A 140,017-nucleotide genomic window follows, 5' to 3' on the forward strand; every position below is an offset into this window, starting at 1 on the left:
AGCAGCTAGACATGCGATAATCACGTTTCTCCTCCGTAAGGAATGACTATGTTGATGCACGATGTATACATCCTATGCTGGGCGGGTGAGAGGCGGCTGTGATATACGGGTTCTCCTTACTCATATATCCTTCCAGGGAGAAACCTTTAAATATCCGCTGCCACGGGAGCCTCTGGAGGCTGTATTTTCCATTATAGACGATGGACCCCTAGATTTCATCACACACGTCCAGCAGGTGACAGCGGACAATAATCACAGCGCAATAACCCATTCCTCTGCTTGGATTTATGTTAAAGTCACCCTGCATCTGATCAGGGCGGCAACTGCAAACCAACCAAAGCTCTGTAGGTGCTGGTTTCTCTCCTTCCTCCTCGCTGACCGATATTATTGGTTCTGATGGCAGGATTGTGTAAATTGGTGTGGGTTTCTGTTATAACTAATATGCATATGATCTGCATATTGTGTTTTACATATGGTGTGATGCATGCTGGTCGTAACTCACCGCAGCCTATTGAAAGGCTCCTGGAGGCTGGTGGTGTTTGTTGGGAGTCAGCATGAGTTTGGGTTGTTGTTGGTTAAGCTTTGGGCTCTGTGTCCGCTGTGGTGTTTTGGGCAAGGGTGAGGGTGAGGGTGAGGGTGATATTCCAGCAGCAGAATAACCTGGTCCTCAGTCTTTGGGTTGAGGTGTCTTATTCCCAATCTTGCACTGTTGTTGTGGAGCGTGCGTGAAAAGCATTAATGGCTACCACTCCTCGACCCTCGTGGGCTTTCGTGTACGAAAAGAAATCTTTGGAACCGGCCGCAGGGATACGGCAGGAAGCTTATTTATTACTCCTGATTTGCGCTATTTTTGGTACAGGTGACAGTTAATTATTTCTGATTTCACGGTTTTACCTGAACACGGCGAGAGCGCTGGCACAGATTTATTTGGATGTGGATTTGTTATTACGTTTGGGCTCCGCACCGCGGTGATGCTGGATTCCAGTTCTCTGTTGGGAGACGTAGTGGATGCCTTTTGACTCCCTACCTTTTCGTTACGGGGGTCCTCCTCTTCAGACCAAGAAGATCCTCGCCACGAGAACCACGACACCTCAAGCTTCCAAACGAAATAAATAAATTGGGGTGATCCTCTGACCCGGGGGCCGCTGCGGTTTTACGGCACTTGGCACTTTCCTTCACAGCGAAGCCCTGACCTCGGGGCTTTAATAAAAATAAAAATTGGGGTAGGACTCGGTGCGGCCCTTGTCAGGGGGGTAAAGCTCTGTATTGCTCTGCTTCGAGGTTCCCAAAGAGCCGCGTGTCCTGCTGTCTCTGCCAGCCAGCTTCACAGCGCCTTTCCGCACGCGCATGGTGATGGGCGGGTTCTGCATAAAGGGTTAAATGCCGGTCTAACTCAACATTCAATAAATGACATGCATGCGCGATGACATACACGGAGCCAACATGTATGTGCAGAGTAACACACTGTCACGAGCCGCACCAAACAAGTCCCGTCACATCCATATGTTACCCACCCCAGGGGTTAATTATCCTTATTATTACTTATAATTGATATGGCGCCTCCCTACTCTGTGGCGCTGTACAACGGGCGGTGGATCAGGGGATCCGATATCCCTGTTTTTGAATTCTCATCCGTTTCTATTCATCCCCAGAATCGTTTCTTTGAAACCCTCAAGATTCTATTTTAAATTTCTTTTTAACCCATTAAAGGTTTAATCACAGTTCATTTTAGTGAATCTGATCCTGGAAGCATCCAAGTGACTTCAATTCTCTTTTTAATGATTTATCTCTGCCGTCTCTGCCCTTATTAAATGTATTTTATTTATTTATTTGTTTGTTTTGTTACTTTTTTTTGCCCTTAACCTTATTTACCGTTTGCCCCTCCGCCAGCGAGGGGTTAAATACATGATTATCTAATTCCCTTTATAATCCGTTAACCTTTTTTTCTTCTAATTCTTTTGTTTTAGGGCAATCCAGAAAAAATTAAAATAAAGCCCCCCCCTCCGGGCTCGTTTCAATGCCCTTTGTTAATAATGAACTAATTATCCGCCCCGTGACATCATATTAATGTTCAGCGAATCGGCGTCTGCGTTGGGAAGACCCTCTGCCGGCTTCCACAGAAAACATGGAGATAAAAGAGTCAGAAAAGGGAAAATTACAAAGTCACTAATACTATAAAGTCCTTGCCACTAGTAATCCCGGTTTTGTTACAGGAGCTCTGATTGGCTGTAGGTTTATTTGCATATCATTACAGTCAGGAAAGCTGCGAATTAAAAACAAAAATGGAAAATTCAGAAAAGGGCAGAAAGGTGTATTTGCCACCATTGCCTCATAAGGAGGGGGGGTGCGGGCTGCACAGGGTGGGACAGGGGGAGGGGTAAATTACGGGTTAATTTTTTACAAAAATTTATTACAAAAAATGTAAAAACTAGAAAACTAAGCCTCCAGCAGCCCTGCTTTACAAATGGGATATTGATAATAAATGAAGGATCTCCTTGAACACAGGTGGCTTCATGTTCTAGAACTTTGGGCCTCCAGTCTCCAGTCAGGCCCCCAGCCCATGGGTTTTCTGTTACACAACATAGCTCATCTAATGGTGTCCGGCCCCCAGCATCTGCTTTATAATGGCGTGTGGCCCTCCGCGGCACCAGTGCCTTACCGCAAAGAGCGAGTCAGCGTTTAAGATGCATGTGGTGCTGTCAAAGAATTATTATGTGAATGTTTTCCTTGACATGGTGGTGGATACATGGGATGAGCTTCCAGCAGAGGTGTTAGAAGCCAATAGTGGAGTTTAACCCTCTACAGAATAGGAAGAACACAACAAGGCCAAAGGCCAAGGTTTGGGCTTCTACAACTCCGGCGGGAGTGACGGCCGGCGACTCTTCTCTTCCGGCCACGAGGGCCGACTAGGTTGGCTTTAACCCATTGAGTGCCATGAAGTCCAATTATCTGGAAAATTCACTTGAAACAGACCCAAAATCTGTGCTGTCATTTTCCATATTTTACAGAGATGTCCCAAAAATTGGGATTTCTTAGGAAAGCAGGGTTCCGATGAAGTCATCGCCGTGCCGATGGAAGGCGTTAGCCCGGTAACGGGGTCTCGGCTGAGCCGGAAATACCCCGCGCCGGTCTGTAGAGGGCAGGTTCTACTTAAATGTCTGCCGGATTTAGGAATCGAGACGCACGGAGACCAAGACATTGGAAAGATCCGGAGTGCGTTCTGCGCATGGAAACAAAACAGAATTATCGCTGGACCCCCGGGCACCCCCCCCAAGGGCATCCCCCCCCCAGAACTCTATTTTTTAACATTGGTTTTATAAAGTGACGAGAATCTTTTTTCTTCATTTTTAAAAAAAATATTTTTTTTTTAAATTTTTTAAATTTTTATATAAAAAAAAAACCCACCAACAGATAAGTAAATGAGTGATTTTCTAGCGAGCCGGTAACCGGGGGCGCGTGCGGATTATATTCAGTACATTAAAGGTTTAGTGATTTAACCCCTTACAGGTACTCCAAATAAACAGGACTATTGTAAAAAAATAATAAATAAATAAAAAAGCAAGCAGGGTGATGTCATTGACTGAATAGGGGGGGATTCATTGCTTGATCTCTTATTTAATTCCCTCTAACCGGGGAGACGGTTTTTTTTGGCGTCATTGTGGGAATGTCTGTACCGGTTCGTTAAGCTTCACCTCCCGTCCCCGGAGTAACGCGGATTATTTTTTCTTGTACCGGCGCGCGGTGCTGTGTAAGGCGTCCGGGGAGACGGTTATTTTTGGCGTCATTGTGGGAATGTCTGTACCGGTTCGTTAAGCTTCACCTTCCGTCCCCGGAGTAACGCGGATTATTTTTTCTTGTACCGGCGCGCGGCGCTGTGTAAGGAGGTCCGGGGAGACGGTTATTTTTGACGTCATTGTGGGACTGTCTGTACCGGTTCGTTAAGCTTCACCTTCCGTCCCCGGAGTAACGCGGATTATTTTTTCTTGTACCGGCGCGCGGCGCTGTGTAAGGCGTCCGGGGTGCGCGGTTATTTTTGGCGTCATTGTGGGAATGTCTGTACCGGTTCGTTAAGCTTCACCTCCCGTCCCCGGAGTAACGCGGATTATTTTTTCTTGTACCGGCGCGCGGCGCTGTGTAAGGAGGTCCGGGGAGGCGGTTATTTTTGGCGTCATTGTGGGACTGTCTGTACCGGTTCGTTAAACTTCACCTTCCGTCCCCGGAGTAACGCGGATTATTTTTTCTTGTCCCGGCGCGCGGTGCTGTGTGAGGCGTCCGGGGTGCGCGGTTGGTCTGTTTGGCGGTTGATTCGTATTTGTTATATATAATGGGTGGAGATCGGGGAGATTTCTATTAAAAAGGATTTGGACAAGGAAGCAGATCCTGAGTTCTCCAAAAAAAAAGTCCAGCCCCAAACTTCTGCAGAATCTCCAGTAATTCCCCAGAATTGCCCCCCTGGTGCCACGTAGAGAATATGTGAAATAAGGTCCTTAATGATCACTGTGGCCTCGTGCTGGGGCTATTCTCACCAGACTAGTTACCAAGAATCATCGTTATCCCGGCCCTCGTTCCATGGGACATGCGTGGAGGGTCAAAAGATTGGCTCTTCTCCACTTGGAAGCCACTTCTTCTGTCCATGGATCCAGCCCCACAGAAAGGGCATCTCCTGAGGTCCCCTCTCGTGGCGAATCCACGAATAAAGCTCATCCAAGACACCTCTTTCTCCAGCCACTTCTTGGAGTGGTGGGTCGAGCGCGGTCGCATGGCGGCTTTTGGGTCATGAACACCCATTAATGAAGTCATAGCCTCTTTATGGTTCTGTTTCTACCACTGCGCTCGGGGGAATGGAATCACATGACACAAAACAGTAGAAGACAATCCTTGTGTCTTTGGGGGATCACAACTGATTAGCACATGGGGCAACACTTTATTTTCTGGGTGGGGCTCCACCCACTTTTATACTTAGCCCCACCCACTCCTTTCCGCTTTCTGATATATACATTCCCCCCCCATCAATTCCGATTTTGGGAAGAGCTCCATCAGCCAGCCTGGGATTGGGCCCCTCCAGCTGCTGGTGAACTACAACTCCCATGATGCTCTGTAAGCTTTTAATATGTGGCAGCGAAGCCTTACCCCTAGGTTTGTCTCCGGCACTTGGACAGAATGTATCTGGGCACAATCGAGGGGTTATATTCCGAGACGAATGAAGGGGTAATCAATCAAAGAAAGATCTGTTTTGGGTTAAAATGCTTTATTTTTATAAATTACTCCTTGTCACTTTCTGTCGGTTTCCATACACTTCCCATAACTTATTTTCTGCACATTTAGCAGAGAAGTTTACATGTAGAATAAACACCCACAAGCACGCTGAAGCCACGTGTGCCAAGTATACTCAAATCCGGCAGATACGGCAGATGCTGGGAAGCGTAATATTGCAGTAAACGGACTTTCATTGAAATAGCCCAAATTATTGAATAATTAATAGCCAATTATGCTGGATTGCCTAAAAATGTACAGATCGAGCAGAAACAACTGTCAATAATGTAATAACATTGGCCATAGTTAACCGACCATCACATGGTGGAGGCAGCAGACACCATCAACTGCCCAAATGCCAATGGCACCTCTCCAACCACTGTGATGGAAGCAGCAAATGCCAGCTGCCCAATGGCAGCCATTCAACCATCATGATGGAGGAAGTACACCACGGACGGTCCTAATCCCAATGGAAGCTATCTGACCATCATGAAGGATGCAGCAGACACCACCAACTGTCCTAATCCCAATGGCAGCCATTCAACCATCATGATGGAGGTAGTACACCACGGACGGTCCTAATCCCAATGGTAGCTTTCTGACCATCATGATGGAGGTAGTACACCATCGGCGGTCCTAATCCCAATGGTAGCCATTCAAACAACTGTCCTAGACCCAATGGCAGCTATCCGACCATTATGGTGGATGGAGCAGACACCACCAACTGTCCTGGTCCCGATGCCAGCTATGCAACTGGAGCAGCAGATGCCACCAACTGTCCTAATCCCACTTACCATAAATGTAACATACACGACAAAAAGAACATGCCAACGTTTGAAAGTGCATACAATGCATGGATTTTCTTACTGAATGAAGGGACTTTGTGATGCTAGGGCCATGACTTGGAGAGTGAGGATGAAGCCTAACAAATAGGTAGGGTTTAAAAAATAATTTATGGTTTTGGGAGGATAAATATGGAAAAGAATAAAAAAAAAAACAACAAAAAGAGGAAGAGTGAATGGGAGAGAGATGAGCTGGAAAGAGATTGATGACCGTTGAGAGAAACATCTGGAATTGTTCTTACAGGGAGTAGCTGCAAACATCTCCTGGGAAGCGAGTCAAAAAGCCGAGGAATCTGAGAAAAGGAAGAAACGCCGTCCACCTAATTAATATCCTCGCTGTATAGGATGAGGGCTTTAAATACGAGCGGCCCCTCTGCCTTCTTCTCATCGTCTCAAAGAGCTGCGGGGAGATCTATGAGCGACCACTGGTGACCGAGGTCAACGTCAACCGCCAAAGCTCGATAAATGACATAAGGTGATAAAAACTTGGGGGAAAAGCATGATTGATGCAAGAAATGGCGGTGCCGGCACCGCACGATACAGATGCAACCAGAGAGGGGTCTTCTACAAAACAGTTATTCCCAGCTTGAAAAGAAGGCCACAATTCTTGGAAAGCCGAGCTTGGCCATGGGCACCACGATGAAAGATGACGCGTTTCTGGCGTTTTTTTGGCTCAAAGTTGGAAAAACCCTAATACAAAACTCTAAATGTTTATGGCAGGGAATCTTTTATGTATAAAAAAAAACATTGAAATGTGTCTTATCACCCGGGCAACCAATAGAATGTTCCAGATACTTTGCACTAGAATCACTTTTCATACAGTGCGTTTACAATGCTTTGTAAGTATAAAAAACGGCTAAAATACAAAAAAATTACAGTATATATATATATCAGTTTTCAGATAAGACGGACCTCTAATCCTTAGCACTATTTGAGTATTGAAATGACAGAAAGAAGCCCGGTGCTGCGAGGCTTTATCCCCTATGAGTAACACACGGAATGAATTCATTCATGTCCCGCTTTGTGAGATAATGGCCAGACATTCTCATGGTGAGAGGGTTAATGAGAATGAATGGGAAATGTTTGCCTTCTCCGCTAATTAGATCCATGCCTGGTCTGGTTAATGTTAGGGACAGCATTGAGTTAATTATGGGAAAAAATGTGACGAGCTGAGAAAGCTCCTGTATTCCACGGCTTCGCGATGCTCCTCAGTAATTTGTTACCTACACCAAGGAAGCTTCCGGTTCACTCACAGATGGGAATTTATAAAATGGGAATAAAGGAGGGGAGGAAAGGCCAACGGGTTGAAGACGTTGATAGTTTGTGGGTAATCGGTGCATAGCTTCAACAGAAATAATGTAGTATTTTAGTCCAGATTACAGTGTCCTTCACCAAGGTCCTTGAGACCTTTCGGAAAGAGGCTACCAGTGACTTTGGCATCCTTCACCAGGGTCCTTTCGGAAAGAGGCTACCAATGAAATTGAGGTCCTTTAGCAAGGTCTTAGAGACAATTTGGAAAGAGGCTACCAGTGGAAGTGACGTCCTTCACCAGGGTCCTTAAGACCTTCTGGAAAGAGGCTACCAGTGGAAGCGACGTCCTTCGCCAGGGTCCTTAAGACCTTCTGGAAAGAGGCTACCAGTGGAAGCGACGTCCTTCGCCAGGGTCCTTAAGACCTTCTGGAAAGAGGCTACCAGTGGAAGTGACGTCCTTCACCATGGTCCTTGAGATGTTTTGGAAAGAGAAATCGTATTACTGACTTTCTATAAACTCTTGCTACTGCCAAGTCGTTTAACCCCTGCTGTCATGAGGCAAACTAAGATAGGAGCAAGCCCTTCAGTACGTGTGTTGGGTCTGCGTTGGTTTCTTCTGCCATGTTGGTGGACTTGAGGTCAGCAATAATTTGGGATCAGCCCTGGATGATACTCTTGCTCAGTGATCCGACATCAACATTACAACCCAGGATTATTGCAAGCTGGCCTTCCTCCTTCACCTTGTCTGCAATTAGAATGGAAAGCCAAGCCGCATCCCAAACCGGGCAGCACCGTTTGATTTGGACGTCAGCCGGGGAAGGCTTTCTCTATCCACAGACCCATAAATCCTCATTTATTACTAATAGACACTTTTGTGCGGCTAACGATTATTAAAACCGAAACAGGTTTATAAAATGGTCTCCCGCGTCTCGATTGTTATTGGAGATTCCAACACAAGCGGGAAATAAAGAGACCAGAGGTAACGGAATAAACGAAGTAAGCTTAAAAAACCTAAACGTAGCAGAAAAAAACCCATTCTGTGTAAATAACGCCACGGGCCGAGAGCGTGAGATCCTCCAAAACAGACATCTCTACCTCCTATATTGCAAAGAGTTCATTGAAGAAAACTTAAAGCCCAAAGCAGGAAACCAAAATATTCTTCTTACTAGACGCCTTGTGACATAAGGAGAGCTTACTGATGGGTCTAAATGTTTTTGTTGCCATTGCAGCAGATATAGCATTTTCAGCACCCCTGTGCTGTTGTTTAGATGCTTATAACTATTAGGGAAAGAAAAACGGCAGGTTCCTCATGGGCGGTTCCAGGCACCACCCATGCGTAGAATTTTGGAGAATCCCCCCAGTGGGTGGGTGTGGCTACAGTGGTAGAGTGATTTCGTTTTATGCCGAAATGTACATGAAAAGAAAAAAAAAACTTGCAAGGCAGCCACTCGGGGGGCTACAGGGGGCTATAATGTGTCTGGGGGACCAGATGATATCCCCGGTATCTTCTCATTCTATCAGTGGTATTCCGATATTCTCGATTCTATGCTCCGGTTGGGCACAGAAACACCGATTGCTAAGCGTCTTCTGTGATGTCATGTCACGGACATCCTGTCGAGGGCCAAGGTTTTGTTCCTCGGTAGCGATGGACTTGCGTATGGGGTGTTTTCTTACTATTTACTTATCTTTAGGACCCTCAGATTTTTTTTGACAATGTTAGAGGATCATTTTCCGTGTTCCACGCGCATAATCTCAACTTCTTAAGATTCCCACCAGTCCCACCGTTCATGATGTCACCGTTCATGATGTCACTGTTCATGATGTCACCGTTCATGATGTCACCGTATTGCCTGCTTTGTTCATACAGAACACTCTTTTTAAAGGAATATTTTAATAACAAATCAGTATAATTCAACCAGGTCTGGACTGTCGAGAGGGCGACCCCGGCACTTTAACGCCAGCGGACGACAGCAGGATCTGCCCAACGGCCTTCACGAGCATGGGGCGCTGTCAGTCCAGGGTTCTAAGATAATTATTAGATCTAAGTGAATTTGGGGACTATGTATGTGCAGCTTGGCTATACTGGGTTATGTAAAGCATACATTTTGGACTTTTTGGAGAAGACGACGCACCAACGGCAGCCTGAACCAATCAACGGCAATTAACAATAGAGGAGATAGCTAAACGGGGAGGAATAATCCCGCAGATCCTGAGAACAGGAAGTCGCATGGTAACACACATCAAGCCAGTTTCTAATACAAACATTTTGATTGTTCTGATCTGCAAACATCATCACATGCGTGTATAGAACCGTGACACACACCTGCCGTCCATCAAACGGTTAACCCGCCGACGGCGCTCGGCGTATGCACTTTCCTCACAATCTTCAATCCAAATATCAAAATATGTTCCTGGCGGAACGGGGACCCGCGCTTACATTTTTGGGATTTAGTTTATTGGCATTACCGGGGGAGGGGGGCTAATGGCGGATTACCGGGGGAGGGGGGCTAATGACTGATTACCGGGGGAGGGGGGCTAATGACTGATTACCGGGGGAGGGGGGCTAATGACTGATTACAGGGGGGGGTTCGTGTAACGGCGTAATCGTGTAACATTACGACAATCAGCCCGCTTGGCCGGGATTCCCTCGTTAAGTTTAGGAGCTGCGCAGGCTGAATGTGGCGCGGTTACAATGGGGGGTTTATAGCCCCCCCCGGTCACATCCGCCTTTGGGCCGCTCCTTATCGCCGTTCCCCTTTCCCCGCTCAAGGTTAGCAGCTCCTCGGATTGCAGGGAAATCAATGTTTCGTGCTTCTCGAGGACTAATCTGCTCGCCCCACCCCACGGCTGGAATGTGAAGAATAAACATCGGGCCAGATGGCCTCGGGGATCATATTAGCAAAAAAACTTAACCCGTTCCCGCCTGGAACAACCCACCGAGGGTGTGCGATAACCTCGCCCGTATTATTATATATGCTGTATGTCGGGGCCGGACATTGCTACAGAACCCAATAAAGAATCATTTATTCTTACTGATAGCGGCATCATATTCCACAGCGCTGTACAACGGGCAAGCAGGGGGTAACAGGTAGCGCTAATAGGTTACCCCCGTGCAAGTTTTCTCAGCCCAGTCTTATGTTGTGGTGTATCTAGGCCAGCTGGGCCAGCATCGGCCCTCATTGGGCCAGACAATGTGCTTCGGGACTGACCCAGCTGTAGCCTGGAGGTCCTTGCCGTCTCCTTCTCACGTGAATTGGCACGGGCTCCATCATATGATGTCATACCCCAGCACTCCGCATGTTTGCTTACTTATAAGGTTGTGCCGGCGCTGCGCAGCCTCCATAGACTTCACTAAAAGGCGCTCCTCACCTTTATGACATCATATCCTGGTGCGAGGAGCCACTGGGGGGGGTCAGGGGTAATAGTGAAGCGTGAGGTTCATCAGGAGATGGAGTCTCAGTCAAGGGAGCGTATTACCCCGACATATTACCCCGGCATTATATATCATCCAGGGAAAGCAATTAGGGGTAGCAGGTATCGTGCCGCTGACAGTATACTCTGTGCCGTGGGTCACTGGCTGTATTACATTAACCCTTCAGAGACTAATGCCGCATTCCTTCCCCGGTCTCGTTTCCGACGGCTGTTAGTCCTGAATCCTCTCGCCTTTCGGGGTTCGCTGCGCCGCCCGGGATCTGTTACTTACGTTACGGGGGCAGACAGCGAGCTAAAAACTCATTAAATCAGGAAAAAAAACTCCAGAAAAATAGTCAGATGATAGTTCAGAGCGGACGCTTACAATGTATTCCAGTGATTAAGACTGAGCCATTCTAGGCAGTATGATAAGGAGTCGGGGATCAGATAACAGAGCGAGAATCATACAAACGGCTGATATGCAGCTGCCTGATAACATTATATTATGGGGCAAAAACTACAACTGGGGCAAAAAAAAAGAAAAGAGCGCCAGATTTTTAAAAAGTAGTAATAAAAAAATGGCGGAAGATCTCTTTTAAACAGTTTCTGGGTTCAGAACAAAGAGGCATTAGAGCGGAGGATTGCGAATGAATGATAATGTGTTTCTAGCTCTGGGGACCAAAGAGTTAACAGAATCTGGAAGGAAAAAAAAACCCGGTAAATACCCGACATATGGTCGGTAAAGATGACACCTTTATTAGCAAAGTGATGCTTTCAGATTTACGCTCTCAGAAACATCCCCCGGCGGCGCATGTCCTGGCGGCTTCGCTGAATAAATTGCATTTAGGGCTCGATGGCGTAGATCTCCCCGCCATTAGTGCTTCAAACATTTACTTCCTTACTGCAAACAAGCGCCTGATTTACAGTAAATAACGCGGCGGATACAGACTTAGCAGATAAAAGGCCCCTGAAGAAGGTCCCGTAACGCTCGGAGCGCAACGTCGATAAGGAGAGAGACGCTTATTAGATTTCATCTTCTCCGAACAGCGACGACTTACAGAAGCGACACGTCCTTATAACAAGTGTCTATATACTAGATCAATATATATATACATCATAATATAACAGTATATATATATATACATCATAATATAACAGTATATATATACATCATAATATAACAGTGTATATATATATATATATATATATACATCATAATATAACAGTATATATATATATACATCATAATATAACAGTATATATATACATCATAATATAACAGTATATATATATACATCATAATATAACAGTATATATATACATCATAATATAACAGTATATATATATACATCATAATATAACAGTATATATATACATCATAATATAACAGTATATATATATATATATATATCATAATATAACAGTATATATATATATATACATCATAATATAAGAGTATATATATATATATATATCATAATATAACGGTATATATACACATCATAATATAAGAGTATATATATATATATATATCATAATATAACAGTATATATATACATCATAATATAACAGTATATATATACATCATAATATAACAGTATATAAATATATATATATATCTATATATACATCATAATGTAACAGTATATATATATATACATCATAATATAACAGTATATATATACATCATAATATAAGAGTATATATATATACATCATAATATAACAGTATATATATACATCATAATATAACAGTATATATATACATCATAATATAACAGTATATATATATACATCACAATATATATATATACATCACAATATAACAGTATATAAATATATATATATATCTATATATACATCATAATATAACAGTATATATATATACATCATAATATAACAGTATATATATATATACACATCATAATATAACAGTATATATATACATCATAATATAACAGTATATATATACATCACAATATAACAGTATATAAATATATATATATATATATCTATATATACATCATAATATAACAGTATATATATATATACATCATAATATAACAGTATATATATACATCACAATATAACAGTATATAAATATATATATATATCTATATATACATCATAATATAACAGTATATATATATATACATCATAATATAACAGTATATATATATATACACATCATAATATAACAGTATATATATACATCATAATATAACAGTATATATATATACACATCATAATATAACAGTATATATATATACATCATAATATAACAGTATATATATATACACATCATAATATAACAGTATATATATATACATCATAATATAACAGTATATATATATACACATCATAATATAACAGTATATATATATACATCATAATATAACAGTATATATATACATCATAATATAAGAGTATATATATATATACATCATAATATAACAGTATATATATACATCATAATATAACAGTATATATATATATACATCATAATATAAGAGTATATATATACATCATAATATAACAGTATATATATATATACATCATAATATAAGAGTATATATATACATCATAATATAACAGTATATATATATATACATCATAATATAAGAGTATATATATACATCATAATATAACAGTATATATATATATATATCATAATATAACAGTATATATACACATCATAATATAACAGTATATATATACATCATAATATAACAGTATATATATATACATCATAATATAACAGTATATATATACATCATAATATAACAGTATATATATACATCATAATATAACGGTATATATATACATCATAATATAAGAGTATATATATACATCATAATATAACCGTATATATATATATATATCATAATATAACAGTATATATACACATCATAATATAACAGTATATATATATATATATCATAATATAACAGTATATATACACATCATAATATAACAGTGTATATATATATATATATACATCATAATATAACAGTATATATATATATAATTAATGGGGTAGTAGAAGTATTATTATTAAACACTCATCTACAGGCACCAGAAGGCCTGTTTTTCCCTCAGAAATCTCATGGTGCTGCCACAACCACAAGGGATTCTGGGTAGGCACATGCAAATAAGGTCAACAATGATCACCTGTTCCTCTATACCCACTTTATACACGGATCCGGTGAAAGTAATCGCCTGCTGTACAGGACAGCCTTTACATAAAACTCAGGAAGCAATTCAATAGCCAGATCACCGCGCATGGACGGCCATGTCCTCCTTCATGGGAGTCGTCAGCATGAGGTTGGGATAGCACGGGTAGCACGAGAAATAACAATCACAAGAGTTATGGTGGGTAAATGTGATGGAAAACGTACTCTGCTTAAAATTACTACCCCCTTAATTTTCCTTAGTTTTCCATCCCCTTTACCCACCATAAGTTACCGGACCCCAAAGCTTCCCACGGGGAATAAAATGAATGATTCTCCCTTTTATGAACGAGGGGTGAAATACAGAGGGGTTAAATCTAAATCTAAATCTTTCCGAAGACGAAACCACAAAATACCTTGATCGGCAGCACATTTTAGTCCACTTAAAACTCCTCGAAATAATATTACTTCTAACCCGATGGTCGTTGCCACAGCAGAAGCTCATTACTCCCAACAATGCCAGCAGAGTTATTACCTGCTGATTTATATCACATTCCCCAGCGCCGTACATTTACGGCACAATAAACCTCATGCACTTTTGCTCGTAGGTGCAAGTGAGACCCCAAAATCAGACAAAAATGTCCCAAATGCCCAATTACCCCACGTAGATTAAATGAGTTTACTGAACCTACCCCCTCTCCATATATTTATTCGTAACATCCGCGCATTTTATACGGATTGGACAATTAAACGGAATCTGTCAGCCATTCGGTGCTTTTAACCCTTTCCCGGATTGAAATGCTCTGAACCGTAGCCAATTCGTTTGCGTTAAGCTGCGGGCGAGGTGTTTCCTCCTCCTCCTCCTCCCCGCTCTCTGCTTTATTCCTAATATTCACACTTTTGTCATAAAGATGATTTACAGAGCTTCGCGCATGTTTTTACACACGGCTCGGTATTGGCTCGCATGACTTTTAAACATTTAAAACATAATACCAGCTAAAAAATGAACTGTTCGACCCCGAACTACTGCGGGGAGCGGGAATGCAGATGGTTTCCATATTCCAATAAATCCCATTTCTCCCGGAGTGGGCAGAATTCATTTATTAAAGGAAATGCTCGCCTTTCGTACTTTTTATTTTTTTCGGGTTTTTTTTCGGAATTTTTTATTGTGATTTTTTTTTTCTTTCTTTTCCAAGGGAAGGGTCAGCTCGCGCTGCATGCTGGGACATTTTTTTTCAGGCCCCCGCACCGGGTACATCTGGATCTCGTTTCTGTTCGCCGAGGAATGGGCTGATGTGACCTTACACAATACAACATGCATGCGCCCAGCCCCGAGACGTGTTCCGTGATTTGGGTGTGAGCTGATGATGTCAGACACACTTAAATGTTAAATACACAAACGCTCGGGTCCAATTTCGTAGATTTCTGCATTTTGCCATCGTTTCACCCTTTCGTAAAAAAAATAAAAGTCCTATAATGAAATCGCTTTACTTCGGGTCTCCGAGGAGCTGAAGCGTTTGCCCTTCTCAGCGCAGGTCAGCGGCGAACATTTTACCAAATATAATGTCAAAAAAAGGAGATTTTCATTTTTCCTTCAGAAAATACTGATTTTTTAAAAAATTTCGATTTCATTGGGTTCGGGGTTTTATTTTTGCGTCACGGTAACGTCACGGTAACGAGGGATTAGAACTTGGAATGTTTTAAAGCAGATTATAAGTAAGAAACTTCGATAATATAATTCTTTTATTATTTTTCTATTTTTTTGAACTTTAGATGTTTGGAGACCCCGAAATTGAGTGAGAGACGTCAAGGTTAGGTTGGAGAAGATGAGATTAACTCTTCTGGTGACAGAGGTGTCTGCCATTCAAAGGGTTAACCCAGTGAGTGATGGGCATTGGAGTTTCGAGACACTTATCTGGGAATGTGAAGATCTGTATGTCTCGTATTCCATAAACCTATTAGAACTGGGAACCCATCGGCACAGTCTGATATTTCTCAGCCCTCCTTCATCGAAATCCTCAGAAATAAGAACCTCCGAGCCCCCCTCTTCCTCTGTCGCCAACATCCACCGAAGTTACATTCTGCGGTGGGATTTTTACATCCCAAGTGCGTTCTTTGACATTTATCAACATTAAACTGCAGCTGCCGCGCTCTCCCCCATTCTCATTACCGTCGTAATAAATCGCATTGCGTCTGTCTACAGAGATTGTGTCAGTCGGGCAGACGAGACCGGGTCCAATGAAGCTGACCCCTCGTCAGATACATATTTGGGAGATCCATAATGTAACAAAAGCAATTTTAAAAACACAAAAATCTTATTTTTGAAGCAAGGATATCCAATAAGAAGGAAGAACCGACGGTTGTCCAAGTCGTTCGGATTTATCTCACAAGATCTCCTGTCCAGATGACGACTTTCTAAATATTTGGAATTCAAAATCTTCATCGGTCCCGAAATCCGCACCAGATACAAAAGGAGGATGGAATTCAACAAATTAACAACATCTTCACTTTCCGTGTCCAGAAAGTTCCGTCAGCCAAGTCCTTTGGATGGGGAATCGAGAGGCTTCATAACATCGCTACTGTGTTTAGGTTATAAATGAACTCGCAACCTGAGGTTGGCCAGAGATGTTCCAGAGAATGCCCCAGGTTACATAGACTTCTTCTGTCCAGCCACCGGCGCACCTCCATCGTCTTGGGTTGGGTTCATTCCCTCCTCCTTGACCTTCTTCCTCACACCGATCAGCCGCACGGTAACTCGGAAAACCTATCATTCTGTAAAATCTGGGACTTTAGCAACTTTATGCGCTTTCACATCATTGACATCGTAATCTCCATTCAGGCCGGGGGGTAAATCTAAAAGAAGCCCATTAATGTCCAAAAACATTTGGCTACCGTTGACAGGGGCAACAAAGCTCAATGTGCTGTGTCTGACCGGTGAAATCAATGCATATTTTCCAAAATGGACTACAAGAGGAGCACAGAAAGGATACAGTTAGGGGGTAACGGCTGCCTAAAGCCCTCGTTATGTTGGACGCCCTGGTGGCCGTATGTGGAATTGCAAATAACAATTCTGAAAGCATCAGAGCAGCCCACAAGCTAACTGTCCCCCCCCGCCCCACCTTGCCGAAACTCCCCTGCCGGTATGCCCCTCTCTCAAGAACACGATTTAATGTCTCGCTGACTGATGAGAAAATACAACGTAAACCCAAAATTGTATTTTCTTTAGAAATAAGGAAAAAAAATATACATTGCGTTGCCAAGTTTATATTTCATGGTTTATATAACATTTCGGGATAGCGCTCTTTATTTAATTTACGTTCCTCGTGCTGGACCAATAGAATTCCCCAAGTTAATTTATTCCGTATTCAGATATTCATTTTCTCGAAGTTCTCTAATCCAGCCATTAAAAAAAATAAACGTTTTTCACTGAAATGAAATACATTTGGAATTTCTTACCTTTAGACAATAATATAAATTCTAAAAAATTCGCTTTTAATTCCACTTTTTATTTTATTTTCCTGAAGAACTAGCAGACGTTTAGCACTGAAATCACACCGAGAAAAAGCTTAGTTTGCCGTATTTCATACGAAAGCTAAAATGTAAGTAGAAGAGAACAGAATTCCTTAAAAGGCTTCCAGATATTAATTACGTCGACTTTACAAAGAAGATCTTCACAATTTACAAAACATTCAATTTAAAAATATTTGTTTCTCGTGAAGAATTTATTTCTACGATGCCCTCAAACGTTTGAAAACGTCTCAGGAAGCAGCCTGTACTTTATAAGTTGCCGGCTGCTTTCTCTCGGCGAGCGCCACTGTTTCATTGACCCGATTTTCCCCGTGATTAATAGATACGATGAAGATGAGATCCGCCCTACTCGTGGGTAACCGAAATACTTTTTACACCACATCTCTTCGTTGGTTTCTGGTCTCACCTGATTGGCTGAGACACATGCTGACATCATCAACCGGATTCTCCAGGCCGTCAGCGGTTGGCTGGACAGCGACATAAAATGAGGCTGATCTCAGTAGATAGATTTTCTGAAAATGACAACGAGGATTAAAAAAATAACGTTTTTCACTTCCTAAATTCACCTTTGTTTTAAGCTTCAGCAGATACCGGAAACATGGCCGGCTCCATCACCGGGTCAGTGCATGGTTTATAATATTCAGCCATGTCGCGGGTCTCCTTTGAGAAACTCCTGCTCGGAGCTCGGCCATAGACAGTTCAAGACGGACTTCCTGAGGAACCTCACTGATTGAACCAAAATGCTGAGAGGATGTTCTTCTGGGATGGTCTTCTCCAGAGGATGTCTCCTCAAGGTGTCTCATCAGGAGTGCTGAAGAACTCAGACATGAGTGAGACGTGCCGAGACGCAGTGAACTCTTCTTACCCAGCGCTGGACGCCCCCACTATCTAGCCAAGTTGGCCAAGACATTGTGGGTGTCACATGACTATGGAAAAATGTGTGACATCATGCCTTGGATCCCCAGCCCATCCTTCTCACACTCAAGTACCACAGCCTTGCATTTGCCCTGTGTGCCAGAAAAGTCTAGGCCTGGCCATTGGGGTACAGAGGGCTGCGAACCCAAAAGACTCAAGAGTCTGTGAGAAAATGTACTTTATTTACTCATTTTACATTATTAACCCTTTTTATCTTGTTTTTTTTTTGCGTGCACATTATTGTGACATTCAGGGCTGTCTTTTAGTGGAGAGGAAAGTGGTACACGTCCCACATGCCCCCGCTCATTATATTACATCATAACGCCAACAATGCCTGGTGTGATGTCATAGTGTCCCTAAACCACCCGTACATACGGCATAACACAGATCCCGGGGCCCGGCACCTTATTTTTCCAGCCTCACGAATAATAAAATGTAATAAAAAAACGTGAATTATTTTCGGAGGTTTTCAGGGCCCGTGTGAAGAGAACAGGTGACCTCCGACCCTCCCCAATTACTGCGTCGCCCGCACCTATCTACACTGGCTGGGCCCGTCAGTCACTTCCCCCGTCCCGCCGGTTCCGCTCCCTCTCGTGTTCCGAAAGGTTAGGTGTTTACAGGACCCGGACCTCCTGCCAACTATGATGTAGGAAGTTCGCGTTTCTAACGTCCTCTCTGAGGGGATTTTATTACATCTGAAAGGATCGCAGCCAACCCAGCTGTGAAAACAGGGCTTGGAGAGGGGCCCGCGTCAACCCCGCGTCCGTCGCCCCCTTTTCCACTTTCTGCCAATAATGCACAAGGCCTTTGTCTATCCGGAACGTTCTATCGGCCTACGCGAGGAGACATTTGGTCAACGTTAGCTACACAATGGAGTGTAGGAGTCGGCGCTAAACGAGTCATTCGAGGTGCGGCTGTTAGAAAAAGTCATTCTCCGAACGAGTTCCTAAAGCAGAGCCAGCGCGTGGTTAACCCCTTAATGCTTAAAGTGTGATCCCGGCTATTAAAGGGACGGTTCTACCGGGTCCTTCCGATGTTCGGAGCTCAGTGCAGAGAGGACCCGAGAGGAACCGCCGGCTAATCGGAGGATTTCCGCAAATTCCCCCCCGAAAGCCTCCAGAAATGGTTTTGTGGACCGTGATGTGACTTTTATCCAATAGCAGTGCAGGGAAAAAGAGGAAAAATGATGTCATTTTCCTGCTTCATGGAATTTGGTCGGATCTCTCCTCCTCCATATTCTCCAAAGATGGCTGCTCTCCCTCCTGTTTATTTGCCCCATGTCAGTTGGTCAACTTATTGGAGCAGCCCCTCCCGGAACCCATTTCTTGCCGTATCATATCCATCAGTGAAAATGCTGCAACGTACAATAATACTGAGTGCTAAGGGTTAATAAACCTTTAATATATGTTATACCACTCTGGTTTAACCCCATGCAAACTGAATGTTAATCCAAATGCTTCTTTTCACTGCCTCCATGCTGCACTGCCACCTTAGAGGGAACACTTCTGTATCACTCTATACAGCCCCAGCGCTGTATACAATAATATAACCCTCCCCCAGCGCTGTATACAATAATATAACCCTCCCCCAGCGCTGTATACAATAATATAACCCTTCCCCAGCGCTGTATGCAGTAATATAACCCCAGCGCTGTATACAGTAATATAACCCCCAGCGCTGTATACAGTAATATAACCCCAGCGCTGTATACAGTAATATAACCCCCCAGCACTGTATACAGTAATATAACCCCCCAGCGCTGTATACAGTAATATAACCCCCAGCACTGTATACAGTAATATAACCCCCAGCGCTGTATACAGTAATATAACCCCCCAGCGCTGTATACAGTAATATAACCCCCAGCGCTGTATACAGTAATATAACCCCAGCACTGTATACAGTAATATAACCCCCAGCACTGTATACAGTAATATAACCCCCCAGCGCTGTATACAGTAATATAACCCCCAGCGCTGTATACAGTAATATAACCCCCAGTGCTGTATACAGTAATATAACCCCCAGCGCTGTATACAGTAATATAACCCCCCCAGCGCTGTATACAGTAATATAACCCCCAGCACTGTATACAGTAATATAACCCCCCCAGCGCTGTATACAGTAATATAACCCCCAGCGCTGTATACAGTAATATAACCCCCAGCACTGTATACAGTAATATAACCCCCAGTGCTGTATACAGTAATATAACCTCAGCGCTGTATACAATAATATAACCCTCCCCCAGCGCTGTATACAGTAATATAACCCCAGCGCTGTATACAGTAATATAACCCCCAGCGCTGTATACAGTAATATAACTCCCCCAGCGCTGTATACAGTAATATAACCCCAGTGCTTTATACAGTAATATAATCCCCAGCGCTGTATACAGTAATATACCCCCCAGCGCTGTATACAGTAATATAACCCCCAGCGCTGTATACAGTAATATAACCCCCCAGCACTGTATACAGTAATATAACCCCCAGCACTGTATACAGTAATATAACCCCAGCGCTGTATACAGTAATACAACCCCCCAGCGCTGTATACAGTAATATAACCCCCAGCGCTGTATACAGTAATATAACCCCCAGCGCTGCATACAATAATATAACCCTCCCCAGCGCTGTATACAATAATATAACCCCAGCGCTGTATACAGTAATATAACCCCCCAGCGCTGTATACAGTAATATAACCCCCAGCGCTGTATACAGTAATATAACCCCCCAGCGCTGTATACAGTAATATAACCCCCAGCGCTGTATACAGTAATATAACCCCCCCCTAACGCTGTACACAGTAATGGTTGGTGACAAAAACCTGGTTTTATCGCATTTTTTCCCAATAACCCCCCTTTATCTGCAGACCTGGAGCCCCCGTTGCTGTCAGTCATGTGATATTTTGGGTGACTTTCCCGTCTCAAACACCGCACTGAGCTGATGCTTTATGGCGATGCTAATGAAGTCCGTTCCTCCATAGACTTTCATTAGTCAGAGAGTCCGGCTGGGTGATTGTTATTTCCGCAGGCGGTGTGATAAGCAGGCGGGACGTTCACATTATTTTCCTTACTTTGGGTTTCATTGAGTAAAGTAAAAGTGAAGCCACCTTGAAAGGTGCAAATTTTAAAGCAGTTACCATGGAAACCAAGTCAATGAAACCAACCCCCCGTGTTACTCGGCAACTAAAAAATTCATCTTTCATCCATTAGAAAGGAAATTCTATTTTTTGCTTTTTTTATCATTATTTGGTAATATTATACATGCGCGATATCAGCGTCCTGATGAACTCATCTGCATGTTCGTCACGGCGATCGCTCAGAATAATTGCGGGATAATTGTGATAATTACTACGACAATTTCCAAAAATCAGTCCTGATCAGATGTCACGGGATCCCCACTGCGGAGCTGGTGACATCATCGCTACAACGCTTCACAAGGAGGCAGAAATTTCAGGCCGGGGGTATAGTCAAGGAGCAGTCTATAAAAAAATGCATCTATAGCACTGATTTACTGAGAGGGTGGTAGATAAGTGGAGCAGCCTCCCAGCAGAAGTGGTAGAGGGTAATACAGTGAGGGGATTAAACATGCATGGGATAGGCATACGGCTCCTGAATCTAAGACGAGACCAACGACTGATTAAGGTTTGAGTTTCTGTGCAATCATTTTTGTTGATTTCCTAAATTTATTGTCGAGGTAATCCAGAAATTCATAGAATTCATTGAACTTTTTTTATTTAATTATTTTATTAAATAACTTAATTAAATTATTAATAATAAAAATGTATTTAATGAATTTTACATTTAAAAAAAAAATTTATACTTGAAAGCATTTTCATCTGCAGATTTTAAAATATTTTTTAAGCAAATCCACAAAAAAGCCCCTTTTTACAAAGTACTAAGTCCGCACAGAGCCCGACCTCCACCCCATCGAACATAAAGAGTTCCTGGAAGAGCGGAAGCCGTTATATCTGTAGGGGGGTAGTGTCTGACTTCATAGTAATATCTATGTATTTAGGATGTGATGTCATCAAAGCCCCTGTTGATGTAATGATCAGGCGTCCCAATACTTTTGACCACATAGTGTACCTTTGTAAAAGGGCTTCCATCCCTTCTCTGCCCCCGAAGCGGCGTTAATAATAATAATAATAATAATGATGATGAGGAAATAAACAGCCGGCAGGATATTTTCTCTCAGATTAGGCTGCCGGTTGCCGCGGGTTACGGTGCAGCTGTGTTGCCGTCTTTGCTTTGAACTCGCCGCCGTATTTATTTAATGCTTTTCCTCAGAAGCCCCCTTTGAACGTCTTTATCGCCGGCCCGAGGCCCCCCGAGGCTGCTGTTATCCACAGGCCGAGATACGCCGGAGCTGTGCACACTGTCAGGGCTCACACTACAAAGCGCAGAGTCCCTCGGGGAGCCCCGGTGACAGCCGCCCCCAGCGATGCTCTCCACCACCACCGCGTGAAAGGGCCGGCTGGACTTCCTCCAGGAAGGAGGGCAGGAAGCGGAGTGAGGTCACCGGGAGCCGCTGGCCGTCTGTTCCGGTAGATAACGGCGCCGGCGCTGAGTGACAGAGATAAAGAGCGGTGTCTGCGGCGGAGCGAGGCGTGCGGGGGGGGGGATACTCTGACCCTCCCCCGACACAGAGAGTCCCGATATATGATGAAGATGTCATCCCGTGTGGCCCTCTCGGAGTCAGCGGGGGCCCTTTAATGCAAATCACCCACAACTCTCTGTTTAGTAAATAAACCCCGGATAATTATTCAAATACCCCGATTGTAGCTAAAATATTGGTCTGCGTCTCCCCACCAGCCCCCCGGTCATCTGACCAATCACCTCGCATCTCCTTTTGATTTTTCACCAGCTTTGGTACTCTGCGGGTGAAATGTGCGGTGACATCACAACGCAGGGCGGTTTGTGACATCACACAAGCTCCAGTGACGGCAGAAAAGGTTCGATTGACCTGTCCAGCTGGACGGACAAACAGGATTAACGGAAGCTCTGCTGGTTGGCGGCTCTGGTGACCTCCGGTTAGTTTATGGCCGCTTTTCACTTCCTTACCCCCCCCCTTGGGAAATAAGTTTTTACCAATCATTTTTGGATTCCTGGCAGGTTTCTAAGCATTTTATTACATTTTTTTTCCTCCCCGTGTGACATCACTTCCTGCCTGTGTGACATTGACCTCCGGGTGGTAATTAGGGGGTCCCGTGGGAACGAAGCTCTGATGAGGAATTTGTTTTTGGAATTAACTAAATGCTCAAGGAAAATCCATCTGCTGCTCCGGGGAGGAATTAGATCCTTACTGCAAAAAATAAATAAACAGAGTCTTGAAACCTTTCTTTGCAGAAGAAAGATGGCGGATTTTTGATCCGAACCCCACGGCTGCCACCAATAGGCAGCAAGCAACGACTTCTGCTTATAACGGGACGCTCCGGCCCTCGTGAGGCAGGCGAGTGTCCTCTATAAATGACCATTAATAGATGTAACTGAGTTTTCCTGGGAGAGTGGTAGATAAGTGGAGCAGCCTCCCAGCAGAAGTGGTACATTGTGAGTACCACTTTTTTGTAATATTCACAAAACACATTAATCTCTGGGGGGGGGTATTTGGCGGGGGGATAGTAGGACAGCTTCTCTGAACATGTTTCTCTCTTTCCCAAGTGCTATTAATGGCGGGCCGCCTCTCGAAGGGCCGAGACATGGAGCGCGGCGAGGGCCGAAGACTGGGACTGGCGGGGTATTATTTCTCCCCGATCGTAACTCATGCTTAATGGATGCGGAATCCGAGCTTCTCGCCTCCTTCGGAAGGCAGAAAGAGGAGAAGATAACGTCCCGTTTCCTGCGGCCCTCGCGGCCCCCGTACACATCTGTGTCGGATTTGGCGGCGTGGTCTAGCAGGTGCGCGGGGCTGACAATGGCTGGCGGGAACTCTGCGCACGTTCCGATGCAGAAGAGCAGCGCTATGGGCTTAAGCCCTTTCCTCGTGTTGCGATGCGTCCTCCAGGCTTCGTCCCCGCGGGATTCTTCTCTCTCACAGCACGAGCCAAGAGCCTCTGGCGTCGCAAGTGATGAGGAAGCTGCTTTCAATTTACTCGGCTGGAAGACGTCCATGCGCGCTCCTCCTGCCAGAAGCCCCAGTCCTCCCCGGCATCCCGGACTCAATCATGTTCAACATAACATAACCGGCAACGCCGGCTTCAGTAACCGCAGGGAGCTTACAAGGGTTCCGGTCAGGGGGAGAGCGACCGATTGGGCTCCTTCTACATAAAAGGGGGCCTTATCGTCTAAACATGCGCGGCTTTCACGTAAACTGATCCTCTCGTGCAAAAGCCCCGGACTCCTGCAACACTTTCGCCTTAGATTCCATTTTCATTTTTTGTAGCCAACCAAAAAACGACACAAATAAACCCGACAGCGCCTCCTGATAAATTAAATTAACTATTTGTCGGATGGGGCAATTATGGGATTTTATTCAAACTTTTTTATAATTTCAGATATTTTTATTTGCGATTTTTTTAGATTATTTTGGTGATTTTTGGGGGGGGGCGGGGTTTAAATACGAATATTATAATTTATTATGAGCTGGTAACGGGGCCGCTGTGCTAATAATCCTGAGTAGTTACACAAATGGTGCGGGGGAGGGGAACTTTGATTAGATAATGCCGGCTGTGTCACGGATCTCAGATCCCCCGCTGCAAAAAAATATTATCTCAAAAACAAATACATCAAAAAAATTAAAAAAGGCACAACCCAGGAGTTGGATTCCCAATTAACACCAAATTTAAAAGGCGTAAAGCAGTTCAGAAAATACAAAAAAAAAAATTAAATATATAGAGCAAAAATATATACATTTTATTTTCCTTTATTATTTTCAGTTATTTGATTTCCATTTTTCCCAACACACTTTTCATAAAAACCTGGTTATTTCCATTACTTTTCAGATTTTCAAAGTTAAACAAATAAAACCAACCGTTGAGTAAGTAATTGCAATGCGTTACTCTTTTAAGGGATAGTCTGATGGCAGGACTGTGTATGTTGGTGTGGTTTTCTGTTATAACTAATCTGCATATGATCTGCATATTGTGTTTTACATATGGTGTGATGCATGCTGGTCATAACTCACCGCAGCCGTATGAATGGCTCTTGGATGCTGGTGGTGATTGTTTACTTAATAAAGTCAGTACCTGTATTATTTTGAGGTGGTTATTGCTTTGTTAGTTTGGTGAGTGTTTGTTTTGTGTGAGTGTCTGTGTGAGAGGGAACGCTTGGTTCTCTGGCCTGCGGGCCCCTGAGGATGCTTTAGGTCCCCAGTCTCTGGTCCAGGTCTGTGCGCTGCGTGTAAGTATGAGGTTAAGTGCGCTTCGCTCTATACGTGTCACATGCCGGTGAGAACCTTTTTGCACCTGGAGTCCCTCCATGCACTTTTATTTTTGTGTCCTGAAGGTCTGGGGCTTCCTCGTGGAGCACTTTTTGTATATAGTTTCACGCGATTTGCACTGTTTTTTTTGCACAGAGCACGTTTGCTATTTTGCTTCACTTTATGTATTTTTGATTTATTAATACGGAACAGCAAGACAGCACCGGACACGACTTTGAAACACAGAAACGCCACGGTGGAGCCGGGTCCCCTAAAAAGGTCCGGCTTTTCTGGTGAGGAGGGGAGTCAGGTAGCTCTTCTGAGCGCCTCCTCCAAGAAGACCAAGGAGATCCGGCCCTCCTGCAGGCCTTATGGCCCGAGAGGGAAGGAAAGGGCCGCATATCCTTCGGGAGCGCGACCCCCGAAGAAAACGAAGAAGGGGACCTGGTGTCCACTGTGGCCCTATGACACTGGCACCGGCACACTAAGGGGTCTCGGCTGAGTTTTCCCGTCTCAGATGAAGGCCCGGCCCTGGGTGTAAGAAAAGCCAGAGGTTTGAGCAGAAGCCAAGAAACAGCCAATAACATCGCATGTAAACCTGTGCGAAAAACATGAAGCCTCGCATTACCCTGATGCTCCCAGCTGTTACCTGATAGAATTTGACAGGAATAATAACTTTTTCGACCACATCGGGAGTTGATGTAGATTTCGGGGGGGTTCAGCTTATATTAAGATGGAAGATTATAACCTGTTAGTGATGACAGGAAGTCAAATCGCCAAACATCAATCTCGAAATAAGCTGGAATCGTTTCATTTTGGGTTCACGTCATACTTTTTAGAAGCTGCGTTTCTCGTGGTATCTCCAGGGAAACCGCCGGGTATTCAGCGATGTAAGAGCTAAGGGTTTATAGGAATGGGGAATCATGGCCGCCAGAAGACGTTCTGGATTAGTAGCGCTTATAATGGATAAGGATGTAGGCTCTGGATCACTCTCAGTAAAAGATGTCTTCTGGCTGGAATTTTAATAAAATATGGGGTGGAATAAATATAAGGGGAAAGGAATTCGGTGATACTATTCTTGAAGGAAAAGAGTGAAGGGAAAACGATGAAGGGGCAGGAAGGCAGTTGAGGAGAAATACTAGAATTATACATTTTGGGTTCCGATAGGCCATCTTTGTATAAACTGAGAGGGCTTTCTAAACATTCCTAGAGGAAAACATAGAAATTGTACCTGAAATGAGGTTTTGTTGGGGAAATAATTAAACAAGAAGAATTTGAGATTTAATGTAGACAATACAATTATCAACAGTGCTCAATGTCAGGCAGCTGCGGCAAAAGCCATCGAGATATTGTCATCAGTGGCGTCGCCAGGGGGGGCAGAGGGGGCCATGGCCCCTCCTACATTATGCTGTGCCCCCCAGTGTGCCCCCCCAATTGAAACGCTATACCATTGACCCGGTGTGCCGGAACACTAAGCTCTAATTGCAGCCGATGCGGCTGACAGTTTCAAAGCGGCTGTAAAACCGCCTCCGCTGGCTGCTTAATGGATTGCCGGCATGCCAATCACTGACTGAGGCTCTTCGTCACTGCCTGACAGGGAGAAGAGCATGAGGGAGAAGAGCAGTCTGCTGTGTTACAGTGGAAGAATGAAGGCCAGCAAAAAAAGTATTTTATTTTAAATAAATAGTGGAGGTGACAGAAGGAGGGACATTAACAAGGGGGGGCTGCATTGGGAAAATTAAATAATACAAAAAGATGGTGGCTGGGGACATAATTACACATCAGGGTGGTTAGAAGGATGTCACATATATCAATACACAAACGGGGGGGGGGTTAATACACATGGGTATGGGGGCCATTATATTAACCAGTACAAGGGGTTGGTGCATCAATACACAAGGGAGGGGGGCTGGCTGGGGGCATCAAATAAATCAATACACAAGGGAGGGGGCTGGCTGGGGGCATCAAATAAATCAATACACAAGGGTGTATTGCAAAAATGCACAAAGGGGGGTGGCTGGGGGGGGCACAAATACACAAGGGTCAATACACACAAACAGCAAAGCAATGTGGAAGGCATTTTTTATACTATTAGTAGGTTCTCCCATCCTGATGTGGGGGTCCATGTGGCAGCAGAGCCTGCCCTGGGGTATGTGTTTGGGTGTCAGTGTGGCAGAGCCTGTCCTGATATGAGTTTGGTCATCTGTTTCCTGGCACTTTACTTGCTGTAGAGGGTTAAATAGAACTTTGTAATTTGTATTTATCCAGATTTTGTGGTCACTTCAGAGGACAAAACTTTCTAGGCCTAGAAATCAGTGAGAGGAAAAGTAAAGGTTTTGTGTTATTTACTCTTATTTCAATCTGAATATATTATTAAACGTTAGATGTTGGTTCAGAGTTTGAGAAACTCAGTTCTTGATTTCATTATACAGGACGCTATTCCCCTTTGGTTTCACGGCCTTCACAGACCAAGTGGTACTCAGCTTAGTTATATGCAGCTGTATGCATTGTGTTATCTGTGATGAGACGTTCATTTGGTGACGCAGCGCTAAGATGGTTGTGATGCATTAATGGCTAAAAGTTTTGTGACTTTTTTGATTTTTGGGATTTTAATAATGTGATAAAAAATAATGATTTATAGTTGTTTGGATGTCAAATAGTTTGTGAAATTCTGTTGATCTGTATCGGCTAAGTTTCCATACATTATTTATGTATACCTGCAAATAGTTTTTTTTTTTTATCTTATTCAGTTGCATGTGCTCTTTCCATGTGTTGTTTATTTGATCTATACCTGAACTACAGGGTGTAAGTAAAAGAGCGGTATGGTTTAGTGAATGAGGGGACAAAGGGACTCTGGGGATGATTACAGGGGAGAGGACCTCTCAATGTCCCGGTGCAGTCAGAAGGAGGGAACACTGCACTGACTCTCACTGTCTTCCCCTGATCTGCAGTCAGTGTGGCAAATATATTGGCAGCAGGGTTTAATATTAATATATATTGGCTGCAGGGGCTAATATTTATATATATCGGAAGCTGGGACTAATATTTATATATATCGGCAGCAGGGGCTAATATTAATATATATTGGCTGCAGGGCCTATTATCAATAAATATTGGCTGCAGGGGCTAATATTTATATATATTGGCTGCAGGGACTAATAATATATATCGGCAGTAGGGGCTTATATTAATATATGTTGGCAGCAGGGTATAATTTCTATGTATATCGGCAGCAGGGTATAATATAAGTATATATCCGCAGCAGGGGTTAATATTAATATATATCGGAAGCTGGGACTAATATTAATATATATCGGAAGCAGGGTGTAATATTTATATATATTGTCAGCAGGGTCTAATATTAAAGAATGAAAAATAACTGCCAGTTTAGCTGTTATTTTGAAATCATATTTTAATCACAGTCTTTACTTCAAAGAGATAAGTGCATATTTTGTAGTTAAAAATGCACGTCTAACGTGTGTGTGTGTATGTGTGTATATATATATATATATATATATATATAGTGTATATGTACCGTTTTATAATTGGCCCCCCTACTTTGGTCCCTGGCCCCCCATGTGCCCCCCCTAAATATGAAACCTGGAGACGCCACTGATTGTCATGAAAGGCGAGGAAAAAACTTACAGGAGTCAATGGTAAGAGCCCACCCTGAATATGCAGGGCAGGTCTGGGCACCTGTTCTAAAGAAGGACAACATAATAAAAGACAGCGAGGATCTTAATTATAAAGAAAGATTGGAAAAGTTGAATTTATTTACATTAGAAAAAAGGCGTCTTAGATATGATGTCATTATACAAATACATAGGGGGGCAATACCAGCTGCAGGTCTTCTCAGTGAACCAACTCCTCACAAATGTCTCCATATCCATTACACCGATTCATTAGAAAACATCAGATCTCCCTGCCTGACGTGACATCATCGGAGAAGGAGGTCTGGATCGCGTCATGCCATAGAGAGTCCGGTTCCTCAGCTCACCGTCGCCCTTATCGCCGTATCACAATCATTCCCAAACACCTGTTTCCATTCACGCAGCTGGTTTCAGTTGGTGCCGAGCAGGAAGCATGCGCCGGGGATAAGCGTCCATGTGTTCGGAGATGGTTAGTATTACAAATTAACTGCAAGAAACAAAACTTATGTCCTTTTGACAACTTCCAGGGACACCTTTCAGCTCGTTATCCCGACTCCCAGACTTAACGGCCTCAACCTGCTGAATGGAGCAGAAAACAAGAATCCGAAATATATATAATCAGTGGAGGGCTGGGGGGGGCAGGTAAAGCCAAGTGATCCCATATACACATATTAACACACACTCACATACTAACACAAAGTCCCTCTCACACAATTACACACACATTCATGCTTACACACTAACACTTATACATACTCCCTCCCTTATCCTCTCACCCCTTACCTCACGTGCAGCTTTCTTTCTGGCTGCCTCGCCTTTACCTCTGGGTCAACGTAACATCACTGGGTGACATAACGTGTCATCATCCTCCCATACGAGAAACGTTCTTAGGGGGAGTGGGGGCCAGAAGGTACACACTGCTCCCCCCCCCCGCCAGTACTGTATGGAGTCTTCTGCGGCTCAGCATCACTGGAGCTTCAGGCGACCCAATGGTGCTTAACTCATCGGAAACCTGAATCAATCGTCCTCTGAATCCCAAAAACCTGAAAAGTGTCGGTGCCAAAACACAGCGCCAGTGAAATTATCACAGGCCCCCGCCAATGGCTGGTAAGATAAAACATTCACCCTCCATCACCAGCCGATGGCCGGGGCGATTTAAGAGTGGGTATAAAAAAGGTGCCTCATGGGGGGGATCCAAGGTGAATACAACGTGCTTATCAACCCGTGCAAAGTGATAAAAAAAGCGCCCCCCACACTCATCACAGTGCGAGTGCCCCAGCGGATCCATGCTAAGGGACGCCATCCCCAGCCCTAAGGCCCGAGGACCAAGCTTTCCCTCTCTCACAGATCCTCACTTGATCTTAGCCAAAGGGCCGAGAAGGGAGGCTTACCAATTTTTTTTTTTTTTTTAGTCCCGAGGTCAGTGATTTGCTGTGAAGAAAAATAAAAAAAGTGCCGTAAGGCCGCAGGGGATATCAGGGCCCCGTTCTTCATTTTCTTCAGGGGTAGCACTCCTGGAGGATACACAGCCCTCATTCCCTCCTGGGCCAAAGGCTGGGGCTACTGTATATAAAACCAAAAAGCATATTTAACCCCACACAGACAGTCTGTGGACAGCACCCAGTCACAATTCACTTTAAATTAAAAGAAGAAGTAGTGTTATTGAGGACACAATCACCACCAGCCTCCAAGAGCCTTTCAACAGACTGGTGGTGAGATACGACCAGTATGCATCACACCATATGTAAAACACAATATGCAGATCATATGCACATTAGTTATAACAGAAAACCACACCAACGTACACGCGTGCTGCCATCAGAACCAATAATATTGGTCAGACACGCAGGAGGAAGATCAGGAAAAAGTGGGATCCAGAGAGCTCTGGTGCTCTTACTGTACCCCTAATCAGGTGATTTACACATAAATCCAAGCAAAGGGACCGGATATTGTGCTGTGTTTGGGGTCTGCTGTTACTTGCTGGTGATATGATATGCAATCCTGGGGGGCTCTCTATATAATGGGAAGGCCCCCCTGCGACAACAAAAATAAAGCCCCTTACGCGTTTCACACAGACGAGACCTTAGTGGCCAGCCATGTGTCTGTATTCTATGTAAAGGGGGTCCCTTCACCAGCTGGAGTGGGGGTCCGATTCACACGCTGTCTCCAGAGCCAAGTGAAAACAGAATGTAATCTGCTGGGCCGGCTCTGTGAGATCTGAAGCAGTCCGCGGGCGGCCCCGAAGGACGCAGCGGCTCTGCTCCCTCGCGTTTGACTCTGCGTTCAGTCAGGATGTGAATTTCCTGTCTGTGTTTTACTATCGATACCGAAGCCATTACAGCATCGCAAGAGGGGCCAGGGGCCGATTAACCCTTCAGTCTCCAGAAAGCGTGGAGTACCTTCCGCAGCAACCCTTCTGTAATAACGCTGTACACTTAGAACTGAGGGCCAACTCCTTAGCCAAAGAGATTGCTGGATATATGACAGCTCCCAGGCATTATTTTACCAGTGAGAGGGTGGTCAATAAGTAGCACAGCCACCCCGCAGAAGTGGTAGAGAGTAATACAGTAAAAGACTGTACTAGAAATTAAACCTATTAAGGGACCGGAGCGCGCCTTTAACTTTTTGGGAAACATGTTCTAGAAATTTGCCAATAACAGGCAATTTTTTTTAAATTATTATTATTATATATTTTTCTACTTTTTAAGTATATAGGAATTTTTCTTTTGTCTTTTCTCAAGCGGCCCAAGCCCCCCCCAACAGTTAAAATGTGAGAATGTACATTTTTTGTTTGGTTTAATGGAAAACGGATTTTTTTTGTCGCTATGGTGGTCGCTTCTTCCCGCCGATCCCCACGCGATGAGCCGGAAAGGGTTTGACGGACACGACGCAGATAACAAACAAAGCGGGTAATTAGAGAGCGGCCGTCCTTCCCACGGGCCGGGGGGCTTCTCACCCATTTTACAGCCTCCAACTCTCATTTTCTTCATTTTTTTTTTCAATGCCAAATTGTGGGAAAGAATGCAGATTTTGAATTAAAACCATTCTCCGTTTCGCTCCCACATCGGGATAAATGGCTTTTTACGAGTTGTTTCTCGTCCAAGCCGTGACTCATTGGCGTGTTTTATTATTTCATTTACTTGATTCGAGCCGCAGATGGGGAGACGTTGTAGCCTCCGATGGTTATTGTACAAAGCAGCGGTCGCCCCACGAAGAGCGTCTCATGGGAACGGAGGAAAGTCGGCGTTTTCGGTTAGCGGAACCCGGGACGTTAAGAAACCCGCGGTGTACTCGCTCCCGACGCGGTTTAACGAACGCTCGCGCCCGGCTTCGGAGGCCGCTTGAAGAGCGGAGATCCCCGAAGGACGGCGACATGTTTCATGTCACCGCTTAGTTTGACTTTGACGGACTTAATCGCTGATAAGCTAATGAAGTGAGGGCAGACAGATCCATGCGCGTTTAGGAGACGCAGGAACTGTGATAAGATCCATTCAGCCCGCGTCGTCTCGCTTGGATTTGCTCTATGATCGGGGCCGGTTTATGTCCCATCAGCCGGGTTCACGTGTGATTAAGGCCGACGAATGAGATCCAAATGTTATCTATATATTTATATATTTATCTATATATTCTGTATATTTACTAAGTAAATGGGGGCTGAGAGCCTCCGAGCCTGGATCGGCCGCTTCGTTCGGGAAGGACATGCGTGGCTTTATTGAAGCTCAGAGCGAATAATGAAGGTAAAGCAGGCCGCAAAATGTTTTCCTTCATCATTTTTCATTATTTTTAGAATTTTTGGTGAAGAGTTTTTTTCCGGCAGCCTCTACAATCCCCAGGTCAGTGCAGGAGGCAGGCGAGGAGAAAAGGAGATGAAACGAGGCAGCGTTCTGGTCTATCGGACGCATCTAAAAGCGCAGGCAGCGGGGCTGGCCCCGGCTGAGAACGGTTCTAGGTCAGCGCGGGAAGCAGAGTCTGGATTGCGTGTAATGTTTACGGAAGGAAACCTTAAGTCTGGTCTCCCAAACTAAAAGAGTTTGAAGGAGGCGGACACGCGCCTTCTGGAGCCTGGAACCTTTTACGCCATGTTTTGGACATGTGACCTGTGACCTTAAAGCCATTCGGCCTTTCTCTACGTGTAACGTCTTTCCGGTTTTGTGTGAAAATAACATGAATGTGAGGGAAGGGCATCGACGAGAAGCTTTCCCTCCTCTCTGCTGACCAGCAGCTTCTTGGAGTTATAGAGGACCGGCGCCGGATGGTGGAGAGACTTCTGTAGGCATGTCGCTAAAACACGTTTCTAAATGATATGGTGTGTTAAGTTATAACTGCCCCACTTATAATCCTAGGTCATGTAATAATAAGTGTTACCCACGTCCGTAACAACCCCTACGGGGCAAAGACGCCTTCCGCCCGCCAGGTTCCAACATCTTCTTCCAAACCGGAGATAATATTTTCGGTGTCCAGCTTAAGATCTTTTTAAGATCTTTTTGGGGGTTGAGCGGTCCCCCTTTTGCATGCAAAGGGTTAAATATATAACTATGGTGTGTAAAGACAACACTACGAATCCTAAACATACGTATATATATAACTGTATGGGGATATTAAATAATAAAGAGGGGACAAACACGTAGCAAACATGGAGGAGATGTGTCTGAAACCCAAGGGGTTAAACGGGATTCCGCTGCTTGGTTCTATTTAATTTAAGGTGAAAAGGGCGCGTTATATATTTTTGTAATGGCTCTGCGGCTTCATTTTAATGATAAATACAATTCTAGTGTTCGAGTCAGACTTGCTGGTCTGTAATTCCAGGCACAGATCAACTACTCTGAAAGTTCATTCAAATCAAGGATTCTGTGGGGATCTCTCAGTGCGATAAAAATCTCCTATTTACTAAGGTTCTTTTTCAGTGTTTTGAGACATTTCTGAGGTCCCTCAAACTGAGCACTTAGCCTAAATTAGCCTAATTTCTCATATTCTGATGTTTTCCGGGCTCCGTGGCCACAAACGGTATGGAAACAGATATTCTTTCTGCTGGCTTTAAGAAGGAGTTCTAGATTATGGTGTCCACAGAAAAGGTCTGAAGTTCTCGCTGACCAAGGAGGTCCTGGAGAACATGAAAGTTCTAAGATAGTTTTAGAATAGAACATCAGCAGGTCCTGGAGCCCTCAAAAACCTAAAGATCTCACACCAGGACTGATGTGCGGAACGATTTTTATCTGCTGTCGCGTTCTATGTCGGTTCTCCAACCTGATAGCATCCGAGTTCCAGACACCTCTCTGAGTTTAGCTCAGGTGAATCTGCATTTTCCATGTCTGGAGGAGACCCTCGGACAAAAACACAACAAATTAAAGTAAAATACAGGTTTTGGTCCCAAATATTATCAGAGTAGTTCTGAAGATCATACATTTAATCATAAACAGCCCTTGTTTAAAGTTAGGTTCTATGGTTCTAGAACCATTTTTTGACTCCCATAAAGGCGTACATTCTATTTTTGGACTTGTTTATTTGAGCAAGAAGACAAACAAATAAAAGACGAGATGGTTTTGATTGTAAAAGTCAGACAGCATTTTTTATTTGAAAGTGAAAACAATCTTTTTGTTCGTTGAGGGATCGGAGTCTCCTCGCGCTGTAAAGATCTGGAGATGGAGACGCTGCTTTCCCAGGTCCTAGAGGTTCTCGACGTTGGTCCATCGAGACACCCAAACAATTAAACCTTCTCAGAAAAACCTTCTCAGCGGCGGAGATCCCTTAAATTCATGGCTCAGTAAACTCAGCAGACCGAGCTATAACGAGCGAATCGCGCATGGGTGCAGAGAATTTAAAGCGACCGTCCCCTTGAGATGAGATTTGCTCTTAGCGTTAACTTTAGAAAATGGCCATATATATTTTTTAACAATTTAATAGTTTTTTTAAAGATGAAATGAGAAGATTGACATTGAAGATATCAGCTATGGTGGAACATATTTAAGAGGCCCCTCATCGAGACCTCATGGCCGGGGGGGGAACGTCTGGGCAATGGATACCCTCTGTTGGGTTGGTGGCCGTCGTCCTTAAGGAATTAATTAGTGGATCTAGAATCCTTCAAACAAAACAGATCTTCGGGATCTACTTAGATGGCTTGAAGCTCGCGCCATGGGACGAGAGACTCGGAATCTACGTAGTCTCTTGAGGACCACGTTCGATATCTACGGCGTAGAACACCAGAAGATGGAGGCCACGCTCTTGGAAAGAAAAGACCCCCCCCTCAAAAAGCAAAGTAACAATTATGAAATGAATATGACAAATTTCAAAGTTTTCTGGATGAATAAAATGAAACAATAGAATTTTGGATGTAATGAGCGTCTCGGGGGTTCTGGGATTTCTTTAAGCAGAGACTTAACCCCTCGAGTCCATAAAAAATAAAATGGCGGAACAAAACCTTCATCTTCTGATACATTTAATTTTTGTTTTACTTTCAGGATTTGTAAAATTCATCTCATCAAAGGGTTTTGTGTAAAAAAAAAAAAAAAACAATCACAAAGCAGAGAGTCCGTCGAGGGCCACACGAGGGCCGAGTGAGGTTCCCACCGTGGTCCCACCATTTATCTATTGCACGCAAACATACAAAGTGTTTTTATAATGCCCCGAGTGCCGCGGGGTCCGTGTGACCCCCCCCGCGGACACGCCAAGGGAAGACCTACGAGATATCGAGACAGAGAAGGAGTGAATAAATACAATTATCCATAAATAATGACATCATTGTCCGGGGCATTATGGAGGAGGGGTGCTACTACGCGATCGCACGCCTCTGCGTCTCTAGCCTACTTTTATGTTCACGTCTAAGGCCACTGGATCAGAAACCCCGCCACCAAGCCCTTTCCCGGAGGGGGAGAATATCGGGGCGGAGGAGAGGGACATATACAGGATATATGAATTAACAGTCAATGTATAGAAGACTGACGCAGGTAAACACGCGGCCTGCACCTCGCCGTCATACAATCCTACAACCATTCGCTTAAAAAGACATCTGGCTTATAATTAAGGCGCAGCCGGACCTCGCATTACAGCGGCTGCTTTACTTTCACCGGAAGTGCCGTGGTCTCAATCGGTAACCAGAATCCAGGCTCAATATTCCCGTGGGCGACCTGTTTATCGAATTCCCTTCCGTGTTCCGTGTAAAACAGATGGAAGAGAACAGTAAAAACACAGAAAAGTAAAAAAAAAAAAACCCTAACATTTTATAATCGCCTTTGAGATTTGTTAGAATCTGTGTTGGAGGATAGGCTCGGCCATGATCAGCGTGGTCTTCCACCTCTACCGGCGTTAAATAGTCTCCTTCTATGCGTCGCAGAAAGATCTATTCTGGAACATTCGCTCCAGTTTTTTTTTAAGGTTTTATCCAGACAGAGGTTCTCCCCATGAATCCCCGTCGTACGACACCACGGACAAAGCGAGGTCTCCAGACCCTCTTCTGCTACAACCTTACGAGGCTACAGACGCGGTTTGGATGAAGGATGATGGGGCAGAGTCTCAGTGCAAGCTGGTCTTCAGGTTATAAATGATCCATAAGCCAGAGAAATATTCCAGTTAGCTCAACGTATAGGAAAAATCGTCTTTAACCGATATAATAAAGGGCGGGTGTTTGGTCCTACAAGTAGAAGTGTCCTTTATCAAAGGAAGAGACTAAAAGGCACATGGTGTCCTCTTCAATGTAGACCCCTGTGCCGGAGGAGGGGGTAATGAGTGAGAGTCATGCCCCATCTCAGAGAGACACGTCCACTCAGAAAAACAGGCTGCCTTCCTCCATTCCTCTCTCTTCTCACCTGCTGGGTTTATGAAGGCCAGTCCCATCCAGAGGTCCCATGACGTTGGGCAAAAGGTCTACATAGACCAGCCCGGAAACAATCCAGGATGGATAGATTCGGGTTTTCCTTGTCATCCTGGGCCGCTTGTTCTACATGGGTGGCACGATGAGGCCGGACATGGCTGAGAAGAAGACAAAGAGTGAAGTTTACAAATAAGTAAGAATTCATTGTGTACGACAAGCCCCTTTTTTGGAAACGTAAACAAGACCAAAACCCAACAAGCAGGATTCAGGGGACACTCACTCACGCTTCATCAGGAATGTTTGAGAAGTAGATCTCTAGAACTATAGGTTTCGAATACAGTTGGGTGACCCACCATGTCCACCCACGGCCCAAACCAAGAAGTCCGTGGCCCCACCGGGATATTGGAGCAACGTCAGACCATCAAGTGATATAATTACATTGTAAAAGAAAAGAACGCGATGACATCCCAAGTGTTGTGGCTCCACTGAGTGGCGTCTCCAGAAAGGGGACTGGACTCACCTTGGAGGCTGTTCGCACTTGAGCTGGTGCAGGTCGGCGGAGGTGAAGTCTGGGGTCGGACGACCGGTGCAAACGCACTCTTCTGTTTCACCGCTGAGATCATATTGACAGGAGAAAAGGAGAAGATGCCGGTGGACGTGGCTGGGTTTGCGCTGGAGGAGAGGCTGATGGACGATGCCCCGAGCGGGGGGCTAGAAGGCATAACTGCGGAAAATACGGGGTGTTAAAAACATCTGGGGGCTGAAATCGGAAGAATATTTCAAAAGCATTGAGGATTTACTAAAAATGAGGTCTGCCTTTTCTTCCAATCTATCATTTTTTAGTATTTTTTTTCATTTATACAGCCTTTAATGCCGCTCTGACCTCCTTTGTCCTAAACCAGAAGAAAGTTTAAATTCCCAGAAATGTAAGTGATTTTTACTATTTTTTTTAAAAAAAAAACGTTGGGACTATTTTTTTTTTCTTAACCTTTTCACAGAGTTTTACTTTTATGGGATTTATCTCTTATCGTTATTTATCTGCAGCGTTTCCAAGGAGCCGGGTTTCCCTGGGTTTATAGATTTATTTTTCATTTCACAAAAATGGCAACAACAAAAAAAAAGCAAATATTTGGAAATTTCTAAAGCCGGTTAGAGCCGGAAAGCTTCCAGACACTCAGGGTTCGGCCATTAAAAAGCGAGGCACTCACTGGCGTACGGGGAGTTAGCGGTCGAGCCATTCAGGAAGCTTGGAGACCCCGGCACCCCCAGGCTGGTCATAGCTGCCCCTCCGTAGCCATTCATGCTGGAGGTGATGGTGTTATAATTAGTCTGTTGGGGGGTTGAGCTGGGAACGTAACCTCGCGGGGAGACACTGCTGGAGTTCCTGGAGTAACCTGAAAAGATCAAAAAAATGTCACAAAATTTCAGTTTCAGGATATCGAAGTATCAAGTGGCTCTGTACACAGCAAGCGGATATATTAAGGAAAGCGAAGAAAGAAGACAAGATATGAAACACGTACCAAAAATATACGAACTGAATACGCTGCAGAGGCGCGTTTAGCATTACTAGAATATTGTATTAACCCCTCCCCTTATCTTTACCGGGGCTGTCTGAACCAATCAACAACAATCAGCAACTCAACAGGGCAGAGATAAGTAAGTGGGGAGAATAGGGTAAGATGACCGGTTGTCGCTGTAAGTCAAATGTTATATGCGATATAAAACAATAAGTAATAATAATGATGATGATGACGGCTTCTGGCTCTTTAAGGCCGTCGGTATAGGTGCTGCCGTCGGCTGGGTATGAGAGGCCGGACATATCCAGCCGGCGGCCCTCCAAGCATGGATTCTGTATACACATTAGAGGGGTGTGTGGATTTATTCCACCCCAGTGATAGGAGCTTCAGATGGAGGAGCAATAATTCCCACCCCCCGCACACACACACCCGCCATCATGCTTCCCGAGCCACGCTGCATCTGCTCACCATATGATGGCATTAAACATTCCCACGCTCATTTCTCACCACTCCATGATGTCACCCGCGCTGCTCCTATTCTCTGGGATCCCCGGCCCCCGCTCTGTCACTCTCTCCCCCGCTTATTATAACTTTAAACGCTCGCTAAAAGCCACCTGTTCAGAGGAGCTTACAATCTATCCCGCTAATACCCTCAGCTGTCATCCTGAAGAAACCATCCTTCCTCCCCACCTTCGAGATCTCCGGCCGCTGACTTCTCCAAAGCCCTCCTCACCCGGCAGCCACTCTCCTTCTCTCATCCCCCCCCCTGTTAGATTGTAAGCTCCTGGGAACAGGGTCCTCTTCTCTTTTCTTAATATTTATTGAATTTATAAACTGCTTTTTTGACAGTTTTAATGTTATTGATAATGTTCTCTCTCCCCTGCTGTAACTGCGCTACGGAGCCTGCTGGCGCCATATAAATCGCATCAGGAGACGGAGGTGCGGAATGAATCGGCTGCCGGATGAGGATGATGTGATTGTAGCGATAATAACGTGGCAGCTGTAGTGAGAATCGAGATGGGGTCTATACACAGAGGACGCGGATTGTATAGGTGCAGTTATTGGTGGATTGTATAGGTGCAGCTATTGGTGGATTGTATAGGCGCAGCTATTGGTGGATTGTATTGTTGAAGTTATTGGTGGATTGTATAGGCGGATTGTATAGGCGCAGTTATTGGTGGATTGTATAGGCGCAGTTATTGGTGGATTGTATAGGCGCAGCTATTGGTGGATTGTATAGGCGCAGTTATTGGTGGATTGTATAGGCGCAGTTATTGGTGGATTGTATAGGCACAGCTATTGGCGGATTGTATCGTGGGTTGTATAGGTACAGTTATTGGCGGATTGTATAGGCGCAGTTATTGGTGGATTGTATAGGTGCAGTTATTGGTGGATTGTATAGGCGCAGTTATTGGTGGATTGTATAGGCGCAGTTATTGGTGGATTCTATAGGTGCAGCTATTGGTGGATTGTATAGGCGCAGTTATTGGCGGATTGTATAGGTGCAGTTATTGGTGGATTGTATAGGTGCAGTTATTGGTGGATTGTATAGGTGCAGTTATTGGTGGATTGTATAGGCACAGCTATTGGTGGATTGTATAGGCGCAGTTATTGGCGGATTGTATAGGCGCAGTTATTGGTGGATTGTAAAGGCGCAGTTATTGGTGGATTGTATAGGAGCAGCTATTGGTGGATTGTATAGGAGCAGTAATTGGCGGATTGTATAGGCGCAGTTATTGGCGGATTGTATAGGCGCAGCTATTGGTGGATTGTATAGGCGCAGCTATTGGTGGATTGTATAGGCGCAGTTATTGGCGGATTGTATAGGCGCAGTAATTGGCCGATTGTATAGGCGCAGCTATTGGTGGATTGTATAGGTGCAGTTATTGGTGGATTGTATAGGTGCAGTTATTGGTGGATCGTATAGGCGCAGTTATTGGTGGATTGTATAGGCGCAGTTATTGGTGGATTGTATAGGTGCAGCTATTGGTGGATTGTATTGGTGCAGTTATTGGTGGATTGTATAGGCGCAGTTATTGGTGGATTGTATAGGCGCAGCTATTGGTGGATTGTATAGGTGCAGTTATTGGCGGATTGTATAGGCGCAGTTATTGGTGGATTGTATAGGTGCAGTTATTGGCGGATTATATAGGTGGATTGTATAGGTGCAGTTATTGGTGGATTGTATAGGCGCAGTTATTGGTGGATTGTATAGGCGCAGCTATTGGCGGATTGTATAGGCGCAGTTATTGGTGGATTGTATAGGTGCAGTTATTGGTGGATTGTATAGGCGCAGCTATTGGCGGATTGTATAGGCGCAGTTATTGGTGGATTGTATAGGTGCAGTTATTGGTGGATTGTATAGGCGCAGCTATTGGCGGATTGTATCGTGGGTTGTATAGGTACAGTTATTGGCGGATTGTATAGGCGCAGTTATTGGTGGATTGTATAGGTGCAGTTATTGGTGGATTGTATAGGCGCAGCTATTGGCGGATTGTATCGTGGGTTGTGTAGGTACAGCTATTGGCGGATTGTATCGTGGGTTGTATAGGTGCAGTTATTGGTGGATTGTATAGGCGCAGCTATTGGCGGATTGTATAGGCGCAGTTATTGGTGGATTGTATAGGTGCAGTTATTGGTGGATTGTATAGGTGCAGCTATTGGCGGATTGTATCGTGGGTTGTATAGGTACAGTTATTGGCGGATTGTATAGGCGCAGTTATTGGTGGATTGTATAGGCGCAGTTATTGGTGGATTGTATAGGCGCAGTTATTGGTGGATTGTATAGGCGCAGTTATTGGCAGATTGTATAGGCGCAGTTATTGGCGGATTGTATAGGCGCAGTTATTGGTGGATTGTATAGGCGCAGCTATTGGCGGATTGTATAGGTGGTCTCTGTGGACAGCTTTGTAGCGGGTGTTGCGTAATTCGGATGGTACGTTGAAGACGCGTCTTTGTTCCGTGTTTCCTGCGTTTGATGCGCGGATCGGAATTCTTCCCGTAAATATTATGAAGCGTTAAGTGAAAACCTCTCGCTGCCAAATCAATTTCTAAACACAGATCCTAACAGTTGCTATCACTTCCTACAAATTCCCCATCCCGACGTTAATTTAATCGTCAAATACTTCACTATGACAACAGTTCTCACCAAGCTCTGAACGCCGGGAAGAAAAAGCACGTAAAGAAAAAGATCCAACTATCCTAAAAGAGTCTGACCAAGGACCATAACCCAGTCTGGAAGTCAGTGGGAGTCAGGACTGTAACCATTACCCAGCACAAGCCGAGGACCCCCGTGCTGCCACGGGGCGGGATATGGTCAGGGTGTCAGCTCTCAGTGTCAGTCAACTGCCCAAATGCCTAGTGATATATCATCGTGTATACAACGTGCCTACAGAGACTGCGCTATCACATCCAATGGATGCCTTTATATACAGGTCGGGGAGTATATAATATATAATATGAGGAATATACAGGATATAACGGGTTATAAGGACGGGATTAGTTATACGGGGGGAGAGTATATAATATATAATATGAGGAATATACAGGGATATAACGGGTTATAAGGACGGGATTAGTTATACGGCTGGAGAGTATATAATATATAATATGAGGAATATACAGGATATAACGGGTTATAAGGACGGGATTAGTTATACGGGGGAGAGTATATAATATATAATATGAGGAATATACAGGGATATAACGGGTTATAAGGACGGGATTAGTTATACGGCTGGAGAGTATATAATATATAATATGAGGAATATACAGGATATAACGGGTTATAAGAACGGGATTAGTTATACGGCCGGAGAGTATATAATATATAATATGAGGAATATACAGGGATATAACGGGTTATAAGGAAGGGATTAGTTATACGGCCGGAGAGTATATAATATATAATATGAGGAATATACAGGATATAACGGGTTATAAGGACGGGATTAGTTATCCGGCCGGAGAGTATATAATATATAATATGAGGAATATACAGGGATATAACGGGTTATAAGGATGGGATTAGTTATACGGGGAGAGTATATAATATATAATATGAAGAATATACAGGATATAATGGGTTATAAGGACGGGATTAGTTATACGGCCGGAGAGTATATAATATATAATATGAGGAATATACAGGATATAACGGGTTATAAGGACGGGATTAGTTATACGGCCGGAGAGTATATAATATATAATATGAGGAATATACAGGGATATAACGGGTTATAAGGATGGGATTAGTTATACGGGGGGAGAGTATATAATATATAACATGAGGAATATACAGGATATACCGGGTTATAAGGACGGGATTAGTTATACGGCTGGAGAGTATATAATATATAACATGAGGAATATACAGGATATAACGGGTTATAAGGACGGGATTAGTTATACGGAGGGAGAGTATATAATATATAATATGAGGAATATACAGGGATATAACGGGTTATAAGGACGGGATTAGTTATACGGGGGAGAGTATATAATATATAATATGAGGAATATACAGGGATATAACGGGTTATAAGGACGGGATTAGTTATACGGGGGGAGAGTATATAATATATAATATGAGGAATATACAGGGATATAACGGGTTATAAGGACGGGATTAGTTATACGGGGGAGAGTATATAATATATAATATGAGGAATATACAGGATATAACGGGTTATAAGGACGGGATTAGTTATACGGGGGAAGAGTATATAATATATAATATGAGGAATATACAGGATATAACGGGTTATAAGGACGGGATTAGTTATACGGGGGGGGGGAGTATATAATATATAATATGAGGAATATACAGGATATAACGGGTTATAAGGACGGGATTAGTTATACGGCCGGAGAGTATATAATATATAATATGAGGAATATACAGGATATAACGGGTTATAAGGACGGGATTAGTTATACGGCCGGGGAGTATATAATATATAATATGAGGAATATACAGGATATAACGGGTTATAAGGAAGGGATTAGTTATACGGCCGGAGAGTATATAATATATAATATGAGGAATATACAGGATATAACGGGTTATAAGGATGGGTTATACGGGGGAGAGTATATAATATATAATATGAAGAATATACAGGATATAACGGGTTATAAGGACGGGATTAGTTATACGGCCGGAGAGTATATAATATATAATATGAGGAATATACAGGATATAACGGGTTATAAGGACGGGATTAGTTATACGGCCGGAGAGTATATAATATATAATATGAGGAATATACAGGGATATAACGGGTTATAAGGATGGGATTAGTTATACGGGGGGAGAGTATATAATATATAACATGAGGAATATACAGGATATAACGGGTTATAAGGACGGGATTAGTTATACGGAGGGAGAGTATATAATATATAATATGAGGAATATACAGGGATATAACGGGTTATAAGGACGGGATTAGTTATACGGGGGAGAGTATATAATATATAATATGAGGAATATACAGGGATATAACGGGTTATAAGGACGGGATTAGTTATACGGGGGAGAGTATATAATATATAATATGAGGAATATACAGGATATAACGGGTTATAAGGACGGGATTAGTTATACGGCCGGAGAGTATATAATATATAATATGAGGAATATACCGGATATAACGGGTTATAAGGATGGGATTAGTTATACGGGTGGAGAGTATATAATATATAATATGAGGAATATACCGGATATAACGGGTTATAAGGACGGGATTAGTTATACAGGCCGAAGAGTATATAATATATAATATGAGGAATATACTGGATATAACGGGTTATAAGGGCGGGATTAGTTATACGGGGGGAGAGTGTATAATATATAATATGAGGAATATACAGGATATAACGGGTTATAAGGACGGGATTAGTTATACGGCCGGAGAGTATATAATATATAATATGAGGAATATACAGGATATAACGGGTTATAAGGACGGGATTAGTTATACGGCCGGAGAGTATATAATATATAATATGAGGAATATACAGGATATAACGGGTTATAAGGACGGGATTAGTTATACGGGCTGGAGAGTATATAATATATAATATGAGGAATATACAGGGATATAACGGGTTATAAGGAAGGGATTAGTTATACGGGGAGAGTATATAATATATAATATGAGGAATACACAGGGATATAACGGGTTATAAGGACAGGATTAGTTATACGGCCGGAGAGTATATAATATATAATATGAGGAATATACAGGATATAACGGGTTATAAGGACGGGATTAGTTATACGGCCGGAGAGTATATAATATATAATATGAGATATATATACAGGGATATAACGGGTTATAAGGACGGGATTAGTTATACGGCCGGAGAGTATATAATGTATAATATGAGGAATATACAGGATATAACGGGTTATAAGGACGGGATTGTATTGTATCAGACGTGTTAGACTTACCTTGATCGGACCCTTGGGAGGACTCAGCAATGTTGATGGCCAGTTGGCTACCAAATGAGTTGACGCCCATCATGCCTGAGTGAGGGTGATTGGCTGTTAGTGATGAGAGTTGATTGGAGTTGCGGGGGACGCTGTACAGGGCTTCAGCAATATCTGCTGCTCTTTTCAAAATGATGTCCTACAGGAATGGGAAACGCTGTGAAACGAGTCGGCCCCCAACAAGCCTCAAGTGCCCCAAGATCTGAGCAGACGCGTTACCCCCAGATAAATGATGGGGGGGTTGTATAAAAAGTGTTGTTACTACAACTTGCTAAAAATACCATATCCTCTATAAAGCGAGATGTATGTTTTCAGCGGATAAGAACATGAGGTCCCACCAGTGGCATTAAACCAAGTGGGGGGACAAGCGAGCCAAGTGAAGGGTTAAATAAATACTTGAACACAGGTGTTACCTGGTTATTGTGCGGCAAACCGTACAGAGCCTCTACGAGATCCGCGGCCCTCTTCAGCAAAACCTCCTGCGTGGATCAGAAGACATTAGGGGCATTAGGGGCATAAAGAAAGGAATGGCTACCCAGTGCTCAAGGAGCCTCGATATAGCTACTATTAATAATAATAATAATAATAATAATAATAACAACAACAACAATATTACTATATAATAACAAAAACAACAACAGTAATAATAGATAATAATAATAAAAATAATAATAATATATAACAATAATAATAAAAACAATAGTAATAATATATTATAGCGAAAACAACAACATATAACAATAATAATTATAACACAAACAACAAAAAACAACAATAGTAATAATAGATAAAAATTTATAATAGCAAAAACAACAACATATAACAATAACAAAAACAATAAAATATAATAACAATAATGATATATAATAATAATAATGATAATATATAATAATAATAATAACAATAATGATAATATTTAATAATAATAATGATAATATATAATAATAATAATAACAATAATGATAATATTTAATAATAATAATGATAATATATAATAATAATAATAATAACAATAATGATAATATATGACCCCCCCTGTGCGTGCTGTTTGGTCATTGGGGCTGAATGGGGTCTGGACACCCCGTTTAGGGTATGTAGCAATCCTGTGTTATGGATAGGGTATTGGGTGAGATAGGAAGGTTGGTGGCAGCTGAACGGTTAATACTTTTTGCTTTGGGACTGGTAGCAGGACTTTATATTGCTGCACGAGTGCCGGTCCGAACCCTGTTCGCCGGTGCAAGTTCTGGTAGAGCAGCCCATTGCCCGGGACCCCTCTGGAGAAGTCCTTCCAGAACCTGCAGCCCCGCTCCTTCCCGCTATCTTTCTTTATTTTATTATCCGGTTTGAATCACTTGAGGGTTTTTCTTCCATTTCCCCTTTTTCTGGTATCTCGGAGCCGATCGCGCTCTCCGCGTTTGTTTACCCGCCGATCCACTTACAGCCCATTAACGCTCCAATTTCCTCCGTCTCACTCGAGTCACCCCGGGAGCCGAGCTTTGAGCTGCGCCTCCGATGTGAGGCTAATTGTATTTTTCCCGTCCCCATGAGGCTGATGAACTTGGCACAGACACGGTTAAAATGCAGACACTCCACTTAGAGCCCCCAATCTATTTAGCTCTCAAAGGCTATAAACTGAATTATCCGGCAATAGGCAGGTCGCTAATGCATAATCCTCTCTTCAAAGGCGTCTTCGCGGCGCTCGCTGAGAACACCTTAAAAGTATTCGACTGAAAGAGGTGGTAGATCGGTGGAAACGTCTTGCAGTGTAGGTGGTAGGTGCATAGAGAAGAGGGGTGTGTGGGAGGTGAATAGTTTTACCAAGAAGAACAAAGTACGACGACTGAACGCGTATAAAAGTTCTGCATACATTATGTATAAATGGACTTCTATAGGACGGCACGTGGTCCTTGTAGGTACCTCCTTCTATAGGACGGCACGTGGTCCTTGTAGGTACCTCCTTCTATAGGACGGCATGTGGTCCTTGTAGGTACCTCCTTCTATAGGACGGGAAGTGGTCCTTGTAGGTACCTCCTTCTATAGGACGGCATGTGGTTCTTGTTGGTACCTCCTTCTTTAGGACAGCATGTGGTCCTTGTAGGTACCTCCTTCTTTAGGACGGCACGTGGTCCTTGTAGGTACCTCCTTCTATAGGACGGCATGTGGTCCTTGTAGGTACCTCCTTCTATAGGACGGCATGTGGTCCTTGTAGGTACCTCCTTCTATAGGACGGCATGTGGTCCTTGTAGGTGCCTCCTTCTATAGGACGGCACGTGGTCCTTGTAGGTACCTCCTTCTATAGGACGGCATGTGGTTCTTGTAGGTACCTCCTTCTTTAAGACAGCACGTGGTCCTTGTAGGTACCTCCTTCTTTAGGACAGCACGTGGTCCTTGTAGGTACCTCCTTCTGTAGGACAGCACATGGTCCTTGTAGGTACCTCCTTCTGTAGGACAGCACGTGGTCCTTGTTGTAGGTACTTTCTTCTGATACTCCTTCTATAGGACCACACGAGGCCTTCTGACTGTTCCACGCCCGAGAATCATAGCCTCCATTTCTATGGAATGACAAGCCCATCATCAGCAAGCCGCAGGAACGTTGTCAAACCAGTTGGAGACCAGTACGAGCAGAAAGAGCCCACCAGTATTGAACGAGTTCTAGGAAACGTCACATACGGAGTCTCCTAATTCCATCCCTGCCCTCGGCTCTTCAGTTTAACACCCGACAGACGTGGGAATTATACACGTGGAGGAAGCATTTTTGGGAAGGACCTCTCAATTTGACTAATTACCCTTCAGGTACTCTTAATTGATGATCAAATTGCTCTTGATCTTTAAATCCAAATTGATAAAACTAGAACCGTTCCGCCGTGGAGTTAGGTCAGGAATATTAAGTATAATGAGAGGGGACGTTTTCAGGACACCTGAGGGCCACAGATACCCATCGGGCCACAGATACCCACCGGGCCATCAGGAAATTAAAGGAAGTTTTCAAGGGTTAAGTTACTAGCCCCGCCGGCCACCGTGTGATACTGAGGGCCAGGTGCTCTTTTATATGAAATACTTGGACGCCATCATGACCTAAGGGTACCGACGGGCCTTTGTAAGGAATAAGCCGGGCCGTTACTCCTGCTGAGTGATGGGGGAGAATAAGGACTAGAAGGCAAGTATAAGTGTGATGGCAGGTACCAGGTGTGATGAATGGGAGTTCATGGAGAGTTACGGGGGAGGGGGGGATATGAGTCCCTGAGGGATACAGACCCTACAATAATTGTACAGGTCACATACGGGGCCACACGACATATGCCCCCGGGCACTGGAAAAGCCAGGTGGACCTGACATTGGACAGGGTTCTAAGATGTCCGACCCCATGATATCTGCCCCACTGGCTTCATTTACGTTTTCCAGGCCGGGGAATAATTCCGCTTGTCTCCTGGTCTGATTTAAGAGTCCATTACGAGGGGTAATCCCGGGATAAGCGAAAAAATTTAAACTGGTGCAATTGCCATGGTAACCACCCCGGCCCCCGTCTTTACAGGTTTAACTCGTCAGAATTATATTACAGTTTGGGATAAACTGGGTTTACGTCGCGCTCCTCGGACCGAATCTTCCTATTTTCGTCCGCTTTCATTGCGTGTTTATGGGATGTATTGTTGAACGCGTTGTTACGGTAACAGCCGCGCACGCACAGTCCGAGGGCAATTTATCATCGTTAGGAGAGCTGTCCATGCTCCCTGAATGCTGCCGTCCTCCGTTCAGCCATCGGGGGCCACTGCCCCCCAGCACTTTCTTGGTGCGGTCAGTCCCACATCTCTTTAACCCTTTCACCGTAAAAGCATTGCTAGGATCGGGTTACCGAGCTCCTCGTTAGACTGTAAGATCTTAGGTGCAGGTTCCTCGTTAGCCTCGTGGCTCAGGCCCATGAGCTTTTATTGGCCAGGAGTTGGGGGGGGGGCTGTAGGGTTAAAAGTTAACGAGGTTCTAGCTCCTTTCCGTCTACGGCTTATGGGCTCACTTTGCTGCCAGCGCGTTTCGCTGCTCACAGAATTTGGAGCCAAGCAAACTGGTTTAGGAGCCAATCTGGATTACAGGAGAAATATAAAGGATGGCCTCCAATGGCCAAGGAGTCCTGCTCTCCGGGACATGCGCAGCCCCCCCCGTCCCTTCGCTGCCTCCCAAACCCACCAGCCGTCTCCTGCAGTTTTTCTTTCTTCAGACAGATCGGCCAATAAATCGGTGACATGCGCGAGCGGAGATGGAAAGGAGGTTTCATTAAGGAGCGGCCCTGGTGCCCCCCCCCTCCCTGTCCGCATCCACACTGAGCCGTGGTGACATCCTGGACAATTACCCCCCCCCGTCACCCGCCGCCCAGCACAGGGGGGAGAAACCCCACGCGACAGCCGCTTGGATTGTTAGCACCCGCGGCCTGTCACCGTTTGATGAATGGCTGCAATTTGGTGACTTCTTTAAGCTGTCGGTCCTGATCACAGGGCTCCGTCTCCCCGCCGAGGCGCTCCCGTCTACGGACATTACTGCCAAGTAAGAGTGGCAGGACGGATAGAGAGGGGGGAAAGCAGGTCGCGCGTGGAGGTTACCAGGGCTGACATATGTGCCGACCTATTACATTATACAAAGCGCAGGGCCGCGGACATCAGAGAGGCTGACGCAGGGGGGGGCGGATTAGGGAAGCGGAGCTACCTCTGATGCAGACTGGCCAGTTGGCCTGTTTCATGGAGGGCAGTCCCGTGTTCTCTGTCCCAGACTGAGAGGATAGATATTTGTCTTTGAGCCTCCGTTGGGGGCCAAGAATCTTCTGAGACCTCAGTAGCCCCCTCTTCAGATGTTACGAAGGGTCCTAAAAGCCCGTTACTCCATGGACAGGGGTCCACTAAACGGTATCATTAACCCCTTCAGACTGCCTTCCCGGCGACTCTTACAGAAATATCCCTTTTTTTTCTCCCCATAATTGGCAAATGTTTCCAAAACGAGGGCATTTCCCCTATTTCTACCATAAGTAGACATTACCGGGTACCGGCCGACGAGAAGACACCCCACCGGTACTGCCCCTACCTGCATGCAGTACCCCGACAGGAACCCTGAGACCCCGACGCATTCAGCCTCCTTATCACGCACATTCTATGTGTATGTGTATGTATGTATGCGTGTTTGTGTGTAAGTGTAAGTATGTATGAGTATGAGTATGTGTGAGTGAATGGGTATGTATGAGTATGTGTGTGAGTGTGTGCGAGAATGTGTATGTATAAGAATGTATGTGCTTGTGTAATAATGTATGTATGTGTAAGAATGTATGCGTGTTTGTGTGTGGGGGGCTTCTTGTCCAGGGTGCTGAGCACAAGTGACAATGTCGTCCATCCACCTGGGGGGTCTCTTTACCAGAAGCGTCTCCTGCGCGTTCCGCGTATAAAAGAAACGGCACTTTATGGATCACAAATAGCGATTTCCGGGCAATAAACGAACAAATAACCGGTAAGAACCGGCTCGGTGGGGTCAGCGCTCGCAGCCCCCCTTACCTTGGGTAATCTCTCGGGGTCTCCCGGGTGTCTCGGGACCACCTTCTGCAGCCTCTGGAACCCGTAGTCAATCGTCGGCTCGTTCAAAGCTGCGGAGAGCAGTAACACAGTTTAGTTTTTCTGCCCCCAAACCCGCGACCCCCACTTCAGCAAAATACAAACCGCAGGACTGAGGCACGGAGCCGAAGAGCTTACACTCCACACGCCAGAAGGTCCTTTAACGTCCGCACCATGGGTGCGGATGTCTGCGTCGGGGCTTTAAAGCATTAAACCGCCCCCCCCCGCGTGTTACAGTCCCCCCGCGTGTCACAGTCTGGGGCGCCGAGCGTGTTTATGACATCATAGAAGGTGAAGGCTCCTGATATCGTCGGAGGGCCAGAGGCCGCATCACCGACTTTAATCGACCACCAGAACGCCAGCGGCCTCTCGAGGGTTAAACAAATGAGTTGCATTCTCGTCATTCAAGGTGGAACGAACCCCCCCTGCGCGTTGAGGGCTTTTTTCGCCCCACTAATAGAATTAGTCTGTGGTGTCTTCTTCCCAGCAGATGATCAATAACCTCTTCCCTGCTCTGAGTAATGGCCTGATGAGATCCGGATGGAGGGGGGGGAGTGAAAGCTGCTTTCCGTGACCTCTGACCCCCCCACCCACCATGTCCCCCCCCCTCCACTGACTGCGATGGAGATGGATTTCGTGGTTTACACCAAACATATGTCGCACCCCTCCCCCGCCTTGTTCTCACTCCAGTCATTTATATTGATTGGAGCGTCAGCTCCTCTCCCCACTCCCCACCATCAGAGGATGCAGACTTAACCCTTTCAATGCCGAGGAAGGAAAGGCCTCGGTATGGATGGTACTTGGCTGGCAGGTGCAAGGACAGATATTCTGAACAGTACAGAGGGACAATCCCGGCATTTCGGCCCCATCCGGCCCCCGTCTAGTCGCCCGTTTCTCCTGCTGTAGAGACTCAAACCTTAATCAGTCGTTGGTCTCGTCTTAGATTCAGGAGCCGTATGTCTATCCCACGCATGTTTAATACCCTCACTGTATTACCCTCTACCACTTCTGCTGGGAGGCTGTTACACTTAACTACCCCATTAAAACCAGCAGGTCCGTGGTTTAGGTGTAGATTACGGGAGTTCTAGTGCGGCTTCCTTTTTTACTGTAAGGAAAAGCTAAACACTTGAGGCCCTCGAGGGCTGGAGTTGCGCAGCCCGGCTCCAGTATATGAAGCAATGAACAACCTATGTTGAACTGAATGCGGTTTTTGGGTCCAGATTTCCCCGAGGAGGCCGAGCGTTTCCCTCTGGATAACCGGCTGTACCGGTAGGTCAGTGATGGGCACGATCCGGCTAATGGTATCCAAAAAATTATTCGGCAGTATTCTGAACAGGACTTTCCGCGGGGTCCGCGCTTCACGCACCACACCGGGTTCCTCCTCCGAACTGCCAGATCCGGAACGTCTGAGGTCCAGGAGAAGGCCTCGGCGGGATCCTACTCAAAACAATCTCTGGTCCTTCAAAGACTTTATATCTCCGAGGCTTCGCAGTTAGACTTTACCGAGGCCCATCGCCTTCTCAGTGACCCGATTCCAGACAAACCCGGTGGCCCTCATGACCACCAAGACCCGGAGACCTTTGTGCCCTCGATACAGAAGTACCGGGAACTCTCCAGGTTTCGCTCCTCAGAGAGATTCTGTGGGCGTGAAATCGTGACACGCCCCTCCCCGCCCACTTCCCCACCCACCACGGACAGTTTTCCTGCATGAGAGGCTAACCTTGCACACAACATCATCGGGACCGCCCACCACCATAGAGAGACCGCCCACCACCACAGAGAGAGACCGCCCACTGACATCTGAGGGACCGCCCACTTCCAAAAAGAAGGCGGAGGATTCGCACCTGCCTTTGGGTTCCTTACCTGTGTAGACGAAGCGGCCGGGGGCTCCTTTGCAGAAATGCTTGGACTTGTAGGACAGGGTGACTTCCACCACCCCCGGGATGTGTCTCGGAGGCGTCTGCACGCGGATGGCGTGGGGGGTAATCAGCTGTGGAAATGATGGATTTTTACTAATATTACTATTATTATCACTATTATTATCATTAATACTATCACTATTATTATCACTATTATTATCATTATTATCACTATTATTATCACTATTATTATCATTATCACTATTACTATCACTATTATTATCACTATTATTATTATTAATTGTTTTATATATCGCCGTCATACTCCGCAGCGCTGTACTACTCCAGGCACGTGGCTGCTGGGGCTGAAAAAAGTGAAACTGATCACATGGTGTTTGTCGGTATACCTGGCTCGATTGCTCATGTTAAACGCGTAAGTTAGGCATTACCGCAAAATCATAAAGCATGCGCGGGGGGGTGTTATTCCGTCACTCACCTCGCTCCACACCAGCATCGTGCCGAACACAACCTGAAGTCCGTCAAAGAAATTGTCCCCTATCAGGATCACCGTGGCCCCTCCTGTGGTCCACCCCTCGCTGGGACTGATGGCTTTGATGCACGGTGTGGCTGCTTCATGGACAGGAAAACCAGGAGAGTTAGAGAAGGAAGGGTTAATATATATACTGATTGTGGGCATCCCTCGGGGGCCGCGCAGGACTGGGGGCCCTTCCCACGCTCTGATGTCACTACCTGGGAAGGTCACGCCCACTCCCTACTCCCTGCCCACTCTGCATGCAGTGAAGGCTGATGTAGTCCCGCCCCTTAATACGGAGACTGCGTGAGTGAAACGCGCGGGGTGCTTATATTGGCTCCGGGACATATTGCCAAAAACAAGCCGATGCTTTATGGCGATGCTAATGAAGTCCTTCCGCCATAGACTTTCATTAGTCAGAGAGTCTGGCTGTGTGATTAAGACCAGGCCATTCTATTCCCCCCACAGACAGCTTAAGCAGTGGGGGTGTCTCTCTAGTAGACTGGGCACAGATAATAAAGCATCATGCAGGTAGTCAGTAATGGCACCGCACTCGGGTGGGGTTGGCCCAGTGCTCACCTTCGGAGGGGTCCAGTCTGCGGGCCCGGCGCCCGTGCTTGGAGTTGTTGTGCACAAACATGTTGTCAGATACGGCGAGGACGTGACCATCCACGTTGATTGTAGTGGAGACCACGACCTGTGATGGCAGAGAACTGAGCGTCAGCTCCCAGGGGTGCAAACGGACTCCATTCACAGCTGGTCTGAGGACCCCAAATCACACCAACATGCGCAATCATGCAAAGTATGCCAGCCTCGCGTAAACCAGGTCACTGGGGGCTAAACCCAGACGCCCTCCATACAAGTGTGTACTATGTGCCCCCATTCTGAGTGTCTACCCCCCCGTGCCGAGTTTATACTCCCCCGTACTGAGTGTCAACCCCCCCGTGCTGGATGCCTATCCCCCCAGTGCTGAGTGTCTGCCCCCCTTTCCGAGTGTCTACCCCCCCAGTGCCGAGTGTCTGCCCCATACTGAGTGTCTGCCCCCCGAGTGCTGAGTGTACCCCGTGCTGAGTGCCCCCCCCATGCCCACATACCCCAGCATGCCGTGTAAAGCTCACAGGTTGTGTTGTTTGTATCAAGGAATGCAAATGAAGTGGGATGCTAATCACGTTAGAATGTCATCATTATCAGCTCTTTAAGGAGCCCCCTAATGAGCCGACGAGCCCCGCTGTGAGAAAATAACCGGCAACCTTCTGCGCCGCGAGTCCATGTCCCGGGGCTTAACCCTTACAGTGCTGCTCACAGCGGCTCGGGGAGGCACGAGAGCGGCGCCGAGACTATCCTTATTATATATATATCTTAATTCAAGCTGATCTCCCCCCCGCTGGAGAGGGTCTGATCCGGTACGGAGGGTCTCCCCCGATTGCCATAAGAATTAGAGCAACAATTTTGTTACCATTAAGACTTACTGTGCGATAAGATTCACGGGGTCAAGACACGAGATATGACTGTCCCCACCTCAAGCCCCCAATATCTCCAACCGGGGGTCTTTCACTTACATGATCATGCCAGGGGGAAGCCCACCCTTCTCTAACCCCCTGCACTGACCGACTATAGACTAACCTGGAACCTCCTCATGTCCCTCGGATTTCCCGCATTCTTCAGACAATTCTGGTTACATTTCAGGAAGAACTTCAAGAAGAACCTACGGGAAAAAACGAGAGAAACGGTTCAAATCGGGTTTAAATCCCCCACCTAATTATATAACTTTCAATTAAATGAGCAGTCCAGCTCCAGCCTCAGGTTCCATCCCTGTCCCCGAACCCTGATGCGTTTTAAAATAAAAATGGCTGAGCAGACCTGGCAAACGAATGAACGAGGAATGAAAGGACCTGATTGGCCAGGACCGCCCGAGATGTCCCCACCACGCGTCAGACTGGACCAGTCCCTTCCGCTGCGTGGAACGCGTCCGACGTGGACAAAGAACCCATGGAACAGCTTCCACTCCGGGCCCGGGGGGCGTTCTAAGCTCGGATTTTGGGGGATTTCTAAAGTCTGTGTGAGAAGGTTTAGGGGGCGCCCCGGGGCCAGCGCAGAGAGAGGGCGGCAGAGGCCAGCAGACGGATCCGTTCCCGTACGGCTTCCAAGAATCCTGAAATATTGATGGGTCTGGGACGCTGCCTGTAATGGGCATCAGTGCGTGAATTATGCATGCGCTGCTGCGTAACCAGACACGCCGTCTCCTCGGCACAATGCCACACGCAAACACTTAACCACAAACCGTCCTGCCACGCACGGGGCCACGGCGGATACACGCCGAGTGCGCCCTCAGACCCGAGCTTTACTCCAAACCAGTCCGGACTCAGAAGCTAGGAAAGGGATGGTCTCCATCGCTGCGTGCCTCGTTTTATAGGGTTATGGATCAAAAATGCCGGCAGACCAGTTGCCCGGGGGCCAAACGGTTAAATGGTGTTGAAATACTTGGAGTTCCCCAGCGAAGGCGGACGGCCAATGAATAGCGACGGATACGGTGCCTGCAGACCGTCCAATCAGACGAGGAGAGAACATTACTAGCATCCTGACAATGCGACCAATCAGGAGAAGAAGAGCCTACTGGTAACGTAGCTCAGGGGACAGCGCTGAGAAAACGACCAATCACGGGGGAGGAGGATCTATAACTTGGAAGACGGCGCTGAGAAACTTGCCAATCGGAGAAGGAGAGCATCTTCTGACCAATCAGAGGCCAGCGCGGAGCGTATCACACTGGCACCAACGTCATAGTTCTGATACAATGTTTCCCAAACGACTCCCGCCGAGCGGAATAACGGCTGCCGGCGGATTGTCTCCCACCTGGGGAAATCTCTCCCCGCGCGGCACCGACACAGAAATAAGCGGAAAAATGACAATACCGCGTTCGCTTTGACATATTTTATTTACAAAGCTCTGAAGGATAAACATATGGACCCCGTTTAACGTCTTTCCACTAAACTGTCATATTTCACAACAAGGTGTTTAGAGACGACGTTCATAAAAATAAACATTTGTGTCTGTCACCAACCCCCCACGCTCTGCCGCACTCCTACCGCGCCGGCTTCAAACATAGCCTGAGTGTGAGTGAGGTCTGTGTGGCTCCTGCCTGTTGGTCAAGGGCCCCCAAAGTAAGGCTTGGCCTATGGCAGATGCCCCTCTTGCCCCGTATTAAACACAGCAGTCATTATTACAACGCAGAACGCAGCAATGTAACGACTGGGTATCCATCAGGAACCAGGGCCACCCTCAGCAAGGGACAGGAGGGCCCCCGACCCAGGACCCTCACTTAGCAAAGCCTAAGCACTGCTGCTTAATGCTCTACACAAGCTTTATCTTACGGCTAGAAGTTTCCAGAAAGTATATTTTCTATTTAAATGGTGTTAGTGAGGTCGATAGTTGTGTTGTCCCCTCAGCTTTGAAGACCACAGGGGTCACCATCTTCTGACTGAAGGAAGGACCTCATGAAAGTTCCTCTCGCTCTACGTCTTCCTCTCTGGTGAGGTTGGTCACCGAATGGTCTTCTTGAGCCCCTAAGAAGTCTCCCTTCTCTGGGGATAATACGGCTTCCGCCATTTCTATTTAGATCTAAACATAATACCCGTGTTAGGAGACGAAAGAAACTTTTCAAAATTATCTCAGAATACGATGAAGGGCTCTCGTTGGGAATCATCGAAACTTTTACCAAAGGGGACACCAAACGATGACCGGAGATACCCCTCCATGATGAGAAGGGTTCAGTTGTAGCCAATCCCCCCCCAAGCTCTTTGGTTCTGGTGAGCACCGAACTCCGGCGAGCCGGTGGAAGCGCGTTCCTCTCTCTGCACTCTGTCGGAGCAGCAGAACTGAAACTCCTTGCGACTTTTTCACCTACTTAGGCAGCAGCCGTGCATATGGTCTGCCAGTTAAAAATAAAGGCAATATGCATAAATTAGCATACATAATGTACCACTCTCCCCATTTAATATGCAAATTCCCTGAAACATTGCAGAACACCTTCTGTTCGGAGTGAATAAATTTGAATTTGCAATTAGAATAATCTTGTATAATTAATGAAAAGCATCAATTTTGGCTCATAAGTAATTTGATTAACATGTTGATAGGGCACTTATTGAGCTCTCTAAACCACTGGGGCCGGGCTGGGAGTTAGAGGGCCTTTGAACGAGGTAAGAGAAAGAGACCGAGGGACCCCACTTGGTCTACCAGGAGGGCCACCAAAAAGTGCTGGAACGATGAGCCCGGGTTCCCAGGAAAACTATGGTCTGTTCAATAAACCATGAGCATTAAGGAGAACATCTCAAGGGTTCTACTAAGACTCAGGTCTACCCGATCAGATAGGTCAAGGAATTCTCTTCTTAACAAATTATGAGGTTCTAGGTTCTTCCACATTTGTCCCAAAATCAGGTCAAGAGTGCTTGTCCTAGAGCTCCGGTATGGACATTTTTACAGATAAAGGTCGAGATGTATGACGATGGTGCCATTTATTACCCTATGTATGATATCATGCGCGTGGACTCCATGGGACTGAGCTCCTGTCCACCTCTGGGCTTTTATGGTGTCTTCTCCAAATTTGCTCTTGGAGTTTCTGCAGTTTTAACTTGAGAAATACGTCCTTGGAGTTCCATGAAGGCGGCAAGACCATTGGGTACTTGGCCAGAAGAAGGGTTGGCAGGGAGGTTCTAAACACAATTAGAACCAAGAATTCTTTGGCAGTTTTTGTAACATTTGTGCAAAGAACCCCAAAGAACCAAGGGTGATGGGATTCCACCGAAACGTGTACGAAACAAGCTTTATTATAATAGAAAAGAACGACACACTTTGGATTCGATGTGAAGAAAACTCAACAGGAGATCAGAAGGCCACCACCACCGAGACAAACACTTCCATCCACCACGCCAACTGCCCCGACCTCTGGCAGAACATGGCTGTGTATATAAACGTTCCAGAACGCTTTCATCCAGAAGGACGGGTTTTATTGTATCGGAGGAAGAAGCCACCGGCTCATTGTCCCCGTCTCAGAGTGACAGGCAGAGCCCCCCACGCAGGACGTGACAGACGGGACAATGGGCAGACTAGAGGCTTCTTATCTGCCGATTTCTATGGGATCAGCCGAGACCGGCGGCAGGGAAATGTCACCCGGCGGTATCTGAGCCGCACATCGAGGTCTGTTCGTGTGATGAGACCTCCTCATCCTCGATATTCACGCTCTTTAGAGACTCGCATAAAAGACATGGAAATGAAGCCGGGCAGCGATAAGAGGTCTGTGGCCGACACGAAATAAGAAGCAAAGAGGTCATCCCAGCATCTTCCAGCTACCCGCGCAGCCGGTCGCTATTACAACTCTCCTGCACTGTGTTATAAGTGGATTCCTCATCCAAAAAGAGACTTTTGTGTCACTCGACAGAACACAAAAATAAAAATAAAAAAACCCCACCACAATATACGTAAAATAATGTTTAACGCTACGCCCCAACCCCGATTCCTGCACCAGTGATTAAACAAGTTTCAAATAGATGGAAAGCTACAGAGTGAGCAGCCAATCAAAGGGGGTCAGGTGCATGCTGGGGGAGTTCTAAACAGAAGAGATAAAAAAAACTATTTAAAAAAAACCACACATTTTATTTATTTATAGTGATTTCGTATATTACAGGAAGCGTCTGCTCTGCTGATTTCTTTAACGTTTTCTGTGATCGATACATTTAGGAATATAGGAGACATTTTTCTTAAATCCCCTCACTGAATTACCCTCTACTACTTCTGCTGGGAGGCTGTTCCACTTATCTACCACCCTCTCACTAAAGTAAATGTACAAAGAAGCCCCGTACTCAAACTGTAGTATAAATGATTTCAGTGACCGGGGTAAAACTCGCTGAGTGTGGAATAGCCGGAGTGTCCGGTGGCCGGAAGTAATGTTTTAAACACGAGGCAGTTACTAAAGCAATCAGAGCGATGGGAAAGTGGAGGGTTAATAATAATAATAATAATAATTCACAAATGTCTCAATCAGTTACTTTGTACAAAGACTTTGGATGTTTTGACCTCTAATAATCTTTTATTTAAAGTACAATCCAGACCCTAAAATGACTATTTTTTAATGCATGTTTGAAGCTATTGTCGACAGATAACTCCTCCCCCAGCTGCCCCCCACTGAAAGCAGGAAGCGTTCCCCAGTACACTTCCTCTTGCACACGCTCAGTAGCGCTCCCACGGAGTCAGCCGCAGCCAATCGTGTCATGTGCTACGAAGACACGCGTGTTCGGATCGTATACATGCACTCGCTGCACATTTCAAATGGGATTTCAGCTCCCCTGGACTAGCGTGAGAGTTCTACTGAGCATGTGCAAGACGTGTACTGGGGTATGCTCCCTGCGTTTAGTTGGGGCAGCCGGGGGGAGGAGTCAAATGAGACAGAGAAGAATTCCCGTACCAGTTCACAAGCAGTAACACGGACTCCAGTACCTGCTTAACATGGAGGTTTCTTTATGACTCTCCTAGGGATCGTAAAGCTTTGGTAACATTCAGGGAAGACCCTGTTCCTTAAATTCAGCAGAATACGTGAAACGGCCCATTTATTCCTACGTGTTCTGCGTGGGGGATTATTTATCGCAACCGCAGGGTCTGGGCGGCCGTTGTCTGGAAGGTTTGGGTCCCAATAGACCTTCCTTTTCTGGAGTCCTCTGTTTGTCCCCTGGGTTCGGCAATCTAAAGATCTCGGTGAGACGGACGCCTTATCTACGGAACATGCGGATCGTTACCCCGGCGAGCAGCGTGGGGGGAGGCCCAGGGGCGCTTTGTCCTGCAAAGAACCGCTTATCTCTCTGAGTGACGGATCTGACCCCTGGTCGACGGAGGGGAATTAGAATGAAGACCGGGGCTTTATGAAACGAGTGACGGGCAGGCGATCACAGATAGGGGAGACGGGAGGAGAGAAGAAAGGGAGACGCGAAGTAAGCAGTGTGATGAGTAAGACATCCGAACAAAAGAAGAGGGAGCGGGGAATACCGCGCATGATGAGAAGCAACAGAAACCCCCAAGAACGAGGCGGAAGGTTCTAAGTGCTGTGGACTGCTGGGTGTCCCCAAACTGCTCCAACCGGTGGCATCGGCTGGTCGGGGGAGGGGCGGCTGTGGTCAGGACACCTCCGGTCGGGGAGGGGGTTTGCAGTAACCTTTACCTGAGTCTCCTCTATCTCCACATACCTAGGTGAGACCGGGTGCAGACCTACCTGTCGATGATCACCGGGTCCGACGGCGTCTCGTTGCGGTTCCCACAACTCTTTTTGTCGCAACATCGACTGTGGAATAAGAAGAAAGGAGAAAGGATGCGTTAAACGGGCGAGAACGCTCAGAACTCACCGGCATCGCAATGCGAGGGAAGCCGGAGCTCGGTACAGGCCGCTGGGCGCTCGCCAGGTCGGCAGATGTCTTATTGTTCTATATGTTCGCTGCATTCACATTAATCGCTGTAAATGTTATGAGCGCACCACGCTGAGATATGGCTCACTGGAAGTCATGTGGACGTCTGAAGGAGAGACCTCTGAGGTCCAGAAAGCGTATTTTTCCTATTTTGGCCAATAAAAGGCATCTAACTAACCCATTGTGTTAGAAATCACCAACAATAAAAAAAAAACAATTCTGTCTCTTTTTTAGATATTTAGGTGGAATCATTTCATCTGTAGAAGAGACCTCTGAGGCCTCAGACACATATCTGACTTATCTGACGTATAAAAGGCATGTAACTCATCTAAAGACTGACATGTCTGCACCCAGATGATTAATTCCCCCAATGAAATATCCTCATTATATCGGGTTTAACTTCTTTATTGGTGAAATGTTATTGGTTTATAGAGAGAAGATGGCAGAATGTGGTTGTTAATAAAATTTCTTTATTGTATCAACGCGACTCTCATCAACGATTATCCAAATATCCCCGGATATGAACCAATCTGTGAACGAGGGACCCGGCGCGCGCATCATTAACGTTTCAGGATCCCCCCGGGCTTCGAACTTTAACAAGCGGCTGCCTTTGAGAGCAGAACGGAGCTTTTCTCCTGCTCTTTGCTATCGTAATACTCCTGAAAACTTTGAGAATATCAGATAAACAGTAAACAAGGGCCCCGGGGCCCGAGCGCCGCGTCTAATGAACCACTATTCTCCAGGTACCGGAGCCGAGCCATCCGAGGGATCCCATCCCACGTCTTAGAACTTTGCCAAACACGGAGCCGTGGCTTCCAACCTCTAAACTCTGGGGACTTGGACTTTTCGACAAAGTCTTGGCTGCTCTTCCATGCCTCATTACCCCCAAATCCTTAACATAAAGCAGCGCATAATGGCCCCCTGGAGACACAGCCTTTGGGACAAACAAGACGAAGAGATGGCAACAATTACCAGACAGGAGACCATCAGAAGCCACCTGAGATGCCGGCTCAAAGGCACGTTAGAGAAAACATAGAATCAATTGCGGCTTTTTGTGACCCGACGTGCTCTCCTCATCAGTCAAAGATCAATTACTTTGTTTACATCAACAAACGAGATTAAGATCGGACCAACTTCCTTGATTCACGTCTGAGGAACCATTATCCCTGTTATACTTCTATTATATCTGTTTTATGCATATCCACGGGGTAATAGGGTGTAAAGTAGAGCTGAAGATATCGCTTGTAGACATAAAGTAACGTAAACTCGGGAGCTGCCCCTCCAGCTTCATCTTAGTTAAAGATGTTCCTAGTAGATTGTGTTACTCAACAAATTCATTCAACCAGTAAATGAATCAATCAAAAATCGAACAAACCGGTCAAATAAGGAATAATCAGAGACCTTCACGCCGGAATCACCAATGACCTTGTAATTTGGAAAACAAACATCTCTACTTGTTGATTGTCTTCTCCAAGGAACCCCGTCAAACTGAGCTACCACAGATGTCTCCAAGTAAAAAAGGGGACCTTCTCTAGGAAACATCGCATTAGGTCTCTTTCATCACTAGTAACGAGAAACCCCAACCCAATCATCAAATTCTCAACCATGACCATCGCACCATGACTACGGCTCTCCCACTGTGGACAAGAATGCTGGTGGATCCTAGTGACATGACGACATTATACAAGTATGGCGGACATGTGGCTTTGCGGTTCTCACGTGCTCTCTAATGGTTGAGGAAAAGCAAACGTTTAATTTGGTTATGATTTGATTGTGAGAAGGGTTCTTTATATCAGTAAAATGTTTATAAAAAATGGCCGAGAATGTATAAGAACATTCAGCTCTTCCCAACCACATCATCGTATCAGTAGAGAAGCCCGATAATGGAACGTTCGTCTGTTCTCTAAAGCAGAAAAACATGAAATCCTCCCAGGGTCTCAGATTTCTGTTTTGCTTGGTAATTCATTTCTCTTGAATAGTATTTTGGAGATGAGTAAAGCGAAATTCTTTGTGTATTGTTCACCGCACGATTTCCAAGCCAACTCCACCCAAACTGTCCACAAATTAATGGCAGGAAAACATGAGCTTCAGAGGAGCGATGTCTTCCACACATGACCTGCATTATTTTACTCGAGACAAAGCCTAGAATTCATAGCGCTCCAAGAAACAGCCGAAACAGATTCTTAATGGCCATGATAAATGTTAAAGCAGAGACAGATGGTACGAGAAACTATGACGCTGTGGAGGAACATAGCCCTAACGCTGGCCAACCAAGCCCTAGGTTGTCCTCTGATTTTTATAACCATTACCGATTTTCCAAGCGGTCTATTCCGCTTCTCAAGGACCCTAACGGTCCCAACTTTCAACGAGCACCTCACTCAGCCTCTCTATACTCAGCAACCAAGAATATCTGAAAACCACGGGGGGTTGGGGACCACCGCGCTGACCAAATTACCATTCCAACATATCCCGTAAGAATTGCCATAGGGTGGAGAATCTAGACGAGGAAACCTGGTTTTACCGCTTTACTAAACACACTAGTTTGGCCCAAGCTGGCCAAGAAGCAAATAAACCAAAGCAAATAAAACAAAAGCTCAATGGCCCATTAGATATCAGGTCAGGAGAGGACACTGTCCCACCACGCCAGAGACAATAATGATCAGCCATTGGATGGAGGTGGGAGGCCAGAACCATGTTCCATTGGCTGGAGAACGATGCCATAGCGTGCCGTCTGCTATCATCTCTCACGCAATGGGATATTGTTTAAAAATATATAGCCTGACAGTTTGTTTGGAAACCCAATTAGTTTTATTTGTCAAGGGTGTTAATCTCTTTGCTAATAACTTTTCTAATTAACACTGAATCTTGCTTAAACGAACCCAATTAATCTTATTATTTACGTTTTTCTTTTAGCAATTGTTTTTTGAAGGATCTGTACCAAAAAGTTACTTATGGAAACCAAACACGAGCAAGACCTTTCAGGAGGCTCCTTCCAAGCCCGGGCCGGTCTTTAACGTAATGGTGTCATCCTGTGCTGAATAATCCAAGCCTCTAACCCTCCAACAATCCATTATCCAAATTTATAAAAAAATCCCTGAATGTTTTTGTGGTGCATCATTCATCTTTGATTTGGTTTTATATTGTAACTATGCACCATTTTTTGGGGCACAGAAGATGGTATGGTCCATCAATCAGGCAACAGAGTGGATTAAGCTCTGCATCGTAGCGATGGCGTCTCTAAGGACTTCTTCTGACTGGAACACGTTCTTGAGAATCATATTTATTAATACTCCAAATTTCATAATAATTTTAAGGACCGTACAATGAAATCAACAACAGCAGCTGCTCACCTGCACATAATCTCATGGGTGAGGAGGACCCGGCACATCTCTGGGTTCTTGTCTTGTCCTTCATAGATAATTGGCTGTAGAATGAAAGAGTTGTACGTTATCAGGCAGCTCTACGCGCAGATTCTCGGCACTGGAACGGACGTGTTTATTTCGAATAATATTTCTCTCGCTATCACTCCCTTTTTGGTAAAGTTCTCAGAACTGAGGTAATTTCAGGGAAAAGCTTCCCATAGGGCGACCAAAAAGTGTAATCAGCCCCCGAATCGTGATATGCTGAGTAATCAGATTTACTAAAATAATCTCTGAATCATCAATCTCTGAAACAGGGCTCCTGGTGATGCACAAGTCAACACGTACCTGCTTGGACATGGAGTCAATGAGGCGGACGTACAGGTCCTGCTCCGTTCGGAGTCCTGAAAAATAAGAGCGGGGAGACCATATGGCGAGGTGACTCTAAGGAAGACTAGCAAAGTCATGAGATTGCAATGAAAGAACGGACGCGAACAACGGGGAGCGGGTTAAAGCGGCAAATCCAAGAGACGTGACCTCGTCGGTGAAGGGGAGCAGCGTGGGTCATGGAGAAGGGAAGGTCCTTCTTTCCAGGAGCTCCAAAGCCTGAATCATTCTGTGATTGATTAGTAATGCTTGGTCAAATATTGATTAGTAATACCTTGTATGATATTCGCTAGTAATGCCTGGTAAGGATACCTGGGAACGCTTCAGGTTTCGCCTGGAGACTCCAGGTGAAGCACTATTTCTACTGGTCGCTATTGAGAATCTCCGGGTCACAGGAGCCCCACGAGGCGCACACCACTCACCGCCCGCTTACTCTCCTACCACATGAATTGTAATGCCTTTGAAGCAGCCCCACAAGCAACCTCAGCGGACCACCCGCCAATGTCAGAGAGATCGTCCTCTGATGTCAGTAGCCCCCCTGCTGACATCAGTAGCCCCCCCGCTGACATCAGTAGCCATGCCCACCCGTATCCCGAAGAGGGAGAGCGCCTGGTTGCCTCTTCAGATATTGATTTTTAATACAAATGTTTGGATTTTGAATTCCTGGCAAGATATAAGCTAGTTATGGCTGATTAGATATTGACTAGTAATGCCTGTTCAGGTATTGATTATTAATAATGCCTGGTCAGCTATTGGTTAGTAATGCCTGGTGAGATATTTGGTAGTAATGCCTGGTATGACATTGATTAATAATGCCTGGTCAGCTATAGATTAGTAATGCCTGGAAAGATATTTGATAGTAATGCCTGGTATGACATTGCTTAATAATGCTTGGTCAGTTATTGATTAGTAATGCCTGGTATGACATTGATTAATAATGCCTGATCAGCTATAGGTTAGTAATGCCTGGTGAGATATTTGATAGTAATGCCTGGTATGACATTGATTAATAATGCCTGGTCAGTTATTGATTAGTAATGCCTGGTATGACATTGATTAATAATGCTTGGTCAGCTATTGATTAGTAATGCCTGCCCACGTGGACTTTTAATCCCCAGCTAGATATTACGTGGGGCAGCGAGGTTCTTACCGTTGCTGTACAGAAGCTGGAGCCTGTAATGGATCCCATTGTTGGTTTTTTCGCCGCTTTGCTCCTGAGAACCAAGAAAAGCAAAAGTATCAAGTAAACAAATAAATACCAGCAACTGTCTGCATTCACACGTTAGCGAGAGAGAGGTTTGTCTCGACTACTTCTTCTACCGCATTGATTTCTTTAGAACAGGGGTGTCCAAGTTTTTTCTGCAGTGGGCCACTTCATCAGAATTGTATACGTGCGCGGGCCGCACTCATTTTTCACTGTGACAAAAAATATGGCCTTTAATAAAATATGCAGATTAAAATAAAGTAAAATGACACAAAACCTTTATTCTTCCTCTCACTGATTTCTGGGCCTAGAAAGTTTTGCGACTACAAATTCATTATTCCCTAGATTTATTCTAGGGATGAACTAAAATGAAAATTCTGGACCAAAACATTCAGGGTTCACTTAGCCAAAACCTAAAATGACCCCCACCTTTAAAAACAATAATAAAAACTCACATTTTTAATAAAAGTAGGTAACACACAACTGGACAAAATTAGCAATATGACTTGGCAACCAGTAAATGCTGGCAACCCAGGCAACCAGTAAATGCTGGTACCTAGGCATGATGGGACTGTGCTCGCTGTGATTGCTGTTAGCAATCACACTCCTATCATGCCAAGTCAGCCAGTACATGCTGGTACAGGGTGGCTGTAAGTGATGTGCAGACCCCATACTGCTGGCAGCATCAATACACAAGGGGGGCAGCTAGCTAGGTTTCAGCATGTACTGGCTGACTTGGCATGATAGGAGTGTGATTGCTAACAGCAATCAAAGTCCCATCATGCCTAGGTTCCAGCACTTACACATCCAACCAGTAAATGCTGGAACCTAGGCATGATGGGAATGTAATTGCTGTTAGCAATCACACTCCTATCATGCCAAGTCAGCCAATACACGCTGGTACAGAGTGGCTGTAAGTGATGTGCAGACCCCATACTGCTGGCAGCATCAATACACAAGGGGGGCAGCTAGCCTGGTTTCAGCATGTACTGGCTGACTTGGCATGATAGGAGTGTGATTGCTAACAGTAGTCACAGTCCCATCATGCCTAGGTTCCAGCACTTACGCATCCATCCAGTAAATGCTGGAACCTAGGCATGATGGGACTGTGATTGCTGTTAGCAATCACACTCCTATCATGCCAAGTCAGCCAATACACGCTGGTACAGAGTGGCTGTAAGTGATGTGCAGACCCCATACTGCTGGCAGCATCAATACACAAGGGGGGCAGCTAGCCTGGTTTCAGCATGTACTGGCTGACTTGGCATGATAGGAGTGTGATTGCTAACAGCAATCACGGTCCCATCATGCCTAGGTTCCAGCACTTACACATCCATCCAGTAAATACTGGAACCTAGGCATTATGGGACTGTGATTGCTGTTAGCAATCACACTCCTATCATGCCAAGTCAGCCAGTACATTCTGGTACAGGGTGGCTGTAAGTGCAGACCCCATACTGCTGGCAGCATCAATACACAAGGGGGGCAGCTGGCCAGGTTTCAGCATGTACTGGCTGACTTGGCATGATAGGAGTGTGATTGCTAACAGCAATCACAGTCCCATCATGCCTAGGTTCCAACACTTACACATCCATGCTATCATACACACTCATTTATTCATATAATCATTCATTCACAGATTCATTCCCTCAATCACACACACTCATTCAAACACCCTCCCCACCCCCTTACCTGCACTGTAGCTCCTCGATGCCGCTTACAGACTTCAGCAGGGGGCGCGGCCTCCCTCTGCCTTCTCTGCTAAAGCACAGAGGAAGTAGGATGTCACGTGAACTCCACTTCCTCTGTGCAGTCCAGAAGACCCTCCCACAAGTAAGTAGCAGGGCTTGAGGTGCGGCTCGCATAAGATCGGTTGCCCTGGCTGCCGATCTTACGCGGGCCGCACCTCGAGGTCTCGCGGGCCGCATTTGGCCCGCGGGCCGCATGTTGGACGCCCCTGCTTTAGAAGCTGGCTGGTACAAAATAATATGAAGACGGCCCCGAGGGAGAATGTTTGGGCGTACTATTTCTACCATTTCTATCCCCGATGATGCTGAATCTACCCCAATAATGAATGTACCCGATCCATCGCACGGGCAGACAAGCTCTAGAGACTTCGCGTTGAGGTCTGAAATAAGCCTGACCCTCAACAGCGAAACGCGCGGGGGGTCTGCTTCTGATGTATTGAGAGTCTGTGAAGCTAAAGACTTGCATCATAATTAAGTAACGGACTCCACACCATTCACCGGAGCATTCATTGAGCATTAATGAGATTCATATCTATGTCTCGTCGTATCGAGATCAGATAAACCGCAATAGTAATTGTTTTCTGATGAGGTCATCACTGGTGACTATGACATCATCTCTCAGTTGCGGCTTTTAAAGCCATTTTAATATTTTATATATTCACAGGCGACGAAGGCTTTAACACATTGTGCGATCTAACGAGGGAACAGAGACAACTCCTTTAGTCACGGAAAACAAGGCTTTTAAACGGCTCCTGCAGCTCTATTGTCAGACATTTGATCTTTTGTTTCCTTTTATTCAACAAATCTGGTATTTTATTATATGCAGAGTAGGTCTGGTGGTGGATACGTGGAACAGCCTCCTAGCATAAGTGGTAGAGGCTAATACAGTAAGGGAATTTAGACACGCATATGGCTCCTGAATCTAAGACAAGACCAACGGGCAGACTAGACGGCCCGAACGGGTCTGATCTGCCGGTGAATTCTATGTTCTGCCCCAGGATACGCTTCCCATCCCTTACCTTGTCTTTTTCCACAAAGTCTATGAAGGAGGTTCTCTCGATCTCCACCGGCTGCCCCTGCCTGTCATACAAGGCCAAGACGAAGTGGAAGAAGTTGGATTTCCTCAGGTTAGAAGGAGGTTGTTTCTCGAAATGAGCTCTGGCCAAACCGACCCCGCTGCAGGAGATGAAGCGATAGACAAGCGGTCAGAAGACCTCCAGCAAGAAGCAGAGAGCGAGCAAGACGGACACGGAGAGGAGAGAAGCTCTCGGACCCGTAGCGGGAGAAGAAGTAGAAAAAGAAACCCTCAGAAGCAGTAAGTTTGCTGAGCCCCTTCCACCGGACGTCACGGAGATGTCTCCTTAACTAGCACTGACCGGTCCGAATAAATAGTGCTTGGACCACTTTTTGGTAAAGAGCCCAGAATATGGTGAATGTAAACTTTAAATAGAACATTCTATATCATTCTATATAACATTCCATAACATTCTATATAACATTCTATATAACATTCCATAACATTCTATATAACATTCTATATAACATTCTATATAGCATTCTATATAACATGCTATATAACATTCCATAACATTCTATATAACATTCTATATAACATTCCATAACATTCTATATCATTCTATATAACATTCCATAACATTCTATATAACATTCCATAACATTCTATATAACATTCTATATAACATTCAATAACATTCTATATAACATTCTATATCCATCTATATCATTCTATATAACATTCCATAACATTCTATATATCATTCTATATAACATTCCATAACATTCCATAACATTCTATATAACATTCTATATAACATTCTATATAACATTCTATATCCATCTATATCATTCTATATAACATTCTATATCCATCTATATCATTCTATATAACATTCCATAACATTCCATAACATGCTATATAACATTCCATAACATTCTAAATAACATTCTATATAACATTCTATATCCATCTATATCATTCTATATAACATTCCATAACATTCCATAACATGCTATATAACATTCCATAACATTCTATATAACATTCTATATAGCATTCTATATAACATTGTATATAACCTTCGCCTCGGGGACGGCCGGACTTTAATACACATTTATTCTCTGAATATACGGACACTCTATGGATGTCACCGTGTTGAACCCCAAGAATAAGCCCTTCATTTCGGGGGGTTGTGTTTCTCCCCGACAGCCAATCGCACGGCTTCTAGAATCTCAGATGATCTTTATAACAAAATATGATGTTTCAAGTTTCTCCCAGTAGATGACCGAACGTTTCTGAGAGATAAATTCCTGTAAGCCTCATTATTACATCATATCCTATTCCAATACTTCATCGTTTCCTGTCCACACAAATTATTATTATTTATTTTTATATAGCGCCCTCATATTCCGTAGCGTTGTATATATTTTCCCCTTCATTTTTGAGAATATAAGATGTGGGACATGTGATCACTCAGCATGCACCCCCGACACCTCTAAGTGGTAGTGGGGACTGGGGAGGGCGGTAAATCACAGGCCAGATGTTTAATGAAACCTTCATCAACGTCTCGTCACCGTCTGACGATCAGACACTTCGCATTCGCCGAATTAACAGGCGGAACCTTTAATTGGACAGCGCCACCTATGGAAATACTCGCAGCATGACACCCCTTTCACCCCAATAACTCACACTGTGCCCGCTTCCTGCCCCCCAGTCCCATCGCTCCCAGCAGTGGAGCAGGCAGTGGGATACGAGACATGGGAGAATATATCCCGATGTAACAGAAGGGCTCTGGATACCCCGGGGCGATTCTATAGACTGCGTTTAGTACATGGGGGTAAACTCACAAAGCCCTGACGTTTCCTGCTGTTTCTATACACATTATCGGGGCTTTTAGGGCCGTAGAACCCTGCGATCCCCTCATACCCAGCAAGCAGCTCCTATACAATCGGGGGAGGGGAGAGGGGCATCAGAAGGGAGGATGGCTCAGGGATTTGGGAGAGGGACTAGCTACACCGAACAGAGACACTTGGGAGGTAGAAAACTGGAATATGAATGTGTCCACAAGACCCCCCTCCCTGTCCACAATGGGCAATAAACACACATTACCCCAAGAATAAACAGTGTATAGCGCCATCATATTCCGTGGCGCTGTACACTGTTATAAGAAATGCTCTTCTTTATTCGGACAGAACTCTGTTTGGCCTTTTTCCGTATTATTTGTGTGAATCCCGATGCAGTTTTTAACATTATTATATTTTTATTGTTGTTATAGTTTTCGTTTCTTGCGCATGTTTTCGGGTCATTTTGCGGTCTCTGCCTCGCTGCTGCACAGGATTGAGACGCGACATTTAGTGAATAAAGCCTCGTAGTTTAGATAAAAACTTCAGAGCACCCAAAAAGTCCCCAATTTCACCCGAATGACCTGAAAGCGGCCGTTTGCGGCCATCGGGGAATAAAGAGAGGTCTCTGAAAGCTGATGAGACGCACTCCACTGGGTCGCTCTATGGCCTATGTGAGCTCTTCTTCCTCACATTAACCCCTTATTGGCCATCGTTTTCTCATACATTATTGTCTCCTGGCTTTATTGAAGCTGTAAGTGGAATTTAACCCTCGGAGTTTCAGGGCCCTCTCCATGCTGTAAAGACAACTCGAGACTCTCTTTTGCCCCGGAAACCTCTCACCCCCCCCTCCCCAGCAAAAGGCAGAATTCCTGTTCTCTTTGGAAATAACATTTTTCTACCATTACAGCTACGCACTGGATCAGGTTTGGGCTTCAAACAGCTAGAGGCAGCCTTCTAGATTGTAAGCTCTTGTGGGCAGGGTTCACAACATAACCTCTATCCTCTTGCCTGTTAAGCAGTGGCCGGCGCACCAGGGAGCCAATCACCTGATAGGACGATATGCCCGGCGACCCCCTGTACTTATATCCTATAAACGGCTCATAGCGATAATCTCACTCCATAACACGAGACCCGCTTCTCACGGCACACACAGTAGGGCGGTTGGCATGCGGTTGGCATGCTGTTGGCATGCGATTGGCGTGCTGTTGGCATGTGGTTGGCATGCGGTTGGCGTGCTGTTGGCATGCTGTTGGCGTGCTGTTGTCATGTGGTTGGCGTGCTGTTGGCATGCTGTTGGCGTGCTGTTATAGGGGATTTCAGTCCTGCCGTGGTCATGCCGAGCAGTGACTGTCAGCTCTCTGTCTGAGAACGTTCTATAGAAAGAAGCCGAATGATTGCGATGATGGAATCGTGAGCTCAGAGCGGCTCCCACGTGCCCCAGCAGCCCGTAAATGTCTCGATGACAGAGTAACGTGAAACCCAAACCGGATTGGGGGGGGCGCTGATATGGAACCAGTGACGAGGAGGTTCAGTTATGGAAACGGCAGAGATAAGAAGAGGTTCCTTATGAAAGACATCTGGATATAAAGCATCGCCGGGTCAGCAACAGAGTCCGGCTCTTGGACAGGATGTCCCTAAGCAGCTGTCCTAGAGGTTCTCAGTTTAGCTCAGGGTGTAGCTCAGGCCGTTGCCCCAGCACTCGCCTTCATGGCCGCGGTCCTCTCTGCTGAGTGCCAGCCTACAACGTCGTATCCAGGACACCCGGCAAGGACACTGCATGAGGTCAAAGCCGATCTCTCCAACTGGCTCACCAGGGAATCTGCTCACCAAATGAGAGAATTGTGGCAGAGGGGCTTTCTCTCCCCCCTCCAACCTGCTGCCACCCTACTCAACCTGGGCCAGAATACTGCACTGGTTGAGTTACTTACTTAACTCATAACTTAACTCATAACATAACTCAAGTAAGCCTATTCAACCAGCAAGCCGTATAGTCATTAAAGGTCAGGTTATTGAGTCCAACAATGACGGCTGTGGGAGTCAGTAAACAGTCTAACAGCCAGCAGTGGAGTTGGTTTTCCAGTTGGCCGCCATATTGAATTTAATAGACCAGGGGCGTCCAACGTGCGGCCCTCCAGCTGCTGCAGGACTACATTTCCCATACTCCTCAGCCTGCCCCTTAGCTGAAAGAGCGTTATGGGAGATGTAGTCCTGCAGCAGCTGGAGGGCCGCACGTTGGACGCCCCTGTAATAGACGGTGGACCCCTGGATTGCATTACATACTTCCAGCAAGCGACTAATTGCAGTGTTTAAGTCATGTTTAAGTCACCCTGTACCTGATTAGGGATCCAGAGCAGCAACAGTGAAAGAGCCAGAGCTTTCTAGATCAATATAACCTGTCTGACCAGTAGTATTGGTTCTGATGGCAGGATTGTGTAAATTGGGGTGGTTTTCGGTTATAACTAATTTGCATATGATCTGCATATTATGTTTTACATATGGTGTGATGCATGCTGGTCGTAATTCACCGCAAGCCTTTTGAAAGGCTCTTGGAGGCCGGTGGTGATTGTTTCCTCAAGTAAGTTAGCTCCTGTTGTGTTGTTTGCAGATGTCTCGTTGTGGCTGAGATGAAGTGAGTAGCTGTGAGAGAGGGGAAGCAGGCAGCCCTGAGGATGTTTTAGGTCTCTGGTCCAGGACCGGGCACTGAGGGTTGGATGAATGTGTGAGGTGAAGCGCACTTCACTCCCGGTGAGCACCTTTTGCCCCTCAGACCCCTCCATGCACTTTTTAGTTGTGTACGCGCCAGTCCCAGCCTATTGGTGTGAGGTGCGTGCTAGAAAAGATAATTGTATTACACCAGCCGGGGCCGGGGCTTCCTAGGGGATCACTTTTGTAAATAGTTTTTGCTTCACACGATTGCAGTGTTTTGCACGGAGCACGTGTGTTAATTTTCACTTTTTTGTATTTGATTTATTAATTCAAACTGTATGACGGCACCGGACACGAGTTTTGACTCACTGAAAAGCCACAGTGGAGCCGAGTCTCCTAAAAAGGTCCATTTTTCTGATGAGGAGGGGAGTCAGGTAGCTCTTCTGAGCGGCCCCCCCTCCTCTGAACGAGTATTCCGGTGGTCCCAACCCTTGCGGGGAAGGACCAAGAAGATCCGGCCCTCCTGCAGGCCTTACGGGCAGGGAGGGAAGGAAAGGGCCGCGTATCCTTCGGGAGTGCGACCCCCCGAAGAAAACGAAGAAGGGGACCTGGTGTCCACTGTGGCCCCACGGCACTTTTTTATTTCCCTCACAGCGAAGCTCTGACCTCGGGGCTTAAAAAAAAAATTGGGGTGCTGCCCTTGTCAGGGGGAGAACGCTCTGCATTATTCTACTTCTGTATACTACAGCGCCGCCGAGGTTCCCGAAGAGCCGAGTGTCCTGCTGTCTGTGACGCTAGTCCTGCCTGACGGCTGAAGTTTCGAGTTCCCGGTGGCCACGGGGAGAAAGAAGGAACGTCTGGCGGGTGAATCGTCACATTAGCCGTAACACGGTTGGCAGCTGAGTCCACAATGAATGGGTCTAAGAAACCGGACCATCAAGATCCAGTCTAACGGCTCCCAAAATCTACATGCCTTCTATGGTCAGCCGGTATCGGTCATAATTGGTCAGCATAAGGACACCCCTACCCCCCCCTACCCCCCACCCCCTGCTTAATTTGGCCCCTCATTATGTGCACTCTCTCTCAAATCCTGGTGCCAGGCGGCAATGTCGGCGCTGGGATATACAGAAGGGCTATGGCTCACCAACCCACCTGAGTTCATGAAACATAAGAAGTGCTTCTATGAGTGCACTCCCAACCTAACACACCGTCCTCCGAGGGCCGACAAAACCTTTTCAGCGCAATAAAAAGGGAAATGGAAAATGTGACATCACACGAGCCTCTGGAAATATTACCTCACAGCATGGCACAAGAAGACTTCCAAGCAGGTGACCTCAGAGACGTCCTAATAACAATTACCATTTCTATACATTTATAAATATACGTTCTTTGCCTGGGAAACGGCCGCTGCAGAGCCCAGCGCCTCCGGCACAAACTTTACATTTATTTCACGTTATATTGGGGTATAAAATCCGAGAATCCCTTTATAGAAGAATCAATATAAATAAATATATATATACCGGTATATACCGTATATATATAATGGAACCAATTATATCGGTCAAAGAAAAACATAAAATATAAATTGTAATATAAGAAAATAAATATAGAAAATGATTATAAAATAATCTCAATGTATTATAAAAAAAAATAGATACAGAAAATGATTATAAAATAATATAATATAAATGCATTATCATATAAAAATTAAATGAAAGTAAAAAAATAAATAAAAATAAAGTGTAATAAATATAATAAATAATAATACTGTGATTATCATCCCAGACTATCATAATGGGGGGGATGGGATCCTAATACATGTTCACGTAATCTATAAAATTAATTTGTAAATGACATTTATTAGGTTTTTTATTATATTTGACAAATGTACAACAAAGATGCCCGTTAACCTATTCATTGCCAGTTATTCCACGCTTTCACGCTCTTGCTGGGGAGGAGAGGGTTAATTTGGATTATTTTTTTGGAAAGTAGTGTATTTAGCTGTGGGGTGAGATTAGCGGTAAAATGATTCTGGAGGCACTTGCCGCCTGAGAGCTCTCGGAGTTAATCAGACGCGCGAGTTCTGGAATATTTGTTTGAATTAAAGCCGTATTGATTACCAACTTCTCTCAGCACAGAATTCCAAACGAGGAAACCCTGAACCTGCCCGGCAGATTATTCCGCCCCACTCGGCCCCCGCCTTGTCTTAGATTCAGGAGCCATATGCCTATCACATGCATGTTTAATCCCCTCACTGTATTACCCTCTACCACTTCTGCTGGGAGGCTGTTCCACTTATCTACCTCCCTCAGTAAAGTAAAACTTCCTTCCATTCCATCTCAGTCTCTGATCCTCTAGTGTTAGATTCTGACCTCCTGTTGTAACTTTTCTCCTCCTTTGAAATAAACTTTCTTTCCCCCTCTCTCTCTTCCCTCCCATCCTCTCTCTTCTCTCCCATCCTCTCTCTCTCTTCTCTCCCATCCCCTCTATCTCTTCTCTCCTATCCCCTCTCTCTCTTCTCTCCCTCCCCTCTCCCTCTCTTCTCTCCCGTCCCCTCTCTCTCTCTTCTCTCACGTCCCCTCTCTCTCTTCTCTCACGTCCCCTCTCTCTCTTCTCTCCCATCCCTTCTCTTTCTTCTCTCCCGTCCCCTCTCTCTCTTCTCTCCCATCTCCTCTCTCTCTTCTCTCCCGTCCCCTCTCTCTCTTCTCTACCGTCCCCTCTCTCTCTTCTCTCACGTCCCCTCTCTCTCTTCTCTCACGTCCCCTCTCTCTCTTCTCTCCCATCCCTTCTCTTTCTTCTCTCCCGTCCCCTCTCTCTCTTCTCTCCCATCTCCTCTCTCTCTTCTCTCCTGTCCCCTCTCTCTCTTCTCTACCGTCCCCTCTCTCTCTTCTCTCCCGTCCCCTCTCTCTCTTCTCTCCCGTCTCCTCTCTCTCTTCTCTCCCATCCCCTCTCTCTCTTCTCTCCCATCCCCTCTCTCTCTTCTCTCCCGTCCCCTCTCTCTTCTCTCCCATCCCCTCTCTCTCTTCTCTCCCATCTCCTCTCTCTCTTCTCTCCCGTCCCCTCTCTCTCTTCTCTCCCGTCCCCTCTCTCTCTTCTCTCCCGTCCCCTCTCTCTCTCTCTCTTCTCTCCCGTCTCCTCTCTCTCTTCTCTCCCCACTCCTCTCTCTCTTCTCTCCCCATCCCCTCTCTCTTCTCTCCCATCTCCTCTCTCCCTTCTCTCCTGTCCCCTCTCTCTCTTCTTTCCCATCCCCTCTCTCTCTTCTCTCCCGTCCCCTCTCTCTCTTCTCTCCCATCCCCTCTCTCTCTTCTCTCCCGTCCCCTCTCTTTCTCTTCTCTCGCACCCCTCTCTCTCTTCTCTCCCATCCCTCTCTCTCTTCTCTCCCATCCCATCTCTTTCTCTTCTCTCCCATCCCCTCTCTCTCTTCTTTCCCATGCCCTCTCTCTCTTCTCTCCCGTCCCCTCTCTCTCTCTTCTCTCCTGTCCCCTCTCTCTCTTCTCTCCCGTCCCCTCTCTCTCTCTCTCTTCTCTCCCGTCTCCTCTCTCTCTTCTCTCCCCACTCCTCTCTCTCTTCTCTCCCCATCCCCTCTCTCTTCTCTCCCATCTCCTCTCTCCCTTCTCTCCTGTCCCCTCTCTCTCTTCTTTCCCATCCCCTCTCTCTCTTCTCTCCCGTCCCCTCTCTCTCTTCTCTCCCATCCCCTCTCTCTCTTCTCTCCCGTCCCCTCTCTCTCTTCTCTCCCATCCCCTCTCTCTCTTCTCTCCCGTCCCCTCTCTTTCTCTTCTCTCGCACCCCTCTCTTTCTTCTCTCCCATCCCTCTCTCTCTTCTCTCCCATCCCATCTCTTTCTCTTCTCTCCCATCCCCTCTCTCTCTTCTTTCCCATGCCCTCTCTCTCTCTCTCTTCTCTCCCGTCTCCTCTCTCTCTTCTCTCCCCACTCCTCTCTCTCTTCTCTCCCCATCCCCTCTCTCTTCTCTCCCATCTCCTCTCTCCCTTCTCTCCTGTCCCCTCTCTCTCTTCTCTCCCATCCCCTCTCTCTCTTCTTTCCCATGCCCTCTCTCTCTTTTCTCCCATCCCCTCTCTCTCTCTTTTCTCCTGTCCCCTCTCTCTCTTCTCTCCCGTCCCCTCTCTTTCTCTTCTCTTGAACAAGGTCTTGTTACCAGTGGGATACCTCAGGGGTCTGTACTTGGACCCGTTCTCTTTAATATTTTATTAGTGATATTGCAGATGGTGTTGATGGAAAGGGATGTTTATTTGCTGACGACACAAAAATGTGCAACAGGGTTGATGTTCCTGGAGGAAGAAGCCGAATGGCAAACGATCTAGGTAAGCTGGAAAATAGTCAGAGCTGTGGCAGTTGGCATTTAATGCGGATAAATGCAAAGTAATGCACCTGGGGCATAAAAACCCAAGGGCAGAGTATAGAATATCTGATACGGTCCTAACCTCAACGTGTGAGGAAAGGGATTTAGGGGTTAATTATTTCTGAGGATTTAAAGGTAGGTAGACAATGCAGTAGAGCAGCAGGTAATGCTAGCAGAATGCTTGGTTGTATAGCGAGAGGTATTAGTAGTAGAGAGAGGGAAGTGCTCATGCCGTTGTACAGAGGACCGCTGAGACCTCACTTGGAGTATTGTGTACAGCACTGGAGACCGGATCTCCAGAAGGATATAGATATGTTGGAGAAAGTGCAGAGAAGGGCTACTAAAATAATTCATGGATTACAGGATAAACCTTACCAGGACTGGTTAAAGGATCTTAACCTATATATATACATTGTGCTCTATACATATATACTGTACTATATATATATATATACTGTGCTCTATACATATATACTGTACTATATATATATATATATATATATATATATATATATATATATATATATATATTTATATACTGTATATATAGCCTGGAAAAAAGACGGGACGGGGGGATATGATAGAAACATTTAAATACTTAAAGGGAATCAACAAAGTAAAGGAAGAGAGTTTATTTAAAAGGAGAAATAAAACCACAACAAGAGGACACAAGCATAAACTAGAGGGGCAAAGGTTTAATGGTAACGTCAGAAAATATTACTTTACGGAAAGGGTAGTGGATGCATGGAATAGCCTCCCGGCAGAGGTGGTAGATGTTAATACAGTAAAGTCATTTAAGCAAGCATGGGATAGGCATAAGGCCAAGCTAGATATAGGATAAGGGCCGGTACTAAAGGAAAGGACTCAGAGGTTGGGCAGACTGGATGGGCCTTCTGGCTCTTATCTGCCGTCACTTTCTATGTTTCTATGTTTCTCTCTCTCTTCTCTCCCATCCCATCTCTTTCTCTTCTCTTACACCCCTCTCTCTTCTCTCGCTCTCTTGTCTCCCATCCTCTCTCTTCTCTCCCATCCCCTCTCTCTCTCTCTTCTCTCCCGTCGCCTCTCTCTCTTCTCAGTGACCGTCCCCCTGTATAATGTATAGATAAATCAGTGACCGGCCCCCTGTATAATGTATAGATAAATCAGTGACCGGTCCCCTGTATAATGTATAGATAAATCAGTGACCGTCCCCCTGTATAATGTATAGATAAATCAGTGACCGGCCCCCTGTATAATGTATAGATAAATCAGTGACCGGCCCCTGTATAATGTATAGATAAATCAGTGACCGCCCCCCTGTATAATGTATAGATAAATCAGTGACCGGCCCCTGTATGATGTATAGATAAATCAGTGACCGGTCCCTGTATAATGTATAGATAAATCAGTGACCGGCCCCTGTATAATGTATAGATAAATCAGTGACCGGCCCCCTGTATAATGTATAGATAAATCAGTGACCGGCCCCTGTATAATGTATAGATAAATCAGTGACCGGCCCCCTGTATAATGTATAGATAAATCAGTGACCGGCCCCTGTATAATGTATAGATAAATCAGTGACCGACCCCCTGTATAATGTATAGATAAATCAGTGACCGGCCCCCTGTATAATGTATAGATAAATCAGTGAGCCGGCCCCCTGTATAATGTATAGATAAATCAGTGACCGGACCCTGTATAATGTATAGATAAATCAGTGACCGGCCCCCTGTATAATGTATAGATAAATCAGTGAGCCGGCCCCCTGTATAATGTATAGATAAATCAGTGACCGGCCCCCTGTATAATGTATACTCTGTGCTGTTTGTGGACAGAGCATGACGAGTGTAACAATGTCCTCCATCGTTATTCCTCCCCGTTCCTCTGAGCGCCGCGCCGTCTCCCATTAATTATTGAAGTAAATGGCTGCGTTTCTAGTAAGTGAGGCAGTTACTGTAAGCAGCGTCCGGGGATCCCGGGGCCCCTCCCCCTAATGCAATTACACATCTCATAGAGGAGGCTGAGTGTAGGCCAGCAGGGGGAACCAATCAGATACAGCGGTGGGGGACCAATCAGATACAGCGGGGGGAACCAATCACATACAGCGGAGGGAACCAATCACATGACCCAGTGTAATTCATGTTACCTATAGGTGAGTATCTAACCTCAATGCTGGAGCCCAAAACCATAAATTGACATCAGATGCACAAAACCCATCGGGGCCAATCAGCCGCTCTAACCTCAATCAGCCTTAAACTCTACACAACGTGCCGTTGGGAACCAGGAGTGATGGGAGTGATAAAGTGCCATTGGAACACAGGAGTGATGGGAGTGATAAAGGGCCATTGAAACCCAGGAGTGATGGGAGTGATAAAGGGCCGTTGGGAACCAGGAGTGATGGGAGTGATAAAGGGCCATTGAAACCCAGGAGTGATGGGAGTGATAAAGGGCCGTTGGGACCCAGGAGTGATGGGAGTGATAAAGAGCCATTGGAGCACAGGAGTGATGGGAGTGATAAAGGGCCATTGGAACCCAGGAGTGATGGGAGTGATAAAGGGCCATTGAAACCCAGGAGTGATGGGAGTGATAAAGGGCCGTTGGGACCCAGGAGTGATGGGAGTGATAAAGGGCCATTGAAACCCAGGAGTGATGGGAGTGATAAAGGGCCGTTGGGACCCAGGAGTGATGGGAGTGATAAAGGGCCATTGGAACCCAGGAATGATGGGAGTGATAAAGGGCCGTTGGGACCCAGGAGTGATGGGAGTGATAAAGGGCCGTTGGAACACAGGAGTGCTGGGAGTGATAAAGGGCCGTTGGGGCCCAGGAGTGATGGGAGTGATAAAGGGTCATTGGAACACAGGAGTGATGGGAGTGATAAAGGGCCATTGGAACCCAGGAGTGATGGGAGTGATAAAGGGCCATTGGAACACAGGAGTTAAAAAACAAGTCATTTACAGCATTAACCCCGTCTGCGCTGGATTTCGGATCTATTTCCTGTTATGTTCATGGACAGAATGATTGCGGTTTCTCGTTTGTCCCGCGCTGTGAGGAAAGCGGGGGGGGGGGGATCAGCCGCTGCAGAATGCGTATATACAGCAGTTTAGAAACATTAGATTGTCAGCTCATATGGCCTGGGCATGCGTTTTATACGTGTCTACCCACAAAGGGGTGAGAGCTCCTAACCCTTTGGGTGCCGGAGGGTAGAAATCCAGCGACGGGGATGGGAGGGTGAAAAGTGTGGCTCCTACGCATGACATACAGAAGCTGGCACTCTGTTACATCATAATAATAATAACACGGGCAGCCCAGTGGCTCGAATTACGATCGCCATGGAAACCGGTGAAGATATTCTGAATGGACTCACCTGTGTTCAAACAGGGATCCCAGCTGCGATAAAGCAGGGAGAAAAGCACCAATCAGGACGCTCAGATATCAATAAATCAGAAGAGAATATAAAGGGGTCGGCTCCGGACTGTGTGACCCTGAGAATCTGCCCCTTCACCCCGAGACTGGGGTAAAACCCAGAGAATCTGCCCCTTCACTCCGAGACTGGGGTAAAAGCCCTGAGACTCTGCCCCTTCACCCCGAGACTGGGGTAAAAACCCTGAGAATCTGCCCCTTCACCCCGAGACTGGGGTAAAGAACCTGAGAATCTGCCCTTTCACCCCGATACTGGGGTAAAAACCCTGAGAATCTGCCCTTTCACCCCGATACTGGGGTAAAACCCCTTTAATCATAGCTCCAAACTGTGCTGTTTTAAGTGGACCAGTCCTGATTTTTAAGCACTGTCCGGCGGGGCCGCGCTGCTCTCCCGTTTTCACATGCGCAGGTTGGGAGATCCCACGGCTTGCCCACCCGTTTGCACAGAAGGACTGGCCAAACCATACAGGGACACTTTGGAGGTATGATTACAGAAGAGACGCTCAGGATGAGTCACGGAGAATCCAAATTATAGGGAAACGGTAAATCTAAAGCGAGACGAGCGGAGGGCGGGAGGCCTGGGCTCAGGTGTGGCCCCCAGGGGTCCCAGGGCAGCGCCCTCCGGGGCCCTCGTCTATTCCGTGTTTTTTCTGCTAATTGCTTCTCTCTAATTAATCAGAAGCTGTTACGGGGCCCCTGGGAGCAGAGACGCTGTTACGGGGCCCCTGGGAGCAGAGATGCTGTTACGGGGCCCCTGGGAGCAGAGACGCTGTTACGGGGCCCCTGGGAGCAGACATGGTAGCAGAGACCTTGTTATTGTGAAAAACAGGTGTACTCCAAGCTTAAAATAATACCCCGGCCCCTCCCTGCCATCACTCCCACAACACCCGGCCAGCTGGCCATTTAACCCTTCCCTGGCCAGACACCACAAATCCATTCCTATTGCAGCTGCTGAGCATGACACCCTATCCGGGGGGGGGGGGGCGGTGTTAGTATTAGTACTACTTATAATAATAATAATAATAATATTTTATATTATACTACAATTAATTGGTGGTATTATTATCAGTATTATTATTAGTAGTATTATTATCTGTGTTAGTAGTATTATTATTATTATCAGTATTATAAGTATTAGTATTATTATCAGTATTATCATAATTATTATCAGTATTATTAGTAGTATTATTATCAGTTATTAGTGGTATTATTATCAGTATTATTAGTAGTATTATTATCAGAATTATTATCAGTATTATTATCAGAATTATTATCAGAATTATTATCAGTATTATTATCAGAATTATTATCAGTATTATCAGTATTATTATCAGAATTATTATCAGTATTATTAGTAGTATTATTAGTAGTAGTATTATTATCAGAATTATTAGTAGTATTATTAGTATTAGTATTATTATCAGTATTATCAGAATTATTATCAGTATTATTAGTAGTATTATTAGTAGTAGTATTATTATCAGTATTATTAGTAGTATTATTGTCAGTATTATTATGAGTAGTATTATAATCATTATTATCAGCATTACTTTATAATATTATACTACTCCTCACCTGTAGTTTCTGTAAGTTGAATTCTTATGTTATATACAATAATAATAATAATAATAATAACAATACAATGAATAACATTAATAGTAATAGTGCTAATAATAATAGTGAAATAATAATAATAGTAATAATAATAGTAATAGTGATAATAATAATAGTGAAATAGTGATAGTAATAATAGTAATAGTGATAATAGTGATAATAGTAGTAATAATAATAGTGAAATAGTAATAGTGATAGTAATAATAATAGTAATAGCGATAATAGTAATAATAATAATAGTGAAATAATAATAGTAATAGTGATAGTTATAATAATAATGAAATAATAATAGTAATAGTGCTAATAATAGTGAAATAGTGATAGTAATAATAATAATAGTGAAATAATAGCAGTAGTGATAATAATATAGTAATAATAGTTATAGTAATAATCATAATATTAGTAATAGTGATAGTTATAATAATAATGAAATAATAATAATAGCAATAGTGATAATAGTGAAATAGTAATAGTGATAATAGTAATAATAATAATAGTGAAATAATAGTAATACTGATAATAATAATATAATAGTAATAATAGTAATAGTGATAGTAATAGTGATAGTAATAATAATAGTAATAGTGATAATAATAGTAATAGTGATAATAGTAATAATAGTAATAGTGATAATAATAGTAATAATAGTAATAGTGATAATCGTAATAATAGTGATAGTAATAATAATATTGAAATAGTAATAGTGATAATAGTAATAATAATAATAGTGAAATAATAGTAATAGTGATAATAGTAATAATAATAGTGAAATAATAGTAATAGTTATAATAATAATGAAATAATAATAGCAATAGTGATGATAATAGTGAAATAGTAATAGCAATAGTGATAATAGTAATAATAATAGTAATAGTGATAATAGTAATAATAATAGTGAAATAATAGTAATACTGATAATAATAATATAGTAATAGTAATAATAGTAATAGTAATAGTGATAATAATAGTAATAATAGTAATAGTGATAATAGTAATAATAGTGATAGTAATAATAATAGTGAAATAGTAATAGTGATAATAGTAATAATAATAGTAATAGTGATAATAGTAATAATAATAGTGAAATAATAGTAATACTGATAATAATAATATAGTAATAGTAATAATAGTAATAGTAATAGTGATAATAGTAATAATAGTAATAGTGATAATAGTAATAATAGTGATAGTAATAATAATAGTGAAATAATAGTAATAGTGATAATAATAGTAATAATAGTAATAATAATAATAATAATAATAGTGATTTGGTTGGCCGCTCCCAGTCACTTTGTGGAGGGAATCAGCAGAGTTTTTAACCCCTCGCTGACCGGAGGGAACCCCTGTGCACGGTGAAATGGGGCACGTGGGACTCTCTTAAAGGGGCAGTCACGCCGTGATGTCATGACGGCCGCTGCATTCACTCCCATGACTCTCAGACGCGCATTTCCAGTTGAAGAGGAGTTACAGATCAGCCGCAAACTGGTCTCTAAATACCACACACAAGAGAATTTGGGGTTAAGGTGGCAGAACGGGGCAGGTAACGTGGCCACTACCCCTACCCCGCTGGCACCACCACAGCGTGCCCACCAACCCCAGCCACTGGCCGATGTACGAGCCCCACATGTTCTGCGCTTCGGGGCAGATGAGGGGAGGTCGGGGCAGATGAGGGGAGGCAGATGAGGAGAGGTCGGGGCAGGTGAGGGAAGGTCGAGGCAGATGAGGGGAGTTCGGGGCAGATGAGGGGAGGTCGGGGCAGATGAGGGGAGGTCGAGGCAGATGAGGAGAGGTCGGGGCAGATGAGGGGAGGTCGGGGCAGGTGAGGGGAGGTCGGGGCAGGTGAGGGAAGGTCGGGGCAGGTGAGGGAAGGTCGGGGCAGATGAAGGGAGGTCGGGGCAGGTGAGGGGAGGTCGGGGCAGGTGAGGGAAGGTCGGGGCAGATGAAGGGAGGTCGGGGCAGGTGAGGGGAGTTCGGGGCAGATGAGGGGAGGTCGGGGCAGGTGAGGGAAGGTTGGGGCAGGTGAGGGAAGGTTGGGGCAGGTGAGGAGAGGTCGGGGCAGGTGAGGAGAGGTTGGGGCAGGTGAGGAGAGATCGGGGCAGGTGAGGAGAGATCGGGGCAGGTGAGGGAAGGTCGGGGCAGGTGAGGGAAGGTCGGGGCAGATGAGGGGAGGTCGGGGCAGATGAGGGGAGGTCGGGGCAGGTGAGGGAAGGTCGGGGCAGATGAGGGAAGGTCGGGGCAGATGAGGGGAGGTCGGGGCAGGTGAGGGAAGGTCGGGGCAGGTGAGGGGAGGTTGGGGCAGGTGAGGAGAGGTCGGGGCAGATGAGGGGAGGTCGGGGCAGAATCTTGTCATTTTTGCCGTTTGATAAACCCTGGGCTGCCGGTCCTGCTGGGGTTTTCGTCACTTAAGCTTCCCCTTACGAAAAAATTACTGCAGTTTTTTCTGAAGTAATACTGCAGTTTTTTGGACATGAAAAAACTGCAATACTGCACTTTTACTGCACATTTACGGCAGTTTTACTGCAGTTATTTTTGTACGGAAGAACAAATGCAATAAAGCTGCAGTACATTGAATTACAACTGTAGGTTTGCAATATAAAAAAAAAGTGCGGTAAATGTGCAGTAAAAGTGCAGTAAATGTGCAGTATTACAGTATTTTCATGTCCAAAAAACTGCACTAATTTTTCGTAAGGGTCTGCTGAGACAGTCCTGATAAAATCAGCACTATTGGCAGCTATGCAATATCAAGACATCATCCACATCACTGACTATGCATCAGTTTTCAATAAACCAAAATACTTCCCAAGTGTCCCTATTTAAGCTCACCAGTCCTGTTAATGCCCCAGATCCCTGATGCTTTTCTAGGAGGTCAGAGTGTTTGGGGGTATGAGGGGATCGCAGGGGCCGATAATGTGTATAGAAACAGAAAATTATTATTCTAATAAATACCCCCCTCAGTCACACAAATACCCCGCACCAGGCTATAGGACCTGTGCATGCGCAGTGTGGGGTCTCGGTAGCTCTCTGCACTTCATTGGGTATAAATAACCCAGAAAATGAAATGTTTGGGGATCTGACACTCACTCCCATCACCCTCAGCCACCATTTGGGGTTATCTATGCATTATACAGGGGGCCGGTCACTGATTTATCTATACATTATACAGGGGGCCGGGTCACTGATTTATCTATACATTATACAGGGGGCCGGTCACTGATTTATCTATACATTATACAGGGGGCCGGTCACTGATTTATCTATACATTATACAGGGGCCGGTCACTGATTTATCTATACATTATAAAGGGGGCCGGCTCGCTGATTTATCTATACATTATACAGGGGCCGGCTCACTGATTTATCTATACATCATACAGGGGGCCGGCTCGCTGATTTAACTATACATTATACAGGGGGCCGGTCACTGATTTATCTATACATTATACAGGGGGCCGGTCACTGATTTATCTATACATTATACAGGGGGCCGGTCACTGATTTATCTATACATTATACAGGGGCCGGTCACTGATTTATCTATACATTATACGGGGGGCGGTCACTGATTTATCTATACATTATACAGGGGCCGGTCACTGATTTATCTATACATTATACAGGGGGCCGGTCACTGATTTATCTATACATTATACAGGGGGCCGGTCACTGATTTATCTATACATTATACAGGGGGACGGTTACTGATTTATCTATACATTATACAGGGGGCCGGTCACTGATTTATCTATACATTATACAGGGGGCCGGTCACTGATTTATCTATACATTATACAGGGGCCGGTCACTGATTTATCTATACATTATACAGGGGCCGGTCACTGATTTATCTATACATTATACAGGGGGCCGGTCACTGATTTATCTATACATTATACAGGGGGCCGGGTCACTGATTTATCTATACATTATACAGGAGGCCGGTCACTGATTTATCTATACATTATACAGGGGGTCGGTCACTGATTTATCTATACATTATACAGGGGGTCGGTCACTGATTTATCTATACATTATACAGGAGGCCGGTCACTGATTTATCTATACATTATACAGGGGGGCCGGTCACTGATTTATCTATACATTATACAGGGGGCCGGTCACTGATTTATCTATACATTATACAGGGGCCGGCTCGCTGATTTATCTATACATTATACAGGGGCCGGTCACTGATTTATCTATACATTATACAGGGGGCCAGTCACTGATTTATCTATACATTTTACAGGGGGGCCGGTCACTGATTTATCTATACATTATACAGGGGGCCGGTCTCTGATTTATCTATACATTATACAGGGGCCGGCTCACTGATTTATCTATACATTATACAGGGGGCCGGTCACTGATTTATCTATACATTATACAGGGGGCCGGTCACTGATTTATCTATACATTATACAGGGGCCGGTCACTGATTTATCTATACATTATACAGGGCAATAGCCAATCCGCCAACCCTGCTACTTCTGCCTTGTCTCCCCTGGTTTGCTTTCAGATCTGGTCAGTTCTCACGGGAATCCATTCCACGCATCCACCACTCTTTCTCTTCACTCACACAGTGACAGTCGCTTTATTAACCCTTTACCGATATCTCTATTCATCCAGAAGGCAAAACCCCCCCGAACTCTCCCGAATACAGTCCCTCCCCCCTACAGACGCCCCTTCTCTGTATGCACGCCGGACCCTCACCCTAAAAATACGCCCCGCAAGCCTTTAGGGCTCATTCCACTAAACAGTGCGCAGTAGATGGGTGTCAGATGGGAGATAATGTGAGCTGCGCGTTTACTGTGCATAGTGAGGGGCCGATCCCCGGTGTCCAGCCTGATGTATAGATAAACAGGTCACCATTTAGCAAATTAACCCCTTTATGACATAATTGTATTAATTGAACAAAAATAACTTTATAGTCACCGTCACAAATATCATCCCTGTGTACAGCGCTGCAGCTTCTGCTGGTGCTATATAAATAACCATTTTTAAACCAAGTCTGGGGGCAAAAAAAGGGGATTTTATGGCGAATGCTTGGCCAAAAAATTCTGTATATAAATAAAAAGTTAAATATTTAAAAAAATAAATTAATTAATAAATATGTACCGGTAATTTAAACCAGAATTTGGCCCAAAAATTCAATAAATGAATACAAAATTTAATAAAACTTGTTTACAAAATAAAATAAATAAATATGTAATTTAAACCAGAATTTGGCAAATGTTTGGAAAAAAAATGAAATTAAAAAAATGTAAATAAAATTTAAAAAAATAAAAATGTAAAAAAAATTAATTTAAACCAGAATTTGGCAAATGCTTGGCCCAAAAATTCAATAAATTAATACAAAATTAAATAAAACTTGTTTTCAAAATAAAATAAATAAATATGTAATTTAAACCAGAATTTGGCAAATGTTTGACAAAAAAAAATGAAATGAAAAAAATGTAAATAAAATTAAAAAAAATTAAAAAAAATTTAATTTAAACCAGAATTTGGAAAATGCTTGGCAAAAAAATAAAAAAAAATAAAAAAATTACATTTTTTTTCTTTTTTTAAATAAATAAGTAAATAAATATGTCATTTAAACCAGAACTGCTTGGCAAAATAATTAAATAAATAGAGTAAAAAAAAAATGTCAAAAAATTTTGGTTTGCCGGCCGCTCTTTCATTTCCGATTTCTCGTTAGATTTTAGGTTGGAACAAGTGGTTTTGGTTTTGTAGGCGTGATAATTGCGTAAGAGCCGAGTACATGGCATCAGGTTCAGAGCACTCGGCGGACACTTTAACCCCGTGAATGCCTACAGCTGCTGTATTTATGGAACATTAAAAAAAACATTAAAAAGGCAAATATTCCCTGCGTGTTTATTAAATATTTTTTATTCAGAAATCGTACAGAAAAATCCCCAGAATCCTCCAGAATAATAACAAAAAAATAATTTATACGACTTCATAACCTAAAAATATAATAAAAAATAAACAAAATAAAAAATAATATTCCTAAAAAATTTATTTTCAAAAACAATGCGATTCTATAGGTGATGGAGAATTTTATTCTTTTTTAAGATTAAGGGGAATTATTTAAAAAAATGTTTGAAAGTTATAATTTTTATCATTTTTTTAACCTATAAAAGCAAACAGCGCTGCAGAGTATGACGGCGATATATAAATAACTCCGCAGCGCTGTACAATGTGTGTTATTATTATTATTTATATATCGCCGTCATACTCCACAGCGCTGTACAATGTGTGTTATTATTATTATTTATATATCGCCGTCATACTCCGCAGCGCTGTACAATGTGTGTTATTATTATTTATATATCGCCATCATACTCCGCAGCGCTGTACAATGTGTGTTATTATTATTTATATATCGCCGTCATACTCCGCAGCGCTGTACAATGTGTGTTATTATTATTTATATATCGCCGTCATACTCCGCAGCACTGTACAATGTGTTATTATTATTTATATATCGCCGTCATACTCCGCAGCGCTGTACAATGTGTTATTATTATTATTTATATATCACTGTCATACTCCGCAGCGCTGTACAATGTGTGTTATTATTATTTATATATCGCCGTCATACTCCACAGCGCTGTACAATGTGTGTTATTATTATTATTTATATATCGCCGTCATACTCCGCAGCGCTGTACAATGTGTGTTATTATTATTTATATATCGCTGTCATACTCCGCAGCGCTGTACAATGTGTGTTATTATTATTTATATATCGCCGTCATACTCCACAGCGCTGTACAATGTGTTATTATTATTATTTATATATCGCCGTCATACTCCACAGCGCTGTACAATGTGTGTTATTATTATTATTTATATATCGCCGTCATACTCCGCAGCGCTGTACAATGTGTGTTATTATTATTTATATATCGCCGTCATACTCCGCAGCGCTGTACAATGTGTGTTATTATTATTTATATATCGCCGTCATACTCCGCAGCGCTGTACAATGTGTTATTATTATTTATATATCGCCATCATACTCCGCAGCGCTGTACAATGTGTTATTATTATTTATATATCGCCGTCATACTCCGCAGCGCTGTACAATGTGTTATTATTATTTATATATCGCCATCATACTCCGCAGCGCTGTACAATGTGTGTTATTATTATTTATATATCGCCATCATACTCCGCAGCGCTGTACAATGTGTGTTATTATTATTATTTATATATCGCCGTCATACTCCGCAGCGCTGTACAATGTGTTATTGTTTATATATCGCCGTCATACTCCGCAGCGCTGTACAATGTGTGTTATTATTATTTATATATCGCCGTCATACTCCGCAGCGCTGTACAATGTGTGTTATTATTATTTATATATCCCCGTCATACTCCGCAGCGCTGTACAATGTGTGTTATTATTATTATTTATATATCTCTGTCATACTCCGCAGCGCTGTACAATGTGTGTTATTATTATTATTTATATATCGCCATCATACTCCGCAGCGCTGTACAATGTGTTATTATTTATATATCGCCGTCATACTCCGCAGCGCTGTACAATGTGTTATTATTATTTATATATCGCCGTCATACTCCGCAGCGCTGTACAATGTGTTATTATTATTATTTATATATCACCGTCATACTCCGCAGCGCTGTACAATGTGTGTTATTATTATTTATATATCGCAGTCATACTCCGCAGCGCTGTACAATGTGTTATTATTATTATTTATATATCGCCGTCATACTCCGCAGCGCTGTACAATGTGTTATTATTATTATTTATATATCACCGTCATACTCCGCAGCGCTGTACAATGTGTGTTATTATTATTATTTATATATCGCCGTCATACTCCGCAGCGCTGTACAATGTGTTATTATTATTATTTATATATCACCGTCATACTCCGCAGCGCTGTACAATGTGTGTTATTATTATTTATATATCGCCGTCATACTCCGCAGCGCTGTACAATGTGTTATTATTATTATTTATATATCGCCGTCATACTCCGCAGCGCTGTACAATGTGTGTTATTATTATTATTTATATATCGCCGTCATACTCCGCAGCGCTGTACAATGTGTTATTATTATTATTTATATATCACCGTCATACTCCGCAGCGCTGTACAATGTGTGTTATTATTATTTATATATCGCCGTCATACTCCGCAGTGCTGTACAATGTGTTATTATTTATATATCGCCGCCATACTCCGCAGCGCTGTACAATGTGTTATTATTATTATTTATATATCGCCGTCATACTCCGCAGCGCTGTACAATGTGTTATTATTATTTATATATCGCCGTCATACTCCGCAGCGCTGTACAATGTGTTATTATTATTATTTATATATCACCCTCATACTCCGCAGCGCTGTACAATGTGTTATTATTATTATTTATATATCGCCGTCATACTCCGCAGCGCTGTACAATGTGTTATTATTATTTATATATCGCCGTCATACTCCGCAGCGCTGTACAAAGTGTTATTATTATTATTTATATATCGCCGTCATACTCCGCAGCGCTGTACAATGTGTTATTATTATTTATATATCGCCGTCATACTCCGCAGCGCTGTACAATGTGTGTTATTATTATTATTTATATATCGCCGTCATACTCCGCAGCGCTGTACAATGTGTTATTATTATTTATATATCGCCGTCATACTCCGCAGCGCTGTACAATGTGTTATTATTATTTATATATCGCCATCATACTCCGCAGCGCTGTACAATGTGTATTATTATTATTTATATATCACCGTCATACTCCGCAGCGCTGTACAATGTGTGTTATTATTATTTATATATCACCGTCATACTCTGCAGCGCTGTACAATGTGTGTTATTATTATTATTTATATATCGCCGTCATACTCCGCAGCGCTGTACAATGTGTGTTATTATTATTATTTATATATCGCCGTCATACTCCGCAGCGCTGTACAATGTGTTATTATTATTTATATATCGCCGTCATACTCCGCAGCGCTGTACAATGTTATTATTATTTATATATCGCCGTCATACTCCGCAGCGCTGTACAATGTGTGTTATTATTTATATATCACCGTCATACTCTGCAGCGCTGTACAATGTGTTATTATTATTATTTATATACCGCCGTCATACTCCGCAGCGCTGTACAATGTGTGTTATTATTATTTATATATCGCCGTCATACTCCGCAGCGCTGTACAATGTGTTATTATTATTATTTATATATCGCCGTCATACTCCGCAGCGCTGTACAATGTGTTATTATTATTTATATATCACCGTCATACTCCGCAGCGCTGTACAATGTGTGTTATTATTATTATTTATATATCGCCGTCATACTCCGCAGCGCTGTACAATGTGTGTTATTATTATTATTTATATATCGCCGTCATACTCCGCAGCGCTGTACAATGTGTGTTATTATTATTTATATATCGCCGTCATACTCCGCAGCGCTGTACAATGTGTTATTATTATTTATATATCGGCATCATACTCCGCAGCGCTGTACAATGTGTGTTATTATTATTTATATATCGCCGTCATACTCCGCAGCGCTGTACAATGTGTGTTATTATTATTTATATATCGCCGTCATACTCCGCAGCGCTGTACAATGTGTGTTATTATTATTTATATATCGCCGTCATACTCCGCAGCGCTGTACAATGTGTTATTATTATTTATATATCGCCGTCATACTCCGCAGCGCTGTACAATGTGTGTTATTATTATTATTATTTATATATCGCCGTCATACTCCGCAGCGCTGTACACTGTGTGTTGTTATTATTTATATATCGCCGTCATACTCCGCAGCGCTGTACAATGTGTGTTATTATTATTTATATATCGCTGTCATGCTCCGCAGCGCTGTACAATGTGTGTTATTATTATTTATATATCACCGTCATACTCCGCAGCGCTGTACACTGTGTGTTGTTATTATTTATATATCGCTGTCATACTCCGCAGCGCTGTACAATGTGTGTTATTATTATTATTTATATATCGCCGTCATACTCCGCAGCGCTGTACAATGTGTGTTATTATTATTTATATATCGCCGTCATACTCCGCAGCGCTGTACAATGTGTGTTATTATTATTTATATATCGCCGTCATACTACGCAGCGCTGTACAATGTGTTATTATTATTTATATATCGCCGTCATACTCCGCAGCGCTGTACAATGTGTGTTATTATTATTATTTATATATCGCCGTCATACTCCGCAGCGCTGTACAATGTGTGTTATTATTATTATTTATATATCGCCGTCATACTCCGCAGCGCTGTACAGTGTGTTATTATTATTTATATATCGGCATCATACTCCGCAGCGCTGTACAATGTGTTATTATTATTATTTATATATCGCCGTCATACTCCGCAGCGCTGTACAATGTGTTATTATTATTATTTATATATCGCCGTCATACTCCGCAGCGCTGTACAATGTGTTATTATTATTTATATATCGGCATCATACTCCGCAGCGCTGTACAATGTGTGTTATTATTATTTATATATCGCCGTCATACTCCGCAGCGCTGTACAATGTGTGTTATTATTATTATTTATATATCGCCGTCATACTCCGCAGCGCTGTACAATGTGTTATTATTATTTATATATTGCCGTCATACTCCGCAGCGCTGTACAATGTGTGTTATTATTATTTATATATCGCCGTCATACTCCGCAGCGCTGTACAATGTGTTATTATTATTATTTATATATCGCCGTCATACTCCGCAGCGCTGTACAATGTGTTATTATTATTATTTATATATCGCCGTCATACTCCGCAGCGCTGTACAATGTGTGTTATTATTATTTATATATCGCCGTCATACTCCGCAGCGCTGTACAATGTGTGTTATTATTATTTATATATCGCCGTCATACTCCGCAGCGCTGTACAATGTGTTATTATTATTATTTATATATCGCCGTCATACTCCGCAGCGCTGTACAATGTGTTATCATTATTATTTATATATCGCCGTCATACTCCGCAGCGCTGTACAATGTGTGTTATTATTTATATATCGCCGTCATACTCCGCAGCGCTGTACAATGTGTGTTATTATTATTTATATATCGCCATCATACTCCGCAGCGCTGTACAATGTGTTATTATTATTATTTATATATCGCCGTCATACTCCGCAGCGCTGTACAATGTGTTATTATTATTATTTATATATCGCCGTCATACTCTGCAGCGCTGTACAATGTGTTATTATTATTTATATATCGCCGTCATACTCCGCGGCGCTGTACACTATCAGTACTGGGTATTACTATACAGTGACGGGTCTTTGCAGTAACAGCAGGTCTGGTACATTAGCTTCTGTGGACTGTAACTCCCATGATGCTCAGCCAGCGGGTATAGTTAGGGGAAGCAAACCGCTGGAAAGCCAGCAGCTGCCTGTATGGATTGTAAGCATGGCTGAGGATGCTGGGAGTGTTGGTCGCAGTAAGGGTGGGACTTGGTACAGGACGCTCCGTAGAGCTTTGCAGAGACTGAGAAATAACGGAGCGTTTACTGCCAGCCCGGCGTCTCCATAAACAGTGAAATGTGATTGTGTGGAGTCACTGCTAGAAGGTCGTGCAGTAGCCTAGGCTGCTTTATACTAGCCACAGCTGTCAATGTCAGAATAGCACACCCCGCCTGTCTCATGGAAGCCCAGTCTGTCTCATGGTAGCCCAGTCTGTCTCATGGAAGCCCAGTCTGTCTCATGGAAGCCCAGTCTGTCTCATGGTAGCCCAGTCTGTCTCATGGAAGCCCAGTCTGTCTCATGGTAGCCCAGTCTGTCTCGTGGTAGCCCAAGTGCAAACTCTGCTAGGACTGTAGAGCGCTTTGCGCAGCTCGCAGTGTGAGGGGGTTTAAGGTTTTTAAGGATGGGGTAAGACACCTGCGAATGCCCCCTCCCCCGTCACCTGATGCCCTCCCCCCCGTTACCTCTGGGCAGCGGTGCCGGAGTCCAGGATCCCCGAGCCGTGCATCCAAGACCTGACGGAGGATAAGCCGGCAGCCAGCGGTTCCTCCTTCATGCTGAGTCCTCCCCGGGAGAGGGTATCCTGGATGGAGAACATGTGCCCAGCGGGGTCTTCTCCCCCCGACCAGAGGGCAAAACTCCCGGAAAGAGGCAGCCCAGATGTTAGTGATTTGCCCCGAGCTCACCGGGCTGGTCCTCTCCAAGCAGCGACAGATCCAACAGCGGCCAACAACTTACTATCCCAGAGAGATGATGCCCAGGGGTCCGGCGGATAGCGGGGTCCTCACCGTCCCAGGGCAGCCGGGCTCCGTGCATGGGCTGGCATCTGGGTCCTTGCCAGGTGTGTCCAGGCAGGTGGTCACAACTTGGGGTGGCACAGGGGGTCCAAGCCGGGGGTGACAGGTGGGTCCAAGCTTTGGGTGGCACAGGGGGTCTCAGCCTGGGGTGGCACAGGGGGTCCCAGCCTGGGGTGGCACAGGGGGTCTCAGCCTGGGGTGGCACAGGGGGTCTCAGCCTGGGGTGGCACAGGGGGTCTCAGCCGGGGGCGGAGGGGGTCTCAGCCTGGGGTGGCACAGGGGGTCCCAGCCTGGGGTGGCACAGGGGGTCCCGGCCGGTGGGACGTCAGGGCGCGGAGGACACTCAGAGGATGCTACTCTCGCACAGGGCAGGGAGACACTGAGAGGCTGAGATCCGCCGGCAGGAGGCAGGGAGCCGGCTGCCCCAAGGGAGGCAGGAGGGGAGTGGGAAGCGGAGCTGACTCCCTCCTCCCTGACACTCAGCCCTCCTCTCCGCTCTCCCCATCCTCTCACTTCGCTGTCACTCTATTCTGACTGTCTCTTGCTGTCACTGAACTGCTCATGTCTTATCCCTGCAAATGTCACCAGCCAGTAATTGCCCCCTCTCTATACCTTCCTGCCCCCTCTCTATACCTTCCTGCCCCCTCTCTATACCTTCCTGCCCCCTCTCTATACCTTCCTGCCCCCTCTGTTCTCCTTGTATCTCTCTGTTCTTTCTCTCCCTTTCTATTAAGTCTCTTTCTGTTCTTTTTCACTCACTTTTTCTCGTTCTCTTCCACTGTGTTCTCGTTCTCTCTCTCCTCCTGTGACTTTTAACGCCTCGTCACTCTGTTCTCTCCCTCTCTCCCTCTTCTTTTCTCTTCCTCTGTCTCTGTCTCTCTTCTCTTTCTCTGTCTCTCTTCTCTTTCTCTCTCTCTCTTCTCTTCCTCTCTCTCTCCCTCTCTCTCTCTCTCTTCTCTTCCTATCTCTCTCTCTCTTCTCTTCCTCTGTCTCTGTCTCTCTTCTCTCTCTGTCTCTGTCTCTCTTCTCTCTCTGTCTCTCTCTCTCTGTGTCTCTCTCTCTCTCTCTCTCTCTCTCTTCTCTCTCTCTCTTTCTCTCTCTCTCTCTCTCTCTCTTCTCTCTCTCTCTTCTCTCTCTCTCTTTCTCTCTCTTCTCTCTCTCTTCTCTTCCTCTGTCTCTCTCTTCTCTCTCCCCGTGTTTCTAACTCCTCGTCACTCTGTTCTCTGAGTCTCTCCGTCTCGCTCTCTGTTTCTCGCTCCTGCTTGTTTTTCTCTCCTTTAAATCGAGTTTCTCCTCCTTCCTTCTCCAGGCGCTCAGATTACCTGCCCCCCCCCACTGCTCATGCCCCCCCTCATGTCCTCCTCACACCCAGTGCCCCCCACTGACCTACTGCCCCTCTACTGCTCCCACACATCTATTGCCCCCAGCCACCTACTGCCCTCGGGTGAATTGTGAAGGGGGGTGAATTGGCTTCCAGGGGCAGTATATCGGTTAAAGCCCCTTTAACCCCACACACATAGACATGATATACTCCCGTGGTTAGGTGGCCCCTTTGGCCAGCTCTGGGGTGAACCCCCCTCGGTGTGGCAAGGAGTTCCCCGATCTCCACCAAAATGACATCATAATTCACTGCAGCTATGATGTCATGGCAGCTCTAGGCATTAGGCGCCCCTGCCCAGTAAGGAGGCCGACTGCCTGCCCGAGGTGCCCAAAGACCAGCAATGGCCAGCATAACACCCCATGGGGCCCCTGCCTCCGCCGGGCTAGCACCCGGGCCCTGTGCTTCTTGGGGCCACAAGTCTGACGGAGAAAGTGGAGCAGTCGCCGGACCCCGCTCAGCGATAGCGGGGGATTCGGTCACATGACATGTGACGTGTAACGCAATGCCCCGGCACTCAACGAGTTAACTTTCCCAGCTCCTGGTCGCTAGACCCCCGGGGCGCCCCATTAACACGACGAGCGCCTTTTTTTCCCCGCAAATTGCTTTTCTTTCCTTCTGTTTACTGAAAACAGCAACTCTGACGGCTGATTAGAGCGGAAAACGGGGCTCCGCGTCTCACGGCAACCCAACAACGACACGCGTGTAACCGGCGCGGGAGAATCACGCCCCGCGGAGGCACGCGTGACGCTTTAACCCCTTCAGTCCCGGCATGACCTGTGTCTCAGACTATATCGGGGCTTAAATGGTTAAATGACAGCCGTGATATACAGTATGTTCATTCATCATCAGGACGCTGCCGCCGTCACCTCGGGGTCAGGCAGGGTCCAGGAAATACCCGACACCCTGACGCCGTTTCCTATTGGCTCGTTGGCATCCTCCACGTTCTGACTGCTCATCTCTCTAATCTTAAAGACGCGGAATTTCTGTAAGGTTTTACTGAGAGGGTGGTAGATAAGTGGAGCGGCCTCCCAGCAGAAGCAGTAGAGGGTGATACAGTGAGGGGAGTTAAACATGCATGGGATACGGTGTCGCCAGGCGCACGTTGTCTTCGCGCTGGCATACGGCGAGGGGAACTTTTATGACTTTCTGTGAATTCTCCCACCGGAGGGAGGTTTGGCTTTTTGCCGTTTTTAGTTATTCCTCCCCAGATCCGTGTGGAGAACGGCTCCTCGCTGACAGCTGTAACAGAGCTGGGGGGGCATGTTACACGAAACGGGGGGGCACATGTAACCAGTGTGTAGTTAACCACTTCAACACCTCGGGGGGGGTCAGACTAATGCCCCTGGCCCCCCCTCTATAACAGAATGTGCAAACCCCTGTGCGTTCTGCAAACACTCCACCCATAGTCCAACATAGTACCCTGTCACTGATTGGCTGTATGAAGCTGTCAATCAGTCTGAACTTCCCCCAACTGGCCCATTGAGCTCTGAGGCCTGACCGCTCGATAGGCCACCAGCCCCTGGCCGACCTACCCCCGCGTCAGAACACCCGCTGCTTCCACTACCGGTGCCTCCAAGGGGCACGGAGGATAATTGCCCCACGGCCTCCCGTCGTTTAATGACTGTAAGCCCCATGTTCAGGCGGCATTTACACCCCGTCTGTCCTTCATGGGCTTCCTTTTAGGGAATTTCTAGGGAAAAATAATATTTGCATGCCAAATTATTTCAGGCCTCTGTATTACTGGGGCTGGACCTGCCACCCCCCGCCCCGGGGTGACCACCGCTCCTGCCCCAGGACACTTGGCAGTTATCAGACCGATACAACCCACTCCAACCGGTACCGGCACCATGAACAGGTGAGTTGGAGCCGCTCTACCTCTGACGCCGTCCGCCGCCCGGACGCAGATATCCGCGGGGCTCGAATACTTCTATTTCTATCGCGTAATCTGCAGCCAATTACGTTCGTTTGGGTCGTCATGTAAGAAAACAACTATTTTATTTCATTTTATTTTTTGGCCCCTCTGCCAAAAACGCGAGGCCAACGCCGGCCAAAACCGCGATCTTCACGTCCAGGACTGTAATAAACAGAATGAAAGAAACGCCAGTCCTCCATGGCCATTCAGAGAACCGATGGAGGCCGCGTCATTGTGCGACCCTACACTGGCACACTTAGTGAATATGGCCCATTCACCATCACGGGGGCCGCAGAGAAGGCCACGAGTGTCGACTGTAATCGGATCCCTGGCGTATATCTGCTGTTCTGTCATCAAAATGACCTCCGTGTTTCCACGTCTTCAGCAGATCCACATTTTAGCAAATATCAGTATTTCGAGACCGAAAATCATTCATTTTCTCAACAAAAAAAAAAAGAGATGAGAAAATCGGAATCCCGGCCAAGATATCGAGATATTTCTGAAGAGCCGTTCATGGTGATCTGGAGCCATCTTTGCCTTTTTTTCTGAGAAACACACATGTGAATATGATTAAAATATGTGGCGTAAGCCTGGTGGGAAAGCCGCTTCACTGACATCTTGGCCGGGGAAATGCCAGACTTTATAGTCATCAGATGTGGTGCGTTGGGGTCCATGCCTAGGAACGACCCCCTTTTTCAGTAAACAATGTCAAATTTCCATCAAGCCTCTGGTCTCCATGCCCTTTCCCAAACATCTCTTGGAACGCGTCCATCGGGCTCGTTCACAATTCAGGATGCGAGAAATGAGATTCATACATAAGTTTGGGTACTTGGGCATTCGGGTGGAAAGAAACAACGAATCTAATGCATAAAAACCAATAAGACCATTAGAGAGCCTGTCCCATGGAACCCTGGACCATTAGAGAACCTGTCCCATGGAACCTTGGACCATTAGAGAGCCTGTCCCATGGAACCCCGCACCATTAGAGAACCTATCCCAAGGAACCCTGGACCATTAGAGAGCCTGTCCCATGGAACCCCGCACCATTAGAGAACCTATCCCAAGGAACCCTGGACCATTAGAGAGCCTGTCCCATGGAACCCCGCACCATTAGAGAACCTATCCCAAGGAACCCTGGACCATTAGAGAGCCTGTCCCATGGAACGCTGGGCCATTAGAGAACCTTTCCCATGGAACCCCGCACCATTAGAGAACCTGTCCCATGGAACCCTGGACCATTCGAGAACCTGTCCCTTGGAACCCTGGACCATTAGAGAGCCTGTCCCATGGAACCCTGGACCATTAGAGAACCTGTCCCATGGAACCCTGGACCGTTAGAGAACCTGTCCCATGGAACCCTGGACCATTAGAGAGCCTGTCCCATGGAAACCTGGACCATTAGAGAACCTGTCCCATGGAAACCTGGACCGTTAGAGAGCCTGTCCCATGGAACCCTGGACCATTAGAGAACCTGTCCCATGGAAACCTGGACCGTTAGAGAACCTGTCCCATGGAACCCTGGACCATTAGAGAGCAGGTCCATTAGAGAGCCTGACGTGGGTTTTTTCCGGTATTTGTACCAAGGTCTGGCTATTTGCCGTCTCCTCTCTACTATGGGCAAAGAGATGTCTAGATATCTAGGGATGGTTGTTGAGGGAATTGGACTGTAGTTATAATTTCTTGTTCTTAAACTGGAGCTGTTATGTCATGTCTAATCAAGGTCCAACCGGAAAGGTCGATAGAAAGTTTAACCTTTCATAGTGTTTCTGACACCTGGTTCGGTTACTGATCACTACTTTGCCACCGTGGTCTCCATGATTTTTCATACGCAGCTGCTTTTGAGTCTTTGAAGAACCATCACAGTCTCTTACTTAGTCTCTTACCCAGCTTCCCTTGTCGACAGACAAGCAGCCAATGCCTTCCCAGGAATGGACATTTCCACATACATTTCGACGAATATTACATTAACTCGAAGGAGATTGGCGATCGTATCCACATCTTTAGGAAAAATTTCATGTTTTAGGACAACTGATAGAAAGCGCCCGGTCACTTACGATTGAGTTTGGCCAGTTTGTTGCCCAATGTATCCGGCCAACCCATATCTCCAGAACTCACAACCACAAAACCACCAACTCGCCTTTCCATATCTACGAACAAGGAAGACCTTAGAACTCTAACCTACAACACATCAAACCTGAATGTCCCGGTTCCTAAGCCACCGCCTGTCTCTCCCCGTCCACATCTTGGATTTAGCCATCCATCTTCACCCTACGAATCTCTATGTCTTTGCCAAACTATCCATCACTCCTTATAGGCTGGATTACATTCCGAGGAGAACCATGAAAATATTGCTGAACTGCGTACCATTTCCTTGACCATTAATCGGAATGAGATGACCTCCAAAGACTCCATGCTTGTTGGCTACACCGGCAGGTCCACGTGACATCGGTCTTCCTGGGTGGGTGACTTTAAAACACTTATTGCCTGTGAATGTGGTTTAATCGTCTTTATTGGGACCGACGCCAAGTCCTGGAAAGGATTCCTAACTTTTATATGTTTTCAGAGAGACGTTTGCCAGATTGTATGTTAACGAGGAATCCAGCTCCGTGAGAATACGGCTCTTTATTGTTCTTGGACCAAAGTTCTCCTGAGGATGAGGCGGTTAACGCATAGAATGAATGATGGATGTTCGAGAGGTAATAAGATACGACTCGGAATTATTATACATTTTCGACGGCATCTTCTGGCCCTGGAACGGATCTTGGACTTTCGATGAGACCGATATTTAATGCCAACAAATCAGACAGAAACTAACACACTACACAGTACGGATTATAATCGATCATTCCGAGGATCAGACTCGCAGGGCCCCCAGTCCTCAGGGATCGTGTCTTATACTTGGTACGTCAGCTCTTGGGTCCGCTCCAGTAGATGCCACCTTCTCCTTGGAACTTAGTTTCAGTTTGTAGTTGTTTCTACTCATCACCTGCAACATTCTTCTTCTAGAACCTTAGAAAGGGCTCCATACACAGGAGACATAATATTAAAGCCGCTCGGCTGGGAGAGTCGGCTCCCGGGTGCTTTTGGGTGAGATTTTACCCGGTCAGACAGCTTGGTTGACGGTCAATCCTACTTTGCGAAAGCTGTAATCACGCCGGAGCTTTGGGGTCTCCCTGTTCCATGCCGTAGGCTGTAGACCTTCCCTGTGATTTGTGGGACATCCTCGGTACGCGTCCAGCTGAAGAATTGGAGGGTCTTGTTTCAGAGGAGTGAAAGTCTGGGCTGCCTCGAGACTCCAGTTCTACTCATCTCTGCAAGGCGAATGAATGATTTATCGGAAGATGTGCCCGCGTCCGGCCGCGGATTATGCCCTTGCATGCCCCGTGATGTGCGTGTCTGTTCTGCGGCCTATTACCGGTCTGATGATACAGAAACGTATTAATCCGTAAATACCCAGAAATCCTGCAGCTAACCTAATCATTTATTATTTCATTAAACCGCATGGTCTTTGGTTAACGGGCTCAGCGCCGAGGGCGGGGGGGGCTGCAGGCGACGGTAACTTCTCCGATATCTTCTTCCGCTGGTCCCACGTGTATCGTGTATAATGCTGCCCAAAGACACACAGAGGGTCCGATCCTCCACCACCCCCTGCAGACTCGGGAGGGATTTGGGGTCTTCATGCCAGGCGTATGATCGCCAGACCATTGCTGGCACATCTAGGGTCCCTGGCCACTAGGCTACAAGGGATCAGTCCCTACCTTCTCCATGAACGCTGGGGTTTCGGGGGGCGCTGATGACTGAATTCCGAAAAGGCTTTTTAATCGAGGCTCTAGCGCAGCCTTCTGGCACAAGGGGGGTTAAAGCCGAGCAATTCTAGAAGAGGAAGCGGAGGCCCGGAGAGCGGCAGCCACGCCGAACGCCCCCCGTTAGAGAGGGAATTACCACGTCCTCCCCTTAATACCCCCATGCTAATTCCCTCACGCGACGGAAGTCCTAATCACCTGGCGATGAGTTTACCCCCCGCCGAGCACTTGGCCCCTCGCTGCGGAGGTGAGAATGGAGGCCGGGTCTGGGAGCGAGGCGGCTGCGTGATTATCTTCTTATTACGTTGTGTATTGATTGCCCCCCTGCGTGGTCGCCCCCCTCCCCGGCCCCCCGGAGCGCGCGCGTTGAACCTCAGGAGGAAGCCAGCTGAGTCTCTCGCTGGGTGATAATCAGATCAGAGCCGGCTACGGGCTCCATTTCCATATGCCCCGGGGGGGGGGGGGGCGGCCACAGGGAGGGATGCACGGACGGGGAGCGTGGCGGGGTACGGGGTTTTAACCCTTTCTGTGTCAGCGGGGGGGGGGTTGACGCATTTAGGGATATCTTTATATATGAAAGTCATAGTGATATTTTGTAGGAAATTATAGTCGCTGGCAGCCGCACCAAGTCCTCAAAGGTCTGTGACATCACAGATGACAACATAATAAAACACCCACTCACATATACTCCCAAGAGACCTCAGGGGGCCGTTCGTCAGATGTAAAAAAAAAAACTAAAGTCTCCTCACGCAGCACCACATAGGAACCTAAAACCTGCCAGCAGATCGGCCCCCGGCGGCCCCCGTCTAGTCTGTCTGTTTCTCCTGTTGTAAAGACTCAAACCTTAATCATTGGTCGTCGGTCTCGTCTTAGATTCGGGAGCCGTATGTCTGTCCCATGCATGTTTAATCCCCTCACTGTATTACCCTCTACTTCTGCTGGGAGGCTGTTCCACTTATCTACCACCCTTCCATTCCATCTCAGCCTCTAATCCTCTAGTGTTGGATTCCGGCCTCTTGTTGTAACTTTTCTCCTCCTTTGAAATAAACGTCCCTCCCGTCCTTTATTAAACCCCATTCATGTATTTAAACGTCTCTCTCCCATCCCCCTCTGTCTCTTCTCTCCCCAAGCCGGGCATATTGAGATCCCTTGGGACCAAACTAAACAGGGACATCATGTGACCTCCTCGATCCGGGCGCCCACTCCCCATTTAACATGGATACGGGGCAATTTGTTACGTTGGGCAGCAGGGGCGGCTGCCTCGGACCCAGGAAATAGCGGTTTGGGGAGGCTGAGGTTACAGAGCAAGGTGGAGGACGTTCCGCGCATCCTTCGCCACAGACCTCTCCGAGGGCTTGTGATGTCCATAGTGTGTCCTTGGCAGACCGGGTCAGCAACGCACTGCTCCCTATACAACGGAACCTCAATGGATCCCTATAGATCAGTTCCAGGCTCCCTCTGCCGATCATCTAAATCCGCTCCCCAGCCGGCCATCAATCAGCTGCATTGATCGACGTCCTCCAAGGTATTCAACCAAACGCTACAGAAATAAAATGCGTTCGTTACGCGCTCAGGAACGTTCATATTTAATACATCAGACCGTCTGCTACGGGGCGGACCGACTCGCCCAGCCTACAGCATATATTATATATATATATACATGTTCCCATACCTATCCATTACAGATATATATATATATATTTATTAATTTATTGCAAACTATGGGAAGGATTTTCCCGCCGCACCGCTGAGTTCCTCCTGGGCATCACACTGAGAAACTGCTCAGCAGAGTCAGCGCACGAGGAAATACCTTCCCCCAGCTCGCTACAAAGAAAGTTCCTGTTTGCTTCCAAATACAGCGTTTAGCGGAAGGGGATATTTTTTATCGGCCAAAAGACAAAGATCTAACGCCACATAAGCTCTGTGGACCTCAGAGGTCTCTTCCTCCATTCAAAGACTCCACAAATTTTAATGGGGTCTCCAAACGAGATAAACACGCGGGCCACATATACATTTAGGATGTATGCAGGAGGAATAAACGCACGGAAGGTAAGCGGCACATTACATGTAACGGGCCAGCAACATGTGACGCGTCTGTGTGTCCCGGACAAATGGCTGATGCGGCCCCCACATCTGCTAAAGAGGGGTCTCGGAGGGTCCGCGCAGCTGCCTTTTACTAAATAAAGACAAAGTCAACGTAGAACTGAAAAGAAATTGCATTCCTTGCAGCGCTGTCAACACTGCTGGGGAGGAGGGGGTTAAAAAAAAAAGGCGTCGCAAAAAGAAAAAAATTAGTTTTACGGCAAATCCATAAAAACAAAAAGCATCTGCGGTTAATAAGACACGGGCGCTCCACGGTGTATATATATATATATAAGATAGATATAATATTAATATTCCTTCCCATTGGCCGCGTGGGTTCTCCTATCCTTTACGCTGCATTAGGATTGGCTAATTGGCTAATAGTAACACTGTTACTATTATTTATGGTTTTATATAGCGCCGTCATACTCCGCAGAGCCGTACAAAGCATGAAGCACTTCGGATCATTTTTAATACCAGAGCCCGAGACAGAAGTATTGTTTGTATCTCGGTATTAATACGGACCGGGATAGATTGTGATTTGAAAACCATTTAATTGCCTCTCCCTGCCCCCTCCACCGGCTCGGCCCCCTTGGGCCGTTACACCGCAGCGTGTTCTAGTATTCCAGTATCGTTAAAGATGATGCTAAAAACAGACTGTAAGCTCCATGGGACGGGAGCCTCCGATCCCAATGAGAATGTCTGCAGCCTGCGGCACTTACTGCATCTCCCGTTCAGTTATACGGTAAAGTGCCGAGTACATCTAACGCTTCAGAAAAATAGACATACAACATACGCGCTACAACAGCGCCTCCTGCTGGCCGCCGGGTGACACGAGGTTCCCGCAGCAACCGAAAGCCGGCTTTAGAAAAATCCTCATCGGCCGCCGCATTCCACGTTTCTACAGATAAAACCAAGAAGCTCGCAGCGCCCTCTAGTGGACTTGGGCCGTATGTCTCCCATGCATGTTTAAATCCCCTCACTGTATAGTCTCTACCACTTCTGCTGGGAGGCTGTTCCACTTATCTACCACCCCCTCAGTAAAGTACATTTTTGTGTGATCGTCCTATAATCGAGCAAATACAGCATTTCAATGTCTGCAGTACTCTAGGTGAGGCCCAACCAGAGATCTGTAAAGCGTTAGATGTTTTATATGAGATCTCTGTACAACCCAGCATCCTGCCTGCTTTTTCCACCCATTTATTGCACGTATTGTCTCCCCATTCTTCTAACATTAAACTGCAGCCGCAGCGCTCTCCCCATTCTTCTAACATTAAACTGCAGCCGCCGCGGTCTCCCCCATTCCTCTAACATTAAACTGCAGCCGCGCTCTCCCCCATTCTTCTAACATTAAACTACAGCCGCTGCGCTCTCCCCATTCTTCCAACATTAAACTGCAGCCGCCGCGCTCTCCCCCATTCTTCCAACATTAAACTGCAGCTGCTGCGCTCTCCCCCATTCTTCTAAAATTAAACTGCAGCCGCTGCGCTCTCCCTCATTCTTCCAACATTAAACTGCAGCCGCCGCGCTCTCCCCATTCTTCCAACATTAAACTGCAGCCGCCGCGCTCTCCCCCATTCTTCCAACATTAAACTGCAGCTGCTGAGCTCTCCCCCATTCCTCTAAAATTAAACTGCAGCCGCCGCGCTCTCCCCCATTCTTCTAACATTAACCTGCAGCCACCGCTCTCTCCCCCATTCCTCTAACATTAAACTGCAGCCGCCGCGCTCTCCCCCATTCCTCTAACATTAAACTGCAGCCGCCGCGCTCTCCCCCATTCTTCTAACATTAAACTGCAGCCGCCGCGCTCTCCCCCATTCTTCTAACATTAAACTGCAGCCGCCGCGCTCTCCCCCATTCTCCTAACATTAAACTGCAGCCGCCGCGCTCTCCCCCATTCTCCTAACATTAAACTGCAGCCACCGCTCTCTCCCCCATTCTCCTAACATTAAACTGCAGCCACCGCTCTCTCCCCCATTCTCCTAACATTAAACTGCAGCCACCGCTCTCTCCCCCATTCTCCTAACATTAAACTGCAGCCCCGCGCCCCCCCCGTTCTTCTAACATTAAACTGCAGCCCCGCGCCCCCCCCCGTTCTTCTAACATTAAACTGCAGCCCCGCGCCCCCCCCCGTTCTTCTAACATTAAACTGCAGCCGCCGCGGTCTCCCCCATTCCTCTAACATTAAACTGCAGCCGCGCTCTCCCCCATTCTTCTAACATTAAACTACAGCCGCTGCGCTCTCCCCATTCTTCCAACATTAAACTGCAGCCGCCGCGCTCTCCCCCATTCTTCCAACATTAAACTGCAGCTGCTGCGCTCTCCCCCATTCTTCTAAAATTAAACTGCAGCCGCTGCGCTCTCCCTCATTCTTCCAACATTAAACTGCAGCCGCCGCGCTCTCCCCATTCTTCCAACATTAAACTGCAGCCGCCGCGCTCTCCCCCATTCTTCCAACATTAAACTGCAGCTGCTGAGCTCTCCCCCATTCCTCTAAAATTAAACTGCAGCCGCCGCGCTCTCCCCCATTCTTCTAACATTAACCTGCAGCCACCGCTCTCTCCCCCATTCCTCTAACATTAAACTGCAGCCGCCGCACTCTCCCCCATTCCTCTAACATTAAACTGCAGCCGCCGCGCTCTCCCCCATTCTTCTAACATTAAACTGCAGCCGCCGCGCTCTCCCCCATTCTTCTAACATTAAACTGCAGCCGCCGCGCTCTCCCCCATTCTCCTAACATTAAACTGCAGCCGCCGCGCTCTCCCCCATTCTCCTAACATTAAACTGCAGCCACCGCTCTCTCCCCCATTCTCCTAACATTAAACTGCAGCCACCGCTCTCTCCCCCATTCTCCTAACATTAAACTGCAGCCACCGCTCTCTCCCCCATTCTCCTAACATTAAACTGCAGCCCCGCGCCCCCCCCCCGTTCTTCTAACATTAAACTGCAGCCCCGCGCCCCCCCCCGTTCTTCTAACATTAAACTGCAGCCCCGCGCCCCCCCCCCGTTCTTCTAACTATCTGAAATCCTCTGCCACACAAGGATTTCCTGTCACCGATACACCTAAAAACGCTTTATCCCCCCCCCCGGCATCTCCTCCGCCGCGTGTGATTTGGGGCATCTAATAATACTCTTTGCCTCCCCAAGTTTTGCATTCGCTGCCACCTTCCGCATTTTGCGTCACTTTTTCTCACTCACTGTATTTGCGCGTCGGCCGAGACCCCAGCAGCTGCATCTTTAACTAAAAAGTTTAACTCAAAGTCTGTTTGTAAAAACTGAATCCAGCGCGGCCTCTTTCCTCGCCGTCTCCTCCTCTACCACCTGCCTCGGACTCAGTCCCTGTAAGGAGGACGTCTTTACTCCTGGCTGACCCAGGCTGCGTGGTTTTTCCAGCTGACATTAGGCAGGTTAAAGCCCCCCACAGCGGTAACCTCGCCTTTCACCGACACGTCATTTATTGTGGTAGTAGATGGCCGCTCCGCCGCGTGTCCGGGGGGCCTGAATATCTCACCGCCGCGAACAACCCCCTCGCTACAAAGTTACCGTTACGCCACTTTACATCCCCATCCCCCTCCTGCCATCTCTGTCCTTTCTGTATTACGGATCCCGGTCGCACTGATCAATGTACCAGGTCCCAATAACCGCCGCTAAATCCACTTGATCACTCGTTACGATGCAGTAGGCGCAGGGATCTGATTCAGGCATCGGCGTACATCACTCTAAAGCAAAGGTTTTAACACACATATACCTCGTCCCAATGGGCTGGGGGGCGAGCGGCGTTACCCGGAAACACCTCGTTGGTCTCCTACACGTAGTTTACCAGCCTGAGGCGTCCGGGAAAAAGACGCAAACTTTTTATAAACGCTCCCCCTTACCCCAAACGGGGCTGGAAAATAAAACCCACTGCTATCTCAGAGCGCAAGCCACACTCCTGGACACAAAGCGGCCCATGGCGGGAAAACACGGCCCACGGCAGAGGTGATTAGGGGGCTATGTACTTAATGGCGCGCTGGGTAATTTGGGGATGCAGAAGAGCCGGTCGGGCCGTTTCCCACTTTCAGGGACTTTAATAAAAAGGGTCCAGGAGCCCTGAGGAGCGACCGGCAATCAGACCGACCCGCTGCCGGTTTACATCGCGCCATATATATATATATATATATATATATATATCTCTATAGAGAGAGAGAGAGATGTATAGGGATGATAGATATATATATATATAAGGCTCTGGGCATAGTTTGGACGTCGGCAGGTGGGGAAAGGCTGATAAACCAGGAGCGACCAACGAGCAGCAGCCGACGCTACAGATTACAGTCATTTATTCAGCAGCTTCTATTCGTATAAAAGGGAAAGGTTTTAGGTGAAAAAAAACTAAAACTCTCCACCTTCGAGGAAAATAATTGGCATTTCTGGGAAAGTTCTGTGCATTAAGGCCAAGCATAAGCATTTTGTGCCGGTCGTTCTTCTTTCTGTACGAATCGGACGTCGGTATCGTTTCGGCGCGGGTTACGATCCCCCCGTCACTAATACTCCGTTACGGGATTCCCTGCGCACCGCCGGACCGGTCCAAGCGCGGGTTCCGTAGACTCGTCCTCCGGCAACCGCCAGGAGATCCTGAAAGCCAAGGCTGTCGATGCTACGCTTCAAAGACTGGCTTCTTCCTGAGATGGCTCCGTGGCGCACAGGCTGCCGTTACTAGACACAGGGTGCCTGGGAGGCATTTTGGGCACCCAGCCTGTAACACAATCACCCCACTCTAACAACGCAATCATCCAAACGCACGATTTCCTCCAACGATGAGGAATGACATCATAATTTACGAGTACGGCGGCCGTCGCTTGTGCAGTAAATTCCAACGTTTCTTCCGATCCAATGCCGGCTTCTCTGTCCTTATAGATAAGTAGAATTACTCTCGGGTTTTATGTACCCAGCGCCTGTTTATTAAAGCCGCGGGAATTCTCTTTCACGATTGCATCATAAGTTCCAGATTACTTCGCAGTGATTGCAGCGGGTTCGTTCCGGTCTCGGCCCCCCCTCTTATAAATGCCGTCTACCAGTTGGCTGTCTTATTTCATTCCTATTATTTCCTTTTAATTCCACGAATTCTATCTCACTTTTTGCCACCTCTCCTCCCATCGCAGCTTTTGCCCGGTGATCTCCCCCTTCCCCAGTCCCGGCTTTTGCCCGGTGATCTCCCCCTTCCCCAGTCCCGGCTTTTGCCCGGTGATCTCCCCCTTCCCCAGTCCCGGCTTTTGCCCGGTGATCTCCCCCTTCCCCAGTCCCGGCTTTTGCCCGGTGATCTCCCCCCTTCCCCAGTCCCGGCTTTTGCCCGGTGAGCTCCCCCCCCTTTGCTTTACTCCAGTATAACGTTCCCATTCTGGCGTTAGATGCTTGCGATGAAGCAGCTTCCAGCCGGTGCTCCTTTGGGGGTTGGAATGAGGGCTTTAGACCCCATTCTTTCGTGTGCCCAGCATGACTCCCAAAGCCTTCCTTTCAGTCACTCATTCTCGCATGGAGACCGTTTTCACCCTCCAGGTCTAATCCCCCCACTTCACGCCGGTCCTCCTCTTCATCTTCTCCGTCTGCCATCTTGTCTTCTGTCTTTGTATCTGAAAGATCCTCTGCCATGCTTCCTTCCGTGGAGCCGGCTTCCTCCACATCAGTCAGAACGTCCTCCTCTTCTCCGTCCTCGTGGCGGGCCTGGGATTCTCCATCACACCTCCCCGGGGTAGGTGGCTTCACCTTCTGGTGGCACATGGGGCAGGTGTCCTGGACATACAGCCATTTCCGCAAGCAATCCCCATGAAAGAAATGGTGGCAAGGGGTGATGACAGCCGCAGACATGTCCTGAAACGGCAGGGGAGAAGAAAATCACTCAATGCTCCTCGACTACAAGGCCAATCGGTGTTGGGAACCAGAGGTCACTTGGCCAGCCTCGCCCCTAAAGCCCCCCCCACCCCCTCCCTAGAAGCCATACCTGGAAGCAGATGGCGCAGACATCGCTGTGGGCTCTCAGTTGCACCTCGGTGGCTTGGGGCAAAGAGTTTATCTTTCTCACAGCCTCTCTTCTCAGGAGGAAGCTTTTCCAGCCGGTCTGCGCCCGTAACCAGACGTTAAAGTAAGAATGGACGATGATGACCGACACCCCCATCCAACTCCATTCTCCGAAGATGGACTCCCAGGCGCCGTAGGCCACCACGCAGAGCGCCACCACGAACTCCAGCACGCGGCTCACCGCGTTCACAAAGTAAATGATCTCGTCCATCTTCTCCACCGGACTGTCTTGGAACAGCTCGATCATGAAGACGCTGTAGATAAACAGGGTTCCCAGGACCTGGAACATGGAAACAAGGAGGACATTAGTAGGTTGGACTCCGACCCGCATTCTCCCAGAGGTGGGGAGGAATTAATGTGTCTTGGATATTCCCGGAGATCTGTTCATCTTCCCGATAGGAGGATGCAGAGAACCCGAGGAACGGTAAAGCCAAGAGCTTCCTCACCGACTCCGACAAGATCCACGTTACCTGCAAGGAAGTGAGCATGCAGCTGGACAACAGGATCAGCAGCCAGAAATCCATGTGGAACAAATGGGAGATCTTGAACGCCATGTAACACGGGAAAAACAAGAGGAAGAGACACATGCTGACCCCGCGGAAATGCTTCCACACGCTTCTGGGGGGAGAAGAGCGGAAAATGAGACGGTGTGCCCCCACAGAAATACGTCTCGTGCGCCTCCATCCGTGAGAGCCCGTTAGTGTTAGAAGAGGGACTTCGCCACATGATAGGGGAGGAATATATATATACATACATACACATACAGATATATATATATAAAAGTGTCAGAGTGCATAGGACAGGCACACGGCTATCCTGAATATAAGACCAAGGACCGATTCTGTGATCAGATAAATATACGGTTTGGTACCTGTTTCTCGTGGCCCCCAGTGCCAGCACCACGGGGTCAGCGATTTCTATCATGGACTGAAGGGTGGATGTGATTACGATGAAGAAGATGATGCTGAGGAGGAAGGTTCTCTGAAGGACCTGGAGATCCAGAAGTCCGGTCTGAAGAGCCAACAGCATCAACGTGACGCCCTCAGTGACGCCTCTGCACGGGGAAGAGACAGCGCGTTGGTTAGGAGTGTTTGGGGATGGTGAGATGAGACGGGAGGAGAAGGGCTGGGTAACCCGTACCTGTACACGAGCCGCGCGGTAGCGCTCCTCACCTGTGCATGACGTTGCCGTTCTGAAAGGCTGAGTATCCCACCAGGTAGAACCTGCAGAGGTTAAGAATTCCCAAAGCCAAGTAAGAGACGGTAAACGTCAGGCCGATGAGACTGTAGGGGGTCCCGCAACACTCCGCAACGCTGCAAAGAGACACAGTGACAGCGAGCAGGAACAATATTAACCTCACAGTACAGTGAAAGCATAATCCCGGCAAGCGGCCTGCACATAATATCCTGGACATCAGATTAATTCCAGTTTAAACCGGTGACGGGGGGTACCTGCTGAGGAAGATGAAGAGCAGGCCTTGTTTACTGAACGCTCCCGGCTTGGAGGACAGGAACGAGAACACGTGGAGGCTGAACATCACCAGCCAGAAGACCAGGAACAGCACAGGAACCGCCAGCCGAGTCCAGAGAGACAACCCCAGGGCCACCAGTCTGTAGCCCTCCAGCATCTGCAGAGGACACCGCCATTACCAGCCGGTATAAAGGATCAGTAAGGAACGCGCGACGCCAGCCTTCCCCGGCCGGTAGGCATCAATTTAGAGATTAAGACACAGACTCTATTAACCTGTGATGCGGCACGGTGAGGATGACTTAAAATTCACGCCGCCGTGATGTCATACCTGCGCCACTTCTTCACATGCCTTCCTGCACAGGCAAAGCATCGCTCCCAGGTTGGATACGAGGACAGAGACCACCACCATCAGGGTCAGCGTCACCGAGACGGTGTAGAGATGGGGCAGAGCGTGGAGAGGGAGTCCAGCTAACCGAGCCAAAAGCGGCAGCACCGGGGCACTAAACAGCCAAGCGTGACGCGTCCTCTGGAGCAGAGAACACAGAGTGCCGACTATCACCAGACCTGCAAAACATCATCAAATAATCTTCATTTACTAAGAGTTTTAACTAAAACCGCAAACCTCCGGTGAGATGAAACGCGTCCTCTCCCTGCGCATGCACCATGACGGCCAGCAGCCCAAGGAGCTTCTCCTGCGGGACGGGCCGAGGGGGCTCTGCATATTTCATAGTTAAATCAGAGGGTCGGCCCTCCGCGATGCATAAATGGTTAAATCAGTGAAATAACTTTCGGGAAGTTTCCCGGCATTAACTATGCATTATACAGGGCCGGCTGAGCTCTCTCTCCGCAAGAGAAGATCCCAAGGTTAGCCCGCTGACCAAGCAAACAAGCCAGCGGCTCTGCAGAGCGTTTCACGAGAAGGAGCAGAGAGGGTTAAAATACCTCCAGATGCCCCGGAATTCCATATAATATGTTAACGAGGCGGGTTTAATGCTAACCGCAGTGTTACGGCGCATGAAGAGCAGCTTGTTATGGGGCAGCTCACCGGTGAGCGTGCTGACGTTTCGGCTCAGGGTGTCGGGGTCCTCGTAGGCAGCACCGATGAAGCCAGAATCCACTTCCTGGTGTATGTAATCCCTGGGGAGGAAAAAAACTAAATAATCTACCCTCTTCCTGGCAGAGACCGGCTTCTTTCCAACCCAACGCATCCCCCGTAGCTTTCTCTGTCCTCCCCAATGTTCCTCCATGCACGGAGCAGGGCAGCGCTCAGCCATTATACCCCTATGGGTGCTGCTAGGGTACAAGCGCAAGCCGACTCATCCGAGAGCCCATAGGGATGTTTTGAATAGGGGCACTCGAGCCATCACACGCACTTTAATGCATACACCTGCATGGTCTTTTTCCATTCTCATGGCGGCCCCCCCGTGGTGTTCGATTCAGAATTTGGATTTATTGGCATCCCGACCCCCCCCCCCGGCTACCATGTCCGTCTGCTTTACACGCGTGATGTACGTTCAGCCCGACACGTCTCCTCATACACGATATATTTACTGTCTGTCAGCCGCGGCCCGGCAAGCCCCGCGGGATGAGGTCCGGAACTCCTTTCCAGCAGCCTTTTAGAGGCAAAATAGCAGGAGGAGGAGCTTCTACCTCAGATAACGTTTATGCTAATTAGGGCCTTCTACACTACAGCCGGCAGAGACATTAAACGTAACGCACGGAATTTCATCGCCGCCTCACCTGGCCGTCTGGTGCGCCACGTGCAGGAGCAGAGCCGTGAGGAGGTGCAGGTAGATCCTCACCAGGTATCGCAGCGGCAGCAGGAAGAGCACCGCGCAGCCCAGGTGACCTGGACGAGGAGAGCGAGACCGTCAGCGTCGCGGCAGAATACTGCGAGACCGCTTATAAACCATTGTACAGCGCTATGGAATTTGATAGCGCTATATAAAACAATAATAACATACGAGTATACCCCGGCACCTCCTTTACTTAATGAAAGGGTTAAACGGCCGTCTTCCCTTTTGGCGGGAAAACGTGAGGAATGGAAGCGCAAGGGTTGGAGCGTTCCTTTAACATATATAAAGACCCAACAGGAAGTAAAGAGCGCAACACGCAATACCTTCCCCCTTCAAACACCCAAAGTTAACTTACACCCAATACAATAAAGGATATAAGAAAATAAGATCGCCGAGCCGACAGCTACAATTTTAACCAGGAAATCCTTTACATTAACAACATAGTCCCTCCCCCCTCCCATATGTCGATTCCTGCAGCAGTTATAAAGCATGTGACACAGATCTGAGTGATCCGGTCTGCAGAGGGGTCGGGAGGGTATCCTGGTTCATAGAAGTGCCTCCTTACCCAAGTAATAAACGTTCCACAGATAGTCAGACTTGAGAAACGTTGTTCCGTATAACGGCCATCTGAGGTGCGCGGACCCCTCGACGTCCCAGCGGTACAGCAGGTCCAGGAGGACGATGCTGGGGACGCGGAGGATGACGTTGGCCACCGATTCCAGTCCCGCCATGTCACTGAGGAGAAGTCAGAGGGTTTCAGGGGCCGGGTAGTCACAGAGTCCCAACAGAAAGGTCCAAGAGATCGGAGGGTTAAAAGGGGCGACAGCACGTCACTTTCTCACCCCCACTCACGTAGTGAGGTCAGAACGATGTCAGAGCTTAATGACCAACCCCTAGCCGGTGAAGTGACGCCGCAGCCGCCTACAAATCCCAGGGCCTCCCGATTCCCGAACGCATGGAATCCCATGAAACAAGAGGAAGATCCCAGCGGGACCGGGGCCCCGGGAGGTTACCAGGACCGGGGCCCCGGGAGGTTAGCAAGTTTCCAGGGAACCTGTAAGAAAAAACAACTATGAATCAAATGCCCCTGCAAAACCATGGGTTGCACCCCACTTTAAAGACCCCCCCAAGGGGCTCACGCCACCTCTTCACCTCCCCCTGCCCAAGGGGCTCGCACCACCCCTTCACCCCCCCCTGCCCAAGGGGCTTGCACCACCCCTTCACCTCCCCCCCTGCCCAAGGGGCTCGCACCACCCCTTCACCTCCCCCCCTGCCCAAGGGGCTCGCACCACCCCTTCACCCCCCCGCCCAAGGGGCTCGCCCCACCCCTTCACCTCCCCCCTGCCCAAGGGGCTTGTACCACCCCTTCACCTCCCCCCCTGCCCAAGGGGCTTGCACCACCCCTTCACCTCCCCCCCTGCCCAAGGGGCTTGCACCACCCCTTCACCTCCCCCCCGCCCAAGGGGCTCGCACCACTCCTTCACCTCCCTCCTGCCCAAGGGGCTTGCGCCACTGCATTACCCCATTCCCAACAAGTGATAGTCTCGCTTTACCCCCCTGACAGAATCCTGCCCTGCTCCATTATATCCAGGCAGGGGACACCCTCTACATTTTACCTACTTAAGGCTCAGGGGCCACATCCTCCGTGACTCCTGAATCCCTATCCTCATTACACACCTTTAAATCACTATAGGGCCGAGAGGCCGCAGATCCCCGGCGTTGCCTGAAATTCAACCCCTCGTGCAGTTCCACGTCACCAGCTGTCACTTACAGTACGACCCCTAACCTGCCAGCACACCATAGAGAGGTGAGGATGGAGCGCCGTACACCTTCAGACACACCATAGAGAGCAGCGTACAGCGTGCCCCACACTTTCTCGCTTACCTCAGCGTGGTGGTTATAGAGCGCCCCCTGCCTGAGGACTGACGAACAGAAGATAGCCCGCCTTCTGATACTCGTTGATGCCATGTCCGCCATGTTGACTGATGGCAGAGGCTTCACTGCTCAGACGCCCGGTATACTCAGTACTGAGTAAGTTGTGTACAGCTCTGTGCTGTCTGTAGTCCCCGTCATGAGGCGTCTAAACGGATAGCAGCTCCGTGTTACCTTACTCCATGTTATATTATGATGTAGGCTGAAAAATTACTAATCCGGGCCCGTTCGCAGTATTATATATATATATAAAACACAACACACAGCCATTAACCCCTCAAAATAACTCAACACACAGCCATTAACCCCTCAAAATAACTCAACACACAGCCATTAACCCCTCAAAATTACTCAACACAAAGCCATTAACCCCTCAAAATTACTCAACACAAAGCCATTAACACCTCAAAATAACTCAACACACAGCCATTAACCCCTCAAAATAACTCAACACACAGCCATTAACCCCTCAAAATAACTCAACACACAGCCATTAACCCCTCAAAATAACTCAACACACAGCCATTAACCCCTCAAAATAACTCAACACACAGCCATTAACCCCTCAAAATAACTCAACACACAACCATTAACCCCTCAAAATAACTCAACACACAGCCATTAACCCCTTCAATCCCAGGGGTTTTTGGTACCTCAAGTCCCGGAGCAATTTTGCCATTTTTTGCGCTGTTGGTTTAGCGATTATTCTCTTTTCCTGTGAATAGTGTACCCATGTAAACTATATATTGCTTTTTCAAGGAAAAATAGAGCGTTCTTTTGATACCATAGTTGGATGATTAGCTGAAAATTTAGAATGAGAAATTATTAAAAACTAGCAAAACACCTATTTTTTATTTTGCCTCTGAATCCTCACAAAATTATGTAAAGTGATAGAAAATCCCCTCCAAGTTTATCAATTCAGGTGTCCTGATTTCAGAAATACCTAATTTATATAGATTTTCCAGACTTTCCCCGCAGTTATAGAGAACATACTATAAGATGTACATTATTTGTAGAATTTTTATGCCTATGGCTTAACGGGTTTGGGGGTTGTAACGGGGGCAGGAGGGTTATACTGGGTAGATGTTGTGTTGGGGCAATGGGATGTAAGGTTTTTTTTCTTTTTTATTATTATTATTATCTTTTTTTTAAAAATGTATTTCCTTGTATTTTTTATCTTTTTGTGTTTAGAGGTCCCCTTATGTTATTAATGCCAGTGATGTCACAATGACATCACTTAGCTCACATTATTGTTTTTTTTTAATTATTTATTGTATTATTTTAGTGATTATTTTTTTTAAATCACTAACCATTTTTTTTGCTCCATTTGAAGGATGGGGGGTTACCTGTTCTCATGTAGAGTTGAATTGTTCTGAACATATACAGACCACGTTGTTCCATTTGCAACAAAGAATAGTTTTAAAAAGCAAATTAAGTTTATTATTTACAGAATAATCTGCACTTTTATTTCAAGACAGAGTGCATTTCATGCTCACAGTTTGACAATTTATGAAACTACTCCATTCTATGTAAAGCTTCTATACCATATAACATTATAAGAAAACAATCCCCGACCCTACAGACGTGATGCAGTTCGTTTCTGCACCCAGAGGGTGAGGCACTCCAGTAAAGTGCTGTAAAATGGCAAAACAAATAAAAAACATACATTAACCCCTTAAGGACAATGGGCAGTCCCTAAACCCATTGAAAACAATGCATTTTGAGCCCGTACATATACGGGGTTTGTCATTAAGGGGTTAATGCAAACCGTAAAGGAGGCCGGAAGAAGAGAAATCAGGACTCGATGTGCAATCAGAATAAGAGCTCAGTAACTTCTCGATGACTCTGTTTGCCCCTGAGTAGGAAACCAGTTTATCCTTAAAAAGGAACACGTATGAATGATCGTGGTGTCCCCTTCCCTTGCAAATATATGGGGGATCCTACATAATCCCCCCTCCCCAGGCACTTACCCCTCTCCCCACCCTCCAGCCACACGTGCTCGAGCCGAACCTTTATCTCTGTACACGTGATGCACCCATCACGCTCAGCCGCAGGGCTGGCTCGCCAAACACGGTGAGGAGCGCGGTGGGGAAGAGGTTGGCGAGCATGGTGGGGGCAAGCGTCTCAGGAGCCCCCATTGCACTACTATTGCTTTCAATGGGCCCGCTTTCCTGCCCCCACCACAGCCATTCAGTGGCGAGAATATTCAGAAGTGTTTTAGTTTTATAGAATGCATATGAAGGTAATCCAAAACTAATTTATATGTATTCTTTTTTGGTTACCTTCCCAGTGGAAGCATTAGCAGTCCTTACACATGGTATTGTTATTTGCTGAACGGACATCTGATTTCCAAAGATTTATCCTGCAAGGGCCTCACAGGACCTCAAAATGTAGCGGGGTCAACCTTTGGGCTCCACTTTGTCTACAGTATTATTATTTGTTGTTTTGTATAGCACCACCATATTCCACAGTGCTGTACAGTGGGTAAACAGGACATAACAAGTCACATATAACATAATTCGACTTACAGAAATAAGAGGTGAGAAGAGCCCTGCGCACAGGAGCTTTGTTACAGGGTCACCGTACCCAGTGCTGGGTCCCCTATTTGAGGGCTGAGGAATCACCAGTCAGTCCCTCATACGGAGCTCCTGCTATCCACGGATCAGTCAGACCGCCATTCACAGTAAAAAAAAAGAACTCCTCTATTTCAAACACACAGAACTTATATACAATCTCAATTCAATGAGCACCGAACCCAACCCCCAATCCCATCACTCCCATCCCATCACAAATCCCATCAGTATACAGGGGATGTATCAGGTGAGGGGATTAAGGGATACAATGGGTTCCCCCACCTGTGTTACCCCCCCTGTAGTGCGGGGGCCGGCGGGGCAGACAGGGCTGTGCTGGCTGATTAAGAGCCCCAGCCAGGTTACCTGATCGTCTCTTTGAAGGCCGGAGCTGCAGCCACATTCAGTCTCTGGGCTGGTTACACAATAAACACACAATATAATATATTACCGGGATACGGAACCGGACACAAAAGCGCTCCGTGACCCGGCTACACTTCACACGAACATATGAGCCGGCTAGCCCGGCCCTGTCACAACCTTACAATCTAACAGTAGATTTTCTAATAAAGTTAAAAGACATAAAGTAAACATTACCTACAATTGAAGTACTCAATGCTCTGGCATGTTTTCACACTTAACGTGGCTTAGTTGGGATGACAAGACATCACGGTTTAGGTTGAAATCGTATATGAAATAGTATAGTATAAAGCAGGGCTTGACAAATTTGTTGTGAATCAAGGCGCCAGGTAAAAAAGTTAGGAGCCAGGATTTTTTTTTAAACTAAACTAAACTAAACTCACAGCATTTGACCTGGAAGCACCCTGGACTTTCAGGTCAGTGCTGTTTTTTTATTATTATTAATTTATTTATTTATTTATTTATTTTAACTCTTTCGATGCTGATGTTCCATTGGAGCACAGCATTTACTGATATTTAGTCCCCACAAGCTTGTGGGGAAAAATGTTAACCCCTGCAATGCCACGAATGTGTCATACACAAGTGTGGCATTGAAGGGGTTAATGCTGCACTGTCGCTCTCATGGAGCGATCAGGCAGCGGGGGGGGGGGGTGTTGTGTCAGGTCTCCACACTCATGTGGAGACCAAATAACCCTCTCCCCTGTACCTGAAGCTGCCTCTGGCAGCTGGGAAGCAATTGCTGGTCTATAGACCAGCCACTGCAGGGGGGAGTCTCTGATGACTGCTGTAGGCTTCCATGCCTACAGGAATCATCAAAGGGCTTGTGGGGGCTCGTTTTTGCTGTTGCTGGTCTGCCTGAAGCAGAGCCCTGTACAAAACGGGAATTAACCCCTAAATGCCGCGATCGCGGCATTGAAGGGGTTAACGCTGCACTGTCGCTCTCATGGAGCGATCAGGCAGCTGGGGGGTGTTGTGTCAGGTCCCACACACTTGTGTGGGGACCCAATCAACACACAACCCCCTTCCCTGAAGCTGCCTGTGGCAGCTGAAAACACGATTGCTGGTTTTGCAGCAACCGCGTTTTCAGCCTACAGGATCACTCCGTGGGAGTGATCTCAGGCTCGGGGGCGGGCTCTGTGTGGCTGTGCTGTCTGCCCAGACTCCTGGGCAGACAGAAGCAGCAGCGCCCCCGTGTGGTTACTCAGCCTCTTACAGCCACAATTTTTTATGGATGTAAGAGGCTGACAAAACCTAGGCGCCAGGACAAAATTCTCTGTCGCCATGGCGACCTGGCGCCTGGGATTTGTCGAGCCCTGGTATAAAGTATAGCATCCATTAGCCTATTACCGAACACAGTCGTCATATAGCATCAACCCAAATCACCCCCCCCCCCGGTGAATAACAAATACCCCTGGGGTACTCAACAGCTGAACCAATTCGGAGAGATGCTGGACCCACCACATACCTATAGAAATAAAAGAAAATAATACTTCTCATCCCAAACCAGCCACCAACGGCTATACTCCCAGCCACTCAACCGGCAGCCGAACTGCCGCAAGCCTCCTGTCCCAGAAAAGAGTGACTGATGACACATTCCACCCAAAAACATAACTACCTGGCTCTGTTACACGCCTTCTACATATTCACACATTAATACCCATGCAACTAAGACTACAATCTTTATAACATAAAATAACACATAACACATGGAACAAGGCTTATGGGAAAGGGATTAATGGAGTTAAATAGGTTTCTTCGAATATCTACTCTGTACACTTGTGGTACACTTGTTCTAAAACTATCTACCTGTTGAGAAGAAGAATTTTGCAACTAATCAATTCGGTTACGGGGTTAATTAAGAGAGGTTATATGAGATTTTTCAGCTCTATCGCTACTGGTGATTGGTCAGTAGTCTCAGTAAAGTGAAAAAATAAAACAAAAATAAATTAAAAATAAATAAATAAAAGTTATCTAACAGGGCGTTAGATCGCTGGGGACAGCGGCTCCCGGCGCAGGGAACTAGCTCGGTCGCTGCCATCGGATGTGGCGTTTGGCGTTTCTCCAGCGCTGCCGGAGTGGTCGTCCGTTGACACTTCCTGCATTTCTTCATCATCTCTTTTACCTCCAGAACCAACGCTTTTCGCACCGGATTGAATATCTCCTGCACTATTGTCATCGACATCAATATTAGGAGGGTCTCTTTGTGATGTCATCAGAAGCTCTAGATTTCCATTTTCAATAGCATCGTCAGAGTTCACAGCTGAAAACTCGACGGCTCCTGAATCCCTTTTCTTTAGTTTTCTTTCAGTATGTAGTTTGCTACTCACCAGCTTTTGTTTGAGATTCGCTGGTTGTCTGAAGGCCAAGATGGGGGGTTCAGGGAAAATTTCTTTTAACACCTCATCCTCTGCTAGCATTGGCTGCAGATCCTTGATGATTTTTCGGATTTCTTCTAGGGCAGGATTGTATGTGGCTACCAAAGGTATGCGTGAGGATGTTTGTTTGTCTCTGTATTGCAACAGGTGTTCACGCGGTGTTTGTAGAGCAGAGTTAATTTTCTTATTGATGATCCTGGGTTTGTATCTCTTTTGTTTGAATGTCTCAGACAGGGTTTTTAGATGCATGTCTCCGTCATCAGTGTTGGAGCAGATGCGGTGGTATCTGGTGGCTTGGCTATGGATGATGCCTTGCTTGGGATGGATGGAAGCTGGATTTGTGCAGGTAGTTGGATCGGTCTGTGGGTTTTCTGTATAGAGATGTATGTAGTGTGCTTGTTTATTGTGACAGTTGTATCCAAGAAGTTTACACTTTCTGTGGAGAAGTCCATTTTGAGTTTGATAGATGGGTGAAATGTATTGAATGCGTTATGAAACTTTCTGAGGTTTTCTTTTCCGTCCGTCCAGACAATGAAAATATCATCAATGTAGCGATAATTGTAGGGTTTGTGAAGTTGTTTCCAAGAATCGTTGTTCCAGGTCAGCCATGAATAGATTGGCATATTGTGGTGCCATCCTCGTCCCCATGGCAGTGCCCATGGTTTGCAGATATATATTGTTGTTGAAACTGAAGTAGTTGTGTGTGAGGATGAATTCTATGAGTTTGGTAATGGTTTGAGGACTGTATTTCTGGTTGTGAGTATGTTCTGAGAGGAATAGAGAGCAGGCTTCAATTCCATCTTCGTGTGGGATGTTGGTATATAGCGATTCCACATCCATGGTTACATGTATGGAATTGGCAGGCAAGTTTGTAATTTGACTGAGTTTGTTCAGGAAGTCCGTGGTGTCTTGTATGAAGCTCTTAGTGTTTTTAACAAAGGGTTTTAAAATATTTTCCACTAAGCCTGAAATTGGTTCGGTTAGTGTGTCCATACCTGTTATTATAGGTCTGCCTGGGTTCCCTGGTTTGTGGATTTTCGGAAGCATGTAGAACGTCCCTATGTTGGGATTGGTGGGTATGAACGTTTCCAATCCTTTTCGCTGTTCCTCTGGGACAGATCCGATCAGCTTCCTCGGTTTGGTGGTGTATTCCTTGGTGGGGTCTTTGGTCAGTTTCTTATAGTATGTGCTGTCTGATAGTTGTCTGTTTGCCTCTTCTATGTAATCTTGGGTGTTCATAATAACGACTGCTCCTCCCTTGTCCGCTGGTTTGATTGTGATGGTTTGATTATTCCTTAAATCCTTGATTGCATCTCTTTCTATTGGTGAGAGATTAGCTCTGATTTTATTATGGTGCTGCTTTGTGACTAAGGATGCAGTTCTTAGCCGGAAACTTTCAATGTAACTGTCCAATTTGCTGTTGCGTCCTGGTGCTGGAGTGAATTGAGAGTTCTTTTTCTTGATATTGTAATCCGGCGTTGTGGTAGTTTTTTCTTTATCATGAAAAAACTCTTTTAATCGTAGTCTCCTAAAAAATTCTTCCAGGTCTGAGTACAGTTCAATGTCATCTAATTTTGTACTTGGACAAAATGATAGTCTTTTGGAGAGGACAGATATCTCAGGTGTGGACAGTTCGTGATCTGAAATATTTATAATTCCTTTTTTGTTTTTTGCATTCGTATACACTGGACTAATATGGCTACCCCAAACTACAGTAATAAAAACAAAAATATCCACCCTTAATACCCCCCGCAATTAACTATAATGGTATAACTAATATCAAAATAACGCTGCCACCACATTCGGCCGCCCCCGCGAATCAGGCTAAAAACCCACACAATATATTTTAACCCAATAATTCTGTGATTTATAATTACCGATAAAACGGCCTAATCAGGTAACGCGAGTCTTTACCAGACACAGGCAGAACTTAATAAAGGAATATTTATTATGAACAAAAAATAGTCACAGTGCATCCAAAAAAGATGATAAACAGATTATTTACACCAAACAGATAAAAATAAAAAGGAGAAAATTACAGAAAACCTAACTACTCACGGAATGCAAAGATGGCGACTTACTCAAAATTAGATCTTGGCCCCTAGTAAGCCCCCGACCGATTTCCTCTCATTAACTTTACACCTTTTCCAGTTCACCTCGAGTTTCCAAGCCGGCCCAGAGGTGGTATAAGCGGAGGGAAGGGGTACCTATAGGATCCATAAGTGACTCCCCCTTGTGTGGTGGAAACATATCAATCAAAATAACTTATTTTCATCTTATTCTCCCCACTGTGCTCACCACAGCAATAGTTCTTATGAATTTCCTGTAAATTATGAAGTCATAGATATGTCACACTCGCTATTTATGACTGAACATCATAGACTTCACATTTCCTACCAAATGGCTTAAGTTGCACCGCCATGTTTGTATTCTTTTTGTAGGGTTGGATATGACCTTGGAAGAAATGGTTTTCCTGGCTGCTAGCGGTCACTTAGTATATCAAAAGAACCCTCGATCTATGAAGGGATCCAGGCATATGGTGGATCAAGTAGACATTGCGGCATCTCCACTGTAAGATTTCACACCTTGTAGAGGGCCTTGGTTGGAGTCCGAGCTTCAAAAGACAAATTTATCTTAAAAGACCCTTTGGCACCACATGCCTATACAATCAAATTAACCCCTCTCATACTGAAATTGGCCATACCATCTCTACCGGGTAGCAAGTCCATGTACATTCTACACAAGATGGTGTGTCACCTCCCCCAAATTAGAGACGCAGTGGGAGGAGGCTCACAATGCCTCTACCTTGCGTATTAGGTGGGATCCTCCACTTGGCGTGATGGACCATCGGCGTTGCCATGTGTACCCCCTTTTTGTGCTGTATTGTAAACTCATATTGCTGGAGAACTAGGCTCCATCGGAGAAGTTTCCCATTTGTCGCAGCCACCCCGTGTAACCAGTGTAGGGGGCTGTGATCGGTAGTCACGGTAACCCATATAGGTTCGGTTTTAGTTTTTGCAAGGCCCAAATGATAGCAAGACACTCCTTTTCTACAGTGGCAGAGGCCACTTCCCTTGGCAGCAGCTTCCTGCTGAGATATACCACAGGGTGCTCATCCCCCTTCTCATCCACCTGACTCAACACAGCTCCCAGCCCATAATTAGAGGCATCGGCCTGCACTAGGAACCGTCTGTGAAAATTAGGGGCCTGTAGTACAGGAGAGTCAGTAAGGACCTGTTTTAAGGCATTGAAGGCCCCTTCACACTCCGGGGTCCACTTAATCACTCGCGGAAGTGCCTTCTTAGTGAGATCGGTTCGGGGTTTGGCCAGGGGGTTATAATGTGGTACGAATTTCCTGTAATATCCTGCAGTACCCAGGAATGACATCACCTGCTTTTTAGTCTGTGGGACAGGCCAGGCCATAACAGCCTCTATTATTCTGGGCTCTGGGCATAGGGTCCCCCCTCATACTCTGTGCCCCAGGTACTGAACTTCTGTCATGCCCAGCTGGCACGTATCTGGTTTTATAGTGATCCCAGCCACTGCTATGCGGTCTAGAACCTTAAATGAATCAAATGTTCCTCCCAAGTATCACTGAACACCGCAATATCATCCAGATATGCTACGGCGTGCCCCTCCTGCCCGTCTAGCAGAGAGACGCCGCCGACTCGAATGAGGAACGTCCGCTTCAATAACACAAAAGACACCATTTCTTCACGATTCTAAACTTTTATTAATGTGCGGACCACATATTACCACATAATACCGCGACACTCAAAACAAGATTTATTAATGTTACTTCCTCCATTTTAACATTAACCTTTTACTTGCCACAACGCATTTTTACACCAGTACACAACCAGCTTTATTAACATTCCTTTCACCGTCAAATGAAAAACAATAACAATTACCAAGCCTCTCTTTCATACCCCTTAGAAGGTCTTACCCCCTCCCATACCCGGCCCTCATGTACCATTGGGGTATTAACCCTTACCTGGCACAATTTCACCCCCCCTTAAAAACCCCTTAAATTGAGGTGACCAAAATTAAAGGGTACCTGTCCCGCACCTCATTCATGGGGCCCCTCCGTCCCATTCCCTCCCACCGGGGCTGTTCTGAGTTGTTCGATAGAGCACAGGGTATTCACAAAGCTCTGGGCGTCCCAGTCAGTTTCAGCGAAATAACCGCATATAAAAACAATTAAAGAAACAATTAAAATTAAAAATTACGATTAAATGACCTGCCCAGGGAGGCGAGTTACTGGGGTATAACTTTGTGTGACTTCAGATTCAGATGAAACGTTTATTTAAATTTTCAATCCATGAAGTTGCAGCAAGCCTTAAAGTTTGAGGGGTTTAACCCCTTAAGGACCAGTCTGTTTTTTGGGGTTTTTTTCTGTACCCTTTGTGCGATGGCTGTTGTAACAATTTTGCGGCGCTCGTGTTTAGCGGTAATTTTCCTCTCTCTCATTTAGTGAACCCACACAAGTTACGCGCTTTTTCTCACTTTTGTTAGCAAAATCTTTTACTCATCTACAAAACCTAATAAAAAAAGGCATGATATGTCTTTTAACCCCCTATATGCCAGAGTGGCGTATAGGGGGTATAAGGCATTTCTGGGCAGCAGAGTGGCAAGCCTGGGGGCAGATGTGCATAACTTGGGGGAGGGGGCAAATAAAAGGAAATGAAAACAAAAATTTCTCAATCATAGCTTTTATTAAATATGAAAAAATAGTTTACATGAATTAATAAAGAAATAAAAGTTTCTTGAAAAGAATATTGTGAAGAATAATGGGATCTCTGTTTTATTCCACTGAATAAAATGGAACTTTTTCATCTATAAATGTTTGCAGTAGCAAATGTTTTGATTCCAACATCAAAGGAGGGAGGCTAACATTAGCCTTTTTTAATAAAAAAAAAATCTCTGCTGCTGCGGACTTCTCTTCCAATGATGCTCAGCCGGCATTATGGTGGACACCGGGCTGGCTGAGAATCATAGGAATTTTAGTTCACAGCTAGCATCTGCAGCTTTACTGTTGCTGCACTTCCCATGACGCTCAGCCAGCATCATGGAAGTAGTATGTCTGGCTGAGCCTTATGGGAATTCAATTCAATGTGTTGGTTATTTTTAATATGCATTGAATGTTCTCGTTCTGAGAGGTGAACTTCCTCTTCCTCTTCAGCTTCCTGACTGATGCCTGAAGATCTTGCAGATGTGTAATGACTTCTGATTAACATGAGTTTGAATGTGATTGGTTAGTTCTGAACACAGCCACGCCCACAGTTATAAGAGGGTGTGCACACTTATGCAACCAGGTTATTGGGAGTTTATTTTTTCCCTTCAAAGACTTCAGTTTGTTTTGCAATAGAATTGTTCACATTAACCCCTTTAAGACCAGCATTTGGGTACTGCGTCTTCTGCTGATGACATGTGACCATGAAGTACCAGATATGTCCTGGTCTTGAAGAGGTTAAAGGTGGAAAAAGTTCAGACATGATTTGTCTTTGGGTGCTGCCACAACCACAAGGGATTCTGGGTAGGCACATGCAAATAAGGTCAAACATGTGCTGACAAAAATAAAGCGTGTTTTAAGTGGCGATGCGAGCGCGACATTTTAAAGTGCGATTGCTTGTATTGGTTCCACGAGATTTGAAAAAAAAAAAAAGTGCCCCTCTTTCACATTTTGAAATGTTGGGAGGTTTGTGAAACCGTCTGATAGCCTGACTTTAGTGTGACGGCTGAGGGAGATGGTATTTGGAGGGAATTGGGAAGCTGGGTAGTGAAATCCAGGTGTCAGATAGTCCTGTATGTGCATCCTTACATTATTATTACTTTGTTGTATTTTGATATATATTATTATTTACTGCTACCCAGGTCCTACTGGAAGACATATCTGTCATGATTAACTCATAGGATATAGTGGATGCATGGAAGGGTAATCCAGCAGAGGTGGTTTATTCCTTTGTTTAAGCATTCAATGGGTTAATCTGAGGTTGATTTAATGTGTTTCTTTGTGCATGCCCTCTGTATCTGTTCTGGCTAGAGGTGTCATCTTCCCGGGACCCCTGGGGTGATTCACGGCCTAACAGATAAGGACCCTGAGTTATAGGAATTCCATTCCTAGCCTAAGATGATAAAAGGTTTTGTGCCGTGTTAGCCGTTCAGAAAACAGGAGAAAAGTACAATTAAAATGATGCCATTTATTGGCTAACCGAGTATAATTGCGAGTTTTCGAGACCAAGTCGTTAGTTCCCTTTCCGCAGATTATTAATACCGCAGGAAGCGACCGGACAACTTGGTCTCGAAAGCTTGCATTTATACTCTCAGTTACCCAATAAATGGTATTATTATTTATATAGCGCCATCAAATTCCGTAGCGCTGTACAATGGGTAGACAGGACACAAGTAGTATATAACATAACAAATTGACTAACAGAGACAGCAGGTGAGGAGGGCCCTGCGCGCAGGAGCTTACAGTATCATTTTATTGTACTTTTCTCCTGATTCCTAGCTTAACTGGAAGGGTTTTCTATCACCTTTACCCCACCATAACTTATTGGCAGATCAAACATGGGAACCAATTCCTGGAAAAGGTGTCATATAATTGGTCATGTGATCAGAGGGGTGTCTTTGGGCTCTAGTATTGATATCATAGTTACATATAGTTACATATAGTTCATAAGGTTGAAAAAAGACCCAAGTCCATCAAGTTCAACTCTTCTACCTAACCTTCCTATTCCTGATCCAAAAGAAGGCAAAAAAAAAAACCCTAATTACGCTAAAAATCCCTAATTAAGCGACTTCAAATTCTGCCATCAGGGGAAAAAAATTCCTTCTTGACTCCAAGAGGCGATCGGATGTCTCCTTAACTCAAGAAGCTCTAAAATATTAATTCTATTTATATCCTTGTATGTCCTGCCTTTCTAAGAAAATATCGAGACCCCTTTTGAAGGCATCTAATGTATTGGATAACCACCTCCCGTGGAAGTGAATTCCGTACCTTTACTGCCTTCACTGTAAAGAATCCCTGCCTTATACATCCCGTCTCAGAGGACGACCTCTTGTTCTTTGTATATTTCTGTTAACGAACAGGTCACTGGGGAGCTCTTTATATCGGCCCCGCATATATTTATATAATGTATATCGGCCCCGCATATATTTATATAATGTATATCAGCCCGCATATATTTATATAATGTATATCGGCCCTGCATATATTTATATAATGTATATCGGCCCCGCATATATTTATATAATGTAAATCAGCCCCGCATATATTTATATAATGTAAATCAGCCCCGCATATATTTATATAATGTATATCGGCCCGCATATATTTATATAATGTATATCAGCCCCGCATATATTTATATAATGTATATCAGCCCCGCGTATATTTATATAATGTATATCCACCCTGCATATATTTATATAATGTATATATAATGTATATTTATATAATGTATATCAGCCCCGTATATATTTATATAATGTATATGGGCCCCGCATATATTTATATAATGTATATCGGCCCTGCATATATTTATATAATGTATATGGGCCCCGCATATATTTATATAATGTATATCAGCCCCGTATATATTTATATAATGTATATGGGCCCCGCATATATTTATATAATGTATATGGGCCCCGCATATATTTATATAATGTATATCGGCCCTGCATATATTTATATAATGTATATGGGCCCCGCATATATTTATATAATGTATATGGGCCCCGCATATATTTATATAATGTATATCGGCCCTGCATATATTTATATAATGTATATGGGCCCCGCATATATTTATATAATGTATATGGGCCCCGCATATATTTATATAATGTATATCGGCCCCGTATATATTTATATAATGTATATCAGCCCGCATATATTTATATCATGTATATCGGCCCCGCATATATTTATATAATGTATATGGGCCCCGCATATATTTATATAATGTATATCGGCCCCGCATATATTTATATAATGTATATCGGCCCCGCATATATTTATATAATGTATATCGGCCCTGCATATATTTATATAATGTATATGGGCCCCGCATATATTTATATAATGTATATCGGCCCTGCATATATTTATATAATGTATATCGGCCCCGCATATATTTATATAATGTATATCAGCCCTGCATATATTTATATAATGTATATCGGCCCGCATATATTTATATAATGTATATCGGCCCGCATATATTTATATAATGTATATCGGCCCTGCATATATTTATATAATGTATATCGGCCCGCATATATTTATATAATGTATATCAGCCCCGCATATATTTATATAATATATATCGGCCCCGCGTATATTTATATAATGTATATCCACCCTGCATATATTTATATAATGTATATCGGCCCCGCATATATTTATATAATGTATATCAGCCCCGCATATATTTATATAATGTATCTCGGCCCCGCATATATTTATATAATGTATATCAGCCCCGTATATATTTATATAATGTATATGGGCCCCGCATATATTTATATAATGTATATGGGCCCCGCATATATTTATATAATGTATATCGGCCCTGCATATATTTATATAATGTATATGGGCCCCGCATATATTTATATAATGTATATCGGCCCTGCATATATTTATATAATGTATATGGGCCCCGCATATATTTATATAATGTATATCAGCCCCGTATATATTTATATAATGTATATGGGCCCCGCATATATTTATATAATGTATATGGGCCCCGCATATATTTATATAATGTATATCGGCCCTGCATATATTTATATAATGTATATCGGCCCCGTATATATTTATATAATGTATATCGGCCCTGCATATATTTATATAATGTATATCGGCCCTGTATATATTTATATAATGTATATCAGCCCGCATATATTTATATAATGTATATCGGCCCCGCATATATTTATATAATGTATATCGGCCCCGCATATATTTATATAATGTATATCAGCCCCGTATATATTTATATAATGTATATGGGCCCCACATATATTTATATAATGTATATGGGCCTCGTATATATTTATATAATGTATATGGGCCCCGTATATATTTATATAATGTATATCAGCCCGCATATATTTATATAATGTATATCGGCCCTGCATATATTTATATAATGTATATGGGCCCCGCATATATTTATATAATGTATATGGGCCCCGCATATATTTATATAATGTATATGGGCCCCGCATATATTTATATAATGTATATCGGCCATGCATATATTTATATAATGTATATCGGCCCCGCATATATTTATATAATGTATATCGGCCCCGCATATATTTATATAATGTATATGGGCCCCGCATATATTTATATAATGTATATCGGCCCTGCATATATTTATATAATGTATATCGGCCCCGTATATATTTATATAATGTATATCAGCCCGCATATATTTATATAATGTATATCGGACCCCGCATATATTTATATAATGTATATCGGCCCCACATATATTTATATAATGTATATCGGCCCCGCGTATATTTATATAATGTATATCGGCCCCGCATATATTTATATAATGTATATGGGCCCCGCATATATTTATATAATGTATATCGGCCCTGCATATATTTATATAATGTATATCGGCCCCGTGTATATTTATATAATGTATATCGGCACGCATAAATTTATATAATGTTTATCGGCCCGCATATATTTATATAATGTATATGGGCCCCGCATATATTTATATAATGTATATCGGCTCTGCATATATTTGTATAATGTTATCATATCCCCTCTGAGACGCCGTTTTTCTAGCGTATATGATAGTAACTTTTTTAGTCTCTCTTCATAACGAGTATCTCCCAATCCCCTTAATTGGGTGCTCAAACAGCACCAAAACGACAGATATACGTGAAGGCTGATGTATATTAGCCTGTAGTTGTGGGAGGGGCTATGGTTATTTAACCAACGCCTCTCCCTTCCACAGCTACATTACAGCTCCTAACGTTGCCCTCCCTGCCCCCCCCCTATTCATTTCCTTCCTTTTTTCTCCTCTATCCTTTCTTTCATTTCTATTTACAGGGTGGCCCTCTATAGGCCTGCCCGGTGCGTCGGTCATGGCACACCTCAGACCGAATGGACCTTCTCTTGGTCTTTAGTTCTCCGTTCCACTAATCCTATTCATTTGCCCCAAACACAAACCGTATTTGCTCAATTATAAGACGAGGTTTTTTCCAGAGCAAATGCTCTGAAAAATACCCGTCTTATAATCGGGGTCGTCTTATAATCAGACCTCAAATAGGTCTGACTATGAGACTAAGATTCAGATCCAGCGCAGCGATGCAGGGGACCTGGATCCTCCTGTGTTATCCCTCCCCCCCCAAAACTTACCGGTGCTTGAGCGGAAGTTGTCTACGCGAATCGTATAGAGCTCTACACGCTGCCCGGACTAAGCACCGGGGACTCAGGAGCACCGGTAAGTTTGGGGGAGGGAGTGTTACTCACCATAACTTCTGTTGTTGGTATTTTGCATGTTTCCCCAAATCTCAAGTATTAAGCCAGTATCACAACCTCATGCTGACGAGTCCCATTAACCCCTTCAATCCCAGGGGTTTTTGGTACCTCAAGTCCCAGAGCAATTTTGGCATTTTTGCGCAATGATTCTCTTTTCCTGTGAATAGAGTACCCATATAAACTATATATTGTTTTTTCAAGGAGAGATAGAGCTTTCTTTTGATACCATAGTTGGATGATTAGCTGCAAATTTAGAATGAGAAATTTAGTAAAAACTAGAGAAAATTAGAAAAAACACCTATTTTATTTTCCCTCTGAATCCTCACAAAATTAGGTAAAGTGATGGAAAATCCCCTCCAAGTTTATCAATTCAGGTGTCCTGATTTCAGAAATACCTAATTTATATAGATTTTCCATATTTTCCCAGCACCAGGGAGCATACTATAAGATGTAAATTTTTTGTATAATTTTTATGCCTATGGCTTAACGGGTTTGGGGGTTGTGAACGGGGGCAGGAGGGTTATACTGGGTAGATGTTATGCTAACGCGGTTATCACTTTCTAGGGAGCCATGTATAAAGTGGGTATAGAGGCAAAAGGTGATCATTGTCGACCTTATTTGCATGCGCCTACCCAGAATCCCTTGTGGTTGTGGCAGCACCCAAAGACAAATCATGTCAGAACTTTTTCCACCTTTAACCTCTTCAAGACCGGGACATATCTGGTACTTCCTGGTCACATGTCATCAGCAGAAGACGCAGTACCCAAATGCTGGTCTTGAAGGGGTTAATGTGAACAATTCTATTACAAAAAAAACTGAAGTCTTTGAGGGGAAAAAATAAACTCCCAATAACCTGATTGCATAAGTATGCACACCCTCTTATAACTGTGGGCGTGGCTGTGTCCAGAACTAACCAATCACATTCAAACTCATGTTAATTAGAAGTCATTACACATCTGCAAGATCTTCAGGCATCAGTCAGGAAGCTGAAGAGGAAGAGGAAGTTCACCTCTCAGAACGAGAACGACCCAAAATACACATCCAAATCCACAAAAGCGTGGCTTCATTGGAGGAAGATGAACGTTTCGGAACGGCCCAACCAAAGCCCAGACCTGAATCCAACTGAACATCTGTGGGGTGATCTGAAGAGGGCTGCGCACCAGAGATGTCCCCGCAATCTGACAGATTGGGAGCGCTTTTGGAAACAAGACTGGGCAAATATTGCCACGTCAAGAAAAGCCACGCTAATAGACTGCAACCCAAAAAGACTGATTTCTCTAATAAAATCAAAAGGGGCTTCAACAAAAGTATTAGTTTTACCCCTTAAGGACCGAGCTCATTTTTTCTTTTTGTACCCTGTGGGACCGAGGCTGTTTTAATACTTTTGTGGTGCTTGTGTTCAGCTGTAATTTTCTCCTCACCCATTTAGTGAACCCACATAAGTTATATATTGTTTTTTTCAGGACAAGATGGGCTTTCTTCAGATACCATTATTTTGATCGTATCATCTTATTTACTATAAAAAAAAATAAAAAAAACATGGTGAAAAATTGAAAAAAAACACATTTTATGACATTTATTTGAAAAATCTTTTACTCACCTAAAAAAGCAAGTAAAACAAGTAGCTAAATAGATTCTACTACTTGTCCTGAGTTTAGAAATACCCAATGTTTTTATGTTTTTTTGCTGTTTTTTGTAAGTTATAGGGCAATAAGTACAAGCAGCGTTTTATGATTTCCAAACCTTTTTTAACAAATCTGGTCAGTCTGCCTACATCTCCTCTTTGGAAGATCTTTGAAGCCGGTTAACTCAATTTAACCCCGTCAAACCATATTTTTTTGAAAACTAGACAACCCAGGGTATTTCAAATTCTGTTATTTTAACCCTTTCCATGCACCCATTATACAACCACACTTTGTCAAACTTTGTAATAGTAATTTTTTTTTATTTTCTTTTCACACAAATTGTACTTTAGTTATAGATATACAGGTTCTGGTATATGTCACTGTCAAACAACCCCCCAATATGTGTTCAGGAACATCTCCTGAGTGCAGTGATACCCGACATGCATGGGTTTGTCGTGTTGTTTGAGATTTAAAATGCCACATTTGGGAAGTGCGCTTTTTTTCTCCATTTTGGTCAGTCTGTACCTATGACCTATCTTTGAGCTCAGCCCCTCCAATTTACCCCATCAGCCATTTTTTTTTTATATTAGACACCCCTTGGGTATTTGAAGTGCTTTTATTTTATCTCTTTGTTGAGATTTTTGAGAAATTTTAGCACTTGCTCAAAATAATAAACTTTATTTTTTTATTTTTTTTAATACTTTTTTAAATATTTTTTTTTACACATTTTGCTGGTACTGGATGGTTCCTCTAGTGACATTACTGAATAATTATTTTTAAATGTTAGCACATTTTTTATTTTTATTTTTTTTTTTTAATATTTTTACTAATCACACTGTGATTAGAAAGCTGGGCTCCATTGACTTGCATGGTTGAATGCAGTACCTGTATTCAACCTGCAAGTGGAGCCAGAGTTCTCTAGAGGGTCTGGAGATCGTCTAGCGAACTTTTAAAACTTGATTGTTTTTTTTTTTTTTACAGGGCGGCCGCCATCTTGCGGATGGTGAAGATCACCGGCAGCGGCGGCTGTGACCGTTCTCCGGAGCGGTCACAGCCCATCCCAAGGTAAGTGTTCGGGCATTTTAACGTTCTATATCACCTGTACTTTACTCGCTCTTTAGAGGGTTACTGGTATGTCAGACGGAAAGTGTCCGGTTCTTAAGCCGTATTCTTCAAGGGCTGTAGGTCTTAAGTCTAAAAAACTGGGAAAAATCAGCCCATAGGTGGGTACCCCTGTACCCGGGAGATGTTGCTGAACACATATTGGGGGCTGTGTGACCGGCGCAGGTCCTTGCTAAGCTTCTCCAGGGCTACTTCGCGACCTTCGACTGATTGGCATCCCGGTCTGGATATCTAGCGTATTGATTTGTCTTCCAGTAGGACCCGGATAGCAATAAGTACAATACACAGCGATACCAGTAAATAATATATATATATATATATAAACCCACCCTGGGCAAACAACGTATATATATCCGCTAGAAATTAGGTAATAACAATTTGGTAACGTGTTATCCTTTCATACGGTTTGTGGATATAAAATTAACGTTCTATATATACACCGTATTTGCTCGATTATAAGACGACCCCCCAAAATCTGAATATTAATTTAGGAAAAAAAGAAAAAGCCTGAATATAAGACGACCCTATAGGAAAAACGTTTTATCAGTAAATGCTAATTCATGTAAACTATGTGAACATTTTTTTTTTTAAATAAAAGCTATGATTGAGAAATATTTTGTTTTTATTTCCTTTTTTTACAACCTGCCCCCCCAGTTATGCACATCTGCCCCCAGGCTTGCCACTCTGCCCCAGAAATGCCTTATACCCCCTATATGCCACTGTGCCCCATGATATGCCTTTTAACCCTCTAAATGCCACTGTGCCCCATGATATGCCTTTTAACCCTCTATATGCCACTGTGCCCCATGATATGCCTTTTGACCCCCTATGTGCCACTCTGCCTCCAGAATTGGCTTATACCCCTATATGCTACTCTGGCATTTAGGGGGTTAAAAGGCATATTATGGGGCAGAGTGGCATATAGGGAGGTATAAGGCATTTCAGGAGGCAGAATGGCGTATAGAGGGTTAAAACGCATTTCTGGAGGCAGAGTGGCATTAAGGGGGTTAAAAGGCATTTCACAGAGCACTCTGCCTCCAGAAATGCCTTATGCGGTGCAATGCAATAACGACAAATAATGATGATCGGCGGCTTTGCAGCATTCATGTTGCTGCCACAACCACAAGGGATTCTGGGTAGGCGCATGCGAAAAGTGAATATAGAGGCAAAAGGTGATCATTATGTGCCTACCCAGAATCCCTTGTGGTTGTGGCAGCACCATGAGATTTCTGAGGAAACAACAAGCGTTCTGGATTGTCTGCTGTCTGTAGATGAGTGTTTAATAATAATAATAATAATAATAATAATGCTTCTACTTTAATTTTAAGTGCAAGGTTTTCCATCACCTTTACTCACCGTAACTTTTGTTGATGATTTATCTTTCTCTCATTCTTTAACATCACAAGAACCTGGCATTTTAACAGCGCTGTGTACACTTTTTATATCCACTGTAACTCTTTCTACAGCATCCAGAGGAAGCGAACGTGCCTGCGCGGATGGCGACGTGCCTGCGCGGATACACTGAAAATCATCAGAAACTAAAAACTCAAATAAATGTTTCATCGCAACACTGAAAATCTATTTAATGCTCAGCGTCTCCGTGTATGAAATCCCGTAATCTCCACCACAAATACAAATAAATAAATAAATAGTGTTGGAGCGGCAGGGAGGTTTCCGTCATCGAGAAGTAGAAATGGGGTAAACAGTCTAGCAGTTTTATGGGGTCTCTGCTGGGTTTTGCTCTGTGTCACTGTTTTCTGTGTCCTCCCCGAGTTGATGGGATTTGGGGTTGGGTTCTGTGCCCCCCCCGAGCTGATGGGGTTTGGGGTTGGGTTCCGTGTCCTCCCCGAGCTGATGGGTTTTGGGGTTGGGTTCCGTGTCCTCCCCTAGCTGATGGGGTTTGGGGTTGGGTTCCGTGTCCTCCCCGAGCTCATGGGGTTTGGGGTTGGGTTCCGTGACCTCCCCGAGCTGATGGGGTTTGGGGTTGGGTTCCGTGACCTCCCCGAGCTGATGGGGTTTGGGGTTGGGTTCCGTGTCCTCCCCGAGCTGATGGGGTTTGGGGTTGGGTTCCGTGTCCTCCAACGAGCTGATGGGGTTTGGGGTTGGGTTCCGTGTCCTCCCCGAGCTGATGGGGTTTGGGGTTGGGTTCCGTGTCCTCCAACGAGCTGATGGGGTTTGGGGTTGGGTTCCGTGTCCTCCCCGAGCTGATGGGGTTTGGGGTTGGGTTCCGTGTCCTCCAACGAGCTGATGGGGTTTGGGGTTGGGTTCCGTGTCCTCCAACGAGCTGATGGGGTTTGGGGTTGGGTTCTGTGTCCTCCCCGAGCTGATGGGGTTTGGGGTTCTGGGTGTATTGAGAATGTCTGGTAAACGAATGTTAATAGAGTTAATGTTCTTTATAAGTTCTGTGTGTTTGTAAATAAAGTTCTTGTTTTACTGTGAATGGGGGTCTGACTGATCCGTGGATAGCAGGAGCTCCGTATGAGGGACTGACTGGTGATTCCTCAGCCCTCAAACAGGGGGACGCGGCCTTGGGGACGGTGACCCTGTAACAGTCCGTAAACACGAGTTGGAGTTATAGCAGCGAGTGAGACAGCCCGGTACAGACACTCGGACGTCTCTCAAGCAGCATCTTCATCAAGATATTATATTCCATCTGCATGAAAACTAACGCAAGATAAACGACTATAGTGCAAAAATACGCGGTTCATGCAAAGGTGAACTTGATGGGGGTTTTTTTACCTTCCGGTGACAGGACGGGGCAACTGTCAGTGAGTTTCATGATGTATGCCTGATTGCTACTTGTAAGTGTGTATTAGCATAAGTGTATATGTGTAAACATGAGTGTGTATGTGTTAGCGTGTATATGTGTAAACATAAGTGTGTATGCGTTGGCGTGTATATGTGTTGGCGTGTATATGTGTAAACATGAGTGTGTATGTGTAAGCGTTTGTAGAATGAGTGGTCTTGTATGTGTCAGTGTGTAAAATGTTTGCCAGTTGGCATGTTACCGAGGGGGGCTGTGAGGGGCCACTTGATTTTGCTTGCCCCCCCAGGCAAAAGTGTGTCATCACCCCCACACACTTCTGACTAATCCAGTGTGCAGGAAGTGACATCACTGACACCAAGCACAACACAGAGGAAGGGGGCACCGACAAGCTGTTTTGGGTCAAATATGGCACTGTCAGGCTGTTTGGGGAAGGGTGGTGTTGTGAGATATGTGCCTTAGCGGGGTCGGTGCGCTGTGCCTTCTCATTACACAACGGCTCACAAGCATTTGTACTGTAGGTGCCCCATACACTAATTGTACAACACCGCAGAATATGTCAGCGCTTAATAACTAAAGGATAATAACATAAAACTGAGCAGGGTCACACAGGGGTTACGCGTGTTTACTTCCTTCAACGTCTGCAGACGCCTTCCTCCTCCACAGCGAGAAATGTGCAAAACCGCAGACGCCTCCGCTACGCCAGATAAAGGAAAGTTTGTCAGGGTCAGAAATAGCATTTCTTATGTGACCTATCATCCATTGTACAGCGCTGCGGAGTATGACGGCGATATATAAATAATAATAATAACACACATTGTACAGCGCTGCGGAGTATGACGGCGATATATAAATAATAATAATAACACACATTGTACAGCGCTGCGGAGTATGACGGTGATATATAAATAATAATAACACATTGTACAGCGCTGCGGAGTATGACGGCGATATATAAATAATAATAACACACATTGTACAGCGCTGCGGAGTATGACGGTGATATATAAATAATAATAATAACACATTGTACAGCGCTGCGGAGTATGACGGTGATATATAAATAATAATAACACATTGTACAGCGCTGCGGAGTATGACGGCGATATATAAATAATAATAACACATTGTACAGCGCTGTGGAGTATGATGGTGATATATAAATAATAAAGACACAGCGCACTGTACACTGTTAAAAGAAAGGACGGTTGCTCCCATTCAGAGATTCAGCACCAGGGATACACACGAGTGGAATAGTATGGAATACATGTATTTTAAATTTTTTGGTATCTATATGTTATTTACAAACAGAAAACCAAAAGCCATTTTAAGGTCCCCCCTTAATTCATAATGCACCTCACTTATAGATTTGTCACTTCCCCCCCATATATGCCCCTCTGATCCCCTAATATGTGTTATAACCCCTGATATGCCCCTCTGTCCCCAGACTTACCAATGCACCCCCAGACTCCTTGGTGTTTGGCGGGGCCGGCTGGCGGACGTCTGTGGGATGCGTGCAGACAACCTATTCTGCCGTGGCTTCTCTGGTGGAGCACCGGAAGGTCATGTGATGCCGGCGGCGGAGGTTGTCTAAGCGCGTCCATGGCTGCCGGAGAGAAGGATCCGGGTCCCTGCAGCGCTGCGGGGGATAAACCAATGCATGTCCCGGGCATCGGGCGACACGAACTGCGCATCCCTGCGCTTAACCCCGAATATAGGGGGAAAAGTGCGGCCTATATTCGGGCAAATACAGTATTTATTCTTTTCTGTTACCCAAGAAAAATAAACATACTTAACCCCTTAATGATAAGACTGCCTTACTCGTACTACATTTTGGGACAATGGCTCTTTTAATATTTTTCAGTGTTGCTGTTTAGCTGTGATTTTCTTCTTTCTCATTTCGTGCTAAAAAGGGGGGAAAGGGTAAATAATAGGGATGGAGGGGTTAGATAATGAGAAGGGAGGGGGGTAGATTATGAGGGTTAGTGAGAAAGGGGAAGAGGGGGCATATAGTGAGAAATGGGGTAGTAAGAATATTGAAATAAAGAGAGAATAAATGAGTGTGTGAATGAATTATCTGAAAGAGGGAGATAAATGATTATGTGAATGAATTACATGAATGAAAGTGTGAATTAGTGAGTGACTGTAAAAGTGTTTGTGTATCATAGATGTATACTTGATTTGTGGAAAGGCAAAGATGGCGCAAACAGGGTGATTGAGCCTTGGGGACCAATATGGCACAGGCAGGGTGTTTATGGGACAAAGATGGCATAGGACGGACTGTTTGGGGACAAAGTTGACTCATTCTGGGCTGTTTGGGGACAAAGATGGCAAGTCCTGTGTGTTATCTGGGTGCTGATCAGGTTCTATGTGTGCAGTGTGGACGCCAGGGCTGGCTTCGTGGTGTACAACTTGTGATCTATGCCTGTATTTTAGGGGGGTTTATCTATACCTTTAATGCTGAGTTCTGCAGTGCTGTTTCCATGAGTTAATGTGATCTATACCCTCAGTGCTGAGTTTACATGTGATTTCCAGTTGATCTATACCTGCAATGCTGGGCTTGTGTGATCTGTTGATCTATACCTGCAATGCTCTGTTTCCATACATTATTATTGTATACCTGCAAATACAGGATTTGTATGTCTGATTCTGTTTATTTGATCTATACCTTCAGTTCTGAGTTCACATGTGAATTTTAATTGATCTATACATGCAAAGCTGGGTTTGTGTGTTAATGTGTTGATCTATGCAATGTTTCCATTCATTATTTATGTAGGTTTGTATGTCTTATTCAGTTGATCTATACATGCAAGCACTATTTTGTGGTGCAGGAGCGGATGCATGCTAGGAAGCGTGGAGCGGGGCCCAATTAAATGCTTGCATAGGGTCCAATTTTTTCAAAATAAAATGTATTGGTAGCAGCGTCTAATATTTATATCTATATATTTCGGCAGCAGCGTCTAATATTCTATCTATATCTATATCTATATATATATATCGGTAGCAGGGTCTAATATTCTATCTATATATATATCGGTAGCACAGTGGCGTCGCTACAGGGGGGCAAGGGGGGGCAATTGCCCCCCCTAGGATATTCCTTGCCCCCCCTGTTGCCCCCCCGCCGAAATTGGAGCCACCCAGGACAGTCCCCTTGACTGCTAACAACGGCATGGTGCCGTCGCTAGCAGTCACAGTCGGGTGCTAACGACGGCACCATGCCGTCGCTAGCACTATCTTACCTTGATGGAGGTCTGTGGACCTCCATCACCACCTGCCCCGGCGATCTGCCCTCACACTGAAGGGCATCACCGGGGCCACCCTATCCGGCCGGTGACGTCGCGCGTAATGACGCGATGACGTCACCGCGCAACTTTATTAATAACTGACAATTGTCAGTTAAAGAGGTATGGGGGCATGCTGCTTAGATGCCTGTATCTCAGGCATCTGAGCAGCTACAGACCTCCAACATATACCGTTGGAAAGGTAATTATCTCACCTTTCCAACGATATATAGCTTGTAAAATAAATAAAATTTAATTAATAAAAAATTACAAAAAAAAGTTAAAAAAAATGTAAAAAAAATGATTTAAACATAAAGTAGTTAAACTTTAAAAAAAATAAAAAAGTTTAAGTATTCTAGCTAAATGATCACTGTGATAGGCAA

At 45.2% G+C, this 140,017-nt stretch overlaps 2 protein-coding genes across 2 annotated transcripts; both read right to left on the bottom strand.

The window, feature by feature from the left end:
- Nucleotides 1-36,709: 36,709 nt before the first annotated feature.
- LOC128477104 (transcription factor COE1-like) lies at nucleotides 36,710-94,486 on the bottom strand. The gene is made up of 16 exons (XM_053458050.1): nucleotides 94,187-94,486; nucleotides 68,333-68,489; nucleotides 65,512-65,575; nucleotides 64,323-64,378; nucleotides 63,966-64,039; nucleotides 60,426-60,494; nucleotides 54,797-54,878; nucleotides 53,753-53,870; nucleotides 53,138-53,271; nucleotides 52,646-52,772; nucleotides 50,726-50,814; nucleotides 45,614-45,679; nucleotides 45,162-45,339; nucleotides 38,396-38,581; nucleotides 37,708-37,911; nucleotides 36,710-37,345 (listed from the first exon to the last, which is right to left on the bottom strand). The coding sequence occupies exons 1-16, from the start codon at nucleotides 94,318-94,320 to the stop codon at nucleotides 37,314-37,316; spliced, it is 1,770 nt and encodes a 589-aa protein (XP_053314025.1). The 5' UTR covers nucleotides 94,321-94,486; the 3' UTR covers nucleotides 36,710-37,313.
- A 14,561-nt stretch (nucleotides 94,487-109,047) lies between these two features.
- Nucleotides 109,048-114,811, bottom strand: LOC128477120 (RING finger protein 145-like). The gene is made up of 11 exons (XM_053458051.1): nucleotides 114,695-114,811; nucleotides 113,583-114,071; nucleotides 112,962-113,070; nucleotides 112,267-112,358; nucleotides 111,550-111,785; nucleotides 111,203-111,378; nucleotides 110,924-111,064; nucleotides 110,623-110,805; nucleotides 110,222-110,369; nucleotides 109,675-110,031; nucleotides 109,048-109,544 (listed from the first exon to the last, which is right to left on the bottom strand). Exons 2-11 carry the CDS (start codon nucleotides 113,746-113,748, stop codon nucleotides 109,191-109,193), a joined length of 1,962 nt encoding a protein of 653 aa, XP_053314026.1. The 5' UTR covers nucleotides 113,749-114,071; nucleotides 114,695-114,811; the 3' UTR covers nucleotides 109,048-109,190.
- Nucleotides 114,812-140,017: the final 25,206 nt, after the last annotated feature.

The sequence above is a fragment of the Spea bombifrons genome, chromosome 1 (assembly GCF_027358695.1).
Source record: "Spea bombifrons isolate aSpeBom1 chromosome 1, aSpeBom1.2.pri, whole genome shotgun sequence".
Lineage (NCBI taxonomy): Eukaryota > Metazoa > Chordata > Amphibia > Anura > Pelobatidae > Spea > Spea bombifrons.

Coding starts and splice junctions, on each gene's coding strand:
- LOC128477120 (XM_053458051.1), bottom strand. CDS start 113,748: ATGGCGGGACTGGAATCGGTGGCCAACGTCATCCTCCGCGTCCCCAGC. Junction 113,071..113,582: donor GTGGAACGTTTATTACTTGG/GTAAGGAGGCAC, acceptor CTCCTCGTCCAG/GTCACCTGGGCTGCGCGGTG. Junction 110,032..110,221: donor GCATGCTCACTTCCTTGCAG/GTAACGTGGATC, acceptor TCCATGTTCCAG/GTCCTGGGAACCCTGTTTAT.
- LOC128477104 (XM_053458050.1), bottom strand. CDS start 94,320: ATGTTCTCCATCCAGGATACCCTCTCCCGGGGAGGACTCAGCATGAAG. Junction 60,495..63,965: donor ACCCATGAGATTATGTGCAG/GTGAGCAGCTGC, acceptor CTTATTCCACAG/TCGATGTTGCGACAAAAAGA. Junction 37,346..37,707: donor AAGTGCGAACAGCCTCCAAG/GTGAGTCCAGTC, acceptor TCTTCTTCTCAG/CCATGTCCGGCCTCATCGTG.